A 119,384-nucleotide genomic window follows, 5' to 3' on the forward strand; every position below is an offset into this window, starting at 1 on the left:
TGTAGCTTGTCGCTGGGTCTTGTGTAGCTGGGGTCTGGTAGGAGTATGAAGCCCCAACTTTGGGATAGATCTGTAGGAGAATAATCTAGCAATACTCAGTGCTGCGTGACTCCTGGTGAGTAAAGAGCAATGGCTCAACTTTCCCAGCCTTTAACATGCATCTTTTACCACCTTTACTTTTTGAACATTATCCTAAACCCCAAGTTAGTAGATTTTTAAATAATACATCAGGTGTGGAGTCCTGACCATACTTTGTGCCCTCTTGACCAGAGAAGAGAAACTACATTCAGGAATTCCTGGGTTGGCCTTCCCTGGCTCATTTGGACATCCTACTGTTGTTTTGTTGTTGTTGTTTGGTGCTGGGGTTGAACCCAGGGCATTGTAGCTTGCAAGGCAAGCACTCTCCCACCTGAGCTATCTCCCTGGCCCCTGTTGTGGTCTTACTCTGAGTTTTTATAGTAGAGGTCTCCTCTACTCCTTCCTCTGCTTCCTGCTCCTGGAGATTTCTGCCCTCTACTAACTGTCAAAGACAGTTCTGCAGGCCCAGAGAGATCAACTCTAGACTGGGAAAAGCATTTCTAGTCCATTTCTACCACTTTTCAAATCTCTTCCTTTCTCACCTGTATAAGAAGACAGCAACAAACTTGCTGATAGAATTGAAGAAATTAAATGACATAGTGTGAGTGAAAATACCTTAAACTATAAAGTCTAGCTGGGCATGGTGGCATGCACCTATAATCCCAGGCAGGAAGACGACCAGTTTGAGGTCAACCTCAGCAATTTAGTGAGATTTTGTCTCAAAAAATAAGAACGGTTGAGATGTAGCTCAGTGGCAGAGCACTTGCCTAGTATGTGCAAAGCCCTAGGTTCAATCCCCAGTACCAGAAAAAAAAATCTAAAAAGTCTAATTCAGAAGTTATCCAATTAACAATTTCCTAGACATTATCACAACTCTTTGTTTTACAGATGGGGAAGCTAAGATTGAGCGAGGAGTGTATTCATTTTGATAGTTAATCTTGCTTGACAAATTGGCTATGGTGCCCAGCTGTTTGGTCTGAGGCCAGTCTAGAGGTTGCTGTGAAAGTTGTTTTTTGTTTTTTTGTTTTTTGTTTTGTGGACTGGAGGTGAAATCCATGGCTTCACATATGTTAACAGGTATTCTACCACTGAGCTACATCCCTGGCCCTGTGAAGGTATTCTTCATATGAGTTTATCTTTTAAATCAGTAGACTGTAAGTAAAGCAGATTGTCCTTCAAAATGTATGTGCCTTGGGCTGGGGAGATAGCTCGGTTGGTAGAGTGCTTGCCTTGCAAGCACGAGGCCCTGGGTTCGATCCCCAGCACCACAAAAAAATAAAAATAAAAAAAATGTATGTGCCTTAAGGGAAAAAGACCAAGATCCCCTGAAGAAGAAGGAATTCTGCCTTTGAATTCAAGACTGCAACCTCAACTCTTGCTGGAATTTCTATCAAGTTAGCCTGCCCAGCAGATTTCAGACTTACCAGCCCCCACATTTGCACGGGCCAATTCCTTAAATAAATAAATCAGTAGATTGATAGATATAGACATAGTTTACAGATATGCACACACACACATACACTATGGTTCTGGTTCCCTGACTAATACAGTTATCTTTTCACTTATATAGTAAATTATTAGGACCTTCTGTGGGCCCAGTTAGGCACAGAAAATGAGACCACGTTCCTGCCCTCAAGTAGGGAACAGGCAAGTGACTTCTCATGTACAGCTTAGTGTGACCAGCATTGTGAACAGAGTTTGCCTTGGGACACAGCGGAATGTTCAAATGGACAACCAACAACTGTGAGTCAGGAAATGTTTCCTAAAAGATAATGCTTGAGTGAGTTTAAAGGATGAATATGAGGTAGCAATCACAGAAGAGAGGGGCCAGGCCTTCCCGGCTCTGTGGGGTGAAGAAGAGAGTGTGGCAGCATTTCCACATGAGACTCTCAGTAGTTCCTGGTGGCTGGGGCCAATGGGTGTTGGGGAGACTTAAGTATTAAAACTAGAACAAACAGCAGAAACCACTTTTAGGGAAGGCCTTTATCCTGAAAATCATGGGGAGCCATGCAAGGAATTAAAGCAGGGGACAGGTATCTGTGATTCAGAAAGGTATTGTTGAAGACAACCGAGAGGGGACGGCTCCTAAGAAGCCAGGTGGGGTGTGAGGAAAGCAGGATAAAAAGAGGTGATGGAGGTGAGGTGTAATCATTACTCAACACATATTTGCAGAGCACCAGTTCTCGGCCAGGCCCTCTGCTCGGTGATGGAGAGCCGTAATAAACACAGACATTGCTGCTAGTGAGCTTAGTGGTAGAACTGAGTGGATCTGACATTCTCTATCAATTTATGAGTCTCCCTTGGGCCGGGAGAGAGATTGGAAAGAAACCAGGGGTGAGAATCAAATCAAGCAGGAAAAACAGACTTTGGGTTAAGCCTAAAGTCATAGGCAAAATGTTGTGTGTTGGTTTGTGAGCCCCCCCACCCCCACATTCTGTGGAGAGGATCCACGGTCATTATCACATTATCAAAGGGAAGAAAAGAACCCCCTCAAAATTAGACATTACCCAGATAGAATGGAATGAGTAGCTGGCTAAGAATGAAGTCTTAGGGAATAGCAATATTTAAAGGGAAGCAGAGGAAGAGACAACTGAGAAGAAATGGCTAAAGAAAGAGAAAACCAGGACAGCACCCCATTATGGAAACCAAGAGGGGAGTGTTCCAAGATGGCAGGGAGTGCTCAGCTATACCTCCTGGGTAGAGAGAGTAAAGAAGACAGACATAGGCCATTTGTCTTGGAGTTGAGAAGGTAGCCATAGAAGAATCTATTAGAGAAGGAGGTGGTTTTAATATGAGAATATGAGAAAGATTGCAACATGGCACATGTTTATATGCTACAAGGAACAAGTCCCTGGAAGGAGAATAGTCACTGATCAACAGGCTGCACCAGTCCTTACCCTTCAGGGCAGCAGTGGCCATGCTGGCTTCCATGGAGCAAGAGGAAGCCAAGGGACAGGTGAATGAAGGCAGCCTTGCGCAACTCTGCAAGTCTTGTTCAGGAGACTATACATTTTGATCCCAGTAGGAAAAACCAAGGACTTTGGGGCTCTCCAGCTTGAGAGGCCTCCAGGGAAATGGACTACTACTTTCAGAGAAAGGGTTTTCCTGAGGCAGAGGTATCCTGATATGTTTTCTGGATCCAGGACTAATTAATGAGAGACTGACCTCACAAACTTGCAGTCCTCCTGACTCAACCGCCCAAGTTGCTGGAATTATAAGCATATGCCTTTGTGCCTGGCTTGATTTGTATTCTTGATGTCTGCCATTCAAACTAGAGTAAGATGAAATCTGAGTGTAGTTTTGATTTGCATTTCACTAATTGCTAAAGATGGTGAACATTTTTTCATATATTTGCTGGCCATTCTACTTCTTCTTTTGAGAAGTATCTGTTTAGTTCATTTGTCCACTTATTTGATTATTTTTTAATGTTTTTAAAAAATATTTTTGTTGTAGATGGACACAATACCTACCTACCTTCCTTCCTTCCTTCCTTCCTTCCTTCCTTCCTTCCTTCCTTCCTTCCTTCCTTCCTTCCTTTTTCTTTCTTTCATGTGGTGCTGAGGATTGAACCCAGGGCTTCACATGTGCTAGGCAAGTGCTCTACCACTGAGCCCGATGTTAAGTTTTTTTAGTTCTTTATATGTTCTGGATATTAATCCTCTGACAGAAGAGTAGTTAGCAAAGATTTTCTCCCCTTCTGTAGGTTCTCTCTTCATGTTCTTAATTGTTTCCTTTGCTGTGCAGAAGCGTTTTATTTTGACATCATCCTGTTTATTAATTCTCAGTGTTATTTCCTGAGCTTTAGGAGTACTATGGGGGAAGTCATTTTCTGTGCATATATACTGGAATCTTAACCCTACATTTTCTTCCAGCATTTGCAAAGTTTCTGGTCCAATTCTTAGATCTTTGATCCTTTATGAGTTGCCTTTGTGAAAAGTGAGAGATAGAGGTCTAAGAATTTCATTCTTCTACATATGGCTATCCAGTTTTCGCCCCAGCACAATTTGTTTAAATGGCTGCTTTTTCTCCAACATTTTGGTGTCTTTGTCACGGATCAAATGACCATAGATGTGTGCATTTGTCTCTGTCTTCTGTTCTGTACCATTGGTCTATGTGTCTGTTTTTATACCAGTACCATGCTGTTTTTGTTACTGTAGCTCTCTAGTATAATTTGAAGTCAGGTATTGTGATGCCTCTGGCATTGCTTTTTTGGCTTAGAATTGCTTTGACTATTCTGGGTCTTTTATTCTTTCAAATGAATCTTAGAACAATGTCATTGGTATTTTGATGGGGATTGCATTGAATCTATATATCGCTTTTGATTGTATTGCCATTTTAACAATATTAATTCTGCCTATCCATGAACATGAGAGGCCTGCCCAATAAAATTTTAAACCAAAATTTAAAGGATCAAACTGTTCCAAGAAAATTAACCATAGTCCAGAATGAAGTTTAATAATATTTATAGGAAATAAAAAATATCCATCACCAGACAAATTAAAATTCACTGGCATCCAATAAAAATTACTTGCTATGATCTAGAAACTTTGGTTAAATTTTTCTTTGGGGGCTGGGGATATAGCTCAGTTGGTAGAGTGCTTGCCTCACAAGCACAAGGCCCTGGGTTCAAATCCCCAGCACCACAAAAAAAAATTTTTTTTCTTTGGTATGACACCAAATGCATGATTGACTGAATAAATAAATAAATTAGACTTCACCTAACTAAATTTTATTATTTATGCTCCAATGGACATAATCAATAAAATAAAGGCAACCCACAGAATGAGAGAAAATATTGCAAATCATATATCTGATAAGTGTCTAATACCCACAATACACAAAGAATTTCTACAATTCAACAAAATCAACAAATACCTGAAAAAATAGGCAAAGTATTTGAGTAGACATTTCTCCAAACAAGATAAATGACCAATAAACATGTGAAATGTTGCCCAACATCACAGCCATGAGAGAAATGCAAATCAAAACCACAAGGAGATGGTACTTTCTTACCCACAAGGAAGGCTATAATCAAAGCAACAGATAATAGCAAGTGTTGGTGAAGATGTGAAAAACTGGAAAGTTCAGACTCTATTGGTGGGAACATAAAACAATACCATTACTGGGGAAAATAGTCTGGTGGATCCTCAGAAAGCTAAACATAGTTACTGTATGACATAGTAATTTTGCTCCTAGAGAAATTAAAATGTGGAGCAACACAAAAACATGCACCCAAATATTTATAACAACATTATTCATAACAGCCCCAAAGTAGAAATAGCCCAAAAGCCCATCAATTGAATGAAAAGATAAATTAAAATGTGAGTTGATGTACTATTATTCAGCAATAAAAAGGAATGAAGGACTGATATTAGCTACAGCATGGATAAACCTTAAAAACATTATGTAAATGAACGCAGTCACAAACAAACATATATTATATACTTCAATTTATATGAAATATCCAGAATATGTAATTATTATGGTTTAGATATGAGGTCCCACAAAGCTCATGTGTGAGACAATACAAAAATTTTCAGAAGTAAATGATTATGTCATGAGGTATGACCTAATCAGTGGTTTAATCCACAGACACAGATTAACTGAGTGGTATCTATAGGCAGATAGGTTGTGGTTGGAGGAGATATGTCACTAGGGGTATGCCTTTGGGGGTTATATTTTGTCCCTGGTGAGTGGAGCTCTCTCTATTTCCTGATTGTCATGTCCTGAACTGCTTTTTCTCCTCCACACTCTTCTGCCATGATGTTCTGCCTCAGCTCAGGCCCAGAGTGATGGAGTTGGCCATCTGTGGACTGAGACCTCTGAAACTATGATCCCCCAGATAAACCTTTCCTTCTCTAAATTGTTCTTGTTGGGTTTTCTGGTCTTGGTGATGAAAAAATTGATTAAAATAGAAATTGGTACCAAGAGGGGGATCATCGTTGTTACTAACCTCATCATGTGGCACAGAAGCCTTTGGAACTGGTTTGTCAGGTGAAGACTTTTTAAAAAAGTTTAGAGATGCAAACCAGAAAATCTTTAGAACATTGTAAGGGAAGTTAATGGGTGAGTCTGGTTGTAGCTCAGAAAACCAGAATGCTGATAGGACTATGGACAGTAAAGACTGGGCTCAGAGGGGAAGGAGGTTTCAGAGAGGAAAGAAGACTCTATTGGAAATTGGACTAAGAGGTCACTCATGTTATGTTCTGACAAAGAAGTTGTCTACATTTTACCCATGTCCTAAGATTTTCTGTGAGAATGACTTTAAATGTGATAGACTTCTTAATCTGGTGAAAGAAATTTCTATGCAACATAGCATTCAGGTGGTGGCATGGATATAGCATGTGGCTTTTAGTCAAGTTTATTGTGATAATGAGCAGAAAGCAGAGAAGAAAGATTTGAAAAACTTTCAATTTGACCAGAAAAGTGAGAGTAAAACTGGGGTTAAGGAAATTGTGGTTCCTAAAGACATGATAGTCACTAACAAGATGCTAAATAGTTTACTCAAAGACAATAGGAAAGATAGTTTCAGGGCATCTCAAGAATTGGCAAGATCATACCCATTTCAGACTCAAGGGTGTAAAAGCAAAATTCCTTTGAGAAGTGACCATTGGGGCACCATGCTTACATGGAGAGCTTAGGAGGTCGTTTCACTAAGGGAAGTATACTTGGCATTTAGAGGCTGCTACAGCCATGATTCCAGGGGGCTTGGCTATTGCTCAAGATGGTGGCAAACCTTGGTGTCAACCACATGATGCTGGGGCCCCAGAAATGCAGAACTCTAGAGTCAGGGAGTCATGGAAGTTTCCACTGAGATTTTAAAGGAAGGCCTGGGAGGCCAGGCAGAGTACATCAGGATCAGAGTCCTTATAGACTGCCCCTGAGAAGGTGATCATGAAAATTTGATGAGGAAGCTGAAGTTGCTGTGGAGATCCTGATATTAAGGATACCAGTAATGTGGGATGTCTGCTCAGGAAAGCTGCAGAAACAAACCAAGAGGCCAGGGCTGGAGATGTAGCTCAGGGGTAGAATGCTTACCTAATATGTATGAGGTCCTGGGTTTGAACCCCAAGAACCACAAAAATATAACCCAAGAGGCCACATCCAGGGCTACATCCAGCAAGGGCCTCAGAATGGAGCTACATCAGCATTTTGGAGAGAACATTAGGATGCTGTATAACCCAGATGCTGGACATGGAGCTACAGGACTTGTTTTCCTAACTGAATTTTGGTCTTGCTTTGGTCCCATCACTTCTTTTTATGCCCCTATTTCTTCCTTGTGGAATGGAAATATTTACTATGTGCCTTTATGTATTGAATATCTGTGACTTGCTTTTGATCTTTATAGGAGCTCATGCTGAGAGTTTGCCTTGAGTTTTAGGAGGGACTTTGGATTTGAACTTTTGAACAATGTTTGAGCTGTTAAGACTATGGGACTCTTGGAAATGGTCTAAATGCATTTTGCATTGTGAGATGGGCATGAGCTTCTGGGGGCCAGGGGCAGAATGTTATGGTTTAGATATGAGGTGTCCCCCAAAAGCTCATATGTAAGATCATGCAAGAATTTTCAGAGGTGAAATGACTGGGCTATAAAAAAATTAACTTAATCAGTAGATGATCCACCAATATGGATTACTGGGTGGGAATTCTATGCAGGTAGGGTGTGGCTAGAAGAGGTAGATCATTGGGGGTGTGCCTTTGGGCTTTATATTTTGTCCCTGGTGAGTAGAGCTCTATCTGATTCCTTATTGCCACGTCCTGAGCTGCTTTCCTCCTCTGCAGTCTTCCACCATGGTGTTCTGCCTCACCATGGTGTTCTGAAATCATGAGTGCCAAATAAACTCCTCTTCTATTTTGTTCTTTTCAGGTCTTTTGGTCACAGTAGGGAAGAAAAAAAAAAAAAAAAAAAAAAAAGCTAATACAGTAATTCTATAGAAACAAAGTAATTGCCTAGAGATGGGTAGTTGAAAGTGACTGCTAATAGTTTCAGGGTTGCTTTTTGGTGTGATTGAAATGTTTTAAAAGTGATTATGAGGATGGCTGCACAACTCTAAATATAGTAAAAAACATCGACTAGTATATGGTAAATGAAAGAATTGTATGGTTTGTAAATTATATCACAATTAAGCTGTTGAATTAAAATAAAACTAGTAGGCATTAAAAGAAGCAAGAAAGTATAATTCATAATAAGGACTACTCAGTTTATCTGAATCAACTCAAAACTGATACAGATACTAGAATCAGCAGAGAGAGAGAGAGAGAGAGAGGGAGAGAGATTAATAGTTATAATTGTGTTGCATGTGTTGAAGAGTTAAGTAGAGACATGGAGAATATTAAGGACCCAAATCAGACTCCTAGGGATGAAAACAACACTGAAGTGAAAAATATACCAATGGAATTAATGGCAGATTAAATATTGAAGAAGAAATAATTTGTGAATTTGAAGACAGAGCAATAGAAACTATCCAAAACAAATGCTGACAGGAAAAAGAACTTTTAGACCATGAACAGAATATTAGTGGACTGTGGGACATACACTGCCCAATATGTGTTTAAGTAGTGATCAGAAAGAGAGAAGAGGAAGAGGGACAGAGAAAATACTTAAAGAAATAGTGGTTGAAATTTTTGTAGATTGGACCAAGAAGCCCAATGCCTCCTAAGCACAAGAAACATGAAGAAAACCACACCAAGGCACAGATCATAATCCAATTGTTCAAAAGCAATGATAAAGAAAATCTGAAAAGTAATCAGAGAAAAAAGGCACCCTAGCATATCCACACTGTGTACACTACCCTCCTGTTAGAAATTAATAGCCCTTGACTGTTGAGGTATTGCAGTGCTAGTATTCAAGTAACCCTTATTTTGCTTAATAGTGCCCCAAAACACAAGAGAAGTGTTGCTGGAAATTATATTACAGTATATTGCTATTTTATTAGTAGTTGTTGTTGGTCTCCTATTGTGCCTAATTTAGAAATCGAACTTTTCTATGTATGTATAGAAAACAGCATGGTATATATAGGTTTGATGCTATCTGCCCATCCACTAAGGGTTTTGGAAGGTATCCCCACAGACAAACTGGGACTACTGTGTGAATGTGTGTGTGTGTGTGCGTGTGCGTGACTTTTTAGGACTCAGAGAAATTGCTTCTACCTGGTCTTGGAATTGTGAGTGGCCCTCAAAATCCCCTGCAATAGCCACTAGGCAGTGCAGCTTTGGGTTGGTCCCTTTCCCCTCTGGGAAGTGGTGTTCTCTTTTGTCAAAAGCCTGTCTGGCCTCTGAGGTGCCTGCCAGCTCTAATGTCTGTGGTTCTGTGAGCCTAAGGATGAAAGGAGAGCCCCCAGCAAACAATGACAGCAGACAGTTAAACCAGACCAGATTTCCAATCCAAACCCTGGGGCCAAGCCTGAGCCACTTTAAATTCCATTAATCTATCCGCGCGTGTTTGCACAGCAAAGAACCTGTTGTACTTAAAGTCCTGATCTTGTTGCTGGGGCCAGGGAAACTGGGAGAGGACAAATATTGACGCGGGCTGCTGGGTTCTTGCTCCAGGCTGCTCTGCCGACGTGGGCTGGGGAGGCTGCCAGGCTGCCCTTGGTGGCTGCCTCTGGGGCCTGCTTAAGCAGCGCTGTTTGGGAGATTGCTATGGCACCTGCTCCCTCCTGAAAGGAAGAACCAATAAACAAAGAAATAAACACAGGTTCTGCCAACCTCAGCCGCTTCCTGTTTACAGACTGTGGCTCCCCGGCTCCCCTTTCCTCACTAGGAAGACCTGGCTAAGAGTGAGACATCGGGAGGGCTGTGACGGACTCTGAATTTGGGCCTATTCGAGTTTAGCTCCTGGCTCTATCCTCAGAGCTGTGTGATGGTAAGCAAGCAACTTCATCTCTCTGTGCCTCTGGAAGGTGTGAGTAATAAAGCAGGTCACTGAGGATTGGAGGAAACGATACTCCAACGATAAGGTTCGCAGCCGGGCCAAGCCTGGACTAAGCGCTCACTACACACTGCAGCTAATATCACGAGAGCCCCCAGCACGGTGCTTGGCGACCCTTCTTCTGTTTCCCCACGGCATTTGCATGCTGGATCTCACTTCGCCTCTCGGCAGACGATGTGCTAGCCTGGTGTTCAGGCAGCTTTCCTGAGCCTTCGTCACAACCACTCTTCAGAAGGGAGAAATGAATGTGTTCTTCCTGCTGAAAACCTGCCAGTGCCCTGCCGCGCCCTCAGACAAGGTCCCCCTCTGCAGCCCATGCACTCCGGGTACAGGGAACACTTCTTGCTCCCTCAGTTACTGGTGCCCTCCCTAAGCTTGGCTGCCTGCCCCTGCCCAGTGCCAGCATCCCATTCCTGCCCTGACTCCACCTGTGCTCTGTTTCCTGCTTCCCTCCTGGCTCAGTCCTCTTCAAGGTCAAGGCCTTGCTCAGTCATCACCTCTGTTGGCAAGCTTTCCCAGGCCTCCAGAGACAGCACAGAATAGTGGCTGTCAAGGCAAGCACCTGGGGTTTGGAGTCCACATATCTGGTTCTGGCTCCCACCAGTAACAGGCCCTTCAACAAGTGAGAGATCTTAAGTCCTCTAAAAGCAGTCCAGTTTCCCTGCTTCATCACTCCAGTGACACCTCACTGGCCTTGGGGTGAAGTGGGACATACTGTGCCCACCATGCTCCATTCCCCACTCCCCTCTCCTGCTCTCCTCCCCATCCCATGCTTGGGTCACTCTGGCTGGTTGGACATTCCCTGACTGAGCCGTACCCGGATCATGTCTCAGTTGACACTGACCAACTCAGGAATGTCCTTTTCCTCCACTCCACCCTCGGGAAACCCTCCTGGAGGACCCCAAAGTCAGTTCCAAGCTTTCTCCATCTGAACTAAGGATGCCCACAGCCCCTGCTTGGGCTGCAGTTGGAAAGAAACCCAGCCAATGGTGCCAGAGCAGAAGGTTGACTGTTCCCTGTCCCAGGGCAGAGGGTGGGGACAGAGAATGATAAGGGACTCATCTCGCTGCCTCTTCTCCTGATCTTCCGTTCTCCAGCCCCTGGGCTGCTTCCCACTGAAAGGATGACAAATACACTCTATGGTGTGCAAATTCCACAGGGCAAGCTAGGGTAACTGGGTTGGGAAAAATGCTAAAGTGACCTCCAAACCCAGCAAAATCTGCCTTAGATACCAAATGGGCAGTAAGTGGTATATACTTTACTTAAGTGCCACCATCAGGGCTAAATTCCTCGGCTTGGCACTTAAGTCTCAAACATTTCTTCTAAGAGGGGACAAGATTGGGATCAGCAAGACTGGCATGGAGCAGAGGAGCATATTTCCTCTGTGTGGTCTCAGAGACAGGCCTAAAATCATGAAGGCAAATTCTCCGTTAGGAACTGACAACATGATAGTGAGCTGCCTGTCATTGGAGGCATTCAAGCAGTGACTGAGCAACTGGAAAGCAGAAGAGGCGATTCCTATTGAGATGCAGTGTGTATATCCTGCTAGATGATTCTGAAGGATCAGGTCCAGGACCTGACGTTCCTGTGAAGAGCCATCAGTGCCATTCCAGCTAGCCTCTGACACTGGTCCAGAAGGCCTTCTCAGGGTCCAGGACAGGAGTACTCATCAGACCAGTCAGAGCAGTGCTGCACGTGGTCCTGGCAGAGAGTCCTTGGGATACAGCTACAGTATTGGAAGACAGTCGGAGAGCAGTGCCACCACCCAGGGTCACAGGGTGGGCATGCAGTCACTGAGGAGACAAGAATGGGCAGAGGCATGACTGTGGTGTCCTGGAATGTCCCAGACCCCAGGGCACTCCCTAGCTCTGAAACCTGCCATAGCTCCCTATAATCCCACCCCATCTGACATGGGCTGACTGTATTCCTGGTTTCCCTGCAGCAGAGAGAATTGAGACTCCATTACTCACCCTGTCCAAGTCTCAATTTCTTTATCTACTCAAGGTTGTTTTTAAGTGAAGGAAGAGAGCAGTGGTCAAATATGAATGGGTGCCTAGTCCCTCCCCCATCACCTGCTCTTACTCTCTGCCTTATCCTAATTCCAGCCACACCAACCCCTGAAGAGCCCCTGATGGTGCCTCACAGACTTCTTTCCCTTGCCCTGTATCCTGGCCTTTACATCAGACCCTGCCTGTAGAAATCCTGTCTTTGAAACCCTGTCTATTCTGTTTGTCTTTCTCTCTTTCTTTCAATGTTGGGTAAAGAACCCAGGGCCTTATGCATGCTAGACAAGGGCTCTACCACTGAGCTACATCTCCAGTACCTTTTATTTTATTTTGAGACAGAGTCTCACTAAGTTGCCCAGGGTGGCCTCAAACTTGTGATCCTCCTGCCTCAGCCTCCAGAGTGGCTGGGATTATAGATGTGCACCATCATGCCCAGTTGTTAAAACCCTGTCTACTCTCTAAGACTGGCTGGAATGTCACCTCTCCTAAGAAGCCTCCCTCACCTCCTTCAGGGTCCAGAATTTCTTTTTGTCATGAGTCCTGGGGGTGTGTTTGTCTGACCCATGACTGTCCCCCACTGGAATCTTGTACCAGGCCCAGGCTCAATAGTGCTCTGGGCATGTTTGTTGATTGAACACTGGGGAAAGGATTTAAAGAAAACTCTGACTGAAAGAAACTCTCATTTAAAGAAAACTCCAGACAGGGAGTCAGGAGACTTGGATATTCACCCAAGCTCCCTTCCTGTCACTCACTGTCCCTTCTCCTCTTGGAGCTTCAGCTTACGTACATACAAGTTGGGTCCAGCTCTTCCTGCCCTGCATTTCTTTACAGGAAAACCCAGGTTCAGATCCCAGTTGGGACATGCATGTCTCCTTACATGACAGCCTCTGGGCCCCAGTGTCCTCAGCTGTGTCCTCAAAGGTAAGCTGACCACCACAGGAGAAAGAACCTCCAGAAGGCCTTGAGCAGTGAGCACCCCACTCTGACATATTCAAGCAGGCATAGAAAACTTCTTCCCGGGATGCAGGGAAGGCACGTAGGGTGGATCCCCAGAGATTCCCTGGTCAACCTCTGACCCCTGGCTACTGCCTGCTACCTGCCCCAGTCCCTCCTGTGCCAGACACCCACCTGGACTCAGTTCATCCGAGCAGTCTCCACAATTGTTGATCCCATCACACTTTTGGTCTGAGTAGATCCAGGAGGCCCGGTCTCCACAGTGGGCTAAGAGGAAGCTGGGGAGGCTCTGGGGTACATCTTCTGCAGAGGGGCAGATGAAGCGGAAAGAAGTTCACACCTGGCCAAAGCTACCTCAGGGCCATCTGGTGGTGGATAATCCTGGCCACCCTGGCAGCTGCCAAACTCAGGGTCACCTCCTGCTCATTCTAGGAAGGGTGTAGTTCTCATGGGAGAGGAGGTCAAGTTTACCGGAGGGGAATACTTATTTGTCTCTGCACCCAGCAAAGCTGCCTCACCCTTTCTCATCCCGGCCCAGCTCTGTCTTTCCACCACACATTGCTTGCACTATTCCTCCTTCCAGAAGAGTCTCCTTGACACCAATTCAAAATCATTCTGCCTTCAAGTCCACGTTCAAACTCCTCCACCACCAGAAAGCCTCCTCCAACTGGAATGTAACAGGTGTGCTTCTTGCACTTGGGTCTCAGAGCTAAGTGGGTGTGGCTTACACGCCTCATGAGAGGGACCCCTTTTCAGTGGGCTCTGTGTTAGGCAGCCGTGTGATAGGACTATCCAAAACTCACACGAACTTGGGCCACATCACCGGAGAGAAAAGATCCAGACTGGAGAAGAGACAAGTCTTTGTTCTTTGGACTGGCCAGATCCAGGCAGAAATGTGATGGAAGTTTCTAGGGCCTGACCAGGGAGAGGGACGTGGGAAGTTGGTATGTGTTCTGTGGTACACTGGTACAATGTAGTGACTGTGACTGGAGTTCAAGGTGTGACCTAAAGAAGGGGCCAGAGACTAATTCCCAAATCCATGCAGAACCATCACAGAGAAGGATTGAAAGGTGGTCTGTCAGGCAGAGGTTGTGGAGTGGGCCAAGTCGGAGCCAGGCTGGGATAGTACTGGAAACAGCAGAAAGTGCAGGGCAAGGCACACCTTCCTCTGGGAACATCATCCAAATCTTGGGGCGGTGGTGAGCTCCCATCCCAGGAGTATGCAAGGAGGCTGGTGGTCTGTTGGGACTTCCTGTGGAGGGGTTGATAGGAGCTGGGGCACAAACTAAAGACTCTTGAGGATTTGTGTGCCATGCAATGTCCCTCCCCACTCAGCTCTGCTCCCCGACTCATCAGGCTCTTTCCCCGCTGTGGGTTCAGGTACTGATTTCATGCTTCTCCTTTCTCCTAAGATCTGTCAGGTCTCCATGGTGTGGTCCCAGGTCTTCCCATCTATCCATTCACTGGGTCACTGGGCATCATTCCAGATACCCAACTGTATCAGAGGGCCCCCACATCAAGCAGACCAGAACTGCCCCGGAGGAGTTCACAGTCTGATGCGGTTGCAGACATGATACCAGTCTGACTAGGACTGGGTCACAGGGAGGCCCAGGATTTGTTGGAACCCAAAGGGGGATCTTCAACCTAGAGTGGGAATCAGGGGAGGCTTCCTGGAGGAAGTAGCACTTGAATTCTGCCTTATGGATGAATACAGGTCCTCTGGGAGTGGAGGTGCACCGTGAAGGTATATGTGTGTAGCTGACTGGGACGGGGTGGGGGCAGGTGTTCCTGGCCAGAGGCACAGTGTCATCCAAGGCGTGGGGCCTGACACACTCAGAGATGGTCAGGCTTCAGTGAGCTGCAGGGAGAGATGAGGCAGGGGCCACCCCTGGGAGGGCTGATCTGGGCAGGGCATGACCAAGGGGCACTCACGGCACAAGCTCTCATCCTCATCGTCGCCATGGGGACAGGTGCGAAGGCCATCACACACCCTGCTGGCCGGGATGCAGCTCCTCTGGTCGTGGCACAAGAAGCCTGTCCTATTGGTCAGTGTCACACAGGCCTGGGCCCCTGCGTGGGCAGGGGGAGGCCCCAGAGAGTCAGGGTGGTGCCGCAGGGCAGCACCTGGGTGAGCAGGGTTGGGCACTGAGCCCCACCTGAGCTCCACCCGAGGGGCTGGGGCAGTGGGGGGGGGGGGGACTCAGTGGTGGGGAGCTGGCCTCCTGCTAGCTCCTGCCAGCTGGGCAACCTCGAGCAGATGACCTGACCTCTCTGAGCCTCTGGAGGGCTGGGCCCAGGGAGGGCTTCCCAGAGGAGGGCTAAGTCCTGCAAAATGGGAATCATAGCCCACACCCCAGGACCCGTGTGGGTGCAGTGAACACTTTTCTGTGGACCCACGCAGAGCACAGAATGCGCGGAAACAGCCGTGGCCCCGGCCCTTATCTGCGCCCTCAGAGGAGGCTCTGAGGACAGCGCCTCTCAGCGAACCCCTTTCAGTGGGCTCTCCTGGTAGCAGGTTAGCTTGTCAGAAGCAAGGTCTTCGGGCTGTCTGGGGGACCATGGGTCTTAATCCCTCACATCCGGGTACAACTTCACCGTCCACAGAGAACGTTCACATTTTTATCCCACTGTCCCCCAAGCATCCCTGTGGAAATGTCACCATCTGCCCACCTCAGGGAGAAGAGACACCCACATGCCACCCCTCGGGCTGCTGCCTAAGAATGAAAGAAACTGGCAGATGAGATGGGCAGCCTCCTGGCCCCAGACTGTGCACATGTGTGTGTGTGCGCTCCCTGGGGGCGGCAGCAGGTTTGTGTGTGTGTGCGAGTGTGAGCCACGTCTCCGCTCCTGGCACCCTGGGCTAGCGTGAGGAGGCCAATGCTCGGGGACACTCTCGCTGTCTGCAGACACACACACAGACACCCACATTGGCACACACATGCTCACACACAGACATCTGCACCTACATGCACAGGCCCACACACACACAAACACCCACACTGACGCACACACTCACAGACACACATGTGCATACAGGTATGTGATTGCGACTCCCTGTGTATTCCCAGCTAAGCCCTGTACCCCTGTTCCTGCGCAGGCACATAGAGGACTGTGAATTTTCCCCTGACCCCATCTCGTCCCCTTTTACCAGCCCTGCCTGGCTGCAGAGCCATCTCTTAGAAAGGTAGGGCTGCGGACATCCTCCCTGGCTCAGCCCCTTCCCACGGGGCCATTCAGTGCTCCACTCTTCGTCCCTTGGTCTTCTTGCAGTCCCTCCTCTTCATCCTTCCTCCCACCCAAGGGACCCTGCACATGCTGTTCCCTCTCCTTGGATGCTCTTCCTGACACTCTACTAACCAATCTCCATTTTCTCTTCTCATCTGGGTTCCCTTTCAAGGCACCCACCCTGACTCCCACATAAGGCCAGAGTGCCTGTTGCAGACTCCCCACGCCCCCACTAACCCCGCCCTAGTGTGTTTACCAGACCATTGCTCCCCAAACAGCTCCACGAAGGCCTGGACTATGTTGGGCTGCTCTTCACTGAGGCTGCCTGCAGAGATGTATTGGACATGTCCCTGTCCTCCATGGTAGACAGACATACAGCTGGACAGTGCCACCCAGGGTGACCAGGATAGGGGAAGAGAAGTGTGGAGGCTGTGGGGCTGAGATGAGGCAACTAACCCAGCCTTGGAGTCAGGGCAGGTTTCCAGGAGAAGATGCCATCCGAGCTGGGTCTTCCCAATCACCCATGTCATTAGATGTGCAAACGGAAGCTCAGAGACGTGTACGGTGTGTGTCTGTGTCTGCCTCCCAAGGAAGTAGTCAAAAGGCACTTGCAGAAGCTAGGCAGGGCTGGGATCCCATGCCCCCCGGCAGGGCTGACCCACCCACTGTTGACCACCCCACCTGATGTGCGTGAAGGCAGTCCAAAGATGACGACCAGGATGATGAGGGTCGCAAGTGTCGCCAGCAGGAGCAGCAGGAAGACTGAGAGGCAGGCCCCGCGTCGGGAGCAGCAGGGGCTGCAGTTTGCTGTGAGGGTTGGGACATATGTTGATGCTGCAGCCAATGACCAGCACTGGGCCCAGGAGCCCCTCTACTGCTCTGGCCCTTGCCAGCACCCCACAGGGAAGGCCAGGGCAGGAGAACTTCCTGGAAAGAGGGCTCCTGAGTCCTCCAAGGGGCTCTGGCTTCTCCGTGCAAACCCACCACCACCAAGTGCTGTCCCTGACTGGCCTCTGCTCCAGTCCTCATCCTCCACAGTCCTCACCCTCCTATGCTCCCAGGCAGCCTCCTCAGGATGCAGAGAGAGATGGAAACCTTGTATCCAGTCCCCACTGTGGGGGTGAAACGACCTCAGGCCCTTCACAGTCATTATTTCTGTTTTTCAAAACCACCCGTTATTTAATTTTGAGTACCACAGATTGAACTCAGGGACACTTAACTCCTGAGCTACAGCAGCCCTTTTCGATTTTTTATTTTGAGACAGGGTCTCACTAAGTTGCTTAAGGCCTCGCTAATTGCTGAGGCTGGCCTTGAACTTGTGATCCTCCTGTGTCAGCCACTGGAGCTGCTGAGATTTATAGGCGTATGCCACCACGCCCAGTAGAACTGCCCTTTATTTTGATAGATGAGGAAACTAAGGTATAGAGAAGCAAAGGTCCAGGTAACCCCATGAAAAGCTAGGATGTGAGTCCACAGCTGTTGAATGCCACAACCCGTATCCTTTCCAGGATTCCAATCGATTGTCTATTCTGGAGCCTGTCGTACAGTACACTGGAGTCCCGGCTCCACCACTTCCTAGCTGAGCAATATTAAGTCACTTAATATTTTTGTGCCTCAATTTCCTCATATGGAAAACGGGGACCATCATATGTGTCAGTTTGTTAAGTTAGTGTAGCAGGACAGCATTTGCCCAGAGTCGGTGCTAGGTGTGAGCTATTCTTACTGTTTATTGAGCATCTATCATGTGGATAGCAGTGAGAGCGGACATCCTGTGCTCATAGGTCTACACTTTGCTCCTTTATTCTCTCTTGCTTGCAAAACAATGAAAGAAATCTTAATTGAGGACCTTCTGGCTCTATAGAGGACACAAGAGTAATTGTGGCTCTGGTCTTGGTCCTTCGAAATCTTATAGTTGCATTAAAAGGTGAAGCATGGACACAGGAATGAGCATGGGCTCTGTCCTGTCCAGGACACACATACCTCCAGAAAAAGGAAGGAGCAGGTTGATTCATTCCTGTGACCAGCTCTGAGGCAGGCACATAGTAGGTGTTTTGTGAATACTTTGTGAATACACTCACCCAGAGAACTGGGAAAGGCCATCGATTTGGGTCAGTTTGGGTCATTTCCACTCAATCCACTCATGTGTCCAGAGCCACCTGCCAGTTAGAGATGTATCTGGGTAGTGGCAGCTCACAGTGTCAGGTGTAAAGGATGCTGGGAAGGTGTGGGCGAGGTGCTGCGTGAGCTCTGCGCAGCAGCTTCAGAAGCACGGGGGAGCTCCCTGGCAAGGGGAGATGAGGGAGGTGCAGAGGGTATTCCAGCAGAGGGCACAGAAGCTGGAGGATGGCATGCAGGACAGGATGTGCGTGTGCCCTGTGCTGGGAGAGGAGACAACAGTAGGTGGACTGGAGGCACAGTGTAAATCTAAAGCCGATAATCCCCACCATCCTGGTGGATGGCTACGTGTCGTCGCAGGTAAACACAGGGCAGGTAACCCAGGAGACGACGCCAAACTGGGCGAGGAGAGGCGTCCTGCTCAGCCAAGCAGCCACTTCTCAAATATTTGTGCAGCACAGGCCATGTGCAAGGTGGGGTCCTGGGGGGGAGGGCTGGGGGCTTAATGTTGAACCGGCCGGACGGAAACTGACGCCCAGGTGAAGATGCCGCACTGCAAAGCTGGGAAGGCTCTAGGCGCCATTTCCTCCCCGGACAGATGGAGGAAAGGATGCCGTTGGTCCCACTGCCACACCCACCACGAGCTAGGACTTGGCAATAAACAGACACCAGCATGGAGCAGCAAGGCACTGGGCTTTGCAACCAGAGGGACCTCAGTTCAAGTCTCAGCACTGCCTCTCCCCGCCGTGTGATGGTGACCTGGTTACCCAGACTCTCCTGGCCTCAGCTGTTGGTGCTCTTAACATGCCCCAACCAGCTGTGCTGAGGATCGAAAGAGATGGTGCAAAGCAGGCCCATAGTAGGGCGGATCCTTTAGAGCTATTGCTGTCGTCTGCCTCTCTGGGTCTGTTTCCTCCTGGAGCAAATGGGGGTCAAGACAGGGCACACCGGAGACACTCCATAAGCACGTGCGCGTCTTCCCTTTGTTTCACAGAGGCAAAGAGAATGGCCCTGGTAGCAAAGTGAGACAGGGGCACATGGTAGGTGCCAAATAAGTGTTGGATCCTGGAGTGCTTTATCCCTTAGAGGTACATAGAGTTGCCCATGTCACTCACCAAGTCAGGGATTTGACTTTGGGGCTCCTTTCCCAACATTACACAGGGGCACTGTAAGCAGCACAGTGCCTGTGAGGGACACAGCACACAGTAGGTGCCCCATAAATGCTTGTGCATGGAGATACTGAACAGTCCTATTAAGCAACTGACTATCAGCATGTCTGGCCAGGAAGCTGGGAACAGATGACATCCACACAGGGAGCAGAAGGACAGAGAAAGCCATGGACCCTCGCTGTGCCTTTGTAGTGGGTTGCTGGGCTCCAAGGCATCCCCACCCAAGGGAGGAGGCCCGCAGGCCCACAGGTCCTTACCTTCCCCTCCAGGGAGGACTCTGGTTCCAGCAGCAGCCTTGAGGTTGACATCTCCCTACCCAAGAGAACAGAGCCAGGGTGACCCTAGAAGAGGCGGTGCCCAGGCTCAGGGGGATTTCAGAATGGGTGGCTGAGAGCCTCAGATGAGACATGCTGTAACTTGCCGAGTGCCCCAACCCTTGTCGCTGCCTCACGTTTCCACCCCTTGGCCCGGGCCGCGCCCGCTGCCGGGAACCCCTTTTCCTCTGCTGTCCACTCGTCCTGCATCTCAGGCAGCTCTTCCAGGGCCCCTCTCCCACAGTGCGCCTGGCTCCTGGCTCCCTCCCAGCGCTGGCCACTTGAGCTCTCTGGCTGGTTTACCTGCTGGGACCCCCTACCAGGTGGCAGGGTGGGCTCTGACTGACCTGGGCGGCCCAGGGAGGCTGGGTGTTAAAGAAGCCCTTTCCTCCCCGCTCCTCAGAACAGAGTTTGCCCTCCCAAGGACAGGAGCCAGCTCAGGGCAGCTCTTACCTGGGCGAAGATCTTGTTCATGTCTCCAGCACCAGACTTCAGGAACTGAGGCGGAGTGCCGAGAACTCAAAGCAGGTACCCTGTCTTATCACCAGGGGCAACCTGGAGGAGGGACTGCAGGAGGCCTCGTCCCAGGCCACACCCTCCTCTACGGGTGGTCCCCTCCCTGGCAGAGGACAGGGCAGGAAGGCAATGCTCATGCCAGGCCTCTCCCCGCTCTGCAGTCTGATAGCAGCCCTGTAGGGTGAAATCCTCATTTTCACTGCACAGAAGAAGAGCCCAATTCAGAAAGGGAGAAACTACCCTTGGGCTCCAAGTCACACAGGGGGTGGAGAGGTGAGATCTAAACTCGGAAACTTTTCTGCACCTACTTTTCCTCCTACATCAATGATGGGACTGTAGCATTGTTATGGGGCGCAACTTAAGAACAGACCGATCACCACTAAGAAGCCCAAATTTGAGAGTCTTTATTAAGCCGTCCAGCTGACTGTCTCACACAATGCCCCCAAAAATGACTCTTGGGAGAACAGCCCCAACCACAGGGTTGTAGGGGTTCTTATACCACACAATTTAATCACAATTAATGTGATTAAAAATCACATTTCTCATAAGTGTCTGTTGCTATGATTCGAAATCACACATTAACATCATGAGATTATCAACAGAGGGGGAAGTGGGTCAAAATGACCCTTACCTAGGTACAAACTAAAGAATGGTTGCTAACATCCACACAATCACTGTTCACATGGTACATTGTTTAGGAGCAATAGGAATCAAAAGAGAGCAATTTTTCTTTACATAGGAATTATCATTCTGTATTGTTAAACATGTCACACTAAGTAACTGATGATGGGCACAGAGGCGGGGTGTTCCCATGGGGGAAGCTTATTTCCTACATAACATGGAATCTCAGAGCAAAATGGAGTCTGTTTAGTCATTTCCTTTACAGTCTGGCCTATAACATTCTCATGGAGCCAGGTCTGTCAGCCCATCACAGCATCTCAAGGCACCAGCTGCACAGGGTATCCAGATACCTCCAGGCAGAAGTATTCAGAATTCCATTCCAGTGCTAGAAAGCAGGGCTCATTTTCTCATGGATATTCTTCTGTTCGATTCAATAGGAAATATAAGTTGAAAGAATATGCATTTGCCACTAAAATTATAAAGCAAATATAGTTTTGGATGACTGTCTTTTTTAAAATTTATTTTTATTGTGAACAAATGGGATACATGTTGTTTCTGTTTGTACATGGAGTAACAGCATACCATTTGCATATTTGGATGACTGTGTTTTAAAACCTGACAATGTGTGTTTCATTTTTCCTGAGGTGGGGGAGATCAGGGCGCTCCTGCTGTACACCCAGCATGGCGCCCTTTCCCCAGCTGCCTCCTTCATTGCTCAGGACACCAAGGCTCTAGAAGTTTAAGGGACTGGTTTAGGACCTGCACCAAGAGGAAAGAGGTGCCACCTTCTGAAACAGGTTCAGGGGTTTCAGGCAGGGTCCCCCTGCAAGCTGTGTCTGGTGCCCACGGGTTTTCTAACCTGCGATCAGCCATTTCTTTCACTTTGGGAAATAGAATGTGGCATCCCTGGGGGGTAGGAGTGGATGGGCAGACCAGGGACAGCCCCCAAGAGGCAAGAAATGACACTGGGAAGAGCTAAATCCTAGACCCAGAGAATGGGGTTCTCATCAGGTCCCTGCCGCTGACTTGACTTGGGAAAGTCACTCCCTCTTCCATCCATAAAATAAAAGGATAGACGAGATGAAGGGGGTGTTTGAGTTAGGGTTTCACAGAATCAGACCCTAAGACAAGAACTGAGGGAAGTAGATGTAATTGGGAATAAGAAACACTGGCTGGGAGTGAGGGAACCCAGACAGGATGGAAGGCTTCGCTGAGGGCATGTTGGCCAGGCAGGTCCCACTGTGCGGCGGAACTGAGCCCGCTGGGGCATTCAGGATCCCTGGTGGAAAAGACTCACCTGCAAGGTACCCGACCAGAGACTGAAGGAACTGGAGCTTTAGTCCCCATCCCTGCCAGCCTATTGGTTGACAGTTGCTGGTGGCCTGCAGTAGGCAAAGAAAGGCCAGTGCTGGCAGCCGCAAGCCAGGCTGATATGCCCTGAGGTGGACAGGGCTGAGGGGGATGGGCACATGCCAAAGACATTGACTGGATCTCATCTTGTATGTCAACTGCAATTGACTAGTACAGGATGTGTGAAACTCGGGTTCAGAAGGATTCTGAGGGCAGGTTGGTGATTGATTAGTGATGTCTGCCATGGGCGTGAGAGTGGAGAGTGATATCATACAGGATGACTAGGTACTCTTCCACCTCTGGCCTTCTTTGATTTTTTTATTTTCCTTTTGAAGAAGACTCTTCAGGGATGTGAAGTGCCCCTTTGTTTGGGCTCCTGCTGCAGTCCATGTAGAGCCACCTCTGACTGTCCTTAGGCTGTCACCAAAAACCCATGAAGGAAGGGCAGCAGGGGCCTTGCAAGACGGAGAGGCCCTGTGCCTCAATCCCTGCACTTCATGATGTCACAGCCCCTGTGATTCACAGCCCTGACCCTCCAGGGCAGGGAAAGAATGGTAGGGTGGTAGCTATTATTTATTGAGCAGCTACTAAGCTCTAGGCACTACACCATCCACCTTACACACATCCTCACTTGACCCTCACAATAACTCTACGAGATAGATAATATTATTCATTTGATTGATGAGGAAACAAGTTCAGAGGGGTAAACTAACTTGCCCACAGCCATACCACGTGTAAATGCCAGAGCTGAGATTTGATCCCAGGCCAGCTTTGACTGTAAGCCTGTAGACCTGCAGAGTTGGTTTACATCCCCACGTTTGTGTAGAGTTTCTTTTTTTTTCTTACATTTTTTATTGGTGTATTATAGTTGTACATAATGGTGGAATTTGTTGTTACACAGTCCTACATGCATACAATATAACAATATAATTTGGCCAATACCCCTTCCCAGCACTTCTTCCCTCCCCTCCTCCTACCTCCTGGTCCCTTTCCTCTGCTGGTCTCCCTTTGATTTTCTTGAGATCCCTGCCTACCCATCTTTCTTTTTCTTTTTCCTCTCTAGCTTCTATGTATGAGAGAAAACATGTGCCCCTGACCTTCTGAGTCTGGCTTATTTCACTTAATATAGCTTAATATAGTATTTTCCAGTTTCATCAATTGTCCTGCAAATGACATAATGTCTTTTTCCTTAATGGCTGATTAAAACTCCATTGTGCACATATACCATAGATATGCATATATATATATATATATATATATATATATATATATATATATATATATATATAAAAAACTCAAAAAAACCTAACACTGAAAAAAGAATCCAAATGACCCCATCAACAAATGGGCAAATGAACTAAACAAACGCCTCTCAAAAGGAGAAATACAAATAGCCAACAAATACATGAAAAAATGTTCAACATCATTAGCAATTAGGGAAATGCAAATCAAAACCACATGGAGATTTCATCTCACACCGGTCAGAATGGCAGTCATCAAGAATACAAATAATAGGGCTGGGGATGTAGCTCAGTTGGTAGTGTGCTTGCCTCACAAGCACAAGGCCCTGGGTTCAATCCCCAGCACCACAGGGGACACAGGTCCCCAGGTCCCCTCAAAGCACCCAGGATCTCTGTTGGCAGAGCCAAAGGAAGCTGGGGCTCCGTGAGTGCCATGGCCTCATTTTACAGAAGTGGGAACTAAGGTGGGGTGGGGAAGGACTTGCCCAAGGCCATACAGCGGTCAGTTTCCTGGCCCGGCCAGGGCTCCAGCCTCTGCAGCAGGTGGCCACAGGACCTTCACAGGGGTGGTCTCAATTCCTTTTGGCATCGACTTCTTCCTCACCTGGGCAGAGCCCCCAGGCTGCCAGCCCTGAGTGCCCCAGCAATTGCGCCTGAAGGGCACCACTCAGATGCTAGGCCCATCTGGTCCCCTTGTCCCCTTGTTTTAGGGGCTCTCACTGCAGTTATTGGATGGTTCTCTTGAGGAGAAGGAAGGGCGTGGGCTACGTGGGACAGCTCCCCCTCCGCCCTGCTTTGTCTGGAGCTCCTGGGCCAAAACTGAGAGAACATCTAGCAAGAGCACAAGCTTTGGAGCTGATAGTCCAAATGGCCCCAGCACTAGCTGTGTGATCCGGGACAGGTCACTTACCCTCTCTGAACTTTATCTTCTTTTCCACTTGTTCCTTAATCGAGGTGGTACCCCAACAGGGAGGTCTTTCTTTCCTCCCCTCCCCACCCAACACCACACCAAGTTCACTCTCTTCACTTGCTCTAGTACCTTCTCCACCCCTTCTCCAGCCTGGCCCTTCAAAAGAGAAGTTTCACAAAAGAGAAAACATATAAAGGTAGGAGGAGTCATGTAATAAATGATCACGTGTCCACCACCAAGTCAATGCTCATTTAGTCCTTTTTGCTTCAGATTTTTTTTCTATCAAGTATGGCAAAATCAAAAGCCTATTTTTTTTCCAATTGTGTTCCTTTCCCTCCCTCTCCAGAGTCTGCTTCCTCAATATACTGTGGATGCTTTCACTCTATGTGTACATATGCATAAAATATAAATATGTAGTACTGCCCTTATGGAAATTTTTTCTTTTGTCCTGGGGATTGAACCCAAGGGTTCTGCTTAACCACTAAACCACATCTCCAGCCCTTTTAAATATTTTATTTATAGACAGGATCTTGATGAGTTGCTTAGGGCCCCGCTAAGTGGCTGAGGCTGGCTTTGAACTTGTGAGCCTCCTGCCTCAGCCTCCTGAGCCGCTGGGATTACAGGTGTGTGCCATTGCTCCCAGCTCTTCCTTTCCTTTTTATTCTTATTTTTCTGCAGCACTGGGGATGGAACCCAGAGCCCCGCCCATGCTAGGCCAGAGAGTACTTTATCACTGAGCTGCACTCCCAGCCCTGTGGCAAAATTCAAAAAAAAAATTACGTAAATATCACTAGCATATTTATCTTTCTTGCTCTTTAGCCACACAATACATGCAGAATTGCACACTGTAGGGGCATCTCCAACTTTCCCAGATAATGTCAAACTGTCAAATTGGTAGTACCGATTTGCACTCCATTAGTCATGGGTGAGAGTTCCTGTCCCCCCAGGCTCATCAGCCCTGGCAGTCGTCAGACTTCCTGACACTTGCCAGTCTGAGAGGTGTGAAATGGCATGTGGTTTAACTTTCACTTCTTTTGTTATTCCTACCGCTGCCACCGCTTGCTAACATTTTTGAGTACTTGCTTTGGCCACATGCTGTCCTGCATGCTTTCTGTACATATCTCCATCATAGGACATTGGATTATCATCATCTCCGTTTTACAAGTGAGGAAACGGAGGCTGAAAGAAATAAAGTTCCTTGTCCAAGGTTCACAGCTGAAAAGTGGCAAAGCCAGGATTCAGGGCTGACTGGCTGAAGAAACAAACACACTCATCCCTGCCTGTGACCTCACTGCTCGCAAGTGTGACCTGTGGACCAGTGACATCCCATCCTTTGGATTCCGGTTAGAGATGCAGAATCTCTGGTCTCCTCCTGGATCTCAAAACGAGAATCTGCATCTTACGAGATTCCCGGGAGATTCGAATGCATGATAAATTTGAAAAGCCCTGGCCCCACCCTGTGCTGCCAACACTTTTACAAATACATTGCTCTTCTGGATTTCCTCCCTGGTGAGTTTCTTTTTCTTATATGTTGCCCATTATTAAATGAATGTTTTCTTTTTATTGATTTATGGATTCCCTTTTTTGGGGGGATGGGGGAACCACAGGTTTATTTGGGCTACACCATACACACTCATTATACCCAGGACAATGGCATGCATGTGCCACCTTGTCCAGCTGGGCCCAGAGGCAGTGGGGTACAATCTCCTCCCTGGTGACCCAGACCCAACTGGGCCCCTTCTTCCTGGCAACTGAGGGAGGGGGCCACTGAGGTGGGCTGCAGGCCTGGAAAGGGGAAGTGAGCAGGAGGGGCCCGGGGCCAGGGAGGGCTTGCCTGCCTCACACCAGGAACCACACCACAGCAGCTGCTGGAGAGCACCTTCATCGGACTGGTCTCAAGGAACCCATCGTCCACAACGGTAAACCTAACAGAAGTTGAACACCAGGCCCAGAGCACAGACATTGTAGAAATACTCCTTCAAGACTGCCATGGAGTTGTGTTTGACCTCCAGGTAGGCCAGGTAGTGGTCATCAGCATTCACACATGCAGAAGTAGAGGCATCAGTAGATGATCATAAAGCCCCTCACATGGCAACCCCATCAAGACCTCAGTGACCCTGTCACTGAGGCAACTGGGCAGCTCTGGCTCTCCTTGGATTTCTTTATACTGAATTTGAATAATTTGTTACATGGGCTATAAATCTCTCTCCCAGTCTGGCTTGTCAATTGCTGAGAACGACTTTTGCGGGCTCCCTCTACCTTTCTTTCTTGCCCCAACCATGTAAAAATCCCACTCTAGGAAGCTTTCTTTGACCCTCCTTCCTCTCCTTGGTTTTAATCTTCCCTTATATTCCTTTGGCTCTGGCTCCCTTCTAGCCTGGTTATAGCCACTAGAAACCCCTGGACACTGGTGGGGACAATCCCAGCTTGTGTCGGACAGACCTGGGAATTCACCTTGACGCTGCCAGGTTAATACCTATGTAGGGTGTCAAGTCACAGTCTCTCCAAGTGGCAGTTTCCTTATCTGAAGAACATGGGCGAGGGTACTTACAGAGCTGGACTTAGGACGAGGAGCATGACCCTCTGAGGGCAGGAGGTTCTCTTTGGGTGCCTTGGTCTGTTTCCAGTTACAGAAATGTTCTTGAGGGTTGCAGCTGCTTCTTAGCCCAGGGCCCAGCACTGGACAATGCTGAATTGGCACCACAGTCAGAGGCTTGGTCCCTGCCTCCGCATCTGTCCCTCCTCCCTCCTGCCTCTCACAGCCCTGGAGTTCTGGCTGAGATTGTTTCCTCAACTGTCAAATGGAGACATTAACCCCATCTTTTTCTAGAGAGATGTTATGAGGATCCATTTAAGTAGAGGTGTGAGACTGCTGTGGAGGGCTTGGCAGATATCAGTGGGGGATCAACAAACCCCATCATGAATTATCTAAGGCACTTTCACGACGGCATCATAATATCATTTATTGCAGATGATCCAATATTTATTGAAATTTATACACTTACGTATTATGAAATTAACAGATTTGAAGCTCCAATAATGATGGCATGACAGTATGCACCTTAAGCAGGTAACATTATCAAGAGCTTTTGTTGAACCTTTCATTTCCAATCAATTGCTGATTTCGTTCCACCCAAGCCTTCAATTATTGCTGTTTTAACTTTGCAAAAACAAGAATGAAAAGAACATTAAAAAAGCAGGAAAAAAAAAAAGCAGGAAAACAAACCCAAATAATTTAGAACTGAGCAAGCAAACAAAAATAATTTACTCTTACAGTGGCCAAGTAAAACGAGACAACTTCTAAACCAGGGGTTTGGTGAACTTGGGTGGGGGAAAAAAACCTTTATTTTTACCAACTTCTAGCTGAAAGGTAACGTTTTCTTCAATTATGAATGTAGACAGCAACCCACAGCACTATCAGTGGTCCCTATGACTTCACCGTCAACAGAAACCACAGGCAGGTGCATGACAGTCATTACACATACTTAAAATCACTTTGCAATTATGTGAGTTTTAGAACTACTCCTTAGTTTTATTTTGTATGAATAAAGAAACACCTTCACGACTCTGTTACAAACTTTTGAAAACATTTTAATAAAATTGCCCCAGATTCTAGAACAAGTAGTCAAGAAAAGAGATTAAAAAGGTAACTCAAGCTGATGATACGCAAACATGACAACAGGACATGGTTAGCAACTGGACACCTGGAAGGAAGGGCTAAAGAGCACACTGAGTTCAGAGAGGCTGGCAGGCAAACCCAGGGTTGGAGGGTGGTGGGACACTGACTAGCATTGTAATTGAATTTAGCCCAATAAGAAGCAGTCTGCTGAGAAGCAGGACCCATAGAGCAAACTTCCCAATTTGCTTAGCAGCACTGACTGTGACCAAGACACAGAGACCAGGGTTAGGCCTACCATCCAAACAACAATGTGGGGGAAAAGGTAGGCTTATAGATAAGAGCTTTAAAGTATCAGTAAAATAGCTGGTGCGGTGGTGCACTCCTGCCATCCCAGCAACTCAGGAGTCTGAGGCAGGAGGAATGAAAATTCGAGGTTAGCCTCAGCAAATTAGTGAGGCCCGAAATAACTTAGTGTCAAACAATAAAAAGGGCTGAGGAATCAGTAAAATAAATGAAAATAGGATTAGTAGGCATTAAAGAAAAAAAAACTATGAGGCTTATATATTGTTGATTGCTAGACACTTGTCCCTCTGGTCTACCTTTCGTAGTTTTTTTTTTCTTTTTTTCAATACTGGGGAATTTTTACCACTGAGTCACTGAGCTACATCTCCAGCCCTTTTTATTGTTTGTTTTAAGATAGGGTTTCATTAAGTTGCCCAGGCTGACCTCAAACTTAGGATCCTGCCTCAGCCTCCCAAATTGCTAGGATTATAGGTGCGAGCCACCATGCCCTATCTTCCATATAATTGTCCAAGAGAATCCTTCTAAAAGTTACCCTCTTGCTGAACTCCTTGTAACGATCTCCACTGTGTTCAGGATCAAGACCAGGTTTAAGGAGGTCCTTGATTATCCTGTCTATTGCTATGCTTTTTTATGCTGTATCTCAAGTCTACAATTCAGCTCCCTACCTACCTGCCTCTGGGTACTTCAGCCTATTGTTCCCATTGCCTAAGACACTGCTCCCTGTATTTCACCAGACTTTCCCTTTCCCTCTCCCTCCAGGTTTTAGTGTGGCTTTCTTCTTCCTGGAATTAGGGATTTATATTAATAATAATACCTCCCTCTTTAGACTATAAGAATCTGGTCAGGCACCAGGCCTTACTGTAGCCCTCTCACCTACAGCAGGGCCAGGCATTTAAGCTCTCAACTGGTTGTTGCATGGTTAAAACTATGGATCTATAATAGAATGTCTGGGCAAAATCACTGCCTTGGTGTGTGGTAGTAAGGGTAACCAGAAACCTTTAGATCACTATCCCCAATGTGTTGTCCTAAGATACTCAAGTTCATGTAACTTAAAATGAAGCTATTTTATACATTTAAAAAACCCTAATTGGGTGTGGTGGCACAGGCCTGTAATCTTGGTGACTGGGGCTGAGGCAGGAGGATGGCAAGTTCAAGGATAGCCTTAGCAAATTGGCAAGGCCCAAAGCAACTGAGATCCTGTATCAAACTGTAAAAAGGACTAGTGATGTGATTCAGTGGTTAAGCACCCCTGGGTTTGATCCCTGGTACCCCCCACCAAAAAAATAAAAAATAAAAAACTGATAAAAGTGACTCACTTCTCTAAGATAAAGCCTCACAAGCAAAAAAAGGTTGCTGACTTTTGGCTAGAATAACAAAGCAAGTTTCCGCGATCTGATCAGCAGCTCAGATTGCCTGATGAGGCACTGTAAGAATCCGAGATAAGACTGATAGGCCTGATAATCTGGTAATTTCTGATTTACCAAAATGTATCATAAGAGTGCCCAGGAAGATCTGTGAAAAGATGTGCAACCTGGGCCTAGATCACTCTATATAATCACCTGAATTAGGATGTCTCTTAGGTGAGAGACCTGGACCCAGACTCAAGGACCTGGAGAATTTGCTTAGGCCAGAGACAAGATTCTCAGAAGATGCTTCTGGTTGGCAGAGAGGACAATACCTATCTCATAAGGAACCACATGAAGTCACACCTGTTGAAGGGCAAAGTCGTTATTTTAGAAGGGACCTGGAGGTTCAGTTTATTGCTTTGGTTGAGAGTCTCAAGATCAGAAACATTTTTATGCTACATACATTGGAGGGTATTTTTTAAGTGAAGCCTATTTTGAAAATGTCAGTTTGTTTTTGGTTTAAAAAATTTTAATTGGTTCTTTCTAGTTATACATGACACTAGAATCCATTTTGTCATAATTATAAAAGCATGGACTATATCTTGGTCTAATTTGGACCCAGTACCTCTCCTTCCCCTTCCCTCTTTTGATCCTTCTGCCATTTACTCATAGGTATTTTTTTTTTTTTTTGAAGTTGTAGATGGAAAGCATGTCTCTTTATTTTTATGTGGTCCTGAAGATCAAATCCAGTGCCTTACACATGTAAGGCAAGCACTTAGCCACCGAGCTACAGCCCCGCCCTACTCACAGGTATTTTTTCTTAATTAATTGTGTGTGGATGTATACAATTGTGAGATTCTCAGTCTGGTTTAATCATGTTAGAAGTAAAAGGAGACAAATACTTGAGTGGTTAATAATTATCAGGAATATGTTTCCACATACAACAAATTATCTCTAACAAACAAGAGTAGAAATAGTTTGATTAAACTTAAATTGATACTTTTTTTCTTTCTGCTGTGTTGGGGACTGAACCCAGGGCCTCATGCACACTGGGCAATCACTCTACCACTGAGCTACACTCCCAGTCTTGGACCAACATTTTCAAGGAGGAGGTGGAAGAACATAGGACTATTGTATAGTGGTTCCTTCTTATCTAGCTATTTCTTTATATAGCTTTGTTTTTGTAAGGGAGGCCTTTCTTAACAGTGGGCTCTCGACTTCTGTAAGACTGCAGCATTTTGTATGTTTTCCCCCTCAGTTTGCTTTATAATTAAACCCGTGTCTGATTAAGAAATATAAGCATACACTATGGAGGGGACAGACAACTTGGCTGCTTTTTAAAAAAAAAAAACAAAAACAGTAACTCAAAGCTATTCCCTGTTTTCTTTGAAAGTAAGAAATGTCTTTTGTCAATGACAAGTTAGCAATCCCTCCTCTTCATCTGGATGTATTCAAAACTTTCCAGTCCTCTATCTTCCAAATCTAGTCAAACTATTTAAAAAACCAAAGCCTGCATTTTGTGACTAAAGTCCTACTTAATAAGTTGCTTAACTATATTTTGACTCAGAAATCTAAAGACTAGGTTGTGGGGTGAGTGCATGATTCACTTTTTAGTCAAATGGCACTACTGGAACTGTCAGTCATACTCTGTGTTTAAGGAAAGTACTGGTTTACAAAGTTTTTCCGTATTTTGAGGTATAATGAATCATATTAAGATTCTGACATATTGTTATCTGATAGCATTCTTATTTTTACATTTGTTTTATTATACGTAGAGGAATAGTAATATTAGTTTTTGTCAAGTGAAATTTATACCTAATTCTGTATCACAAGAGTATAACTCTTAGTGTCAAAATGAAAAATTTTCTCTGAAAATATTGTTATCTTATTCTTGATACTAATAGAGGACAAACAGTTCTCTGGAAAGACTCACTAAACAAAAACATACAGCCTGTGCAAAATGACATTAAATGTATTACTGAGAGGATCATTTCTGCTTCAACCCTGGCTATCTTATTACATAGCAGTAGACATGGAACACCTAACAATTCTTTTCTGGGTTAAGTAAAGGCAGGAGGGAAGACCAAGCAAATCAGATACTCAAATTTCAGCATATAATAATTCAAATAAAATTTTAATAATTTCAGTCCAATACAACTGAAAATGTAGTGTCATTAAACAGCATTTTCTGCTAAATTTCAAATTACAGGTTTGTGGGCCATTTTTGAGCAGAAGCATCATATCCTACTAGGTATTCAGTTTATTAGCTAAGATAACTGACAGTATCGTGGCAGGAGGTGGGGAAGAACAATGATCAGCTCATAGAATTTGGCTAAGAAAGAAAAAAAAAATCCAATGCAGTTAACAAAGTAGCTACAGACATTAGTAAAATAAAAACAACCCCAAACATCCATGTCTTAAATTACTAGGAAAAAAAATACAGGTAAAGTTACAGCAAATACAGTCTTCACAGATTTGGGTAACTTTATTTGCATTTATAGTGATTTCTTAAGGCTATGACCAATGAAACCATTTTAAAAAGCTCTATGAAGAATGGAAATTTAAGTGTCTATGACACTTTTTAAAACAAAGCTTAAATTTCTGAATGAGAGAGATTCACTTTTGTAGGTAGAGGCCCTGCTTCTTCATGATCTTCAGTTTTAGATCTCACAACCACGAGAGAAGAAGCTGGATATCTGCTTAGCTTTTGTTCGTTCACAAATTCCAAGTCACCATAGATACTCAGCTTCTGCAAGAGAAAAATCAGCACAAATCTGTAATTTGGATTATTAGGAACCTCTCCAAGTGATTTTGGCCAAGAAAATCTGAGTGATTTTTCTAACATTACACAAAACATAAAATTATTTTTATAATGAACAAAGGAGAAATACCAAAAAGTGGTAGGGTATTTATACTATAATATTCTAAAACAGGAAATAAAAACATTAATATGTATCAAAAATTTTAAAAAAAGGGCAACATAAAATTCTATACAGGATGAGTAACCTTCCTGCTTCTTAAAATATGTTCTTGGGCTGGGGAGATAGCTCAGTCGGTAAAGCGCTTGCCTTGCAAGCACAGGCCCTAGGTTCGATCCCCAGCACCGCGGAAAAAAAAAACAAAAAAAAAAACAAAAAAAAAGTTCTTAGTGAATTTCTAAACTATTATAATACTTTTATAATAAAAAATGTGCTTAAAATTATTACCTCGGCCAAGTATGGTTTCACATAGAGTTAAAGCCTAAAAGTAATACATCCAAATGGATATTTCCCACACATTTTCTAGAAAACATATCTTCTTAGAGAAGTACAGTCTCTTTCAGAGTATAGCACGCTCTCTGCTTTCCTTAACACTTTATACGACTACTATTTGTGCCACTTCAACTAAACACCTTATTAGCCATTGGTAAGGGGGTATACAGTAAAAAAATATAGGAGTTAATATACGGACATGAACTTCATTTCAGCCTCAATACTTTCACAGCTTTGCAATCTCAATAAGGTCACCTAGACTCGGTAAGCCTGTTTATTCATCTATAAAATGGAATAATGGAACGTGCTGCAGAATATTGGTAGACACTGTACTGACATACAAAATATGTGAAAATACTTTGCAAATTATAAAGAACTATTTAAATGTTAGTTATTAACACTATCCTAGCCTACTTTCTAGGTACCTGTATCTACTAAACCATGACAATGACTTATTATTAGATTTTATTTTAATTTCCAGCATTTCTTCTTTTCTAAGGTACTTTAGAGGCAGAAGAGAACTCCAGTTTATTTCAGTTGGATTTGATGTCAAAGATCATTTCTTATACTTAGTTATATAAATAACTTTCTTTCCTTGAAAGCTAAATTGAATCATCAAATTATAGCATTTTCCCAAACAAAAATTCTCTACCTTGTTGACAGTTATGTTTCCTAGGTCAGTTAAATTTTAATTATCAATTAAGTCACAATAGTGTTTGCTCTCTGGGGGTTAGCTATTAGAACACAACAACTCAGAATCAAACAGCCTAGTTTTGCTGCTTCTAAAGCAATAATTACTCCTTAAATTTGTGGCAATGTAAGATTTTAAGAGGTTCAACTCAGAATTGAATGCTGATACTTCTTTTCAGTCTCAGAGAACCAGGAAGAGACACTTTACTCAAGACAATCAACATAAACGTCACCATGGTAGTTAACATCACAGAAAACCATTAACAATGATTCTTATGCTACAAACCTGTAATTTTCATGTGTGCCAACCTCAACTAGCTTAAAACCATCAAATCTTCTCTTATTCTATTAGTAGAGAGGCCTTGTTTTTTAAGTTAAACAAATAAGGCACCTAAAATGGCTTCATATGGCTCAGTCTTAAAATGGCCCAAGGGTTAGAATTAAATTTACCTCAGAGGGAACATACTGCTCTACAGCTGTAGCAACAGCTGCACAACAAATCCAGAGCAACACCATCACCGAAAGGACAAGAGTCATGGTTAAAATCCACCCAGAGTTACTGAAAAAAAAAAAAAAAAAAAAAAAAAAAAAAAAAAAAAATTGGTCATATTAAAATTTGATAAAATGAAAAAATAGGAGTCAATAATTAAAGGCAAACAGCTTATGTACTTACCTGGTTAATATAATCAAAGCTTTGTGTACTATCTAAAAGTATTTTAAAAACATGCTAATAGAAGGAAACATTATAATAGCAGCTATTAGGGTGATATGATGTCGTTTCCTCCATTTCTAAAGCTTCTGTAAAATGGCTATATAACTTTTATAATAATGATGATAATGATAAAATCAAACATACTTTCTACTGAATACATACAATTAAACTACATTATTGTCAAGGGTACTTTCTAGTTACTAAACGAGATAAGACGAGTAAGTGTTCTATAAATTGAAGAGTCATATAAGTGTCACATGTTATTTTTTGCAAGGTATTACAATGATACTTTAAGAAACTAAATATCCCAAAAAGTTAAGTTATAAATTGGGTAAATGACAAAATAATCATTTGTTTTATAAATAGACTCACAACTGGTTTCCAGAAGTCAGCTTACCTATAACGATTCAAATATTTAATTTGCTACAATTTACTCGCACTTGAATTTAAAAGAACTCATCTATTATGAGGCACCTTGAAACTATAATAGTATATGATAATAAAGAGATAAGTTATATTTTCATTATGATTAAAATATCTTTAGGTACAGGTAATGTGGCCCAGAGGTTAAGTGCTCCTGGATTCAATCTCTAGTACCTAAAACAAAACAAAAACGATTTAAAGAACAGGTAAAAGTCAAGTTTTTTTTAATATTTAAGAGTCTAATTGTTGGCCTGGGATAGCTCAGTGGTATAGCACTTGCCTACCACACATGAGGCACCAGGTTTGATCCCAGCACTACAGGGGAGTGTGGGATGGAGGGGAAGCAGGTAGGGACAGAGGAAGGAAAAGAAAGGAAGGAAAGGAAAGGAAAAGAAAGAAAGAGAGTCTCATTCTGAAAAAACTGTATAACATTGGCTGCCAAGCGGTGCAGTCAGTCCACAGGTCCCTGCCAAGAAGTGGCGGCAGAGTGGCAGAGCTGCAGAGCCACAGAGGGCCAGCCTGAGTACAGGTGGAAAGTGGGCCTGCCACGAGTGCAAGGAGCCAACCACAATGGTGGGCCTGAGGTGGGGAAGACCAATGCCCCAGGTGGGTCAAGACACGCTGACCTGTCATCCCACCACAGCTAGCTCAACACTGCCCAGTGGACACTTGCTCCACACAGCACTGCAGCTCCAGACCCCACCCCCACTACACTGAACATGTATGATTCACTTGGAGAAAATGGAAGTAAGGCAACCCTGAATGGGATTCAGGGCTAACAAATAGCATTAGTACTTTTCCAAATTCTAACTAGAGTAATTTTGCATCAATAGTTAGTACTTCCAAACCCTGATTAGCATAAATTTGGACCAATAGCATTAAATATATAATGTAAACTTCTGTGCTATATAAACCCCAGTGGGAGTTGTTCCTATTTCTATTCTTCAATAAGTCTTACTCTTTCACTCACTCATCCTTGACTGTGGATTTCATTCTTCCAATTCATGAGAAAGAAGAAATTAATGGTGAGCTGCTGGTGTATTACAACACTGGAAGGCATGGCCCACCATGAAGAGCCTCAACACTTCTCCACTGCAGAGACCTGTAGCTTGTGCAGACCTCACGTTCCAGCAGAAGTGGAGAAATTCGGTGTCAATGTGGTAGTCTCATTTTTCATATCTCTGCTCATCAGACACTGCCTAATAAATACCTATACTTACCAACATATTGTATTAAAAAGAAAGAAACTTTCTTGTAATGCCTTAAGTATTACAATTTAAAAAGATAAGAGTAAGAAATATTTTTAATGAAAAAAAATCAATATATGATTTCCAAAGCACCTCCAACATGTCTTAAAAAAACACCTACTTTTCTCTATATGATCCAGCCCTAACCTGAGTACTAAGGAATCTACTTCTATGAATGAGGATACATCTGGTAATTGGATTGCAGTAGCAACTTGTTAAGATAGAAAACTGGGGCTCAGCCAGGCATGATGGCACACACCTAATAATCCCAGCTACTCAGGAGACTGAGGCAGGAGGATCCTAAGTTTGGCAACTTTGTGAGAACCTGTCTCAAAATAAAGTAAAAAGGTTAGGGATGTAGATTGGTGGCAAAGTGCTTGCAAAGCACATGTGAGGTTCTAGGATCCATCTCCAGTACTACAAAAAAAAAAAAAAAAAGAAAAGAAAAGAAAAGAAAACCAGGGCTAATCTTACAGAGTTCATCATCTTCTTCAACCTCGGTAACAAAAAAATTACTACATTCTATTCTGCCTGTCCACAGCCCTAGTTCAGGCCTCATAATTTCTTGCTGATTTACCAAACCTCTCCAGCCTGATCCTCTAATCTGTCCTTCACATTGAGGCTTCCTCCTGATAATTAGATTTGATTATTTTGCCACTCCTGTTTGGTTCCTATCAGCCTGTTTTGGTCCAATTTCTGGTTCTTCTAGACTTCCATAAATAGTAATATACCTCATATTTAGCAGGAAGACAGTTTATCTGAAAAATTTTTTGACATATATGCTACAACTAGCAAAAAACTCTATTCATCATTTAAGACTTACTTCTAGTTTCTTGGTAATCTTACCCTTGAAACTTCCAACAGATTTCAGTACATTCCTTATGCTCTGTATATGAGACATGTGTGGTATGCTGTGTGTATATTGCTATTGTGATGTTCATTATTTTCCATGTTGGTCTAGATCCTAGAACTACATGGAGGCAGAGACTGACCATATTTTCTAGGTGTTAAGTCCTTAGCAGAGTGACTGGCACATGATAGAAAGAAATGACAAATGAAAAAAATGAATGTGATCTTAATTTTCATTCTGCAGATGAGGCTATCTCCATAACAGTTATGTGGTACAATAAAAAACACTATTGAAGAGTTAGAAGACCAGATTCCACTAACTGGCTTGGTGATCTTGTAAATAATCATGGAAAAATTAGGATACTTTATGGCAGAACAGGATCAATAGAAGACGTAGAATTAGCAAAACTAGATTTGTACTTTAACATAGTGGCTGTTTAACTTTGGGGGTAGTGAATTCATTTCACTGATCCACCTACTTATTATAGGGCATTCTGCCAAGAGTCAAATGAGATTACTGAGGGGAAAAAGGATGTAGTTCAGTTGTAGAGTGGTACTCAGCAAGTGCAATCCCCAGCACCAAAAAAAAAAAAAAAAAAAAAAAAAAAAAAGTTAAAAACTTTTCACTGAAGTATAGGATACTATGATAATAATTCATGTTTATACCCAGACACTTGTTAGGAAAAAAATCTCCAGTTATAAAGTTAGTTGTTTCCTAAGTTAAACATTCACAAAATTTATTTTTAAATGTTACCCGATTTAAAAGAACCTAAAATATAATGACAAAAGGCAGTTTAGTCACCTGTAAGAAGCCAGGTACTAATAAGCACAGTGGTGCATGCCTGTAATCCCAGTGACTCAGGAGAAGTGAGGCAGAAGAATTCCAAGTTCAGGGCCAACCTTAGCAACGTAGTGAGGCCCTAAGCTGCTTAGTGAGATCCCGTCTCAAAATAAAAAATCAAAAGGGTTGGAGAGGTAGCTCAGTAGTAAAGTGCTCCAGGGTTCAATCTCTAGTACGCCTCCCCCTCCAAAAAAAGGCTGGTAATGCAGTATTGAAAATCAAAGATAATTTAAGATGAAACAATTATTTAAGTTTCTACAAATTTATAATTGTAACAAAACAAACCAAACTCCAAAAACAACCAAAATAATGACAAGATAAAAAACTGCCTTTTTCTTTTTTGCACAAGTCAGGAGCAGGTTTATAATTGAAAGGAAGAAGAAACTTAAAGTTAAACCTTCATTTTCTCACACAATCTTTAAACATTTTGTTTAGTAAAAGATTAATTTTTAAGTTCCAAGAAACTTTTTATAGTAAGAAATTAAAGGAAGCACAAAGTTTGGACAACTATAGCATTATATTTGAGACACAACAGCCCACTAGAGTGTACACACTGTGAAACAGACCTGTTAACAGCTGTACAGAAGTGCTTGTTATCTGACGCAGAAGAAAACAATCAATAAGTGACAAGGCCCACTTTCTTTCCTTTTTTTCCCCCTTTGTGGGGAAGGCAGCAGAGAAGGCTCATATTAGAACCCCTTGGAGGAGTGCAAGCATGTATACTTTGATAAAATCCTCTTCTCAACCTCAGAAAGCTCAACAGTCCTTCCTAAGAAAGAATAAGGTACCCTTTACTCCTGCCTCCCCACTTTGCCTTGTCACCCTTAAGAATCCCTGGTTTAGAGATGACATTCTTTATTGTTTAATACAAAGCCTTTCTTAATTATGGTCTTTATCTGTCTCCTCAAGTCTCATATCTGGTCATGCAGATAAAAACAAAAACAAAAATCTGATCCCCAAACCATTCAAACATACTTTAAATTAAAGCTTAATTTAAATATATGGAGAAGCATATTTCTTAACATTTATCTAGGAATCCTAACAAGAAGAATGCTCTTGTGCTATGGAAAACAAAATAAAACAAAACACTCTGCTTGGGTTTTACTAAAGTAACATGGGAGAGGAGGAGCTGGGAAGAGGCTGGTCAATGGGCATACAGTTATAATTGGGAAGAAAGAATATGTACTGGCATTTTATTGCCCAGTTGGGTGACTACAGTTAATGATAATGTATTATACATTTTAAAATTACTAGAAGAGATGGTTTTGAATGTTTCACCACAAAGAAATGATAAAGGTTTGAGGTGATATGTTAATTACTGATTATTATATAATATATACACATATCAAAATATCACACTGTGCCTCATAAATTTGTATAACTATGTATCAATTTTAAAATAGTATACTTAATTTATCTTCTCTACCCAAAAGAGGCATACATACAGAGAGAGGCATCTTAAAAAGCCATCGCTTTCTCCGTCCTCAAGATAGTTCCTGTGTGCTTGTGAATTTCTCATTTGTAGATCTGCTGAAATAATAAAGTACAAATTTATTATATCCTATATTCTAAAAGCTAGTCTCCTATGTCTGCTTCTAGATATATTCACTCTACAGATATTCAACAGTTTTTATACATGTAATCTTGACACATTTATATGCTTGCAAGTTCCTTTTATACATCAAAAACCAAATGGATATTCTACCATATTATGGGTTTCCTGTTTTACTTTCAAATTCTTATTGACATTGATGCTTTTTGTTTAATTACATGTGGGCTTGAATTACAGAATTTAGTTTATTCTAGTCTAATTAAAGATGGTCTTATGGACCATCTATGTGCTATAATCATCCACCATTCCCACCCACCAATATAATCAGAAGGTTAATTAAATCAGCATCTAAAATAAAGTTCTTTATTACTAGGGATTAGATCAAGGGGTGCTTTGCCATTGAGCTACAACCTTAGTCCTTTGTATTCTTTATCTTGAGACAGGGTCTCACTAAGCTGCCCAGGCTAGTCTTTAATTTGTGACCCTCCTGCCTCAGACTCTTTGACTACCTAGGATTACTGGCATGTGCCCTGCTTGGTAGTCTGTAAAATTTAAAAGGTCAGCTCTGCTTTAGCTTGATGTCTTATGTTCCTATGAGTTAAAATTCACTTCTAACATGAAAATAAAAATAAAAATAGAATAAGGAACTCATACTTTGGAGATAGATTCATTATTTGGTTAATTTATTGGAAAATATCAGAATATTTTATTAGTTGATACTCAAAAAATGAAACAACCTAAATATTTTAAAAATAGTGTTCTTAAGTGTGGTCCCCAGACTGGCAGCATCAGCAAAATGTGGAACTTGTAGAAACCCAAATTCTCTGATCCTCTCACAGACCTAATAAATTAGAAAGCTGTAGGTGGGCAGTCAACCCTACTATAACCAGATTTGACTGCCAATGTCTTTATCCAAGTCATTTAAAATAAAACTTACAGGACATTTTGCTTAGAGATGATTCTCTCAAGTTTGTAGGCTCCTGCTCCAACTGTGGTGCATACTGAATTTCTGGCTTAGACTAAAATGATAATGAAAGCAGTTAAGTCATTTGTCTTTCGTAAGCTTTTTTTTCCACAGCAAGTTCTTTAACATTATCTAAACATTTAAATTGAGAAAAGTAACAGAAGTATGGTATAAAAAATAAAACACATCAATTATAATATGTTTTAATTGCACTTCCTGAACATTAGATCTAATGCTTTGCAAAGAAACAGATTTCTGGCATCATCAACTATTGAATCAGTTTAATTTTCTGACAAAAAGAGAAAAAAGAGCAAGAGAGGGAGAGTAAGAGGCAAATTATGACAAAACACCACATTAAACACTGGACTTTGCAAAAATAATTTCTAACTCTAGTTGATCAGGAATAGTTCAGCTGTCAAAAATTCTGGCTAGGCACATTTATTTTTTTCTCATCTAAAACATTCCATTCGTTTCTAAGAATGAACAATTCATAAATTATAGGCAAACACGCCACATTTTCCATCTTTTATATAGCTCTAATTCTCTGAAATGGGGTTTCGCTATCCTAGTTATAGTCAAATTGACACAAATTCTAGAAAGAAACAGCTAATCTCACATCTAATGAGGAAAAAGTAAGGGCTCCACTCCAAGTCAACTTAAGTTTTAATGGAAGCAGCTTTAGAACATAGAATTGCTCATGAATTAATTATTTCAGTGCTGGAGATAGAATCCAAGGCCTCACATGTGCTAGGTGAATGTTATACCACTGAGCTCCATCTCCAGACTCATTTTTTTTTTTTTTTAATTTTGAGACATAGCCTCCCTAAATTGCCAAGGCTAGCCTCAAATTTGCAATCCTCCTGCCTTAGCCTCCTTCCAAGTTGCTGGGATTACAGGCATGTACCACCATGCCCATAAATTTAAAGTTTTACTTACTACCAAATTAGGTACAAGGAACCCAAGTTCAGGATAGTGCTCAAAATGACATACTAGTCATTCAGTAAACCACTTAAACAGCAGTAATTAAAAGGTGTACCATGTTATCTAAGAGGAAGACAGTGTCCCAACATAATTTATGGACTTGTAAATTTGAGGAATTTACTGAATTAAATGGAAGACAGCATGGTAAGGTAGTATACTGGCCTTGAGTTAAAGCACCCTGAATTTGAAGCCTAATTCTGTCACTTAACTGGCATCATGACTTTAAACAGACTAAACTCACAGTTCCCTCATCACAATAAAATAGGGACAATATAACCTCATAAAGTCATATGAAGATGTGAGATAATATAGTTGGCTTTCCATATATCATCCATGGGTTTCACTTCTTTGGGTTCTGTAACCATGGACTCAACCAATCATGGATCAAAAATATTTGGAAAAAAATTTGTACTGAACCTGTTATAGACTTTTCCCCATTGTCACTGAATGATGTAGTATAACAACTATTTACCTATCTTTTACACTGTGTTGGGTATTATAAATAACCTCAAAATGAGTTAAAGTACAGTAATGCTCTGTTTAACAATGTTTCAGTCAACAGCCTGCATATTTGATGGTGGTTCCATGACTGCAACATGCAGTCATGTTGTAGTCATCCTAGTTTAAGTGCTCACTGTGTGGTTTACACAACAAAGAACTTGCCTACTCATGTATTTTTCAAACTGTGTCCCATTATTAAGTGACACATGACTGTACATGGGAGGATTGTGTAGGTTATAGGCAAATACTACACCATTTTATATAAAGGTTTGTAGCATCTTAAAATTTTCATATCCACAAAGATTACTGAAACAAATTCCCCATAGATAACTCAGGGATAACTGTATATGTAAAATGCCTAGTATAACAGAATTTTCTAAGAACAGCAGCTATGATCATATCACATGGGAAACAATGAGAGCAAAAGTTACCTCTAATAAGAAAAATGTTTCTTCCATAGTTCTCTTAAAAGAATTATGAGGAAAAGCACTTTTATCATGTCATATTACTTTCCTCTAATATCTACATGCTATCTACCACTACTTATGTTAAAAATATATTATTCTTATCTCCAATATCTAAAGATTTCATTTTTATTAATTTAACCGCAATAAAATTTAGATGATTCAGAGTTCTAATTAGGTAAGAACAAAAGGGCTTTAGATAAGGCTTCCAGGGCACAAGAAAGGGTAAATTACACTGTGTCCTGATGTCCAGTATTTTCATGAAGGTCAAATAAGTAATTATTATTTGATGATATTTATTTGTAAGTGACTGAGTATACAGTTATACACCAAGACATTATTTAAGACCAATATGTTTACTGTTTTTATTTAGATGGATCTATGAAACATGATTGTCACCTGGAATATAACTATTTTTCCATCATCAGCTTGAAGATAAAAAGTCCATGAAGAGGTTATGAAGCTCTGTGCAGAGTCCATCATGTCACTCCAGAATGATCTCACCAGAGTTAGAGGGAAGAGGAGATGCATTTTTGGCATCAGGGACATGAGCTGAAAAACCAAAAAATTTAAATCATGAGGAATACATTATATATGTATGTTCAATATTCCTCAACTCCTTACTAGGCTATGGAATAAATAATTACATGAATTTACCATAATCACTAGCGTTAAACTCTTAGTTACCTATGCAAATTAACTATGGCAAAACTTAAAATCCCAGGCTCCTTTAATTGCACCAAACATTTAAGCTACTTGTCCCCTCTATCACAATAACAGGCTTTTGAGTTGGATCCAAAAATATGGACTCTAAAGATTTGATTAAATACAGGCTAATAAGGTCTTAAGAGGTAGAATGGGAGGGGACAAATCATACCATTCTCATCTTTAATGTTTTCATGTAGAATAAATCACACTATTATGAACACTAATAGAAACAAAGAAGGGAAAAAAAATCAACTGAAAGAATATATGCATAACATGTGAGACATCTGGTAACAGAGTCAGGTGAGGAGTTTATTTTAGGGTTGAATATATGTAGTAGGTGCCACTGATATATTTAACATAATTGATATCACCTCCTGTCTAACTCTGACTTATTAGCAGCACTGGGATCCTCCAGAGCACAAGTGTGAAATAATACTTGCTGAACTTTAGGGATAGCTTGGGTTGTTATACTTCCAAAGTGAGGCATTATGAGATATTTGAAAACAGTTTTTTTAGAACCAGAAGACCTATATTCAGGATCCAATTTTCCCACTGAATAGTTGAGAAATCTTTCAAAGATTCACTGAACAAGCATTTACTGATGTTACAAATTCAAAGAACCTGGGGATCGTGTGTGTGTTAATCAACAATGAATATCTATATTTAATCTGAATAATCTATATAAAATGGATGTTCAACACAGGGTGATATGTGTATATAGTGAGAGGCACCTAATCCAAAGTGGGGTGAGAGATAGTTAAAAGGTTTCATAGGGGTTGGGGCTGTGACTCCGTGGTAGAGCATTTGCCTAACATGTGAGCACTGGGTTCAATTCCCAGCACCACATATAAATAAATAAAGGTCCATCAACAACTTAAAAAATATTTTTAAAAAAAGGTTTCATAAAGAAATGACACTTGTTTAGAGTCAAGGATTCACTAGGTACACGGGAGTAGAAACACACATGAAATAGCATGCCATAACTTAAGAACTGTTTAATATGTACACAATAAGCAGAAAAGGAACTTAAAACATTTTAAGTGTTTAGTGGCTCTTAAACATTTGAAAATATGCTTAATGCTGCTTAAGATAAATACAAATTAAAATTACGATAGATTGCCAAGGGTTGGGGAGAGGTGGGAGGAATAGTGAATGCTAATGGGTATGAAATTTCTTTTGGGGGTAACAAAAATATTTTGGAAACAGATGGTGATGAGGTTGCACAACTTTGTGAATACACTAAATATCACTGAATTATACACTTTAAAGGGTGGGTTTTTCATATTACACGAATTATATATTAATTTTAAAAACTGGTACAAGTCCCATGGAGGAATATGTTGCTCTTTTTCTCAAAATTAAAAATGCACATACCTCTTATAGCAATTCTATACCTATGATTTTACTGTATAGGTGTATTCACAAATGTGCACAATATAGAATATCATTTATAAAAGAAAAAGATTAAAAACAACCTACATGTTTACAAATAAGGGATTGCTTACATAAATGATACACCTATATGAAATATATAGTGGAAAAATGAGTACAAGTTCTTCATTTATACTTACATCTACAAAAAATAAATATGTATATTCTTTTATATGCATAAAATTCCTCTGTATTGGTAATCTTGGCTACATAATGGAGGAAAATTTAGTGCTTAACAGAAACAGGAAACTTTTCACAGATGGGGAGTAGAAGAATAGCAACATACTCTTCATAGGAATGTAGATACCATTTTTATCTTTTGAGTTTTGTACCATGTGACTATATTTCCTATGTAAAAATTAAGAACCTTTCCGCTAGTATGTTTGGAGCAGAGTATGAGGAGAAGGGAATTTTAAGAGATGACACTGGAGAGGTAATCAGGAGCTAAGTTGGGATTAGCAGTTTGAACTTAACCTATATGTATTTGGGAGGTACTGAATTATGTAGAATAATAAATTCACAGGAGATAAAAGAATGACATAATATTTGCATTTAAAAAAACAAATATCTAGACCCACAGTAAGGGTTAAAGTGGAAAAATTATGAAAATTAATTTAGCAATACTGGTAAGAAATGATGATTAGTTGATTTAAGGCAATGGCAACTGGGATGCAGAACAAGGACTCAAATATTAATTTCTCTTATGCTCAGTTTTTTCATATGTAAAATGGGATATCTCCATTGAACATAAGAATTGAAATGAAAATACAGAAATATAATTTTTAACAGAAAAGCATTGTTTAGAAGTTATTATTCAATTGATTTTTACTTGCAAATATAATTTGTTTGATGAAAACAAAATGTAAAATACAACACTAAAACAGGATCAAATGGGTTTAAGCACTTCAACCAATACAAGTCAGAACCATGGAGCAGGCAATTTTGAAAGGCAACGTTGTTTCATACTTGTTCTTGTCTCAATTCAGCGAATGGCAGCTGATTCTGGCAACCAAGATGGCAAGCATATTGCTCATCGGACTGGGAATATGCTTCTGTACATGCTGAAAGAGAAAAGCAGTCAAATTTAAAAAGAGACGGGATGAAAAGAGAATGGATAGGGAAAAAAAGGATTTGGCATTTTATAAAGTAATTTCTTACACTTAAAAAAGTTTTTCATCAACATGAATTTCCAACTTTGGTAATAGTAGAAAGTGTATTATTTTAATAGAACTCTACATTGTCTCCCTCCCACAAGTCAAATGTTTCATGTAATAATCTATTAATTACACACCCAGGTTCTGGCTATATGATGGCATTCATATAGCAGAAAAGCATGGACTAGTGCCCTGAAGATGTCATTCAAAGTCTTAGCTCCATCATTTGTTGTAATAGGATGAGGTGTTTAACCTCTGATTATTGATTTCTAAAGGTCTAAAATGGAAATACCACTCCCTACCTCAGATTAATGAAATAGTAAATATTAAGTGATTTGTACAAATATTTGAGATTACTGTTAAAAAATGGATCACTTAGTTGAGAAAAAAGGGTAACAGAATGGCAAGGGAAAAATAAAATGAAGCAATTAGTTTAACACCCTAAATTCACTCTATTACAAAGCAATAGTAACAAAAACGGCATGGTATTGGTACCAAAATAGACAGGTAGATCAATGGTACAGAATAGAGGACATGGACACAAACCCAAATAAATACAATTTTCTCATACTAGACAAAGGGGCCAAAAATATGCAATGGAGAAAAGATAGCCTCTCTTCAACAAATGGTGCTGGGAAAATTAGAAAACCATATGCAACAGAATGAAATTAAACCCCTATCTCTCACCCTGCACAAAACTCAACTCAAAATGGATCAAGGACCTCGGAATCAGACCAGAGACCCTGCATCTTATAGAAGAAAAAGTAGGTCCAAACCTTCAACTTGTTGGCTTAGGAGCAGACTTCCTTAACAGGACTCCCATAGCCCAAGAAATAAAAGCAAGAATCAACAACTGGGATAGATTCAAACTAAAAAGCTTTCTCTCAGCAAAGGAAACTATCAGTAATGTGAAGAGAGAGCCTACAGAGTGGGAGAATATCTTTGCCACTCATACTTCAGATAGAGCGCTAACATCCTGAATCTATAAAGAACTCAAAAAACTCTACACCAAGAATATAAATAATCCAATCAACAAATGGGCTAAGGAAATGAACAGACACTTCACAGAAGAAGATGTACAAGCAATCAACAGATATATGAAAAAATGTTCAACATCTCTAGTATATGAGAAATGCAAATCAAAACTACCCTAAGATTCCAACTCACCCCAATTAGAATGGCGATTATCAAGAACACAAGCAACAATAGGTGTTGGCGAGGATGTGGGGGAAAAGGTACACTCATACATTGCTGGTGGGGTTGCAAATTAGTGCAGCCACTCTGGAAAGCAGTATGGAGATTCCTCAGAAAGCTTGGAATGGAACTACCATTTGACCCAGCTATCCCATCTTTGGCCCATACCTAAAGGACTTAAAATCAGCATACTACAGAGATACAGCCACATCAATGTTCATAGCTGCTCAATTCACCATAGCCAGATTGTGGAACCAACCTAGATGTCCTTCAATTGATGAATGGATAAAAAAACTGTGGCATATATATATACAATGGAATATTACTCCGCCATGAAGAATGATAAAATTATGGCATTTGCAGGCAAATGGAGATGAAATTGGAGAATATCATGCTAAGTGAGATAAGCCAATCTCAAAAAACTAAAGGACGAATGATCTCGCTGATAAGCAGATGAGGACATACAATGGGGGGTGGGAGGGGTTAGCGTTAGGGTTAGGTTTAGGGTTAGGGTTAAGGAGGGTGGTGAGAATGGAGGAAGGAAGGACTGTATAGAGGGAAAAGAGAGGTGGGAGGGGTGGGGGGGAAGAGAAGAAAAAAAATAACAGAATGAATCAAACAACATTGCCCTATGTAAATTTATGATTTTTAATTAAAAAAAATTTAAAAAATAAATAGAATTCTCTTTTTGGCTAAATTTCTGATAATTGAAATAGAAAACATATTTTAACGCAAATATCCCCAAGATTGCATTTGCTTGCTTTGTTTTGGTATATACATGGCCTATATCTAACCATTATTATAATACACAAGAAGCTGTCCTTACTTAAAACACAGAAATTCATTCCAACCAATGTTATCTCTACAATTTAATCTCTTGGGGGAAGAGTACCAGCCAAAAAGACCATGTTAGCAGTAATTTGAAAATAAACCATGCTAGATGAGGTATGAAATGGGATAAATCTTAACAACAACAAAAAAAACATTACCCTATGTAAATTTATGATTACACAAATGGTATGCCTTGACTCCATGTACAAATAGAGAAACAACATGTATCCCATTTGTTTACAATAAAAAAAAACAAACACCCTAAATTCTAAGAAAACTGAACCAGAAAATGTTCTTTAGTAGGTGATTCTAAAGTTAAAATGGCTTTTTATCAGACATATTCTCTCCATTTCGTTCATTAAAGCCATTTCTTTCTTGTGATATAATTCATCAATATAACAATTTTTTCTTCTCAATTCAGTCATACATTTATAATACACTTCTCAAAGGTGCTAGATATTAAATTGAACAGCATTATGCACATATAAAGATGGTCAGTTAGAAGACTGAGCCATAAAAATAAGGTTACAATACCACAGAAGACTGATTATGAACCATGGCATAGGTTCCTAGGGGGAAAGGTGCCTCCTCTACACTGAATAAACTGTAACAAGGGGAAAATTCCATTATAGTTATTTATAAATGTCCACTGAGTCCTGATTATAGATTTCTTTTATTAAAAACAACTCTTTTAGCAAAAGGTAAGAACGATGATTCAACTAGTGACAAAGCCTCTGGTTACTTCTTTTATTTCCATGAGCAACAAAGAATATACTATTAAATACTGAGTCAAAGGCCTGATTCAGTAAAAAACCTTCAAGTTAAGTTAACTAACCTATGATTGAAAGGCTTAGGAAAATTATACTGCTTCTGAAACAGTAGTGATGAATTACAAGTAGGGTAATTACTCCTGCCTTTGTTGAAACAGAATATTTAAACAAAGGTGTTCTATCCGTAGTACAAAATAAATACTATCTCAACAAACAGATGAAAATTAAAGTCCATGAAATTTCTAGAAACAGCTATTAAAACTCTAAATTCATAATAATTACAATATGCTGGATGACTAATTTAAACAGTATGTCATTTTCTAAGAAAAGTACATAAAAACATAATACAACTCAAAGAAAACACCAATGTTATATACAGCTGATGTCATTAGCATAGCTTCTTACCAGATTCACATTCCAATTTGGTCCGATTTAAGTCAATTCCATCATCCACAAATTGACAAATTGAAAACAGTCTGCAACCTCTCTGACATGCATACAATTCCTCTTCCTGGGGAGGTCAAGAACAGGGAGGATTACCAAAAATAAGATTTTTCTCTCAGGTGAAAAAAAGTCAAGAAAAAAGCAGAGTTAGTAGGGTTTAAACCATCCAATGAATTTTATAACTGTAAGAAAAAAAATGAAAGGAGCCGGGTAACACCCAAAATCTGTACAACATAAAGAGGGTTTAGTTCCTCATTTTAAAAGAGATACCATGAAAAAAGTCTAGTAGCTAAAACTATCATCTTTTTCCCATATTCTGTGGTCACAATTTGTGGGGAAAAAAATTAAAAATAAAAATGACAGTGACATAATCAGAACCCTAACAAAGGGAGAAAGTAAGAAGTATCCCATGACCAAAGGTGTGCTTCTGCTACATGCATGTTTATATAAACCTTAGGCCGATGGTGACTAGCTTCATGTGGCAAATGATGACACAAAGACCTATTGATAAAATAGGTATAAATCTATAAAGATGCTTATGTGAAAGAATGTCTTAAGCTTGGCTTACCTGAACTGCAAACATAAACAACAGCAGAGTAACATAGAAAAAGCAACTACAATTAGGTGGACCTGAATCAAACCATTTAAGGGATAAACAGCACAAGTTACTTTACCTGTCAAAATCTCAGTTTTCTCATTATGAAAGGAGACAACAGCTATTATCTCCAAACTCCTCAATTCTAGAAGACACCTATTCCTAGCACAGTGCCTGAGACATAGAAGGTACTTAACAAATGGTAATGTGAAACAACAGATTTTTAAAATGGGAAACAATAATTACAAGTATCATTGTACATGTGTGGGAGCTCAGAATAGGATGGACATATGGTTCTTCATTACTGAAAAGTAGTACCTGCTTAATAATACTAATAACAGTGTTTTCAACAGGTTTTTTTTTTTTTAATAAAAAATACATATAGTTTCAAAACAGACTAATGCATATGGGGAAGCCCCTTCAACTTACTGCGTGGTCCACTGTGTACAAACTGGCAGGCACCTAATAAGGAAACAGCATGTGCATACACCAGTTAGCAACTAATGGAATACAATGGTATGCATTTCTTTCTGGCAGAAGAATTAGTAAAATTAATGTAGCAGCAACAATGCATAAGAGATGGCTGCAGGTCTGATATCAAATAAGTTTTATTATACAATTTCAAAGGTTTTTGGACCTCAGTTTTAGCTGCATTTATTGTTAAGGTGAAATTAAACAATGAGCTATACCACATGCCATTTCATTTTCAGATTATGCTTTCTTTTGTTAAACCAACCCAAAGAGCCATCCAGTACCAATTTCAGAAAACCATATGACAGGCAAAAAGAGTCAAGGTTCAGGAATCAGCCCTGATTGGAAGTTCAGCCTTTCCACTTGCTTTGTACAACTTTGGGCAAGTTACTTAATCTCGCTGAGACTCTGTTATAAAATGAGAATAATACTCTTCCATCAATCTTGAACACTGCTTTACCACTGAGTACATCTCAAGTCTTTTTTTTAAAATATTTTTAGTTGTAGATGGACACAATACTTATTTATTTTTATGTGGTACTGAGGATCAAGCCCAGTGCCTTACATGTGCTAAGCAAGCGCTCTACTACTGAGCTATAACCCCAGCCCAAGTCTTTCTATTTTTAATTGGGAGACAAGGTCTCCCTAATTTGCAGAGGTTGGTCTCAAACATGGGATCCTCCTGCCTTAGCTTCCCTCCCAGGCACATACACCATGGTGTTAGTCTGTACCATATTAACACTTAGCATATTATATAACACCAGGGACAATGTAGGCACTCAACTGGTAGCTTATTAAGAATCATATCATTTTAAGTATTTCATATTCTACATATTATCATTCCAAGTACAGTAAATATTTCATGCTCATGTATCTCAAATGACTGGAAAGCTTGCATAAAACATTGCCTCTGACATAGGGTGGAAAGAAATGGTACTTCCCACCACACTGAATATCAGCTAAGTAATTCGGTCCCTCAATGATTTACCTATAGCTTTTAATGCATTTTCTTATCTTGAGCTAAGTCAAGCTAACTATTCTCCACTTATTCAGCACTAGTAATACTACACACACCAAAATGGTTTTGTAATATATAACAGAAAAAACAGTTATCTGTTAGGCACTATGCTACGAGTGTCTCACATTTTATCTTTAATTCTCACACTAGCACTGCAAAATGTGAGGTGGTGTTTTTTGTTTTTTAGGTGAGAAAATGAAGTTATGATCAACAAGGGCACAAACATAATAATAGTGGATCTGGAAATAAAAAGCAGGCTTACAGGGTTCCAAGGTCTACCTTGTTTAAAAAAAAAAAAAATTGGCTGGGATCCTGGCTCAGTGGTAGAGTCCTTGCCTTGCATATGTGAGGCACTGGGTTCAATCCTCAGCACCACACAAGATGAATAAAATAAAATAAAGGAATTGTGTTCATCCACAACTAAAAAAAATTTTTTAAATTACCACAATGGCTCTAATTAGCTTTGTGATTAAGATGACTTATGCCTCTTATATTTGAACCCTGACAAATTATGCAACTTCACTTTTAAGGACAAAGGATAAAATATAATAACTACTTACAAACAGGTATTCTACTTTATTGCAATAAATAATTAATTCTGAAATATGAGTAACTAAAATGAGATTTCTATGTTCCAGTTACAAGCATAAGATCAAAAGAGGCTATGTGAGCTTATAAATTCATTTAATTTCTTAGAACACACACTGCTTTTTCTTGAATGGCAAAGTATAATAATTTGGTGTAGGGCCAATAGAAATCAGTGAAATATATATATTAAATACCTGCAATGCAATTTTATAATAGGTGGCAGCATGGGGCAGCCAGTTTGATAACTGAATTCCTGTTTCACTACTTCTTTGTCATAGAACCTTGGGCAAGTCACTTAACTTATCCTAGCCTCAATTTCCTTAATTGTAAAACACTACTTGACAAACACTACTTTGCATGATTGTTGTGAGAATTAGAGAAACCAATATGATAAATTCCCCATCATATAGGTTAACAGATAGTAGAGAGTCAATAAATTTTAAGTCCAGGACATTTAGGGAGCCATAGGATTTAGAGTTTCTGGTAAGAACGGCTTCAATGAATAAATAAACGTGACTTATCAATAAAACACCAATTGTTACAGAATGGTGGCTATTTAAAAAGTACTGAAAGGTTCCCAGGATGTATATCCTTTCAAATTATTTAATTATTTTTCCAATATTCTGCCTCATACCACATATTTGTTAGGAAAATCTCAAAAAAGGAAACAAACACTAGAATAATACAAAGTAAGTCTTAGTCTAATTCTAGTCCAAATCAATATTAATGAGTTTCCTCATAACAGTCTCTTAATGATATGAAATCTGTTTGTAAGAAGATGATAATGTAGTTAGAGGCAGTATTCATTGATTTAAGTCTGCAAGTCTTAATTTCTCATTTCTCTCGATTGATATCTTCCACTCTGAAAATTTTAGAAAAATCTTATTTCCTGTTTTAAAATTGATAATCCTTATGCGATTAAGTAAACAAAGTACTGAAAGTAAAACCATTTAGAGCTTTTAAAAGACCTGAAAACACTTGCCAATACGGAACATCCTAAATGTCACTGGAACTGTCTTCATAGCTACTCTGTAGTTGCAGAGGGCGAAAGCGGCAAGTCACAATGGTTAAGCAAATAGCATACAAGAAATGAAGGGGAAACAAGGGAAAAAGAGTCCAGCAACATCAGCAAAAGCATTTATAAAGTAAGGTGGGGGGGCATATACCCAAATTATATGTGGGGAAGGTGTGGGGAGAGTCGCCAAGCAGATTAGAATGCTGAGTAAACAGAGATCTTAAGGAGCTGAAAAACAACTTTGAGAAGTGGGACGGAATTAAAGGCAGCAGCCAGGGGCTAGGGCAGGGGGCAGGGAGTGCTCCTCTCCCTAACCTGTGAACACCCTTCTGAGGGCAGTCTAATCTTTACCCACCCTACGGATTCCGTCTTCTGCACAGAGGAGTCAGAACTGTCTTTTGTTTTTTAAGGCAGAAACCTAACTGCTGCTACTCCAAGACACTCCAGGTCTTAACGGCCACATACGAACACAGGCGGAAGCCCTTGCTGGACAACTCACAACTCCTGAGGCTGCTTAACACTGCTCAGACTATAGTGAAATTGTCTACTTGTCTGACTCCCCACTCTGCGCTCCCGAACCAGAGGCGCTCAGTAAACATGGGTACGAATCAGTCTTCCGCGGCCCCGTGCATCTGCACCTCCCTCCCTACCCCTGGCGCTGCTTGCAGGCGAGGACCCGCAGTCATCACCCGCGTCCTCCTCCCACTTAGCACTCGACTCCGCCGCCGCCCCGCAAACTCCCAGAGGAAAGCGATCGCGTTCTTCTCATCTTGGGGTCCCCCAGCCTATCACCGAGAAGTGCAGCACAAACTTCCGGTAATGAAAGCAAGAACGGGGTGCAGGCACAATTAGGGAGGGAAACGGGCTACACGGGAGATCGCGGCTCAAGGGCGGATTCACTGCCAGGGTCCCAGGGCCGACAGTGGTGTGGGGCGCCGAGATTGGCAGCAAGGGAAAGGTGGAAGCCCGGTTCGGACGGGCCCTACCTTGGGGTAGGTGTGCAAGGGATAGGTCAACTGGCAGGCCCGGTGGCAGGACGCCGTATCACCCAAGACCGAGTCAAACGCTTCAGCCGCAGCGGTCCCCGAACCTCCGGCCAGGGCCATGGTCAGCAGCAGCAGCGGCGGGAGCCCCAGTTGGGCCCGGACCCAGAGGCTCGCCTTCGGCGCCGCCATTTTGTTCCCCACTGTCAGAGCAGCTCCGCTTGTTGCTGTTTTCTTTTCAGGGTTTCTCCTCCTTCCGGGCCAGCCCCCTCCCCGCCCCGCCGGCTGCCGCTTCCGCCTCCGCCTCCGCCGTTGCCTCGGCTCCGCCCGGGCCTTCCCGAAACTGCCGCCGCGGGCCCCACCTCCGGGACTAGGAACCTCTAGGCCGGCGTGGGGAGGTGGGCTCAAGCATCGCGAGTTTCCGCGCGGAGCGGCGCCGACTCCGCCCCTCGCGAGGCAGGCTGGGGCGTGTAGTTCTCCGCGGCGCCCGGCGGCGTGCCGGATGGGGCTCGGCACCCAGGGACAGCCACCGCCCTGGGAGCCCCGCCCGCCCCGCGCGGTGCATTCTGGGGAGTGTGGTTCGCCTTGCGGGCGGAACCACCTCGGGGGGACTGGGTTCCTGAGCGAGCAAGGGAGCTCACTGTACCGACGCCCGCGGCCAGCCGGGGGCTTCACGGGGCGCTCCTTGGAGGGGCGCAGCTGCTGCCCGGGCTGCTTTTCGTGGTGGGTGCCACGTCAGGCTGTTGTTGGGGGGGTCTCTTCCCGCGCTCCTGAGTGCGGGGTTGCGGTAGAGAGGGTGGTGCTTCTCCTCTCTCGGGGGTCCGGAGCCTGACAGTCATGGTTAGACTCCTCCGACCACTGATCAATCCTTCCTGGAGATGGCTGCTTATTGTGAAGATCGCACAGAGGCCTGGTGGAGGTAGTTGCTGGTCACTAAGGCAACACTTGGGATCGGGGCCGCGATGGGATAGTAGTTTAACAATCCTGACCCTAACCCTGCCACGTAGGAAGAGAGTTTCAAGCCGCCTGCCCCGATGTCGGAATCCCCTCTACAGCGTGCGTTTCTGGCAGCTAGGAACCTCCTAACCCAGGAAGTGGACTTACTGTATGGTTTCAGGTCTTAGGGGGAGCCCCTCCTTCGCCCCCAAGACGAACTCTTACTTCCTGTTAATACTGTCCAAGAATCCCCATAATTCAGTAGTGTTCCAGAAAACCCCATCGTTTCTCCATGGGGAACGCAGGCATACATAATAGCAGCCTTAATGAAGTTTTAGAATCTGCCCTCTTTCTTAAGCAGAAAACGCTGAGAGCACGAGAAGGTAGTTGGAGTCCCCTAACGATGGATAAATTCGTCATTCGAACGCCTAGAATCCAGAATAGCCCACAAAAGAAAGATCCTGGAGGAAAGATTTACAAGCAGGCCACGATTGAATCTCTGAAGGTGAGAGGGGATCTGGGACTAGAGAAAATATGCAAATATTGTGGTAGCAGACATTTCCAAACCGGGTCTATTTTGGGAGTTCTATGAATTATTTTTTTCTATGCCCCTCCACAAGTTGCTCTTTCCCCAATATGCTTCCTGCACTTATGTTTATCAATTCCCATACCTCTACTACATTCTTCTAATTACTCTGGCTTTAAGGTATGTCTTCTAGAAGGTAGGATAAACCACCTTGTGTTTTGTATGTTTGCTTATTTTGTTCTTTCTTTTGTAAAACTGTTTCGTCAGAAATGTTAAACTACTAAATATAATTCTATGTACTCTGTACAAACTTACTAAGGAGTGATTGATAATGCTTATAGTACTTTCATACTGGCCACAGCTATATCACATGACCTCCACAGCTGTAGCTAGGCCTGAGAGTTTTTAATAGGCTCTGTTATCTGGAACTCAGTTTTATTTCTATTATCAAGGAAGATTCAAGGAGTATATACAAAAGTCAATGAACATAGATACTTAATAAATACTAAAGTGATTATTATTTCACTAAAAACAGAACAGCTTGCTGTTAGTCCCTTTTGTCATCTGGAACATCTGCTCCTGCATTTGACTTTTTCTTTTCCATTTCCTTTGTAGGTTCTGCTTCTTCCACTAGATTCTGGTTCCCAGAATTCTGTCACATTTTATGTATTTGGCTAGGGTGGCTCTTACCTATCTCAGGATTTTCCATGCAGACAACTGCCAAACCTGAACTTGCACTCTGGATCTCTCTGAATGGGAGAGGGGAATTTGGGGTTAGAGACAGCAAGAAGGACTATAACGATAAAGCAGTATTTTGAGTACGTGGCTTAGATGTTTAGTTGGACTCCTTTTCTGTCTGTCCCACAGGTGTAACAGACCCATATTAGAAAACAATGAAGGTGATATAGATAGAAGCATTGAGTCTGAGGCCTTACTATGCATCTGGGTGATCTTCAGCTAGTCATTCCCTTCTCTGAGACCGCAGATCCTTTATCTATAAAATGAGGAGGTTGAACTAGGTCCGTGTTTATTCAAAGGGCACAATTGTCGTTTGAGGCATGATAATTTTCACTACTTGTGAAGCTACCCTGTGAGTTATGAATTATAGGATGTTTAGCATTAGATGCAAATAGAACCTCCCACTGTCATGACCACAAATACCTTAACATAATTCCAAGCAGCTGGTGGTTGAGACCTGCTGAACTCTAGATGATGTTTAAAGTCTCTCCTACTCTTGTAGTTCTATGGCTTCATGGAACATATTCAAGTTTTCAGCTGTCTCTGTTTTATCAGAATATTCCTAACAACTAAAGGAAGGATCATGATGTCAAACTCTCTAGAGGAAAATGGGTGGTAGTGGTAATTGAGCTGCATATATGCTCACCTACACACACTTTTTTTTTTTTTTTTTCCCGTACCCAGTGATTCTCTACCACCCAGCTACAGCCCCAGCCCTTGCCCCAGTCCTTTTTATTCGTTATTTCGAGACAGGGTCTAAGTTGAACAGACTAGCCTCAAATTTGCAATCCTCCTGTCTCAACCTCCTGAGTCCTGGTATTCTAATCATATGCCACCATGCCTAGCTCCTACTCATTATTTACACTCCATTCATTGTCAACCTCTCATATTTCACTAGAGATGATGTGCTCTTTTATACCCTTGCAAATATACTATCCTGTTTGCCTAAAATGCGTTCCTCCATAATCTTGGAGGCTAGAGTGTAGTAATTAAGAACACAGACTCTTTCCAGGCATGGTGACACAAACCTGTAATATCAATAACTCAAGAATCTGAGACTGGAGGATCAGAAGCTTCAACAACTTGGTAAGGCAATAAGCAACTGAGTGAGACCCCCATCCCAAAGTAAAAGTTTAAAAATAAAAAGAGGGAACTAGGGAGGTAGTTTAGTGGTAAAGCAACCTTGGGTTCAATCTGCAATACTAAGAAAACAAAAAAACAAACTCTTGAGCCTAATTTTTTGAGTTAAAAATCCCAGTTCTGCCTTGGTGATCTTGGGTAAATTATTTAATGTCTTTGTGTCCTTGTCTATAAAATGGGGATTAATAATACTTATTTTATAAGGTACTCTGAGATTCAAGCACGTCAGTATATATAGTGTTTGGAATAGAGCCTGGCACATGCTAAGTACTGTGCAAGTGTTTGCTGTTATTGTTATTATTACTTACTGAAATCCTGTTCATCCCTCTTGACTGAGTTTAAGAGTCTCCTCTACTATGAGGCCTTTCCTGCCTACTCTTCTCTCCCCTAAATAGAGAGCCAGTCTAATCAGATGTATGTCCCATGCTACACCCTGAGCTTCTCCTAGACAGCTGGATCCATAATGTGTCTCCTATAGATTAAACTTCAAAAAAGAGAGAGAAAGAGCGATTTCTGAATGTCAGACTGAGGAAGTGTAATGTACCTAACATAGGACTTGGCATGTAGTAGGTCACAATATATTTTTCTAAATGATCAAATGAACTAAAATTCTAAGAACTTGGGTATGGCATATGAGACCTTTGCTGTTCTGTCCCAAATGCCTTAAAATCTCATCCCTTGTGGCTCCACATTTACATGAAGGCATTCCAGCCACACCCCATGTCTTATTGTCCTTCATATAAACTTGTCTTTTTTATGCCTCTAAGACTTTCTTTTAACCTGATGCTGATCTCTTTCTTGGAAAGCCTTTCTCCTCCTTTCTTTCTTTTCCTTTTTTTTTTTTTTTTTTTTTGTTCCTGGGATTGAACTCAGGAGCACTTGATCTCTGAGCCATATCCCTAGCCCTATTTTGTATTTTATTTAGAGATAGGGTCTCACTGAGCTGCTTAGCACTTCACTTTTGCTGAGGCTGGCTTTGAACCTGCGATCCTCCTGCCTTAGCCTCTTGAGCTGCTGGGATTACAGGCATGTACCACCAGCGCCCAGCTCCTTTCTTTTTCTTTTTACAAAGTAAATTCCTACTCATTTTCAAACTACTCAAGAACCACTTTCCCTGTGAATCCTAGATTATAAGTTCCATCAGTATAGGTACCCTTGAATATTTTATTTATCTCTGTGTCCTCTGACCTAGCATAGTGCCAACACATATTAAGTGGTCATTAAATATTTGTTAAACAAGGGGATGTTGAGATGTTTTCTCGGTCCTTTGGGAGAGTTAATCTTTCCTGCTTCAGTACTCTCTTATATTTCATTCAAATAAATGTTATTGCCCTTACCTTATTGTATTATAATTATTTAATTACCTGTAGTTTTCTCTGATCCACTATCAACTCCTGAGGTGGGCCACAATATTTTGTTATATTCTAATTCTGCTTGTAGCTCTAATGTAATGCTTGCTAAATTTTAAGTCAATTTATTGAATAAACAATGATTATCCTTATTTTGGCATTCCCATGTAAGGATTTTGATAGTAAACCATTCTACAAATCTTACTGTTATTGTAAAGTAATGTCATACCCAGCACTATGCTAGGTACTATAGGGAACGTAAGAGAAGTTTAATATAAAAAATATAAGCCCTGGGGCCGGGGTTGTGGCTCAGTGGTAGAACACTTGCCTAGCGTGTCTGAGGCACTGCGTTGAATTCTCAGCACCACATATAAATTAAAAAAAAAAAGGATAAAATAAAGGTCTATTAACATCTAAAAAAAAAAAATATATATATATATATTATATATATTATATAATATATATAATATATATATATTATATATATATATTTTATATATATATAAAATAAGCCCTCATGGCACTTCCTGTAAGGGGATCAAAACAGAAGTAAACTAATAATGGTACAAAATGAAGTGATTCATTAAAAATTGTCATTTAGACAATAAGAGTTAAAAGTGAAGAGATCTCAGTGTCTGTTTTAGTGGTCAGAGAAGGCTATGTTGCAGGACACCTTAAAGGAATGGGAAGGTTTGACTAGAGGGAAGTTTGGCATATACTCATTCAATAAATGGCAGTTACTGTTATCTTTCTTTCTTTAGTACTGGGGATTGAACCAGGTCTTGCACATGCTACACAAGCATTCTACCACTGAGCTGCATCTCCAACCCCTAGCATTTCACTGAGTTGTCTACACTGGCCTTATTGCAATCCACCTGCTTCAGCCTCCTGAGTAGTAGGGATTATATGCATATACCACCTCAGCTGGCTGCTGTTTTTTTGTTTTTTGTTTTTTTTATAAATGCATGGTGCTTACTTTTATGTGTGTAGAATGGCAAACTGAAAGCAAGGTCCACTCTCTGCTGAGGGACTTATTCTCACACACTGGCATCATGTTTTATTTCCAAAAATTTACTGAATAATGAAGTTTTGGTTTTCTCATCAGTCACATAAGGGCTAATACCTAATAGTACCTGACCTGCAGAATCATTGTGAGGACTAACTAAATAGATGCATGTCCATAGGACTGAGCATTGTGCCTATCTATTAATAGGAACTAATTGTTTGCTTTTCTTGTGTATAAGAGACTTTTATAGTAAAAGAGCTGAAGATGATGATAATGATTGTTACTAACATTTATTGAGCCCATTTCTATGGGCCAAACATTGTACTAGTGCTTTAGATATATTAAAAGTCTTAGTAACAGTTCTCTGAAATGTATACTTTTATCATTTTATCATTTAATCTGTAGCACAGGAGATTACATATCTTGCCTAAGGTCATGCATCTGTAAGTGGCAGAGCTGGGATTTGAACTACACAATCTGGATCCATAGTGTGCCCCCATAGGGTAAACTTAAAAAAAAAAAAAAAAAAAAAAGCAGATTTCTGAATGCCAAGCTGAGGAAGTATAAAAATCTTGAGATATTAGGACCATTGTACTTCTGTTATCAGTATACTGCAAGTAATTTTGCCATAGCCTTATCACATTCAATAAAAGTGATACTGAATAGAGCTCATACTGTGTACATTTAAATGGTAAAGGTTAATTTGGTTAATCTCTTATTATTCCCTTAAGAAGAAATGATTTCTTTTGATTGTAATAGATTTTGTTTTAATTGAAAGATCCTAGAATATGCTTTCTTTCTTTTTTTTTTTTTGGTTCAGCATTTCATCAGAATGCTCTATGAACCTTTCCTTCCTTCGTAGGACTGACTAACCAATATGTTGTCTGCTGCCCCCACCAGTGGAATAGTGCCCAAGTTTTTGCTTATGAGTGGATCATTTTCCCTACTACTTTTGTCACACCTGATATTGCAACTATAAAGACCAGATGGAGAGCATATCTTCTTTTTATAACTGTTCTACTGCTTATTGCAGCTTCCCCATTGATAGTTTGTGTCCAAGTCTCTTTGTCCTTTTGTATCCTAAATAATTCAGGCAAGAATTTTCAAGCTCATATTTAAACAGATATAAGGAAACACTTCTTCAACATATATAGAATTCTTTTGCTCTGAAAACAGACTGCTATTTCTCCCGTTTCTAACCTTAAATTTCAGATCTGAAAACTGTACAATAGTTTTGTTCGATTATATATACTGTGCTCCAAGGATAGAGAGATAAATAACATATTGTTGCTGCCATGAAGTTATTCATAGTCTAGTGGTGAAGACAATCTCATTGATGATTATATGCAGAAAGCATAGATGTAGTAACAGGAATCTCTACAGTTTACAAAGGGTCCCAAAGGAGAATATGGTCAAATGTAGGAGAGAGGTAAGTAAGACTTCATAGAACAAATGATACTTGAAGAGAGTCTTAAGAAATAAATAGATGTTTATCAGGCAAAGAAAGAGCATCCATAGTCTAAGGATGTGAAATACTGTGATTCATTTAGGTAGCTGCCAATAATTTGATGTATCTGAAGGAAATGATAAGACCAAAAACAATATCAGGAGCCAAGTTATGGGAGACCTTTTGTACCATACTAAAGAGTTTGGACTTCTATAGTTTCATATGAAATGATCTGATATGGAACTCCTAACCCAATTATAACCATGTAGAAATGCTATATAAAAAAATCTCCAGGAGCTGGGTGCAGTAATACTTGCCTCTAATTCCACCAGCTTGGGAGGCTGAAGCAGGAGGATCATGAATTCAAAGCCAGCCTTAGCAACCTGCAAGGCCTTAAGCAACACAATGAGACTCTGTCTCTAAATAAAATACAAAAGAGGGCTGGGGATGTGGCTCAGTGAGTAAGCACCCCTGGGTTCAATCCCCGTACAAAAAAAAAAAAAAAAAAAAAGGAAACTCCAATCCAGAGCTAAACTTGAACACAAGAAAAGGAAATTATTTCTCATTTGCCAGGAAGAGAGAAGAAATTGACACCCAAAGTTGTAAGTGGGAGATGAAGCTGAATATTTCCAGCCAATATTGAAATCATGTGTAATGCTTAGGCACTGGGGTTTTAAGACCAGTGTGGGCCAGGAGATAAGGCCTCAGGCTAATATGATAGGAGCTGGAACTGACCCCTCACATGAAACTGGAAGCCAAAGCAAGGCTGTCATTTTTGTGAAAAATGAGCTAGAGGGGTTGGGGTTGTGGCTTAGTGGTAGAGCACTTGCCTAGCACGTATGGGGCGCTGGGTTCGATTCTCAGCACCACATATAAATAAATAAATAAAGGTTCATCAACAACTAATAAAAATATTTAATATATATAAAGAAAAATGAGCTAGAAAAATCCCATCCACCTGTCCAAGAAAAGAGCATGAAGACTATGATCTTTTCTCCAGGTCTTAGATGGAAAAAGAGTTGACTACAATATATTAGAATCACACACTTACTGCCATGCATGAATGTATATAATTAAGTTCACACTGTGTGCAAAGCTGAATGAAATTCTCATAAAAACTGGTCTAGTACCAAGAAAATCCCAGGACCTTGGCAGAGGCAAATGAGAGATTTCCTTGTTAAGGCACTTCACATCCTAGGACTCACAGGATGCCCAGTGAAAATAATCCCCTTTTAAAGATGAACTTGAAGTCAAAAAATTATAAGCTTTATAGATTCTCCATGTCAAGAAGTGGAGATAAGAGAACAATCTGAAAGAGACTTCAAATGAAATATGTTTAGAATGTTCATAGAAATAAGGAAATGAATAGAAATCATAAGAACAGGATAGTATGAAAAGGGCACAGGCAGGTTTGGAAGAAAGAACAGAACTTGTTCAATTATAAAATATATTTGTTGGATAAGAAACATATTGTTCTGTGTTTAAAAGTAGACAAGGCATACCTAAAGAGAGAATTAGTGAATTGGAAGCTAGATCTGCATTGCAAAGAAATAAAGAGATAAAAACATGAAAGAAAATAAGGTATTAATAAGAGTTTTTGAAATAAAGACTTGTGAGGAGAAGGCTGGTATAGATTTTGTTGAGTATGCAACTTTAAAATTACAAAAGTAAACACTAAAATAAAAGAAATATGTTGTCTAACTTCCAAACCATAAAGAAAAAAACAAAATTAAATTGGACTGAATTTTGGACTGAATTTATGGACTATAAAATAGAAAGAAGAGTAAGTATGCCTCATTATTAATCAGTAATCATAATAAATACAGATGGACTAAACATGCCTATTAAAAGATAGAGATTGTTGGTTGGATAGCATTGAAACCATTTTTTAATGAAACAATTTTAAACAACAATTTTGCTTTGTGAGGGAGCAAAATAAAGTAGCCTTAGGCTATTTAAAGTATATCGATTTAAAGTATATCGACCCTGAAAAATGCAAAGTAAAGGGATGGAAGACATACAAAAAGCTGTTACAGGCAGGAGTTCATTGAAGCAATGTTTGTAACAAAAAATACAGGGAAAGAAATTCTAAGTATCCACTAGGGGGATAGATTTCAGAATTCTAAAGACATTTGTATAAAAAAAGAGTAGAATACTATCTAATACTAAAATGGATTAATTGTGATTGTACTTATATATCAATAAATCAAGAAAATTTGTTGAGTTAAAAAAGCCTGATGTTAGGGCTGTGGTTATAGCTTAGTGGTAGAGTACTTGCCTGGCATGTGTGAGCCACTGGGGTTCAACCTTCAGTACCACATAAATAAATAAGTGACTTGGAGAGACTGAGTCAGGAGGATCACAAGTTGAAAGCCAGCCTCAGTAAGTTAGCAAGGCCCTAAACAACTTAGAGAGACCCCGTCTCAAAATAAAAAGGACTGTGGATGTGACTCAGTGGTAAATCCCTTGTGCCAAAAAAAAATTAAAAATTAAAAAATTTTAAAAATAAATAAATTAATTAATAAATAAAATGAAGGTATTGTGTCTATTTACAACTAAACAAAAAATTATTTAAAAAGCCTGATGTTTATTCCTTTTTTCTTGAAAATATCCCTTTATTTATTTTTCATGCTACTTAACAACACTATTAATACTGTTTTATATTATAGAGATCATAGAAAGGAACTTTGTCTCAGTTCTGACCAAGGCCCATAAAGGCTGAGAACAAAGTAGTAGGTAGCAAATGATGTTCTCAAATGAGATTCTAGACCATCCATGCAGAACTTGGGAAGACAGAAATGCATGACCAGTTTTAGAATCCTGAACCCATCACCCACCATAGGCTCTAAAGAAGGTTGAAGTTAAGAGGGACGAGAGAATTCCTTCAGATGAAGTGAGAGTACTGTAGTAGTTTCGCTGGGAGAACTTGACTTCAAGGAGTTGGTAGACACATAAATTAGACCTGTGCTTGAGAAAATCCAAAGACAGTGACCGGTGCCAGAGGGATGAGTGGCCGCATTGGGAAGGCTGTTAATGTTGGAAATTTTTAGGACAAAGATGTGGGCAATCATGGGAGAAAACGCTGGCTGGCCTAGAGTCAAATTAAAGTGGCTGGGTTTACAAGAATCCTTGGACCCCTACAGAGAGAGTCTGTGTGCAGTGGGTTGCCAGAAACTGGAAGCTTAGGGGAAGACTGTGGCTGGCTTGAAGAAGCATTGCCCACATTGTGGGTACCAAAAGTGAGATCTCAGCAGTGGGAGCTCTCCAAGGAACTACAAAAGCCACCCTGAGAGAGAGAGTCAGCTTCAAATACCTGCCAATTCAAAGAGCACTAAAACCTGATTAGCATAGTGTCACAACAAAGGAAAACTTTTCCTTTGCTCCCCTCCTTTTCCCAGCTTTGAACCTGGATGAATGGGAAACCAAAACAAATAAACATATTGGGGAAGGAGAAACCCAGGCTGGGAAAAACAGAGGAATTAAACACACCCTCTTCCCACCATGGTTTCTAGACTAGAAGCACACCCCAACCAAGGGAGTGAGGTGAGACTTTTAAATAGTTGCCTTTTATCAAATTGCCATATTGAAAATGCATATAGCAAAGTACACAAATCCTAAGTGTATATCTTAAGAAATTTCCACAATGTGAACACATCACCATTCAGATCAAGAAACACTGCTAGGATCCCAGAAGCCTATGTGCCTTCCTAATTTCTAACTGCCCATGTTCCCAGGGTAGTAATCATCTAAGACAATTTTTTTTATTTTGCACTTATAAAAGCAACTTCATTTTTTGTCATTGTACTTTAAAAAAAAAGTTGTTAGTTGAAATACTTTCAAAACTAAAGAAAAGTTAGAACACAGTACAAAGTACTTTCCCATTACCTTTATCCATTTTCCTTAATTGCTAATATTTTGCACTTAATGGAAAATGCATGTCAACTTTAAGATAGTAGTTTCTTCTGGGAATGGAAGGAGGGAAATGAGTTTGGTGAAGAGTGTAAAGTGACTTAAGTTTTATAATGTTTTGTCATTTTATAAGGAATGGCAAAATATTAACCTTTTTTGTTGTAAGTAGTGAGTTTACCCTTGAAATTTAAAAAAAATTCTTTCAAAAGAGTTTTCTGTACAAAATGAGGAACTATTAAAGCATGCTTTTTATTGTTGAAATAAACATGCCTTTATGACCTCTGCTGTCTGCCCATGCTTGTGAATTAAGACACTCTTAAGTGAGCTATAAGGTTGGTTCACCTCAGCATCATTTTTCTTTTCTTCTCTTCCTTATTACCTCTCACAGCTAAGTGCCCAGTAGTGTCTGACATGTAAGATTAAAACTTGCACTTTTCCTAATAGATGCAACTCTCTTCCTGATTTGCAGTAAGCAGGACCTGCTTTTAAGCAATTACCCATCATTTGGGGCCATCAGACACACTGTGCTTTGGTTCAGGTCATAATCAATAATTCATATGTCAATAGGAGCCCCATTAGCTCAGGTGAAGGCAGATGTCTTTCTAATGAAAATGTTCCATTTTCCAAATGACTTTTCTTTTTCTCAGAGAGTTGTGGTTATAGAAGACATAAAAAGATGGAAAACTATGTTGGAGCTTCCTGATCAAACCAAAGAGAATCTAGTTGAGGCCTTACAAGAATTAAAGAAGAAAATGCCCTCCAGGGAAGTGTTAAAATCAACAAGGATAGGTATGTTCCTTCCGAATTTTATGAAAAGTCTTTTTTTTTTTTTTTTTTTTTTTTGGTCTCCTTTCTTCCTACTTTCCTCTTTCCTTCAAACGTTAGGTTATCTGTCCTACTAGTGCTTTTCAATGGACCAGGACCATTGTTTAATAAATTCTCCATTGGTTGCACCCAATACTTTCATAATATGTAATACATTTAACAGAAAATGAAATTAAAATATACAAAACAAAGCCCTGATTTTTTATTAGATTCAACACATAGAGAATTGCCATAAAAGATTCTAAATGCCTCCATTCAGTGTCTATACTTACCTTGTAGACCAGTAACACAGTGATCTATAGATATCATTTTGAGTGTACCTGATGCTGGGTATGCAAAAGTGAATATGATATGGTTTGTGACCCTAAGGAGCTTAAGGTTTGCTAGATGGAACAAGCATTTAGACAAAAGGAAGCAGTGAACTGCTATAAGTTATAAATGAACATATAATATTCTGAGTACTGTTCTGACCCTACAATATATGCTGGCACAAAGGACAAAAAAGTCACTTAAATCTGGGGAATTCAGAAAAAGCTTCGTAGAGGAGATGACATTTCAGTTAAATCTTGAAAGAAACTTGGCTTTTCTGTCTTGAATAGAAATAATTTGCAAAGCCTGCTATATTTAAAAACAACAACAACAGCAACAAACTATAGCAACATTTGTCACTGTGTCATTTATTGTAGCTTTGGAGATATTTCAAAGGTAAGTGAGAGACTATGTTGAATTGCCATTTTAGTACAGTACACAACTGTGGATAATATGCAAGGGAGGGCCAACATGTGTTCCTCAAGCTGCTCCCAGTTCCCCAGGGAGTCCAGGGTAGTCATTCACAGCTGCTGCTCTTGCCCTCATGAGTGCACCCATTGCCTTGTCTGCCTCCCCTTGACCTCTTGTCTCTGAGAAGCAGAAGAGAGAGCAGCTTCAGACTGGCACTAACAGCTGGGAAGAGCTGTTTTTAAGTCCCCAGAGGGTCCCCCAGGAGTTTTAGAGTTGCACCCCTGTAATACAAACCAGAATCTGAGAAAATTAGATGCTTAAAGAACATAAAACCCTATCATTCTAGCCAAGAAGATTCTCCCATCTGCTGCTAGATTTTCTATCTTTACAGGTTGTGGTCACTAGAGGGCAGTAAAACCATTTATATAAAAAGACAAGATATTTCCACCAGTAGAGGGTACTAGTGATTAATATTTTATGACATATATGTGCATATGTGTATGTGCATGTTTATATTTAGGCATATATCACAAACACCACATGTGATAGCATATCATATAACAAATATCAGTGCGATAACCTGGAATTGTTCTACTGATGTAGAACAGATAATTTTTAAAAAATCATTAGTCTGGGCTTTGAGTACAATTGTGCATTTGCTTTCAAGAGTGGATGTGTCTGAGCTGGGCACGGTGGCACATGCCCTGTAATCCCAGCTACTTGGGATGTTGAGGCAGGAGGATCACATGTTTGAGGCCAGCCTGGGCAATTTAGCAAGACTCTGACTCAAGATAAAAAAAATAAAAAAAGGTTATGGATGTAGCTTAGTGATAGTGTGCCCCTGAATTCAATCCTCAGTATTAAAAAGAAAAAAAAAGTAGGTATGTCTGATGTCCAGATATTTCAGTTCCGAGGGTCACAGTGAAACTTCAAAAGGGTTTGACTGAAGAGAAGCTGGAAACCATTCAACTTTTGAACCTCAATCCTTTTCCAAACCTTCCCTAAACTTGAGGTTATTTGGAATATAGAGGTTTCATGTTTCTTTTATAGTTGTGCTAGTTGCAATGCTGAAGATTTCATTTGAATCATTGCCTGAAAATGTTTATATTTTCCACCCTTTAGCCTTCCCACTTGTCACTATGCTGTGGGTTGTAAGGAACAACTATTTATTAAATATATTTCTTGTGCTAAGACTTATGGTAGCATAATAATGGAGATAGATATTATTCCCTTCTTTTTGGAGCCTGAAGTCTAATGGAAAGATGGATATCTTAATGAGACTTTGTCATAAAGTTTGATGAGCATTCTGATGATGGGGAGAAGTTAGTCAAGTGCTATACGTGTTTAGAGTAAAGGAGAAAGTGTTGAGAAAGTGTTGTCAGGGGGAGGGTACATTGTGTAAGCTGTACAGAGGGTAGAGATGGCCTAAAACATGGTACAGTCCAGACACTCAAAGAAGTTTGGTGTGTTTGAAATGTAATATACTAGAGAGAGTGTGGCAAGAAGTAAGGCTAGACAGGGAGTCTGGACCAGATGGAAGAGACTCTTCCTAAGTCATTAAAAACTGTTTGGTCTTAGCAATGGATCAATTGCAATCACTGTGTAAAAATTACCCATAATTTAGCTGCTTAAGACATTACTATTTCACACAGGTTTTCTGAGGGTCAGCAATCTGGGAGCAACTTATCTGAGTGGTGGTGGCTCAGGGTGTCTTTTAAGAAGTTGTAATCAGACTGTTGACTGGTACTATAATCTTTTGAGGTTTGACCAGGTCTTGAGAATCTGCTTTTTTATTTTATTTTATTTTATTTTATTTTATTTTTATTTATTTATTTTTTTAGTTGTAGATGGACACAATACCTTTATTTTATTTATTTATTTTTATGTGGTACTGAGGATTGAACCCAGTGCCTTACACGTGCTAGGCAAGTGCTCCACCACTGAGCTACAACCCCAGTCCAGAGGATCTCTTTTTAAAGTGGCTCCCTCATAAGGTTGCTTGGAGAAGGCCTCAGTTCCTCATCATGTCGACTGCTCATTACATGCAACTGACTTTCCCCAGAGCAAGTGATCCAAGAGAGAACAAGAAAGCTAGAGAAAACCGAGAGGGAAGCCAGTTTCTTTTATAGCCTAATCTCGGAAGTGACACACTGTCACTTCCCTCCCATTCTGTTGGTGCCCATGCAGTTTGAAAGGCAACTACACAGTGTATGAATACTAGGTGAGAATCACTGTGGGAGATCTTGTAGATTGGCTAGCAGGGCAGGAACTCCTTTGTGTTTATCCTAGATATATTATACTTCCTAGACCTGCAGATTCTGTTCAGTTGTTAAAAATGTATAGCCGTTATCTCTTCAAAAGTACCTCTTTTATTTTCTGTTCCCTCCTTTTGGGATTCTACGACCAGAAGTATGTTAGCCTTTTAGTCTTTATATTTTTTAACTCATGTGTCATATTTTTTATCTCCTTGTATCTCTTTGTAGATAATTTCTTCAGATATATATCTTCCAACATGCTAATTCTTTCTTCAGCTGACTCTAATGAATTCTTTATTTCAGTGGACTCTAATGAATTGTTTCTTCAGCTGACTCTTTTGAATTCTTTACTTCAAAAGCTCTGTTTTCCATTTTTGCAAGTTTTTTCTTTCCCCTAAATTTGACTCTTGTCAATGCTATTTGCACATTCTTTTGACTGCACCTTTTATTCCTTGAAACATTTAACACATAGTTCTTCATCTGACTATTCTAATATCAATAGTCCTTGAGAATTTATTTTTATTGTTTATTGTTACTGCTCTCATGGTGCTTGCCTTCCCATATGCTTGTTGGTTTTTTTGTTTTTTTGCAGTGCTGGGGATTGAACCCAGGGCCTTATGCTTGCAAAGCAAGCACTCTACCAACTGAGCTATATCCCCAGCCCCTTTTTGGGTTTTATTGTAAGCTTATTATTTATTTCAATCTATAGGAATTCTATGGGGCTAAATGGGAAAAGCTTCCCTCTAAAGAGGATTAGCTGCCTTGTCTGTTTCTGTCAATAGTCAGGAGCCACCTCTGGCCTAGAATATTTTAACACACTTCTCAAGTATCCTACTTCAGTATGGCAGTACTAGGATTAGCTGTTGTACGTTATCACTGACCCATGGTGAGGTATTTCAGCAGCATTGCTGTAGATGTCAGCCCTATGACAGCCTCACCTCTCCCTGAGCCTGCTCTTCTAGACTCAACTAACTTTTTGGTTGATGGGAATAAGGTAGCTTTTATCCAGGATCTAGTTGTGCTGCAGTGAAAGTGTAGCTGTAGTCCACCATAAAGCCTGAGAGTTTACTTTTAATCCTAAAGAGAATAGCATAATTGAAGAGTTTTGAAAAATCTACATGGTTGCCATGTGGGAAAGAAGCAATCCTAGAGGTGGGAAGCCCAATTAGGAACCTAATGAACTATCTGGATAAGACATGAGGTGACCCAAATGGCATAGTAGTCATGGAGATGCAGAAATGTAGTTGGAATCAAGAGATACACACATAATAAATTTCAGAGGACCTAGAGATTGATTGGATGTTGGGGATGAAGGTGAAGCAGTGAAAGTTGAGGCCTGCATTGCAGATATGGGCAGATGGTTGGAATGTGGTACCACTCATTGCAATAGAGAACAGCAGGTCTGGCAGTGGGGGAATGATAAGTTCAGTTTTAGACTTATTGTGCTTGACAAACCATAGAACATCCCAGTGAAAATGCTCAACAAGATGTTGGATGTACAAGGCGGAAACTAAGGAAAGATTGTAACTGTATACTTGGGAGTCATTATCAGCATATGGCTAGGAATTGAGGTGATCGAAATAGATAAGCTTGCCCAGGAGGAGTATGTAAAAACAGCAAAGAGCCAAGTCCAAAATCCTAAAGCACACTAATATTTAAGGGACTTGAGGAAGGAGACTGAGAAAGTGTGACCAGAGAAACAGAAGGGAAACAGATGAGAATTCTGTCATGGAACGCAAAGAAAAGTGTTTCCAGCAGGAAATTGGTCAGTAGTGTCCATGGTTGTCAAGGGGCCAAATAGCAGTCTAAAACTTGCATGTGGATTTTGCCAAAGAATCATGTAGTAATCTTGGTTAGAACAGGTTCAAAGGCCAGGTTAGGGGCAGAATCTTGAGCAAGGAGGAGGTACAGAAGCGAAACTGAAAATAACTCAAGAAGAGTGATGTAACAATATGAGAAAGGGAATGGAGACTGATGAAAGTTCTGGGTTTTAAGGTAGGAGAGAATCTTAATATGTTGGATGCTATTGAGAAGGATTCAGCATGAAAGAAGTTAAGGTAACTGGGAAAGTTCACTAAATTGTTAAGACTGATGAGCAATATGAAACCTAGTAAGAAACTTGGATCCTCTTTCGATCTGTTTTATTTAGAATCTAGAATTATTCACTCACTCATTCATTCATTCATTCATTCATTTGTTCAATACATATTGAGCACCTTGTGTGTACCATTGCTCATGTTGAGTGCTAGAGAATAATGTCTGGTCCATTGTGTAAGGTACTTATATTTTCTCTGAATAAATAAGCATATAGGGATGTAATTGTGATTGGCATGTGAAAATACTAACATCAAGGGATATACTAAGGTCTGTGGGAGTGCAGGGGACACAGTGACTACTTCTCTTTGGATAAACTGTGAAGGGGGTTTTTATAGAAGAGGTGAAATTTTACTAGGTCAAAATAATATACAGCTCATTGCAGGCAGGGGCATGAGTAAAAGAATGGAAACTTAAAAATCCTGAGAACAGCATTTTAGAATCTAGAATGCATGGCCAGGATAGGCAAAGGTGGAGAGAGAAATTTAAAAGCTGGCCAGTTGAGTCTGGACTTATGTCAGATGCCATCACTCTCTATTGTGCCTTTCTCAAATTCTGATCCTGTGAGGTGTCTCTTAAAAAGAGAATTCTGGGGTTCAAATAAACTTGGGAAATGCTGTCTTCCTGTCCTCTCGGCCTTGAAGATTTTCTGTGAACTTTCTCATGTATTAGGCTAGGAGAAATCCCATAGTAAAGAAGCATGGGCTGGGCAGAGGTGGCTCAGTTGTGGAATGCTTGCCTAGCATGTGCAAGGCCTTGTGCTCAGTCCCCAGCACCTCAGAAAAAAGAAACCTATTTAATTTTGTTTTACCCAGGTTTCCCAATGAACTCTCTTATTTTTATTTTTTAATGGAACATCTATTAGCAACTTCTAAACTTTGAGAAAAAAAAAAAAACTGATACTGGAACCATTTAGTGTTTTTAAGCTATGGTAAAAGCACTGAGGACTGAGAGTGGAGAAGAGAAGCAGCTCCTTCGTGAGACCTCAGGAGAGTAGACTAGACTTGGCAAGGTTTACCCCTGGAGGTGAGGGAACTGCTGTGCCCCGCTGCCTCTCCTTTCCTTGCCATTGTAACCCTCTGGACTGGCCCCCTCTTTCTGCCTTCAGACAAATGCAGATCTTCCCTCCTTTTATAACCAAATTCCTTTTAAAATGATCAATACTCACAACCCCATCTCTAGCCCTTCCCACTCCTTTATTGGAACCTTTTCCAAGCTGTCTTCTCCCACTGTCTCTCAGGACACAAGCGGTTTCATTCTATCCAAATCCAATGGTCTTGTCTCAGTTCTCTTCCTCCCAAAACTGTGAATTTTAGACCATCGATTATTCTCTTTTCTTTGACATAAATGATACTGAAGTGGTTGCCGATTCTCTGTTTTTAAACTTGTTTCCTTCTTAGCCCTTTTCTCGGACTGTAATGCGTTATTTGAGTTATTTAGTTATTTACTTCTTTATTTCTTATTTGCTAGGCGATAGCCTCCATGCCAGCAGGACCATGCTATTTTATTCACCTCTGTATTTCAAGCATTAGTGTCACATATAACAGGAGCTCTGGATATGTTTGTCAAATTAGTGAAAGATTGGACAAGATTTTCTTAACTCTTCTGGCCTTCCATCTCTCTGTTTCTTCAATGTTCTGTCTCACCTCAGATGAAGTGAGGCATGAGTTTCCCTGAAACTAAGCCCTTGATCTTGTGCTGCTGCTGCTGCTTTTTTATTTATTAATTTATTGGGTACTGAGGATGTGAACTCAGGGGCACTCAAACACTGAGCCACATCGCCAGCCCTATTTTGTGTTTTATTTAGAGACAGGGTCTCACTGAGTTGCTTAGCACTTCACTTTTGCTGAGGCTGTCTTTGAACTCATGATCCTCCTGCCTCAGCCTCTCAGGCTGCTGGGATAATAGGTGTGGGTTCCTGTACCCAGCTTATGCTGCTGCTTTTTTTTTTTTTTTTTTTGTGGTGCTGGGAATTGAACCCAGGGCCTTGTGCATGCAAGGCAAGCACTCTAGCAACTGAGCTATGTCCCCAACCCCTATGCTGCTTCTTTAGAGCACTTGTCCTCTTCTACAGACACCTCTTGGATGTACATCTTCTTCTTTATCCATTTAAAAAATTTTTTTTATTTGTTCTAATTAGTTATACATGACAGTAGAATGCATTTATACATTTAAAAAAATTTTTTTTGTAGTTGCAGATGGACAGCATGACTTTATTTTGCTTGTTTATTTTTATGTGGTGCTAAGGATTGAACCCAGTGCCTCACACATGCTAGGTAGTGCTCTACCACTGAGCTACAACCTCAGCCTGCATTTATACATTTTGATAGATCATACTTACATGAAGTGTAATTTCTCATTCCTCTGACTGTGCATACTGTAGGGTCTCATCAGTCACACAGTCATATATGTACATGAAGTAATAATGTCTGCTTCACTCTACTATCCTTCCTGCTCCCATACCCCTTCTGTCTTTATCCATTTTTGAATCTTCAATTTTTAGAAATGTTGTTCCATTTCTATAATTTTCCTAAATTCTTATGAATCTAAAAGTCACCTTCTCGCTTTCATTTACCACATAAAATGAATTGTTTGCCATGTGTTTCTTGGTACTTTGTCCTTTTCTTCTTTCTTTCTTGCTTTTTAAATAAGTGTTCTTTGTCCATTTACTGTTGAAATCTTATATTTTTTCTTATTTATTTCTTTGAGCTTTATAAATCCATTTGGCTGCCTCAATTTAGGTACAAGGAAACTGAGACCCAGAGAGTTCAAGTGACTCATCTAAGGCCATGGAGTGAGTTAGGACCAGAGATGTAATGAGAACCCATGTCTCTTGGGGTGGTGTTCCTTCCTAGTTAGCAGACTGCATTTTGCCCTGGACCCCAGCCATATGTCTTTATTTTATTGGACCTTCTCTATGGGTTCTGCCATCTGCTCAAACTTAACCTCATTTAAATTATAATTTAGTGCTTTTTCTTTTGTACCTCAAATGGGAATTTTATCCTACCTTTTCCCTTTAAGTCAGTTTCCTTATAATTTTTACACTAACATAAACTCTTTTGGTGATAATGTCTAGCAGTAAATTGGAGATATGGAATTGAAGCTCAGATGAGAAATTTACACTAGAAGTTCATGTTTGGAAGTCATTTTCCAGGAATCTTTTGCTTAAAATCACCTAAGTGGATGAATTCTCTGAGAAAAAGGAAAGATTTAAGGGCTAAAGGACTGAACCTGGGAGAGAATGCACATGGAGAAGTGGGAGGAAGAAGAGCAGCTGGAGGAAGAGACAGAGGGAGTGTAGGTAGGGCAGTACTGCAGTTATTGCAGGCCAGGAAGGAGAGCATTTTTCAGAAGCAGAAGAAATGAGTGGCCTCAGTGTTCCTAGGTGGTCCCCAGACCCAAATTTGAGGGCCAAGTGGGAAAAACCTTTTGGACCTGACAATTATAGGGCCTCTGTAAGTGGATGCCTTTGTTATAAAGAAAGCCAGTGGGTAAGGGGTATTGAGCAAACAGCTGATGAGGCAGTGGGGTTAGGCCTTAAATTCAGCCTGGGGAGCAATCATGCGCCACTTTGCAATACTTACTGTACATATAACTTTTATGGGATAAGGTTTTTGTTAGTCTTATTAATCTGATTTCAGAAATGCCTTATTTTCATTTATGATTGGTTGACAACAGAAACCCCTATGTTTATAAATTTCTTTCACATCTATGACCCATTTGATTCATATAACAATTCTGTAAAGTTATTGTAATTTTTTCCTCCATTTTAAAAATGAGAAAACTGAAGCTTGGAGAGTTTCAAGTAACTTGCCCCACATGAGACAACCAAAATAAGTGACAGCACTAAGATGTTCTAAACTATGTCTTTCTACCTCCTGAAACCTAATGATGCACAAAAGGCTAAAGTCAGGGTATCGGCAGCTCCATTTCCTTGCCTTTTCCAGTTACTAGAATCTGCCTGCATACCTTGGCTTATGGTCCCCTTTCTCCATCTTCAGAACTAGCACTGGTAAGTGGAATTCTTCTTACATCTAATCTCTGTGATTTACCATTCTGCCTTTCTGGTTCTTTAACCTTGATCACATCTGCTGAGTCCCTTTTGCTACATAAAGTAACATAGTCACAAATTCTGAGGTTTAGTTCATGGACATCTTCTGAGATCATTATTTTGCCTACCAGGTCCTCAAGTTAGGCCATACCATTTCAGGCTTTTATGCTCTCATTTTTCCACTTCTTGTGCTGTTCCTGCCCCCTTCAGTCATTGTGAAGTCAGGACAAACACTGCCACTTTCTCTTTCCTTTTGATGTTCTGGGGCATTCCCCCAACAGTGTTACCTTACCTGTAACACTTTCATGCATTGTGTTTAGTTGTCTTCCCCTGTGCTTAAGGGGAGCTCCTGCCTGAACTCTTTAGCGTGGGGCTGTGCCTGGCTCAACATTCTAACCCAATGCCTGGCACAGGGCCTGGTACATTCCTAGTATTTGGTAATGTTTGTTAAATGTGCAAAAGACTGCTTCCTGCTGGGAATTTGTCTTAACAATGTGCTGGGATGCAGAAACCCCTTAACCTTAAACCCAGGGGACTTGACCCAGGTCATAAGACTAGCCAGTGGCACAGCTCACTTTAAAACATAAACTTCATGGAGCAAATAATGACTTTTTGCAGATCATTAACTTCCTTGATGTAGCTACTGACCAACTTGTGACCTTGGGGAAAGGTCATGGAGTCTCATTTTTTTCTTCTGAATCAGGAGGAGGTAGGACTGTCTGATCATCCAGAGGCAATAGTACAGGGTTAAAGTAGGCTCTGGATCCAGACTGCCTATGTGTGTACTTGACACCTGACCCTGCTTTTTGCCATGCTTCCTAAGTTTCTTAGCCTCTCAGTACCCCAGGTTCTTTACCTAGAAGATAGGACATTATGATAGCACCTACTTCATACGGTTGTTCTGAGGCTTACATGAGCTCAGATATGTAAAGTGTGTAGCATAGTAGCAAACTCATTAATGTTGTTATGAAATTTCCTTTGTGATCTGAAATTTACAATTCTATTTTTTCTAGGTGGGGAGTCCCCCAACCCCCCTCTTGTCTCTTTTCCTGCCCCAGACTAGATTGCCTTTCTCCATCTCCAGAGAGCCCTCCCTGTTGCTAATGAGTCTTGCATCATCCCTGGGCTCCCTAATAGCTCTGCCCTTCCTGAGCTGATTTCCCTGGCAGAGCTGTCTGACCAGTCTGGGTGTGGCTCTTGTGGGAGTATGTGTGGGATATACTGGCCCTTGCAGGCCAAAAGCAGCAGCTAAGCTGCCCCTGCATGGGAGTTGAAGCCTTCTATCCTTTGGCCATTTCTCAGGGCCTGTGCCCTTCTGATTCGAGAAAACCAAGAAGGTGCACTACATTATCTCAACAGAGCCAATAGTCTAATAACAGAGAATTCCAGGGTCTTGGGTGTTCAGTGTGCAGGTTCTAGAGTGAAGCTGCTGTGTTCAAATCCTAGCTTCCATGCATACTAGCTGTGAGACCTTGAGCAAATTACTTTGCTAAGCTTCAGCTTCTCATGTGTAAAAGGGGAAATAGTAGTGGTATTTAATTCATTATTTAGTTATAAGAACTAAATGAGATAATTCATATAAAGCAGGAAGAATTTTCAGCAATGGGTAAGAATTAGAAACTTGGGGCTGGGGTTGTGGCTCAGTGGTAAAGTGCTTGATTAGCATGTGTGAGGCACTGGTTTGATTTTCAGCACTGCACATAAATAAATGAATAAAATAAAAGTCCATCAACAACTAAAAAAAAAATATATATATATATGTATAATTTAAAAAAAAAGAATTAGAAAACCTTTTTCATTTTCCCAATACTTTTCATTCCTTTATAGCACAGTCTGTTATTTTGTTTGTAATTGCGTGATTTTCTCAATCAACAGAATCCATATCCAAATGTTAGTATAATTTGAAAGCCAAAGATACATGCTTCTTTTATTTAACTGTTTTGATTCAATTCAGCAAACTTTTATTCATTGTTTATTTCGTACTTGACCCTTTTCTGGGATCTGGGAATATAACTTGGATTAAGGTACAGGTTCTGCCCTCAAGATGTTTACAATTTTGAGGAGAAAGTGGGCATTTACATATTATAGATAGGACTGGGAATTTACATATTCTAGATAGGACTATCTATTCTAGATATTTCAGTGGTAGAGCAATTGTCTAGCTGCACAAGGTTCTGGGTTTCATCCCCAGCACCACAGAAGTTCAATAAATAAATATTCTAGGTGCAGGGAGCAGTAAGAGCTAAGGCACAGAAATGTGAGAAGACCAGACAGCATCACCCAAAACAGGAACCTACAATCTACTCTCTGTACCTTGAACTTAGTATATGGAGAAAAAGGTGTGGAAGCATTGGGAATGAGGGGAGAGAAGGAAGAGGATGATATGGCATAAAGTAAGGTCAAAGAGGTTCCAGGACATGCAGAACTTTAATACTATATTTAAAAATCAAATTGAGAGCAGAGCTATTGAAGGATTTGGGGGAGTGATGTGATCAAATTGTCTTCCTTTATTTATTTATTTTTAACCAGGTATTGAACCCAGGGGCTCTCAACCACTGAGCCACCTCCCTATCCCTTTTTATATTTTATTTAGACACAGGGACTCGCTGAGTTACTTAGGGCCTTGCTAAGTTGCTGAAGCTGGCTTTGAACTCATGATCCTCCTGCCTCAGTCTCCCAAATCACTGGGATTATAGGCGCCCGGCTCAAATTGTCTTTTAAAGGTCATTTTGACTGCATTGTAGAGGATGAATAGGAGAGGGCCAGATTGGGGCAGAAACTGGTCAGTACACTCTTGCAGTAAACTAGTGGAGAGGTGATGAAAGCCTGACTTAGGGCCATGTACATGGATAGGGAGTGAGGAGGAAGAGGAAAAATACAGAGACTGATAAGGAAGTGACTATGATTTGGAGTGGTTGAATGAACATAACGATGAGAGAAACAGTGGAGCAAAAAGTGATGGATGGGTGGTAATGACATCATGTGACAAGAATCTCTGAGTTAGAGTTGTTTAGAAGGGGACTTACTGGATGTTTGGGTCTTATGCATAGTGGGAGCCTTTAGCTAGGATGTATAGTTGGAAGTCATCTGCCTGCAGGTGGAGGTTGAACCACAGGAGTGGATGAGATTACTCAGGGAAGGAAAGAAGAGGCCAAGGATAGTGCCCAAGCTGGAGTTCAAGTAATTAGTGGATGGGGAAAGAATAAGCAACCAGCAGAATTAGAGAAGGAAGAAGAGAACCAGTAAACAGGTAGTTCAGAAAGCCATAGAAGAGAATATTTCAGAAGGAAAAAGGCCAGTGTCAGACACCAAGCAGTGTCAGGATGGAGGAAGTCCACTGGATTTGATAAGTGGGATTCTGAGGACTTCTGCACCTTCATTTTTCATACATAGAGCTGGATCAGCAGTGCCTTTCTAGGATAGAAATAAAGGATATAGTGAAGATCATATGATGGGAAGGACTCTGTTCCAAAGAAACCTGAATGTACCTCTACTGTAGTAATCCCCAGCTGTTTGCCAAGATGTTTGTGTATAAGCCAGCACCTAGGTTGAGCCAAACTGCATAGTCCCACTACTCAGAAGAAACGTCTGTTCATAATTCTATGGTAGGATTGGGCTGTAGGTCAGTGCCAGAGTGTTTGCCTAGCACATGTGAGGCACTGGGTTCGATCCTCAGTACCACATAAAAATAAACAAACAAAATAAAGGCATGCTATCCATCTACAACTACAAAAAATTTTTTTAAGAATTTTATTGTAAATTCTTTAATACTTTCTCTGCATATAAACAAATCAGATGTTCATGTGTATACACATGTGATTTTAAAAGCCCTTCATATACTATGCTTCATACTGAGCATGCACATATACTGTGCGTGCTCTTTTGAGACCTGTTTTTTCACTTAACTGAATGCAATGATCGTCTTTCCATGTTACTACATGTATCACTATTCCAGTTTTTAATGGTTGTAAAGCGGTTTGTTTAAATGGACCATAATTTTTTTTGACAAATTGAACCCTTAATGATGGGGTTGTTGGTAGCTTTTCACTATCTGAAACAATACTGGGATGAATATTTTTATAACATATGTCTTCCCTGCTCACTTTGGTAGGGTGTTTTAGTCAGTTTTTCACTGCTGTGACTAAAGGACTCGACCAGTGCAACTGTAGAGGAGGAAAGGTTTATTTAGGGGCTCATGGTTTCAGAGAGGTCCCAATCCATAGATAGCAGACTCCATTCCTTGGGGCTCAAGGTGAGGCCCATCATGGCAGAAGAGTGTAGCAGAGGGAAGCAGCTCACATAATGATCAGGAAGCAGAGAGAGACTCCACTGCCAGATCCAAATATATACCCCAAAGATACGCCCTAATTTCCACCTTCTCCTGCCACACTACCACTTTAATTACCACTCAGTGAATCCCTATCAGGATTAATTCACTGATTGGGTTAAGACGATTACAACCTAATCATTTCTCCTCTGTACCTTCCTGCATTTTCTCACACATGAGCTTTTGGAAGACACCTCACATCCAAACCATAACACATGGTGAGTATAAACCAATTTCAAGGATTGTGTCCTACTCATCTCTATCCTCAGTATCAGGCACAAAGTAGGTGCTCAGAGGGAGTATTACAATACCTTGCATGTAGGTATCTTATTTATTTATGCATTTAAAAATGTTCTTTGATTGGTTGTTTGATTGACTGATTGATTAACCCCAAGACCTCAAATGAGGTAAGCATGTGCTGTACCACAGAGCTACATCCCCAGCCCTGATCTTTGTGATTTCAGCAATTTGTGTATGTGTGTGCCAAGGATGTGCACACAAAAAAATATTGCTGAGGGAGTAGTCTCAGCTATATCAATTCTTCCCAGAAAAGGAAAATATCAGCAGTGGTTTCTGCTTTGAAATGATGTGTGTTTCAAAAGCGGTTTCCTCGGCATTATCATCTGAGAAGTACCTTTAGATGTCTCTAATGAGTGCTCTGCATTCTTCTTCCTCTTCTTCCTGTGAGTATAAGTATTGATGTACTCCTTTCCCTGGTCAATAAAAAGGCCAGATAAAAATCCTTCCTAAATAAATGGTTACAGTGAGAAGTTAAAGACTCTTAATATTCTGTTACCCTATCTTCCCTTCAACATTACTTTTTTTTTTTTTTTTCTTTTTTTAACCTCCAGGATTCTCTTTAAACCTTTAAAGCAGGGATAGTTTCTTGTTCAAGCCCTGCCTGACCAGTGCCTGGCATAGTACCCAGCACAAATGTCCTTCAGTAAGTATGGGAGAATAAAGGAAGCAAACAGTGTTGGGCTATATAGTTTGCATAATTGGAAAAATTTTGTTTTGACCATTTTCCCAAATTTAAATGTAAATTTCTGCCTCCCTTTGTTCATTGATGTCTCTCTTTTTTTTTTTTTTTTTTTTCTTTTGAGATGGGGCCTTGCTATGCCCAGGCTGGCCTCAAACTCTTGGGTTCAAGTGTGATCCTTCTGCCTCAGTCTCCTGAATAGCTGGCATGACAGGAGCATGCCCACCGTGCCTGGCTTTAGATTAAATTCTTAAATATCTTATAGGATCTGTTCTAAGCTTCATTTTTATGTCATAGATTCATTCATTCATTTGTTGTGGGTCATTTAATTATTGTTGCTTTATATATGTTCAAATAGCCTTTTTCTAAGGCTAGTTGTACCTTACAACTCCTCTTTTTCAAAAGTATTTTATACTCTTGCCCAGTTATCCTTCTAAAAGAAGTCTAGAAAAGTTTGGTTGTATCTAATAAAAATAACCATTGAGACTTTTTCATTGAGATAACATTAAATCTACAAATTAATTTCTATGTTGGTATTTTTGTGCTTATCTTTCATCTAATTACATGGTTCATTTTCCCCTTTTTTTCAGTCTTCTGTTAGGTGCTCTAATAGAACAACAAACCTACTCTTCTTCCTGTCTCCTGCCACTGTGCTCACTGCTGGAGATACAAAGATAAACTGTCACAGTTCTTTCCCTCAAGAAGCTCACTTTGGTGATTATCTGATAACTGATCAGATAATTACAACTAACTATTGTGCATTTATTGTAATTCTTGTGATAAGCAGAAGCACAAGGTGCTAAGGGAGCACAGAGCAGGGGTCCCAACCAGGTTGAGAGCTAGTAAGGAAGACTCCTGAGAGGAGACCCCAGAGTGGATCTGAAAGCCTGAGTAGAAATGAGCCAGATGAAGAGGCAGGAGAGTGTTCCAAGCAGACAGACTGTTCATTGGGGTGTGAGTTCGAAAATAAAGAGGAAAAAAAAATATTTAAGTGTTTTAGAAGCTACTGAAGGATTTGAGTGCAAGTGTGAAATGGTCAAATTTATGTTTTAGAAAAATATATGTTTTAGAAAAAAATGTTCATAAAAGAGAAAATAGTAAAATTAAATGAAGCCCTCTCTAGCTGCAGTATGGAAGATGGCATTAACAGATTCCAAACTTAGCCAGACAGGCCAGTCAGGAGGCCTTTGTGGTCACCTGGAGGCAGTGTGCCCCAAGGCTAGGGCACTGGTACTAGGAATGGACCAAAAGAAGCATCCAGAGCTGTTAAGGAGGCAGGCCCCACTCTTGTTAATATGTTACTAATGTGGTTTTCACTAGCTTAGGCAGGATTTTTTACCTGTTGGATTCTGACTGGTTATTGCTGTCTTAAAAAAGCTCTTGATTTTTAAACATATATTTGTCTTGTATTCTTTCTCTTTTTGAATTTTTAATTCTTAGTGTCTAGTTGATTTCTTTTTTTTTTTTTTTTGTAGGTAATTTTGCATATTGATATTTTTGGACCTTCCCCCTTTCTTCCATTTTTATTATGAAAATCTGAAACATACACAAAAATAAAGTGAAATACAATAACAAAATTCCATCTGCCCTTTTGGCATCTTTCTCCTTTTTGCTTTTGTTTGTTTATTGAATATTTTAAAGCCAGATCTCAGATCTTTAGATCTTTTTTTGGGCGGGGGGATCGCTCGAACCCAGGGCCTTGTGCTTACAAGGCGAGCCCTCTGCCGATTGAGCTATCTTCCCAGCCCCAGATCTCAGATCTTTTGTCATTTTAGCTTGGCGTACTTGAGTATGCATCTCTAAAAGATATGAATTTTTTTTAGGTAACAATGGTGCCATTTTCTTGCTTAACAAAACTAGCAATAATTCCCTAGTATAATTTAATTTCTAGTACACATTCATATTTCTGTTTATCTCAAAATGTCTTTTAGTAGTTGATTTTTTTATGATTGAATCATATCACATTTGGTAGTTGTAACTCAGTCTCAACTCCTACCCACCTTTTTTTAAAGAAACTGTGTCTGTTGTCTTGTAGATTGTCCCACATTCTGAATTTTTCTCTATTTCTTCATACTATAATTTAACTTTTTTTTTTTTTTTTTTTTTTTAAACCAGGGATTGAACCCAGGGGCACTTAACCACTGAGCCACATCCCTAGCCCTTTTTTCTTCTTTTTTTTGAGACAGGGTCTTGCTAAGTTCCATAGGGTCTCAGCCTCTCAAGTTGCTGGAGTCACACCTGGCTCTTACTCTTTTTAAGAATCGATTGATAATGCCTCTAGTTTATGACTTACTCTGTCAACAAGTCTGGTTCTCCCCTCTAATGAAACCTGCCTTTGTGAAATCAATATCATTTGCACAAGAGCCTTTACATCCTTAGGTATGTAAGTGACTCTCAGTGCCACACATGAGACCATCTAGTCCTGTGCTTTTCAGAAGTGGATACAACTACCTGTCCTTTGGTTTTTCTTCTCCTTTTCCAGGTCATACTGTAAACAAGATGCGTAAACATGCAGATTCAGAGGTGGCTTGTCTTGCCAATGAAATTTACACTGAGTGGAAAACTTTCATTGAAAAATATTTGGATAGACCTTCTATTGAAGTCCGAAGTGATCCCAAAACTGAGTCATTTAGGAAAAATGCCCAGAAATTACTCTCGGAAGCCTTGGAATTAAAGGTAAAGTTCTGATTGGAATGCGATTGCTAGAAGTCTTGCTTAACTAAGCCCCATGTTTTCATGAGCCTTCATAGACTTAATGCTGTGACCTCGTTCTAACAGATATCTCTTTAAGGATTCTAGATTTATAAGCATTCTGGGAAACAGTGTTGTAAGAGTGTGTGGTCTTTGGAATTAGCAAGACCTAGGTGGAAACCCTGGGTATAATACTTCTAGTCATATGATGTCTTAGGCAAATTCTTTAACATTTCTGGAACTTGCTTCTTTATCTAAAAAAGGAGAATTACAATTCCTACCACCAAGGATAGTTACTGGGAAAGTTAAATGAGCCATTTATACAAAGGAGTAGTATCTAGTGCTTGCTGATTAGAAATCATTTAATGAATGTTGGTTCTTTCCCACTTAAAATTTTTTCCCTTCCCAATGAAGTGAAAAATCTGGGATGACCTATATTTTGGGGAATATCAATGGCAAAACAAAGAGCTATCTACTGAGATGGGGGGAAGGGATATTGGCACATACCTGTAATCCCAGCGGCTCAATCCCAGTGGTCGGTAGGCTGAGGCAGGAGAATCACAAGTTCAAAGCCAGCCTCAGCAATTTAGCAAGGCCCCAAGCAGCTTAGCAAGACCCTGTCTCTAAATAAAATATTTAAAAGGCTGGGAATATGGCATGGTGGTTGAGCACCCCTGGGTTTAATCCCTAATACTAAAACAAAAATGTTGTCTATTGAGAAAACTCTATTTTCCCATTTTTGTCATTCCCCCCTACTTTTAATTCTAAGGCATAAAATGAACTGCATAGACATATTCCCTATCATCTTCATAGCCAGAAGTTCAGATGATATTAGTAGTTTGAAGTATAAACTAGAAGAATTTTTGCTCATTAATAATGGTATTAATAATCATCAAACAACAAATCTTACAAGCTGATTAATGCTCTGGAAAATCAGATAAATAACATTTTTATGGTTTGAATCTGAAATGTCCTCCAAATGCTGATGTGATGAATTCAGGCTTGGGTCCCCAGTCCAGCAATGTTCAGAGGTGGAGTATTTGGAAAGTGGTTGGATCATGAGGCTCTGATTTCTTGGATGGAGTAATCCACTGATGGATTCATAATTGAATAGAGTACTAGAAGGTGGTAGAAACTGTAGAAGGTGAGGACTAGTTGGAGGAAGTAGGTCACTAGAGGCATGCCCTGGGAGGGTGTTTCTTGTCCCTTGCTTCTTCCTTGGACTTTCTTTGCTTCCTGACTGCCATGAGGTGAGCAGCTTTGCTCACACTGTTATGCCCTGATGCTGTGCTTCACCACAGGCCCAGAAACAATGGAGCCCCTAACCATGGACTGAAACCTCTGAAACTGTTAACCAAAATAAAGCATTCTCCAATATTGATTTTCTCTGGTATTTTGTCACAGTGACAGAAAGCTAACTAAGCATAAACATCTTTATTTTTCCTGTTCCCAGGATATCCTTATTAAAATATCTTTAAAGAATAACAATGTTATTAACAAAAGAAGTAACTTAGATGTCTCATCAAAGTGTTAGATCTGTTACTGCATCCTCAAAAAAAAAAAATTTAACCTTTCTATGTGAATTTTTATCTACAAAAGAAGAGCAGATGGACTCATGATATATTATTCACTTCTTTAAAATGTTTTTTACCTTTGTTTTATTTATTTATTTATTTTATGTGGTGCTGAGGATCAAACCAAGTGCCTCACACATGCTAGGCAAGTACTGTACCACTGAGCCACAATCCCAGCCCTATTATTTACTTTTTGGAAAGAAAATTTTAGTTAAGAAAAAAAAATGGGAAATGAGAAAAAATGTAGAAAGGGAGGAAAAATCACCATTGAACTTACCACCAAGGTATAATCTTAACATTTTGGTGCATTTCCTTTTTTGGTAAATTATTATAGTTTGTTAAATGAATGCTGGGCAAATTATTATTAGAGCAAATTATATGCCAAACATTTTGTAAGATATTTTTATTGATTATTTAAATAACATTGCAGAAAATTGACATAATTATTTACATTTGTGTTTTTTCTTCAACCTTGATCAATTCCAATTAATGTCATTTTTTAAATCCTTTTCTATATATCTTCATTTTTTTCATGTTTATAATTTTTAATGTATATTTGATGGTGCAGAGAATTGATATTCAGTAAGTTTGCTTAACTTCTTTTAAATGAAGCTTCAGTATGAATATTGGAAGAGAGAAAAACATATGTAGGTTATAAGTAACTTTCCAGAGTATCGATTAGCCAACAGACGTGCTATTTTAAATAAAATTCATTTTTTAAATAAGCCAAAATTATTGCAGAAACATACAGTGTGGGTATGTAATATGTAGTTAATGTAGTGGTAAATACCAGTTCCCTGTGGTATCTTTTTAAGTAAATGATAATAACGAAGCTATGCTTGTAAGGATTAATGAGCAGTTTGCCTGCTATATTAAACTCCATAATAATTATCCTTTTAGTTTATCCATTAATTATCCTTTAAATGGCACATCAAGTGGTAAGCACTCAAGTGTTACAAAGCAAAGTTAAAAAAGTGATACATTCGTTAGTGCTTTCTATCGTAATTGGAAAAAATATCAGATTAAGCATAGCTGAATGGTTTTGTTCCCAAAGAGTAAATTTTAAAAATTAAAAGTATGCATCTTACTGTCTTCCTCGGCCAAAAGGAAAAAAAAAAATCAATCTATTTTCCTTGCATAAACAGCATTTGATGGTTTTTTTGTTGGTTTGGGATGTAAGAAAATGTAAATACAAACACTTTTACGTAGGATTAACCCTAGCACCTATCATCATGAGATGTTTCTACATTAGAGTAAATCAATGAACCATCTAATCCAGTATCTGGTCTTTGACAGTAATCAATGTGGAATGCATTCAAATCAGACATCAGGCAGTAATAGTAAAACCGTTGGGTAAGTTATTGGCCCAGTGACTGAAAAGCTTTTACAATTTGATCCTAGCATGTGTTTTTGTAAATACCAACTCTACTCATTATATTCTTTGTAGAAAAAGATGTTTCCATGTTGTTTCAGTTATATCCTTTAATAGTGAAAGTCAGAAATGAAGAATATACACACAACCAAAAGATTCATCTCTTTATTACCCTACAGATCTTGCTTTCTAGATTCATGGATTATTTTCTTGTTCTTGGAATAATGGAATAGATGAATAAAAACTCCATCGTTCAAATCCAGGCTCTGTTCTCCTTTCCTTTCCCCCTTCCGGATCTTCTTTGTTCTTCCCCGTCTTTTAGATCTTTCCTCATATGAACATCCCCTGTGGTGTCATTCTCTTACTTCCCCTTCCTCATTATCCACTCTCCTTCCTACCTCACGTCCTGTGATCATTTTCCTATTATGTCATTAAAAAAAATGAACCTGATTCTCAAAGTGAGCCTGTATCATTAAGAGTTATGAAACACTGGCTGGTTGGCTCAGTTGGTTGTCAGATGGTGCTAATGAGATCCAGGTCAGGGGTACATACTCATATGGGACTATTAGTTTTTTCTTTGTTTAATGGCCTCAGGCTGCACCCTTGGCTTTGACCAGCTCTCTCATAAATGTATTCAAGGGGTCAAAAAGAAGTGTGGGTTGATATGTACAAATCCAATCATGCTATAGAAAACCCACAAAAAGTTTGCTTCTAATGGATGTTCAATTCATCAGATGTTTAGTGGGGATCTACTATGTGCCAGGGGAGAATACAAACATAAATGAGCTATAGTCCCTGTCCTGGGAATAGGGACTATTTTTCTATCTATCTGTCCTATCTAGCTATCTCCTGGACTGGGGATGTTGCCCATTGGTAGAGTACTTGTATAATATGCAGGAGGGCCTGGGTTCCATCCCCAGTAACACCAAAAAGGGAGAGAGAGAAATCAAGCAAGCTAAGGTTAGCTAGCTCACCGTCTTCTGAATGAGAGCCTGTTAACAACAACAAAAACATGAGGCAGTCTGAAGTAGTGGGTGAGCTCAGTCAGTGGTGTAGACGTACAAAGTATGGAGCAATTAACTCTGATGTAGGAACCAGTCAGTGGTGTAGACGTACAAAGTATGGAGCAATTAACTCTGATGCAGGGAAGGATTGCTAACTAGAAAACACATATGATAAAAAGACATTCATCTACTATGCGTGATGTTTTTGAGAGGGCAGGAAAGGGGATAGGTGTACATTGGGAATAAGCACATTCATTTAACAAATATTTATTGAGCACTTCCTATGGTTAACAAAGGAAGAAGACCTTGTTTCCTTGCATTTAAAGAGCTTACAGATGTGGCAAACATCACTAATTGATGGCACCGTTTCCTACCAGATCCATTCCCTGGTGAAGGAGAGCCCTAAGTGGTCATGTTTTATGTCTTACCCCAGCCATAGCCAGTTTACCCAGGATTAGACAACTGAGTTACACACATTCCACGCACAGACACAAATAGATAAGGAAGGCAAGTCAGGAAATACCAAGAAAACAACAGTGCAAGTGTTGAAACAGAAGGGATGTTGGAGGAGTTATGAGGAAGCAGAAGGTGTGGGTAGAGATGTATAGCATAAGAGGAGAGAACCAGGCAGTTAAAATTGGTAGTGAGTAAGGCCCAGGGAGAGGAGCAAAAATGTGTGAAAGAGACCAGGCAGATGATGAGAGATAGAAATACTGCTAAATACGGCAAATCCCTAGATTTCTTGTTCCTGTTCCCATTTCCATTCACACAGATGTATCTCACAGCAAAATCTCTTTTTCTTAGAGTCTTGGGTTTACTTACCTAAGCACCAAGTTAGGACCCATTGGAAAGGGCTTCTCAACTTGGTCAAGTTTGTACAGTGAACTTCTTATATACAGTAGTGCATGATGAATTATTTTCATTTATGATTTATATTTTAATATCACAAATACTTTTTTCATCTCTTCATTCCATTGTTTTTCATTTAGCAAGAGGCATACTAAAGAAGAGTGAGAATTCTTCACGTCATGCTAAATGAGAATTGTTAAATGCTTCCTATTCCCATCACACCACTGGCATTAGCACCTGTCAGGTGCACCAGGGTTATCTCTGGTTATCATTCCATCTCCTTTTTAGGCTGTGAGTTCCTAGAGGGGAGGAATCAGATCTTTTATGTGCTGTGTCTCTAAGATCAAGCCAGACTCAGAGTACCAACTGTGTTTGCTGGATTGAGATATATGAGTAGCCACTTATGTGAATTCCAAGGCATTCTTGTTGTTTAATAGCACAGTTTGATGAAATGGCCATGAATTTGTTTTATAAACACACAGACCTTCTTCCCTTGATAAGTGTGCCCCTTTAAAAAAAAAAAAAAAAAGTTTTCTTACCTGTTACATTAAGTAATCTAAATATTTGGTGAGCAACCAGCCTCATAGGAGCCTCTCTGGAAAATGCTATGGGTCAAATGCTGGGCAGCTAGCCAGCCACCTTTCCAGCCTCCCAAAGCAGTCTGGTACCAGGGCTGCGTCAGGCCACAGATTAGTGCAGTGTCAACTCAGGAACCCTTGGCTTGAAAAACTTGGGCCGTGTGGGTTCTAGAGAGCCCTGGTCGCAAGTCCACTTCCTCTGGTACAGACCTAGAAGCTAATCACTTAGCTGTTGGGACCACAGACTTTCATGAACATCTTTTGCCTAGTCAGCCTAGACAGATACCTGGGCCTGACTACATTCATATTCTGTCTCCCTCTCATTCTCCTGTCCCTCAGTCCTATTCTGCTCCCTCCTTGGTTCTTGTATCTTCAGAGTTTCTCTTTCTTTGGTCCATGTCTATCTCTCATGTTAGGACATGTAATCAAATGTCAGATGAGCCTTTTTATTTTTGGTGTTCTTTTTCTTTCTTTTTCCTCTTGTGTGTGTGATGTGTGTATGCATTACTGGGGATTGAACCCAGGACCTCACACATGTTAGGCAAGCGCTCTACCACTGAGCCACATCTCCAGCCTTTTTTATTTTATTTTGAGACAGGGTCTCACTAATTCGTTCAGGCTGACCTTGAGCTGCAATCCTCCTGCCTCTGCCTCCTAAGTAGCTGGGATTACAGGTGTGCACCACCACACCAGGGGCTTTTTCCTTTTTGTGCTTTTTACATAGAAGCATAGTATATTTATGTAGAATAGTGTGTGCCCAGCTCACTGAATTGGTCACAAAGTGAACACCCACTTCACCTGGCCAAATTCTAGACTCCTTCAGACTCAGGAGAAATGTCGTTTCCTCCTGAAGCCAGGTGCAGCCCTCCTGGGTCAGGTGACTTCCCTGTGGCTATGCTCAGTGGCAGTCACTCCCACCCCCTTCCTAGCACTTAGTCCCCTCATGGTCCCCATTCACCACCTATTTCTCCTACACTTTATCCCCACGGCCATAAAAACTGTGCCTACCCCAGTCACTGCTTATTCCTCAGCCCAAGCACAGAGCCAGGCATGTAGTAAGTGCTGAATAAATATTCAAATAAATGCCTAGCAGGGAGGGAAGGAAGGAAGGGGAAAGAGGCAATGAGAGAAACTTCTTCCTCTTTTCAAAGAACTTACTACCAGGGAAGATAAACTCAAAATACAGATTAGTATGACATTACAATAATGACCCAGGGAAGCTCAGGACATGGTTGTAGCCTGGAGAATTTTTCAGTCCTTCGTGCTTGGGTTTTGGTTGGTTTCTCTGTGGGTGTATGTTTGCCTGAGCTTTGATGTACAAATACAGGAGCGTTTCCTAGGGAAAGGTGTGCCTTGTAAGGGAATGTGTGCCAGCACTGTGGCGTAGGGGCTCATGAAAGCAGCTAGAGCGCTGAGTCTGGGGAGGGGAGGGGAGAGAGATGGACTGGGAGTCTCTGACCAGCAGCCTGATCTGGCCTGCTTTGATTAGGTCTGTGACCTCAGGATGAGGTCTGAACTGGACCACCCCAGAATTGCTACAGGTCCCATCCCCGAGGCCTGTTCTGCTTAATTGAATCTGCATGGGTCTCAGAACATTGAGGGGGCTGCTAGGTGCTAAAAGGGGAGAAACGTGAACTTTGGAGTCACGGCCTAGGCCAGAGTTCCAGCTCCATCCCTCAGTAGATGTACAGTCTTGATCCTTTACTTTTGAACCTGTTTCCTTATCTATAGAATGTGATAATACGTGTTATGAGCATTAGATGGGAAAAGTGATTTATAAACTGCCTTATGCACATTTTAGGATCCAGACCCAGTGTTTCTAAAATGCTGTAAGGGGTTAAAAGGCCCTTTAAAAACAAAAATAAGCATGAACTGCTACACTGATTTATTATCCTGGGACTTCGTTTCCTGGTTGGTAAAGTACAGGGCCCAGTACCCGTTGCTTAGTTCAAGCCAGTTTCCTGTTATAATGGCAAATATTACCACCCGGCAGGGGTTGTGAATGAGGTCCCTGTCACAAAGCACATGGCCTTGTTCCTTAATTGCCAGGGTGGAATTAATTTGCTCTTCCTGTTTCTCTTGTGACAGGAAGTAGATGTCCTTGAATTTCAGTTGATTAATGGAGGCCTCGAGCAGAGTGCTCCAGCCTCTCTTACTTTTAATCCTTATGCAATGCAAGGCCCTAATTTGATAATTTTGCTGTTTTTTAGATGGATCACCTACTGGTTGAAAATATTGAGCGGGAAACGTTTCATCTCTGCTCCCGCCTCATTAACGGGCCATACCGGCGGACGGTGAGAGCTCTGGTCTTCACATTAAAGCACCGAGCTGAAATCCGGGATCAGGTGAAGAACGGCTCGCTGCCGGTCGGCACGTTTGTACAGACCCACAAAAAGTGACCTGAGGACGGTTCCAACCCTGGGCTGGGCAGAGAGGAAAATGGGCCTCTCTCTGCCATTCAAAGACTCTTTTGAGTCTGGGTGATGGCTGATGCTGGCTGTGCTAAATTTTCCCATGGTGCCATTCCTTCAGACAGAGGATGCAGGGAGCCCTGGGAGACAGGCCTGCGGGAACCTGCTTCATTAGCCGCAGTGCGCTGGTGCTGACTAACAGGATGCACGCAGGCTGTCACTAGGAAGCGCCGTACGATTGCCATCACCCAACACAGTGAAAGGGTGACGGATTTCACTGTGAGCATGCCAAGGACACCTCTAAACTTCCCCCATGTCAGGCAGATGAAGTTAACACTTTATTTCGCCACCCTGCAGGTAACTGAAACTCAATTACCGCTGCTGCTCACTCGGTTCCATCCCCCTGAGTTTAGACAGCTCCGGTGCCTCTCAGAACTCCCCTGTCTTTTCTCTTTGCTCTACCCCAGGGGTGAGCCTGCTAGAGCCAGCGACTAGCCCTGCTTTCCAGAGCTCACTTATCTGAACGTTTCAGCTCTCCCTAGAAGACCTTCTGTGTTGGTCTCTGGAGCCCCCATGCTGAGGCTTCTAATGAGGAACTGGCCTGAAGCCTCCCCACACCTCGGGGTTTATTTGAATACCGTGGCTCTGGTTTAGGGCTCTGTAGAAGAGACATAATGAAATTTTCTCCTGCAATGAAATACAGCCGTAAGGAAAACTGCATATTTTTTAAAAAATGAAATACCTCTGTACAGGCCTGCTTGAACAATGATGTAAATGATATTTGCCTTTTTAAAAGTATTAATAAACTGAGACTTCTGTTCTAAAACAAAAGGTGTGGTTTCTTCACTGAAAGGTGTTCTGGGTTGCGAGGGGGTTCAGTTGGTGAAATTAAAGAATGACAGGACAAGAATTTGAGGGAAGGAACAAGACCCAAGGAAGGCTTTGCAGACTCGGGGAGGCAGGAGCATGTTTGCAGTCTGAAAGGAAGGAGCCAATTAAAAGGGAGAGATTTAAAATTAAAGGAAAAAGGGGGCAGGTTGGAAAGCAAGGATGAAGGAAGGGCTAATGTCTAACCAAGTGCCTGGCACTTCTAAGCACATTTATTGGCAAGCATCTTTATATAGCTTTTTCAAAATTCTGTTAATTCCTATTGTGTTTAGTAGAGATTGTTCCAGTATTTTAGAGTTGTTCACTATTGAACAACGTTCACTGAGCGCCCATTTCATGGGGCATGGTAGAAACCTAGCATTGGATACAGATGAAGACCCTGAGGCTTAGGAGCCAAGATCACGTTCAGTTCCCTCTGCAAGTAACTGCTGGAGCTAGAACAGTAACTGAGCACTGACCGTGTGCCCGGACCTGTGGTAACATTTTACAAAAAGAAAATACCCAATTAAAGATGAGAAAAGTGAGGCTCAGAAAAGTGTAGTAAGCATACTTGGGGTCACAGATAATAAATGACAAATCTTGGTCTGTTTGATGGTATATAGTCTCCGGTTGATTTCATCAGCTCTCATATTTTCTTTTTTCTTTCTATTTTTTTCTGTGGTGCTGGGGATTGAACCAGGGCCTTATGCTTGCAAGGCAAGCACTCTACCAACTGAGCTCTATCCCCAGCCCCATTTTTTTTTTTTTAATATTTTTAGTTGTAGACAGACACAATACCTTTATTTTGTTGGTTTAGTTTTGCTCTGCGGTGCTGGGGATCGAACCCCGTGCCTTAAGAAGGCTAGGCAAGCGCTCTACCACTGAGCCACAACCCAGCCCCAGCTCCCATATTTTCAAGTATATTTATTTATATGCTGATGATATTCCAGTTTGTATCTTCAGTCCATTCCCGCGCCCTGAGTTTCGAATAGTATCTCCTAAATGTCCCATGGACATCTAAGATACAACTCGTTTCCCCTCTTGGCAATCTGACAACCCAGACACTGGCTGGGAGCCCAGGGGTCAGCCTAGCCCCCACGCCTCCCTCCCTCAGCCAACCAAATCCTCTTGGTTTTACTTCCCACTGTCCCTCTGTTAAAACCTGTCAGTGGATCCCTGTGACCTTGATAAAATGCAAGCACCTTCATGCCGGTGTCCAAGGCCATCTGTGATCCGGCCCCTGCCTTCCTCTGTGCCCACCTCCTTCCTGTCCTGCCTTCTGTCTTCGCCGGGCTGCTTATACTTCTTCCACGTAGTATTTCTTAAAGTAGCTGAGCATTCCCTTTCAGGAGTGCTGCTCCCCACCTGATTCCTTTCTTGCCCCTACCACAGTACCTGGCCTACTCTTCTAGACATATCCATGTGTTCTGTCATTATGCTAATTCTGTCTCCCCTCTAAATCATAACCTCCTTGACATCAGAGAGCCCGTCTCGCTGGGTGTCTTCAGTGCTTAGAACAGGGCTTGGTCATAGTAGTAGCAAATTTGTGGAATTAGTGGATGTCCAGATGTTTGTGCTCTTCATGTTTCCCCCTTACTCTGTTATCCACAGAGTAGCCAGAATGAGCCTTTTGAAATGTAAGCAAAATATTTCTTCTTAAAACCTCCTAGTGGCTTTCATTTCTCTTAGTGTAAAATCCCTTACCATATCCTACAAGGCCCAGTGTGATCTGGCCCCTGACTGTCTCTGACCTCGTTTCCTCTTATTATCTCCCTCATGCTTCTGTGGTCCCACTGGCTCCCTTGCTGCTTTGCACATACCTACTAAGCATGCTTCTGCCTCAGGGCCTTTGTACTTACTGTCCTGATAGCAGTACTTGTTCCTCAGATATCTACATGTTCCTGTCCTCACTTGGATCTAGTCTTTCCCTATTAGAAAAGGCATCACTGACTTCCCTAACACTCCCTTCCAAATATTCTGTAATACTTTACCTTTATTTTTCTGCAGAGCATTTGTCACCCCTTGACACATTCTTTATTTTCTTATTGTCTCTCTCCTGCTTCAAGAATTAAGCTTCAGGAAAGCAGAGGCTTTGTTCTGTTCCCTGCTGCATCTCCAGCACCTGAAACAGAGACTGGCACAAGCTAGGTCTCCATGGCCATTTAATGCCTAGTTGAATAACTGGCTGCAGATGGAGAGAAACATTTAATTTAATCAGGGATTGCTTCCTGGAGGAGGTGATATCTCTGTTCAGTTTTAAAGGGCAGAAATCATTAATTGGGTGGTTGAGGAGCATTCCCACAGAGAAGACAGTAAGGAAAGATCCAGAATGGAGATTTCTGGAAGATGTTTTGGGCCAGGCATGGTGGTGCACACCTGTAATCCCAGTAGCTCAGGAAGCTGAGGTAGGAGGCTTGTAGGTTCAAGGCCAGCCTCAGCAACTTAGCAAGGCCCTAGGAACTTAATGAGATCCTGTTTCAGAATAAAAAATTAAAAGGGCTGGGGATGTGACCCAGTGTTTAAACACCCCTGGTACAAACAACAACAAAAAGATTTGTATGACTGGAGTGGGGGACACATGCCGAAGAGTAGCTGGAGATGAGGCAGGAGAGAAAGGCAAGAACCAGGACCAGGTTGGAGTGTCGTGAGCATTGAATGAAGGCCTTTGGACTGATTCCCAGCAGGAACTGGTCATTTTTGTGTTAAAAGGAGAAGCCATGGCAGGGAGAGTGAGTGGATGTAGGAAGCTTCATTTATAAACAACCAAAGAGTTCTGCTAACTTGGGAGGCCAGAGTAAGTTGAAAACATTGCTTTCTGGCTGAAAGGCTTCAGTGGTGATAGTTGGAAAGTAAAATGATTGCAGAGATGTACTTTGGAGATTTGGAAAGCAGGCTGTGTTATTTGTGGCTGTTTTCTCCTTGATGCATGCGCAGAATTTCCATGAACGCTAATGGAGCTATTCTGAGCACTTGCAGAAGGGAAGGAGGCCTGCAAACACCCATCCACACTTGCCCGCCCACCAAGAAGCACTTCTAGGCTCTAGTCTGTTAAAAATGAAAGGGTTGCTTCTGGAATGGGATGAGAAAAGTTCCTGGCACCTCTGAGTTACCTGTGAGTTTAGGCGTGCATGTGTCTTCCGAGCTCTTTCAGTTGCTTGAGGAAACTTCTGCGTAGCATTAGTCTGCTGTGGGAGCTTATGATCCTTTTCTCATGCTGGTTACATTGGAGTCCTGGTTCTTTGGTAGGGACGGGGTCTTTATTTTCACTCATTCACTCAATTAACAAAAGTTCTCATCTTCTTTGCCAAGGACTAGCCTGGCACTGGGGAAGTCGCAGTGAATGAGATGTAATATCCACCTTGAGGGGCTCTTTGTCTGGAGAGACAGACACAGTAAATAATGATGGTACAGCACATTGGGTGTTGGAGACATTTATTTTAAATATTGAGACAATGGAGAAAGCAGTGATTAATGACTCAGAGGAGAATCATCTTCAGGGAAGAGTTCATCTTTGGATGAACCAAGGCTGTGCCAAAGCACAAAGGTGTGAATTGCATGGTTGGCCTCCAAAGGCAGACAAGGTGTGGTGGTTAAGGTGCCTAAGGGCTCAGGAATGAAGTGGTGAGAAATGAGCAAAAACAGAAACAAGGCCTTGGAGGCCTTACCAAAAAGGGATTGGACCTTGGCCTCCAGATAATGGAAGAACATGAGAAGTGTTTAAGGAGCTGAGTGACCTGATTAGATGTGTGTTATAAAAAGATTAAAATGTTCTTGCATAAACATATTTCAGAAAAATTTAAACACTAAAAAAAAAAAAAAAAAAAAAAAAAAACTCAACACTTTAAGGAAAGGAAAGAAACACAGTAAATGAGAGGTTTTTTAAAATGAAGTTTAGAATTGCCCAAACAGATACCATTAGAGTCCGAGGCTTGAAAAATGGCAGGAGGCTCAGATAACGCACTTACCACGTCCGGTGGGGAGAGAACAGGCAGCTGGCATTTTCTCATTTATACAATGTAGGGTTCTTAAACTTGTGCCTGTCAACCTTGGTTTTCTTTTGCAGCAGCCTCAGGCCTCCCAGCCTCACTCTGAGCTTTGTAATGTGTTTTGGATGCGTTTATCACAGCCAGATGGGGCAAGGGCTCAGTTTGTTACTGCCCATTATTGCTATCAAAGGGAGTCCATCCAGAAAAACAAGGCTTTGGGAGCTTCCATTAGCTCAGTGACACTGCCTTGGTTTCAAAGGAGAGATGGTTTGATTGGATGACATTGTGTTTTCTTTTAAATTACCCAAAATGATACAATTGCTGTCAGGGATGGACTACCCATAAGCTGGGTGGGTTGGTTTCAAGATCCAAGAAGACCAAGATGTCCAATCAAATGCTGTTTTTCATCTTGTTGAAGTCACTCATTCAGTGCATATTTGTTGAATTCTATGCCAGGTACAGGGATCACACGGATAATTGAGACAGTGTCTGGCCTCAAGTTCATGGTCTAGTAAAGGAGAGAGAAAATAAATGGGCCGTTTTTTATAAAGCAAACAACTATGACTTATGGGAATTCAAAGAAAAGGAAATAAAAGCCAATAAAAATTTTAAAAGATGCTCATCCTCACTGGCAAAGATTAATGCCATCCTTAGAGAGCTAAGGGATGCAGGGGTGGAGACCCCCGTGTCCCTCTAGTTAGCCCACTAGTCTGACCCCTACGAAAAGCAGGTGGATCCCAGAAGATGACTACGGCAAAACCAACCAAGTGAGTTCCGCTTGCAGCTGCTGTGCCAGAGGTGACATCTTTCCTCCAGCACGTTAACGCGTTCTCGGGCTCGTGGCACGTGGCTGTGGAACTGGTGAATGTTTTCTTCCCTATCAGAGAGGAAGATCAGGAACTGTTCACATGCACCTGAAACAGATAAGAGTCCACATTTACAGACTTGCCCCAGGGATGTTAAGGCTCTTGCCCTCTCACAACCTAGTCTGAAAAGAACTGTTCAGCCTAGACATCTTATAGAACATCACACTGAGCCAACAGATGGAAGTCGTCAGCTGATTGGTCCACATGAGTAAAGACTGGCACGTCTATTGGAAACCTTAGATAGGCTTTGAGAAAACCCTATGATGATGCTGGGGTAGACAGATCAGTGACACTTTTGGGGACCCGGGGTCTGGATATGGCAGGGTCACCCCCTCTGAAATAGAAAACCAATTGTTGCATCTGCCATTCCCACCATTAAGAAGCAAGCATGTATTGGGCAGGCCTCTGGGTTTGGAAGGCAGTACATTTTTCACACCTGGGAATACTACTCTATCCCTATACTAGATGAGACAAAAAGCTGCTGGGTTTTATAGGGCCCCGAGCAGAAAAGGTTCAGCAGCAGATCCAGGCTACAGTACAAGTGGCCATGCTGCTTGGGCCATATGAGCTGGCAGACCTGTGGTATTTGAGGTACCCATGGTGGGAAAAGACACCCATTGAGTTTATGACAAGGCCCAACAGGAGAATCATCACAATGTTGACCCCTAGGAATCTGGAGCAGGGCCATGCGATCTGTAGCCAAGAATTGTACACTTCTCAAAACAGCTCCCAATTTGCCACAGGGTTCTGTTATCATCTGACTGTGGATCATCAAGTTGACCGTGCAGCCAAAGCTATGTGATGAACTGGATCTTATTTTTTAGTCATAAAGGTCAGACAAGTCCAGTAATAACTCATAAGATGCAAGTACAACTGGACTTGGGCATAGCAGGGCCAGAGGACAGGCAGCATGAGCAGGTGGCCCAGACGTCTATGTTCTCCACCACCTTCGCACCAGTGCCTCTACCTCAGCTCACACCTGCGATGCCTGGGGGGCTCCTTATATCCAGTTGATGGAGAAGAAAAATAAGCTAAGCTTTGCTCACAGGTGGATCAGATCAGAATGTGTGAGCAAGACAAAAATAGACCATGGCTGCCCTGCAGCCTCACACAGGGATGTCCTTGAAAGACAGCAGAGGGGGAAAGCTTTCCAACAGGCATCTAGGCATCCACTTTTTATGGAAAGAAAAGGGGCAGGCTAAACTATACATGGATATCCTGGACAGTGGAGAATGGCTTGGCTTGGAAGGAAGGAGTAAGATTGGAAAAGTGAGGACAGGGAAGTGGGGCAGAGACATGTGGCTAGACCTGTGGGAGTGGTCGCCTCGTGTGAAATCCTTGTATTCTGTGCTAACTCCTACCAGAGAACATGGAAGAAGTGCTAAGCAACCTGTATATGCAGCTGACATCACCCAGTCTCTCTCTGAGGCTCCCCCACACCTGGCACAATAGGGACATAAATGGAGTAACCATGATGGCATGAGAGCAGATATGTAGGAGCCCAATAGCATGGTGTTTTTGTTCATTTTTCTGTTGCTCTAACAAAATACTCAAGACCAGGTGATTTATAAGGAATGGTTTATTTGGTTCATGGTTCTGGCTGGGAAGTCTGAGAGCATGGCGCCAGCATCTACTCAGCATCCGGTGAGGCCCTCTTACTGCATCACGGTGTGGCAAAGGGCATCCTGGGTGAGACAGCAAATATGGTCTGGCCTCTTCCTCTTCTTATAAAAACCACTAATGCCGTTATGGAGTCCCCACCCTCATGACCTCATCTAACACTAATTTCTTCCTAAAGGCCCTACCTCCAAATACCATTAACATATGAATTAAGGGACTAGGTTTCTAATACATGAACTTTTGGGGACATATTCAAATCATAGCGCATGAGCTCCCACTCACCAAGATATTGCTGCTGTTGAGTGTCCAACCTGCCAGCAACAGAGACCAACTCTCAGCCTCGGATACAGTTCCATCCCTCAAAGAAAAGGACCAGCCACTGGGGTTAGGGTTAGTTGATTATATGAAACCCCTTTCCCAGGAAAGAGCTGTGATTCATTTTCACTGGAATAGAACTATCCCAGGGTTTGCCTCTGTTGCTTATAAGGCTTCATTCAGCACAACTCCTGAAGGGTTTACAGAGTTTTAAATCTGGGATAGGTTACAGGATCTATAGACTATAGGATTGTCATGTTAGTCATGTGGGAACCCATATGACCCTACTGCCCAGGAGCTGCAGCAGCAGGGTACATGGCCATGGGTACATGGGTACACGCATCCTTTCACACATGGCACTATCGAGCTGCCAGCTTGGAACAAACTTTGGAAGGCACCAGCTCAGAAATGACACCCCAAGAGAATAGGATGTCGTCTTGCAGGATGAAGCACACCTTCTAATCAAAGACAATTATATGGCACTTTGTCTCCAATAGGTAAACTACACAAGTCCAGGAACCGAGGATGGAAAGCAGGATTGGCTCACTATTACCATCACTCCTAGTGACCCTCTTGGGCATTTGTGCTTCCCGTCCTGGCAACTCTGGGCTCTGCAGGTTTAGAGGTTCTGGGTCCCAAAGGGAAAACACTTCCATTGGAAACATCAAGATGGCTACTTAACTTTTAGCTGTGACTCCATTCAGGCACTTTGAGCTCCTGTGTCAAGGGACAGCCGGCAAGAAGAGTAGTTACCAGTCTTTCAGAGCTAATTATCCTTGATCATCAGGCTGCTTTTAAGCAATTGAGGCAGAAGTTAGATCTTTGGTAGTCAATTGATCCAGTTGGAGACATCTTGATATTGCCTTGCCAGTATTTATAAAATAAGTAAAGAAAAGGTGACATGGCCTGAGTAGGCTATGGCAGCCACAGGCTCAGACTTCTCAGGACTGAGGGTCTCTAGGTCATGCCTCTGTGGGAGTCACTGAAGGAAAGAGGAATCTAGAATGGATAGTGGAAGAGGGAGATGGTGAGTAGCATGGAGCCACTGCAGTGGTGGAAGTTGTAGTTTGACCTTCCAGCTTCATGCTTCTCCCAGGAAAAGAGCCCCACTTAGAACTCTATCCAAGAGGTGGAGCTGAGCAGAACAAGGTGTGGACTGAGGCCGGTGCTGTTCTGTACTCCCCAGGTCCCCCACTGCCATGCCTGATGGGCCTCTTCCCAAGCTGCCAAGAGTACTCTTAGCCAGCAGCCCTTCTGGGAAATGTCTGTCCACTAAAGACAGTTACCTCACCTGAGGATGTACCCCTTTTGCAAGGCAGGTCAATTCAGGGTTATAAAGGCCTGGTCCCAGAGCCCCAGTCAGGACAACTCCAAAGGTTTGTGCCAGCTTCAGGGCTCCCCACAGGACTGTCAGGTTCTCATAATGCATTGCAACCAATTTCTCTCTCTACCACCTCACCAAGAGCAATCCCTAACAAACTTCCCATGTGCTGATCTCCATCCCAGAGTCTACTTTCCAGGACCTAGACCCGGTAATGACTCTGGAACAGGAGTCAGCAAACTCTAAAATATGGTGGGGGAGGGGAAGATGATAAATATTTTAGGCTTTGTGGGCCCTATGCTCTCTATCACAGCTACTCTGCACTGCCAGGGTAGTGCAAAAGTGGCCATGGACAATGAATGGGCGTGGCTGTGTTCCAATAAAACTTCATGTACAAAAACAGGCTGTGGACTGCATTTGCTGTGTGGGCCTTGGTTTGCCAACCCCTGCTCCAGGAAAATACTCATATGTGCACAAAACAGGCATGTACAAGATTTTAACGGCGTACTTTGTAATAGCAATTTTTTTTTTAAATCTAAAAAAAAAGAATGGTTAAATCAATACAACTAGATTTGGGAATACTACACACAGATTTAAAAAAGAATGTGTTTGAATTGATATAACAGCACTGTTCAGTAGAAATATATTGTAACCTGTTGGGTGTGGTGGTGCATATCTGTAATCCCAGTGATTCAGGAGACTGAGGCAGGAGAATTGCAAATTCCAGGCCAGCCTCAGCAACTTAGTAAGAGCCTGTCTCAAAAGAAAACATTAAAAGGGCTGGAGATGTAGCTCAGGAGTAGAGCACTTACCTAGCATGTGCGAGGCACTGGGTTCAATCTTTATTACCAGGAAGAAAAAAAAAATTAAAAAAAGAGAGAGAGAGAAGAGAAAAGAAAAAGAAATACAATGCAAACCACATATGTAATTTAAAATGTTTCAGTAGCCACGTTAAAAATGCAAAAAGAAGAGATGAAATTAATTTTAACAATATACTTTGAGCCCATTATTTCCCAAAATATTATCACTTCAACATACAATCAACATAAAAATTACTAGTGAGGCATTTTACATTCTTCTTTGTACTGCCTCTGGAATGTGGTGTATATTTCACTCTTCAAACACATCAATTGGAGCTAACAGCCTTTTCAGGTGTTATAGCCACATGTGGTCAGTGTTGACTGTTTTGGACAGCTCAGAACCACCAGTACAGACATGGAAACACCATGAGATAGAGTGTTAAGTGAAAAAAAAAAAAAAAAAATAGAGTTGCAGTACCATATGTACAGGATGAACCACTTATGTAAGGACAAACTCTATTTCCACAAGAACATATTGGAGGGAAAAGAGATGTGGGAAAAGGTGTACACAGAAACAAACCCAAATTAGAGAGAAGTTTTTGGTAGGAATATGAACTGGTAGTTGGGGGAAACCTTCTCTTTACCTGATTATTTTAAAATGCTTTTTAAAATATTTGGAATAAGTTTAGATTTATAAAAAGTAGCAAAGATAATATACAGAGTTTCTCTATGTCTCTCACCCTATTTCCACGGTGGTTAACATTTTACATTTATGTGTTACATTTAATAAAATTAAGTCTATTGTTGATATATTCCTATTAACTAAACCCCAGACTTCTTTCAGACTTCACCATTAATGTTCCAGGATTCAGACCAGAATCCCACATTACGTTAGTTACTGGGTCTCCTCTGCTTCCGGCCTCTTGTGCTCTGTGATAGTTTTCCAGTCGTTCCTTGTTTCCTGTGACCTTGATAGGCTTCATCAGCACTGGCCAGGTATTTGGTAGAATCTCTCTCATTTTGGATTTGTCTGAAAATTTCCTCCTGTCTAAAATGAGATTATGACTTTTGGGCAAGAATACCAGCCAGGTGAGGTTCCTTCTGGTCACGTCCCATCATGGGGCACATGGCTCCACATGACATTACAGGTGACTTGAGCCTTGGGTGTCTGGTTCAGGTAGTGCTACTGTCAGGTTACTAGTTTCCATTTCTGTATTCTCTTCTTTGGAGGCAAATCATTAAATCCAGACAGTTCTCAAAGGGTGAAGGATGTACTGGTGGTGAATTCAACCCCACCTCCTGGAACTTACAGGACCTGCCTATATTTAGAAGTCGTCTACAAGAAAGATGCATCCCTTCTTCTCTCCATTTTACTTATTTGTTTTGATAAATATGTCACTATGGATACATATATTTATTTTATATATTGGGTTATAATCCAGTCTGATTGGTTTCTTTTCACAGTGAAGACAAATTCATGTACCATGTATGTATTTTTTAACATGGAAAACATACACATAACCGTGCTGCGTGAGAACAAGTTCAATGATGGGCAAAGGTTTTTCCTCCACAGCTCTTCCTGATTGCCTTTGAGGAGGATAATCATTGGTTTATTGCAGTCCAACTAGCAACCTTAGGCTACTCCTACCCTCTAGGCCTCGGCCATCTAAATAAGAGAATGTTTTATAAAATGGTCTCAGAGATGAAGGAGGGGATGCTGTTTGTATATTTATAAGTGTTCTGGTATTCTGCTGCCTACTAAGAGAGCTTGTGTCCTTAATGGTTATCTTCTTTTATTTATGTTGGAAAATAAAGTCAGAGTGAATAGTCCTTGAGAACATCCCATAAACATAATCAATATTTATATTCCCTCCCACAACCCCACACCATTCTCCTGCCCTGCCCTTTAACCCTCTGCTTGAATTTGATTCTCCTCTTCTTCCTCAGCTTTCTGTCCAGTGGTTAGTCTAGACTGAGGCCCAGCAGTCAGGACCCTGTCCCACCAGGCCTGTGTGACCTCTCTGGCCTCATCCTGTGCTTCTCACACCCCTAGGCTGCAGCCACCTTCTTATGAACTGAGTGTGTCCCCCAAAACCCCTATGTTGAAGTCCTAACCCCCAACACCTCCAAAACAGACTTTTAGGAGGTGGAGACTTCTAAAGAAATAATGAAGGTAAAGTGAGGTCGTGGGTGGGTACTGATCCAATGCGGTGGTGTCCTTGTAAGAAGAGGACACAGATGACACAGAGACCATGTGAGGGCATAGCAAGAACACGGCCATCTGCAAGACAGGAAAGAGGCCTCGGGAGAAGTCAGACCTGCTGACACCTTGATCGCAGACTTCTAGTCTCCAGAGCTGTGAGAAAATAAATTTCCATCGGTTAAGCCACACTGTCTCTGGTGCTTCGTTCTGAACACTTACTCCGTGAAGAAACCTGCCTACTGGATACCTCCCTCCTCGGTGCAGGCCTGTGCTAGACCCAGGCGTGAGTGAGAGCTCATGGTCCAATGCCAAACCAAGACACTGACCCACAGCACTCTGACAAGTCAGGGGATGATGGGGGCTTGGGGGCTCAGTGAAGGGACAGCTTCACTATGCCTGAGGGGGCTTGGGCTGCTGTGGACCCGGAAAGGCTTGGTAGAGGTGGATTTTCCAGCTGGGCCTTGATAAGTATAAGTATACTTGTAGGCATGAGTAATGAGAGGGACAAATGGCCTTTCAGGTTACAAGGAAAAGCATGTGCAAATGTGCAAGCCAGAGGAACATCAAAGAGCAGGGCACAGTACCAAGCACAGGGAGGCTGGAGTCAAAGTGCAGGAAGAAGAGAATGCCCTGGAGACATCCTGGACAAAGAAGTGGGGCTGGTGAATGAGGCGCCTAGAAATTCCTACTCAGAGGAAACACTTTAAAGACTGCAAAATTAGGATACTCCTAAGCAAAATCCAAGCTTCATGTACCAGGAGTTTCCTACTCAGACAGCTATTTGATAACCAAAAATATGGAGCAGCTGTAGTACATTGGGTATTTCATCCGCACCCCCCCACACACATCCCAGCACCTGAATGTGAAATTAACCAGGGCAGGGACTGTGTCTGATTCATTTCTGTGTCCCCAGCAGAGTCTGGTGCAGGTCAGGGACGCAATACACTTGTCAAGAATGAGCAAATTAGAAGACAGGCAGGATGCGGGGGCCAAACCCTCCCTCTGTCATGGTCTCTCTTGGTTCTGACCTTGGTGCTGGCTCATGAGATCACTAAAGGTGCAATAGCCCCTCCCTCCCGCCTGATGCGGAGGGCAAGGTGAAGCCAGAGAGTGTTGCGTTGCTTCAAAGCCAGAAAACACCTGGCCCGTGGCAGGCTTACTTCGGAGATAAGCAGCCCACGTGGCCATAGGGACACGACCGTGAGGCCAGCCTAGTCACAGGGGCCTCAGGACCAGCACTTGAACCAATCAAACATTGGTGCTTTTCAAAGGTACTGTTTGGGGGGAAGGAAGCTGTATGGTGGGGGTGGGGGTCAAAATAATCACCACTAATCACCACTAATGAGCTCCTGCGACACCAGAGACATGCGCTGTGCCCTGTCACCCCCTTAGTCTGCGTCCTCCCACTGGGAGGCCCCTCCTCGACCTTCTCCCCATGCCCAATGCCACACGCGGCCTCTCACCTGGTCTCCGCAGGGCACTCCTGTCCTCCCTGCGATCCATCCTCTTCCTGGCTGGCGGAGTAAGCGCTACTACCGCAGCCATGTCACGCTCCTGCTCAAAACCCTCCAACCGATCTCACTGCACTAAAAACAAACCCAAGTCCTTCCGGTGGCCACGCAGCCCTGTGAGTCCTGACCTCTGGCACCAGCTCCACCTTGTCTCCGACCCCTGGCTCCAGCTGCTCTGGCCTTTGTGCCCCAAACTCACCACCATGCCTTCCTGGGCCTTGGCAGCGGCTACGCCCTCTGCTCAGCACACCCTGATCCTCCTTTGACTCCTTGTCCTGCAGGTCCTCCTCCACAGGTCCTCCCAGCCTCTGTCTCTAAGAGGCCCACACCGGCGTCACTGCTGCCACGAGTGTCCAGACCTGATGCACCTGAACTCTCCATGTTCTCTTCCTCCTTGCTTTCTTTTCCCCTCACACCAGAACACACCTTTCTGAGGGCAGCGACCTTGGGCGCCTCTAGCAGGGCCTCCTGCAACGTGATGAATGAACGTGTGGCAGAAGACCAGAGGGCCCCGCCCGCCTCCAGGCAGCGAGGGTCCCCCGCAGCCAGGCAGAGTGGATCCCCAGCGTGCGCGCCGACAGATGGTGTGGAGCCCAGAGTGGGTGCAGCTTTTATTAGTCTGAGTTGCTTTTGCTCAGAATAGGATTAGCATAAGCACCATCCTGGCAAGTGGATAAGGTAAAGCTCTGTTAGTTACATTCGGATTTTGCTTCTCTGTGGCCATCCCGAGCCCTCCCTCTGCTGGGTCAGCTCCGTGGCTCAGGATGCTGCTCAGAGAAGGGGGGTCGGTGGCAAGGTGGCACACTGAGAATCCTTGACCTCTCTGTCCCCTGCGTCCTATCCACCACCCCAGGCAGAAAGCCGTTCCCTGGCCCCATTGGCTCCATGTGGAGGAAGGTGCGGTGATGGCAGACAACTGTCTTGGGATTTCGTGGAGCCCTGCCAGCAGCCCCGCTAGGAAGATGAGCAGCCGTGTCCTCCTTTGATGCTTGAAAAGCCGATGGTTCAGGGAGGTTGAAGGACTTGCCCAGGGTTGCTCAGCGATGGTGGAGACAGGCTGCAAAGCCAGGCAGTGGGACTGGTCCTCGGCCTCCCAGCCCTTCCCAGCTTCCCTCTGGGAAGCCACCCTGCTCCTCCAGGGGCGGGGTGTCAGCTCACTGAGGCAGCAAGCAGCCCCATCAGAGGCAGGAGTGTGCCCTGGGAAACCGCTGTTCAGCTAAGAAGTGCCCCTTGCCTCGGCCACCGTCTCTGCTCACCAAGGGCATTCAGCTTTGAGGGCGGAGTCATGGTTCCCAAAGAAAGAATTCGTAAAATCACTTTGCAACCATGTGTACAGCAATAAGAAAGAACTAACACTGTGCTAAGGACTTTACACACATTATCGCAGTATTTGAAATTCCATTAATTTCTCTAAATAGGGAACCTCCTACACATGACTGAAAAAAAGAGAAATTGGGCTGGGGATGTAGCTCAGTTGGTAGAGTGCTTGCCTTGCAAGCACAAGGCCCTGGGTTCAATCCCCAGCACCACCAAAAAAAAAAAAAAAAAAAAAAGAGAGATTACAAAAAAAGTGTGTAGTGAAAAATAAATAGCTCTCCCTCCTCTGGACTCTGTACCTCTTTCTCTCCCCAGATGCCAATAACTAGTTCCTTCTGCATCCTGCAAAGACCATGAGCTATTATCATCTCAACCTTTTGATGTGGGTATTGTTATCCTTGTATTACATAATCAGGAAACTGCAATTCAGAGACGGGAAACTTCTTACCCAAGGTCACACAGCTTCAAGTAGCAGAGCTGGGTTTTAACCACAGTTGGGCTGACTCTAAAGCCCATGTGTTGAGGACCACCCTGAGAAGAGAACCAGAAAGTTGAGTTGGGACGCATGTGCAGAGCAACCACTTGGACTCTGCTCCACACACCAGTCTTGGATAAAGAATTCAAACTTGAGCCTCGGTAATATATGTAAAATTATGACCTGTAGCAGATATTCAAGGTCATTGACAGACCGTCAAAATGTCCAGTATTACAACGTTGAAGGCTACCAGTCATTGACTCTTGCCATGTCCTTCCTTCTTGCATTTGGGCCCTTGGTTTGCCATTGGAGGCGTGGCCTCAGGACACGGGGAGGCAGGAATGACCCCTTTCAGTTTACCAATAGGGAAACAGTTTCCGCGGGAGGAAGTGACTTGACCAAGGCCACAGAGGTGATGAGAGGGGGTCTGGGCCTCATGCTGGCTGTGTCACTGCCCTGCTGCAGGTCCACGGTGGCTGCCCTTGCCCCCCGGCTCCAGGCCGAGCTCTGTGGCTGGACATTCCCATGATCTGGCCTCCACCTCCCTCCCCAGGCTCACTCCCCTTCACACGCCAGCCTTTTCAAATGTGTCACTGTTCCCCAAACATGCAACGACCTTCCTTCACTGAAATTTCCTCTGCCCGACTGCTTGGTGGGCTCCAGCCTGTCCCTTGTTAATTTCCCTCTCGTCCCTGGGACAGGTGCCTGACACAATCTCTTCCTTGTTGCTGTCATCACTACTGCATGGGTCACTTCATAGGGTGGCTTGGAGCCCAGGCTCTGGAGCCAAACTGCTTGGGTGGAAAGCCAGGCTCAGGCAGTTGCTAGCTGAGTGATCCCGGGCAAGTTATCTACCTGTGTGCTCTTGACATCTCTGCTGATATTTTCTCACCTCTATCAAGGGATTGCTGTATGGAGAAAACAGCACACACAGAACACGAAACACGGGGCCTGGCACAGGGCGGGGCCTGGAACAGCCCAGCTATTAGTGTTTTCTCTTATCTGTCCTCCGTGATGCCTGCCTGCTACCAGTCCCTGTGCCAAGCACCGCAATGGACCTGATGTGCTCTCTTGACTTAGAACCCAGGAGGGAGAGGCGTGTAAACTGCCCACGTTGGTGCACATTCTGACCACGTCACTGTTCTGTCTAAATCCATCCCAGTTGGTGGTTTCTGGGGATCCAACACCATTCTGCAATTACTCCTTCCACCAGAGGTGGCCGGGGGCCTCCTGCCCCCACCCCAATGAGTGTCTCATCCCTGGGGAATGGCTTTATCAGCTCCCCCTTCTCTCCACATGAACCCCAGAGACAGACTGTCCTCGAGATTGAAAAAGCCAGCTGCAGTTCAATTTATCTCCCCAGGCTGCTCCCCAGCTGAGACTTACGGGCTGTGCCTGTCACAGTGACCCCACAGGCTCAATTACACATCTGCTTCCAGGAGAGACTGGGGAAGGAACCTGCCTAGATTTGCCCGGTGGCCCCAAGGGAGGGCCATGGGCCCTGTCAAACCTGGGACCTCAGGCAGCATGGGGCCCACTCAGCTGCCTCGCTTGGCATGCACGAGGAAACTGAGGCCAGACCCAGGGAGATACATTTGAAGTTCCTGCCAGGGAGAATGGGCCCAGAATGAAGTCCAGTGTGGGTCCTGCGTGCCACCTCGGGAGCTCCTCTCGCTCCCCACGAGTGCATAGCTTCACCGTTCCCCAGACAGACTTTTTCTTGTATGAAAATGTTTGCTATGGAACGTGCTTCGAAACCTAAGCTGAAAGGAAACACAGCACTTCCAGAGAACGAGACCACACTCTGTCCCCACAAATGTGTTAGAAATGCAGCCGGGCAGACTAACCAGGGTCATGGGTGTCACGGGTCTACGGTGTCAAAGCAGAGTCCAACCTTTGCCCAAAAGACAATGACCCCGAGCCCGCTTCTCCATAAGCAGGAACTTATTCTTCTCAGAGGGCCCCCAGTTATTCCTGGGAATCCCCAAGAGTAGCTACAAACCAGTCCATTGGCCACAGTCACCATAAGATAGCCCCATGTTCTTCCTCTCGGGCCCAGGCTGCCTCCTCATCAGTAGCCTTAATGGCGAGGCCCTTGGAAGGAGTCCTGCTGCTGCCACTCCTGATGGTGCCTGCCATGGGGACAGGGTCAGGGCCAATGATACCATATCTCATGCCCCACCCTGCCTTTTGTCCACTCAGGGGCCATGGGAACTGAGGGTGGGTCCCAGAGGGGGAGCCCAGGTCCCTCAACTCCCAGTTCTAGCAAGGGCAGAGTGGAGTCTGACCTACCAGGAACCCCTCATAGATTGAACACTGGTCAGCTGAGAGTCCTGGGTCAGCCCACCCCTCTCTCTGAACCTGAGCAGCCTCCACAGTGAAATAAAGGTGAAAATGCCCACTTGGCAGGATGATCAAATGAGGTCATATTACATAGCGCCTGGCATACAGTAGGTGCTCAATGAATGAATGATAGCTGCTGCTGCTGCTGCTACTGCTATCATTCAGTCTGAGACTGAGTTCTCCCAGGATCAAAGGCAAGTGATTTGTTTAAGAGGGGACCAGAGGATTCTTCACTGAGGTGTGGATGGAAGGAGAGACTGTCCCAAACAAGGGGTGAGGAGCTGGGGTCTATGTCCACTAGTCATTGGCTGGGATCTGCTGCAAGGGAATGAACATGAGGTCCCTGGTGGCTTCCTGCATGCACCCAGGTCAGACTAGGGGACTCTGAGGACAAACAAAGTCCTCAGGCAGAGTGGTAGGTGTCAGGTTGGCATGTGCAAAGATGGAGCACCTCATGAGACACAGGCAGGCACTCCCAGACTCTGGCACAAACACCGTGTAGTGTCACTTCACATGAAAGATGAGATGCTGGCAGCATCTTGGTCAGGCTGGGGGATCCCAGAGGTGGGCCAAGGCTGCTAGACTGTGTGACCTTGGCCTGTACAGTCTTTGGTCCTGTTTGCCTGCCCACCAAGCAGGGAGTCCAATCAGCTCCCAGGGGTTCCTTATTCCCCAGCATTTAATTCAGGCATCCCAGTGCCCCTTGGGAAGAGGTAGGCTCCCTGTTAGGGTTGAGGACAGAGCAGAAAGGAAGTAACTAGGCCAGTGGATCCCACCTGCATGGAGGGGGCGGGGGGGCTGGTCACTTGATAGAAATGCAAATTCTTACTTTAGACTCACCAAATCAGAAACTCTGGGGGTGGAACAAGCAATCTGTCCTATTTTTTTTTTTTTTTCATACTGAGGATTGAACCCAGGAGTGCTTAACCACTAAGCCACATCTCCAGCCCTTATTATTATATTTTTAAGCATTTTGTTTTAGTTATAGGTGGACACAATACCTTTATTTTTATTTTTATGTGATGCTAAGGATTGAACCCAGGGCTTCATGCATGCTAGGCAAGCACTCTACCACTGAGCCACAACCCCAACCCCCCCTTATTATTTTTTATTTTGAGACAGGGTCTCACTAGGTTGCTTACTATCCTGCTAAGTTGCTGAGACTGGCTTCAACCTGCGATCCTCCTGCCTCAACCTCTCAAACCGCTAGGATCATAGGCATGTGCCGCCGCACCCAGCTAGCAATCTGTCCTAACAAGTCCTCCATGGTGTTCTGATCCTGCGCATGCTCAAGTTCCAGACCAAGGTCCAAATGTGAGTTAAGGCCAAGCTGGAACTAGGGTCTATCTTCTGTCTCCAAGACTGTCCTGTCAACCATTTGGATGCAGGGCCTGATGTCTCTCAGCTTCTCCCAGATACCTTCCCCACCACCACCAAGTGGTGTATCTGGGGCATATAAAAATCTCAACTTGACAGGAAGAAAAGAAAAACATTTTGGAGTCCTGGAAACTCTGTCAGAGCCAGTGGCCCCAAACCTCAGCTTCTAGTTATCCCTTCTCTGCCTATCTACTTTCTATGGCCACTTAAAACCAGAGGCCTCCATCAGAGCTTCCCAAGGTGGGGGTCCTTCCCCTTGCAGTGCCTGGATCACAGCTAATAAGAGGGAGCGGGCAGCCACCAAGAGCAGCTTTTCTTGTTTAATGCCTGAGGGGGGCTGGGCATGGCGGCACATGCCTGTAATCCCAGTGATTTGGGAGGATTGCAAGTTCCGGAATAGCTGCAACGACTTTGTGAGACTCTGTCATGAATGAATGAATGAATGAATGAATGAATGAATGAATGAATGAATGGCTAGTGGTGTCACTCAGTGGTAGAGTGCCACTGGGTTAAATGCCTGAGAGGGGGAAGGGACTCTGGCAAGGCCAGTCAGCTAGATGAGGTTCTGCACAGACACACTGAACGGTGGGACTTTAGCTTGCTCTCCACTCCACACCCGTCCACTCAAGGGCTCCTGGGATCGCCACCTTTGCACCATTCTGCAAATCTGACTCGATGCTCACCAGCACCACGCTCCTGGCCCTCACTTGGGGTCCTCGCCTCTTCCACCAGCTCTGGTCAGTCCACCATCCCTGGCCTCCTCAGCACAGGTCCAGGTTTCTCTCTGGCCTCGGCCTAACAACCCCACCATCGCCGCCTGGACTCCTAACAGATGGCCTTGTCTCCATGAGAAAATAAAAGCATCACACAGGAGCCACCTCATCCTCCTCCCTGGCAGAACATGTGCCCGCACCGCAGCGCCAGGTTCCCAGAGGCCAGCTGCTGTCCCTGCAGGGCCTGTCCCTCCCCGCTCCCACCCCTCTGCTCAGGATGGCCTTCTCTACTTTAACATCCCCCTCCCTTCCTTGGCTTTCCCATCAGTATGTAAATGCATTCAAACATCCCACCCAAGAAAACACAAGCAGTGGACCGAAACCTGATCTCCCTCTGCAAAATGCCCCTCCCTCGCCGCCTCCAGGCTCAAGCTTCCCCAGGGGCTGGCACTCTGGCTGCCTCCAACTCTTTCCCTCTGTCCCCTCCCTACCCTGGCTTCCCTTGCCTGGGGTCACCAACGCTGTCCCCGTTCCCATGTAAACACAGTCGACTGTCCTCACCCAGACTGGTCCTCACCCACATCACCACTACTGACCACTTCACCCTTGAAACCAGTCCTCTCGCTCTTCAGACATCACACCCTGCTTGTGCCCAGGCTGCCGGGGCCTTCTCTTTGTGCATCCAGCTGGGATTCGAGTGGCTATTTTACGTGTTAGTCACTATGCTTGGGTCTAGTGACTCAGGGATGAGCTAAGTGGTTAGAACTTGTCTTCTGGAGAGTACAAATAATGAGGTCCTGAGGGTCCTGCTTTCCTCTCCGCACTCTCTCCTGGTGATCACACCTTGTGCTGACTGCTGAGCTCTTGTCTTCTGCCCAGATCTCCCAAGTTCCACACCCACACCTCTAACTACTCAGGACAATTCCTCCTGAATAAGCCACAAGCAACTCAAATTTGCAAGGTCCAAACCATACTTGTACTTTTTTTTTTTTTCCTTAGGTTTCTTAAAAAAAATTTGTTCTAACTAGGTATACATGACAGTAGAATGCATGTTGACACATCACGCATAAATGGAGTATAACTTCTCATTTGTACATGTCATAGTTACACAGGTCATGTAATCACATATGCACATAAGGTAACAATGTTCAATACGTTCTACTATCATTCCTACTCCGATGCCCCCTCCCCTCCCTTCATTCCCCTCTGTCTAGTCTAACATACCTCTATTCTACCCCCTTTATTGTGAATTAGCATCCACATATCAGAGAAAACATTCAGCCTCTGGTGTTTTGAGATTGGCTTATTTCACTTGGCGTAATATTCTTCAGTTCCATCCACTTCCCAGCAATTGCCATAATTTCATTCTTCTTCAAGGCTGAGTAATATTCTATTGTGTATATATACCACAGTTTATTTATTCATTCATCTGGTGAAGGGCACCTAGGTTGGTTCTGTAGTTTAGCTACTGTGGATTGAGCTGCTATAAACATTGATGGAGCCTCACCAGACTTGTACTCTTCCCCTTAAATTTCTCCTCTATTAAGAATCAGGCTGGCTGGGAACAGTGGCACATGCCCGTAATCTCAAGAACTTGGGAGGCTGAGATAGGAGGATCGCTAGTTCAAAACTAGCTTCAGCAATTTAGCAAGGCCCTAAGCAACTCAGTGAGACCCTGTTTCTAGACAAAATACAAAAAAGGTCTGTGAATGTGGCTCAATGATTAAGTGCCCCTGGTTTCAATCCCTAGTACAAGAAACAAACAAACAAAAAAGAATCTGGCCACCATCCATGCAACTCACAAACCACAAACTTAGAAAATAACTTTCATTCCACCTTCCAGCCCCATCTTATCTGTCTTCTAAATGGATGCACTGGCTTTTGTCCTTCCTATGGCCAATGCCCTGTGCCCTTTTCCCTGACACAGCCCCTAGACTATCTTCCCCACCCAGTCTTATCCCTCTGAACCATGGCAGGGACACAGCTGGAGGGGGCAAAAGTGAATCTGAACAGACCACATGTCCATCAGCGGATGCGTGGCTCAATACCTTGTGGTTTATCCTGCAATAGAACACAGACGGTCCCAACTCGTGATGGCTTGACATGTTTCTTCAACTCCACAGTGGTGTGAAAGTCATATGCATTCAGCAGAAACTGTACTTTGATTTTGGAATTTTGATCATCTCAGGCTAGTGACATGCCATGCTATCCGCATTCTCTCAGGATGCTGGCCAGTGGCCGCAAACCTCAGCTTCCAGCCAGTCCCCCATCACACAGGTGAACCACTAACACGCTAAGCCACGGTGTTCAGTAGCTTAGGTGTCTTAAATCCATTTTGGACTTAAAATATTTCAGCTTACCACGTTTATCAGGATGTAACCTTATTGTAAATTGAGGAGCGTCTGTATCATTCATCCATAAAGAAGAAGGAAGCAGGCTTTTGTTTATTTGTTTCCGGAGGGGGAGATTGACCCCGGGCCGCCCACCCGCTAGGCCACACTCCAGCACTGAGCTACAGGAGTGAAGCATTAGTACAGGCGACAGTGCCGATGGACCTCGGAAACATTAAGCTAAGTGAAAAGAGCCAGACGCAAAAGGCCGGGTACCAAGTGATTCTGTTTCTATGAAATGTGCAGAAAAGGTAACTCCATACAGACGGAACGCAGACTCGCGATTGCCAGCGGCGGGGAGCAGAAGGGGAGAGATGGCTGAACGAGTAGGAGGTCTCGCTGTGGCTCGATGCACTGCCTTGTAACTGGATGGAAGGGCGGCTCGCACACCACCGTGCATGTATTAAATGCCGCTGACGGATCACTTTAAAATGGCAATTCCTGTGAAAGGAATTCATGTTAATTTTTATGTGAAATGAGGTTTTTGTTTTTTTTTTGTTTTTTTTTTTTTTTAAAGTAAATCTGACCTTGTCGGCAGTCCCTTGTCGGTTCCCTGGTACAGTGTCACAGTGTGGCCGCCCAGCCTCCTCTGGCCTGGCTCCCATGGCCTCCTGGGCCTCACCTCCGGCTACTCCCCACATGGCCTTCGTGCCTTGCAGTCTCTAGTTCTCCACACCCACCATCCACCTTCTCCGATGCCTCTGGGCCCTCCATGAGCTGGGACACCTTCCCACTTCTCCAGGATCTGCTGCAGCTTTCAGAACTGTGCTTGGGGATTATGTCTCCTGGGAAGCCTCTGGCCTCTCCCACCCAGCTGGGCCTCTGGGCACCCACCCTCCCAGCACAGTGCAGGGCCCTCGGCGCTGGGTCGTCCTCACAAGTGAGTCTGTCTCCCACCAGGCTGTGGGCCCTGACGATGTTCTGGTCATCCCCAGCATGAGTCCACAGGGTCGCAAGGAAGAGCATCAGTGTGAGGTGACAGTGTCAGTCTCGCTGAGGCAGGAAGACAGAACACAAAGGAGGCGGAGACACGGGCTACGGGGCTGTGGGGCCCAGGGGAACGGGCTACTCTGTCCCTTTCATCGCCTAGAAGCTTCTTGGAGGTGGGGCCTGGCAGAGGGCAGCGTCCCTGCAGACGGAGGCACAGGGCATGGAGCAGGAGGGAAGACCACGTGGGCGGTGGTCACAGAGAAGCGGGGGCAGCCTGTGGCGCAGAGGTGGGGGAACTGAGGTCCAGGCCAGGGCCTGAAAGCCGTTTGACCTGCCACCTGCCACAACCACACACAATCACACCTATACACATCGTGACAACCCCCACATCACACCGCCCTCACACTACACCATCACAGACACACCTTCATAACACACACACCCTCACACTATACCATCACAGCCACATGCCTTCATAACACACAACACCATCACAATACACAACACAACCACACCCACACCATCACAACCACACACACCATCACAACCACACACACCCTCACACTACACCATCACAACCACATGACTTCATAACACACAACACCATCACAACATACAACACAACCACACCCACGCTATACAACCACACACACCATCACAACAGACAACACAACCACACCACACCTTCACAACACACAACACCACCACACCCACACCATCACAACCACACACCTTCATAACACACAACACAATCATAACATACAACACAACCACACCCACACTATGCAACCACACACACCATCACAACAGACAACACAACCACACCACACCTTCACAACACACAACACTACCACACCCACACCTTCACAACCACACACTATCACACCTACACACATGATGACAATCCCCACACATATCACCACAACACACACACAACACAACCACCCACAGCATCACAACACGAACTTCGTGACCACACACACCCCAGCACAAGCACCACACACAGATGCTGCCACACCACACTGTCCACGCTGCACACACCACCATCCTCCACAGCACAGAGGCCAGCAGTGTGGTGGGGAGGGCACAGCAACAACCACAGGCCTCACCCAAGAGTGGCAGGGCCAGTGGCACAGGCGCGTGAGTAGCTCCGATCCACCCTGAGGGCCAGGGGAGCACCCAGGGGCCCGGGAGGAGGTCCAGATGGCTGCACTGTGGGTGGAGCACAGGGTCTGACCGTGTCTGCGAAGGCCCCAGGACACTGGTCCCTGCAGAGCCGGCCAGGAGAGATGGGTGTGCCCAGGCTTCCACAGCAAGGACGCGCAGGACCCAGATCCTGGGGCCAGGACCAAACCGACTTCACCCCGGGCCAGGCTGGTCTCCAGGCCCAGGGCCATGGCCAGCGGCAGCGAGGCCAGGGCAGGCTGGTGGGGCCATGAGGACAGGAACGAAAGGAGCAGATGGGAGAGACGGCGACACCTGAACTGGTGGATCTAGCCTTCCAGGTCCCCTGTGCCACTCTTGCCCTGCCCCCCATCCTGCTGAGGTGGCCATCCGCCCCCTGGTGATGCCACTGCTACCTCCTTGCAGCCCCACAAGGTGGTGCTGTATCCAGCACCGGCCGGGGCTTCTGCCAGGTGGAAGAATGGCCTGCAGAGCTCTGAGCCGTCCCCAGCCCGTCCCCCACGGTCTCCAGGCGCGGGGCTCTGGAGCACACCCAGGGCCGCCCGCCTTCTCCAGGCCGACCCCAGATGCACTCGCCTCGCCTGCCCTAACCCCACACCCACCACACAGCCCCCAGGAACCCGCTGGGCAGAGCCGGCCGGGGGAGCCGGGCCCCAGGAGCCCAGCACCTGCCCACGCACACCACACACCGCAGCCAGAGCCTGCTTCCCCTCCGCAGCCTGCCTTTCTCGCCATTCCCGCAGCCCATGGTGGGCGTCAGGTGAGACACCGGGGAGGTGAGTATGCATGCGTGTGCAGAGGGGTGACATGAGACACACGCACACGTGAAAAACACCCTGACGCACCCCCACACGCAATACGCAGCTCCTCACCTATGCCCCAGCCTCACACAAGGGAACTCAGACACCCCCGAGTATGCCAGCAGAAGGACAGAGGGACGCAGGACACACAAGGCCCTGCTGCTCAGAGCGGCAGGTCTGGTTGTGATACCTACACCCAGAAGTCCTCCTTCCAATGCCTCTTTTGCTATAAAATTGATCTAGAGAGAGGAACAGGGTCCAGGCAGGGTTTCTCCAAACCCCCAGATGGGCTCCCAGCCAGCCTAAGTTCAGCTCCAGTGAGCAAAAATCCCCTGCACCCTACCTGCATGCCAGCCCTGGCCCCAGCTCCCTCTCCCCTGGCTGTGTGACCATGGGCAAGGTCTTCCCCTCTCTGGTCCCTCTCCTTTTCCTGTGGCTAAAGGGAACTTGGGGGATCCTGGTGAGAGACATGGGTAGTGAAGGTCATGCTGTGCTAGAGGGTCTGGCATGCCTGGATCAGAACCACCTCTGACTCCTGGGTGACCTTGGCACCCTGAGGAATCTAAGCGATGCCTATTTATAAGGAGCCCGGCCCAGAACCTGGTGCACCAGGTGCAGGTAGGAGATCTTTGCTTCTTCAATGATTCAGGGAATTCTTACCTTGTGGCAGGGGCTGATGGAGAGGGGAGACTGTGTTTTTAAAAAGTCCACAAGACTGACAGAGCTGGTGGTGCCTAAAGACAGGGATATGCCCGAAGAGAGGCGACGTGGACTCCGAGCCCACCTGACTAGCCTCCCCTCACCCTCCTCGGCTGGTGCCCTCACTCTGCAGGTCAGGGGAGGAGTGCATGTCCAGGAGCATGGGGCAGTGGCCTGGTGTCCATGCTCTGCCCCTGTGCACGTCTGTGAATGTGTGTGTGCACAAATGATGGTGTACCTGCCTGTGCAGGAGGCCCCTCTCCACGCCTGGGAGTGTGTGCAAAGTTCCTCAAAGGAGGCTGGTGGTTTGGGTTTGAATCCCTAAGACAATTGTGGGCTTTGTGACCTTGTCCGAGTTCCTTCACCTCTCTGTGCCTCAGTTTCCTCATTTATAAAATTGAGTCACCTTTGCTTGGGACTGTCCACCCACCTCCTGCCTCCATACCCCTGCTCACACTTTGCTCTGCCTTCCCCTGTTCTGCCTGGCAACTGCTGTGCAGTCTCGGCCTTCGTAGCTCCTCCTCTGTGCCCTTCAGCCCAAATACCTCTTGGCTTTGGCCACCACAATCATCAGAGAGAAACCATTTGTGTAACTGATTGGTGGCTCCATGAGCAGCCTCCTGAGGTCACTTGCTTCTAACCCCAGACCATCGTCAACTTGCTGTGTGGCCTTGTGCACCTGACTTCCCCTCTCACATCTCAGGGCCCCCTTTGCAAAATGGTCAGCCCCTCCTCCTCAGGACAGGCCAGAGGATCAAAGGAAGAAAGTCTGGGGAGAGCATTTTGCAAGTTGCAAATTAGGGGAAGTATGTACAGAGGAGTTTTTATTCAAACAGGTCTCCTTCCAGTTCCTGGAGGTGAGCCCAAAGGTGTGTACACCTGTATTACCTGGAGCTCAGGTGTGGGGCAGTTTCTGTTTGTGTTTGATTTCAAAGAAGGGGAACTCCCTCGCCCAGGTGACGTGGGAGGACTCTGGTCAACAGAGTTGCCAGGGGAATCCCGAGGGCAGGGGCCCTGATCACCCCCCATGGTGATCAGGCAGAAATTCACCCCCTAGGAAGAACGGGCAGGGAGATGGCGCCTCAGGGACGGGTATCCCTTGGAGTCAGGTGATCTGGGTGAATCCTGTTGCCCTGGGCAACCTTAGGTCCATAACTTTCTCTTTGGAGCTTCAGCTCTAAAGCCAGGATTTATGGTTGGGGAACCCCTCATGCCCCAGAGGAGCACCAAGTGGGGACCCAGGGAGGGTGAGCACCTGAGACCAGGCTCAGCCTGCCTTCCTCGTCGCGTCCCCACCTGCCCTGTAGCCTCTGCCCTCTCCCTCCTGCTCTGCGCTGCAGCCTCCTAGTGAACTTGGAGGTTCTGAGGCCACCCAAACCTCCACTCTCCCACACCCCTGCTAGGAAGGCCCTTCCTCCCGCCCCTCGCTCCCGCCCCTCACTCCCTTCCACCTGCTCAGTGACATCTTTCAGGATCCTGCCCTGGCAGCCCCTTTCCTTGGGGAGCTTCCAGCCCTCAGGCAGAGCTGGGGCATCTCTTCTTGCCATAGTGCTGGTCTGGGTCACTGTTGGTTTATGGGTAGTTCTCCTCAGACCACTCACACTTGCCACTGGCTACTCAACACTGACCAGGTTCAGGACCTGGTACTCCAAAGCACAAATAAATACCCCTAAAGTGTCTTTCTGTTGGTGATGGTGGAATATCTTAGAGTCTCCATGAGGTTTTGTGAGAAGAGTCCCCAGAAGGAACTGGACTCAAGTCCCAGCTCCATCACTTACTCCATTACAAGACTGGGGTGTAGCCAGTAGTCTTTGGTAAGCCCCCTCAGATCACCCCTGCTGGGCCTCAGCTTGCTTTCTTTTTGGACTGGGGATTGAACCCAGTGGCGCTTTATCTCTGAGATACATTCCCGGTTCTTTCATTTTTTATTTTGAGACAGGGTCTCACTAAATTGCTGAGGCTGGCCTCACACCTGCGATCCTCCAGCCTCAGCCTCCTGAGTCACTGGAATTACAGATATAGCCACCATGCCTGGTGAGCCTCAGCTTTCTTACCTGCAAAGCCAGGAGGTTACAAGGATTAGAGTGCATAAACTCTGCATGTGGCCTGGTGAGCAGGAGCCACTGTGACTCTATCTCCATTTCTGCCAGCAAGTCCAGTGCTCTTTGCAGTGCACTCCCAGGAAATGCAGCCAGGGATGGACTGCTGCAGACAGGTGTAGGCCTAGGTTGGGCCAGGGAGCTGAGGAAGCTGGAGTTGCCCTCCCAGAGTTACCCTCCACCCCAAGCCTGGATGAGCTAGGAGGAAGCCAACAGAAGGTGGTGAGCCCCTTTGGTTGTTCAGGAAGGAACCCCTCTCTCCACAGGATACCACTGACTTTGGACAGGAATGTCAGATGCCCTGAGAGGCCCTGAGACTGAGGCAGTGGGGCTCGGCTTGGGCCCTGTGTGTTCTGTGTTCTGGGTGTCATAGGCAGGCCAGTGTGGCCTGGGTTCATGGAAGCCGTGACTGAGAGCAGCCTTAAACTCTGACAAAACACATGCTGGGATCTCAGGAGCCCAGAACCCATTTTACCTCTTGGAGTGGGTCTGTGTACTTCTGGTTGGTACTTAAGAGGTTCACAGTTTGCATGGAGAATGAACCAAGAAAAAGTTTGGGGTTAGGAACGGGACTCTGATATCAGATGCCTGGTGTAAGGCCTGGCTGCATCCCTTACTAACCCAGTCTCTCTGCACTAAACCTCTGTAGTAAGACCTAAACAGTCGACATGAGAACAATGCCTGGAGCTTGGCATTGACCTTTGCCTAGCAGGAGCTCTTATCTGTGACCTCAAGCAGGTTACTTGATTTCTCAGTGCCTCAGTTTCCTCATCTGTGAAATGGAACACATAACAGTATTCACCTCATAACTTTATTATAAAGACTCAGTGAACTAATTTTAAGAGAGTGCTTAGATTCTTAGACCACCAGCACTGGATGTTAACACCTGGCACATATTTTGATCCAGCCATGAATGTGGGCTACCACTGGCATCTGCTTTCCTTGTTGACCCCCCAACGGGCTCTACTGAAACAGCTGAGCTCTGGACCCTGCTGATGGTCCATCGGCCCGATTTGAATCCCCACTCTACCATTTCGTAGAAGTTATACTGTTCAGAAAATTAAATGAGAAAATAAATACAAAAGAACCTACAAAAATGCCCAGCATAGAGTAAATTTCCATAAATTCTCCTGTTATTGTTCCCAATTCACAGACGAGGAAATTGAGGCTTCCAGAGGTCATGGAACCTGCCTGAGCTTCCACACGTCACCAGTGGCAGAACCAAGATAGGAGCAGTTTCTGCCGCCTTCCTGCCTGTATCCCAATGCCCCCCAGGGTCCTGGCTCCCGGGGGATGCTGGCAAGAGCTGCCTGAAGGTGGATGGACAAACCAAGGTGACTCAGGAGGTGCCAGAGGCAGCCATGTGGTGCCAACAGATCAAGAGCCTTTGTACATGGTGGGCTGTGCCCCA

General features: G+C 43.1%; 3 protein-coding genes across 11 annotated transcripts; 1 reads left to right on the forward strand and 2 right to left on the reverse strand.

Moving 5' to 3' along the window:
* Positions 1-8,770: 8,770 nt before the first annotated feature.
* Positions 8,771-20,432, reverse strand: LDLRAD1 (low density lipoprotein receptor class A domain containing 1). Of its 4 annotated transcripts, none has more exons than XR_013766036.1 (7): positions 20,246-20,367; positions 19,736-19,790; positions 16,876-17,001; positions 14,902-15,039; positions 13,144-13,272; positions 11,586-11,802; positions 8,771-9,737 (listed from the first exon to the last, which is right to left on the reverse strand). XR_013766036.1 is itself a non-coding variant. In XM_079153003.1 (7 exons), exons 1-6 carry the CDS (start codon positions 20,264-20,266, stop codon positions 13,188-13,190), a joined length of 537 nt encoding a protein of 178 aa, XP_079009129.1. In that variant the 5' UTR covers positions 20,267-20,432; the 3' UTR covers positions 11,673-11,802; positions 13,144-13,187. The 4 variants fall into 4 exon arrangements, 3 of the variants coding, with proteins under 3 accessions (XP_079009128.1, XP_079009130.1, XP_079009129.1); XM_079153003.1 differs by lacking the exon at positions 8,771-9,737 and adding an exon at positions 13,773-13,884 and having other exon boundaries at positions 11,673-11,802; positions 20,246-20,432; XM_079153002.1 differs by having other exon boundaries at positions 8,771-11,802; positions 20,246-20,364.
* An 11,381-nt stretch (positions 20,433-31,813) lies between these two features.
* Positions 31,814-53,731, reverse strand: TMEM59 (transmembrane protein 59). Of its 4 annotated transcripts, none has more exons than XM_079117937.1 (9): positions 53,379-53,731; positions 49,730-49,762; positions 48,667-48,772; positions 45,279-45,373; positions 42,573-42,725; positions 40,201-40,282; positions 39,157-39,238; positions 34,090-34,198; positions 31,814-32,447 (listed from the first exon to the last, which is right to left on the reverse strand). In XM_079117937.1, the coding sequence occupies exons 1-9, from the start codon at positions 53,565-53,567 to the stop codon at positions 32,292-32,294; spliced, it is 1,005 nt and encodes a 334-aa protein (XP_078974063.1). In that variant the 5' UTR covers positions 53,568-53,731; the 3' UTR covers positions 31,814-32,291. The 4 variants fall into 4 exon arrangements, with proteins under 4 accessions (XP_078974063.1, XP_078974062.1, XP_078974065.1 ...); XM_079117936.1 differs by having other exon boundaries at positions 39,157-39,241; XM_079117939.1 differs by lacking the exon at positions 49,730-49,762.
* A 207-nt stretch (positions 53,732-53,938) lies between these two features.
* TCEANC2 (transcription elongation factor A N-terminal and central domain containing 2) lies at positions 53,939-91,001 on the forward strand. Of its 3 annotated transcripts, none has more exons than XM_079118303.1 (5): positions 53,939-54,098; positions 54,670-54,816; positions 65,074-65,215; positions 82,160-82,353; positions 89,956-91,001. In XM_079118303.1, exons 2-5 carry the CDS (start codon positions 54,715-54,717, stop codon positions 90,142-90,144), a joined length of 627 nt encoding a protein of 208 aa, XP_078974429.1. In that variant the 5' UTR covers positions 53,939-54,098; positions 54,670-54,714; the 3' UTR covers positions 90,145-91,001. The 3 variants fall into 3 exon arrangements, with proteins under 3 accessions (XP_078974429.1, XP_078974428.1, XP_078974427.1); XM_079118302.1 differs by having other exon boundaries at positions 54,673-54,816; positions 89,956-91,000; XM_079118301.1 differs by lacking the exon at positions 53,939-54,098 and having other exon boundaries at positions 54,105-54,816; positions 89,956-91,000.
* The last annotated feature ends 28,383 nt before the right edge of the window (positions 91,002-119,384 follow it).

The sequence above is a fragment of the Sciurus vulgaris genome (assembly GCF_902686455.1).
Source record: "Sciurus vulgaris genome assembly, chromosome: 1".
Lineage (NCBI taxonomy): Eukaryota > Metazoa > Chordata > Mammalia > Rodentia > Sciuridae > Sciurus > Sciurus vulgaris.

What these genes read in the sequence shown, in the direction of transcription:
- LDLRAD1 (XM_079153002.1), bottom strand. Translation starts at nt 20,266, where the DNA reads ATGAACAAGATCTTCGCCCAG. An exon ending in AGTCCTCCCTGGAGGGGAAG is followed by an intron (nt 17,002 to 19,735) that starts GTAAGGACCTGT and finishes CAACCCTCACAG; the next exon opens with CAAACTGCAGCCCCTGCTGC. An exon ending in CTCGGATGAACTGAGTCCAG is followed by an intron (nt 11,803 to 13,143) that starts GTGGGTGTCTGG and finishes TTGTCTCCTCAG; the next exon opens with TGACTGCATGCCCACCCTGT.
- TMEM59 (XM_079117936.1), bottom strand. Translation starts at nt 53,567, where the DNA reads ATGGCGGCGCCGAAGGCGAGCCTCTGGGTCCGGGCCCAACTGGGGCTC. An exon ending in CCTTGCACACCTACCCCAAG is followed by an intron (nt 49,763 to 53,378) that starts GTAGGGCCCGTC and finishes TTTCCTTATTAG; the next exon opens with GTGCCTGCCAGTTTGTACAC. An exon ending in GAAAAATAGTTATATTCCAG is followed by an intron (nt 40,283 to 42,572) that starts GTGACAATCATG and finishes TTATCATTTTAG; the next exon opens with TCTAAGCCAGAAATTCAGTA.
- TCEANC2 (XM_079118301.1), top strand. Translation starts at nt 54,604, where the DNA reads ATGGGGAACGCAGGCATACATAATAGCAGCCTTAATGAAGTTTTAGAA. An exon ending in GTTAAAATCAACAAGGATAG is followed by an intron (nt 65,216 to 82,159) that starts GTATGTTCCTTC and finishes CTCCTTTTCCAG; the next exon opens with GTCATACTGTAAACAAGATG. An exon ending in CGGAAGCCTTGGAATTAAAG is followed by an intron (nt 82,354 to 89,955) that starts GTAAAGTTCTGA and finishes GCTGTTTTTTAG; the next exon opens with ATGGATCACCTACTGGTTGA.